The sequence below is a fragment of the Cyprinodon tularosa genome, unplaced genomic scaffold (genome assembly GCF_016077235.1).
Source record: "Cyprinodon tularosa strain WSP-4 unplaced genomic scaffold, ASM1607723v1 ctg353, whole genome shotgun sequence".
Classification (NCBI taxonomy): Eukaryota; Metazoa; Chordata; class Actinopteri; order Cyprinodontiformes; family Cyprinodontidae; genus Cyprinodon; species Cyprinodon tularosa.
Window position 1 is genome coordinate 545,312 of NW_024039067.1, and position 117,189 is coordinate 662,500.

Below are 117,189 nucleotides of genomic sequence, written 5' to 3' on the forward strand. Positions count from 1 at the left end.
CATGTTTTTAGGAATTTAGTGTATGTATTTCTGAACAATCATCAAATCGCCCATATAAATAGTCCTGCACTGCAAAAATTGAAACTTCAATTCAACTTAATTCAACTTCTATTACTATTTATTTTAGTATTTTAGAAACAAAATAGGCTTATCCCCTAGAAAAAAGTAGTATACTTTAAGTAAATTCTATTAAGAATACTTAAGTATAAGTTTAGAAAGTATACCAAACAATATAGATTTTTAGTGCACTTGAAGTTTACTAAAGTAATACTTTTTTGAACTAAATTGGGACATTTTTAAGTTTACTAAAGTATACTTAAAGTTTAGTTTAGTAAATAATAAAGTAAACAATAGTATATACTATTGTTAAGTATATGAAAAATAGTTTAGAATAAGTCAACTCTAAGTGCACTGCCTGATTTTAAGTATGAAATTAGTGCACTTTTAGTATACTTGAATAAACTACTTTTTGCTAAGGGATTGGAATAAAGACATCTAAATTATTTGTTCATGCATAATTATCAGAGGATGATGAATGGTCGGAATGGTGTGAAATGTCACAAATTTCTCACGTTTTGGATTCAGGAACAAAATAAAAACACAAAATGTTTATTCTGGAACGATATTCAAATAATTATTAAAACAGTGACTGAATTCCCGTTTAAACAATTACAAAAGACTTTTGTTAAAAAATGAATTTTTTTATCTGCTTATCATTAAAGTGTTGGCCTCAGTGGCGGTTCTACACAAAAGGGGGGCCAGGGCTAATTTTCATGGGGGCACATCACAAAATAAATACCAAACACACAGAAAAACAGAAAAAAACAAACAGATTTAGGGCTCATCATTTAGCAGATTAAGTGAGTCACAAAGCCAAGTTTGCAGATGAAAACTGTGATTCTATTACTGAAGCTTAAAGCTGTTATTTCAAAATTAGGCGTGCAGGTGGTGCAGTGGTTAGTGTCCACGACCCATGTAGGGAGGCCTTAGTTTGAATCTGATCTGTGGTCCTTTGCAGCATGTCTCTCCCCCTTTCCTGTCAGCCTACTGTCAGAAAAACGAGTCACTACTGCCGTGAAAAAAGTAAATTGTGAAGGCAGGATATTAAAACTGGTCCAAAGGAAGAAACAGTTACTGTCTCAGCTGTCAGCATATATTATCATAACAATTATTTAGTAAACTGGTGAAGATTCTCAGTCATCCAGGTCATAGTCATTCGTAAAAAAAGAAAGTTCACTGGACAAAGTGTCCAGTGGATTGCTTGCATTTTATTTTTAGATTTTATTTTATTTTTTTTATTTTTTTTTTGGAATTAAAATGATTTAGTATTACAATAATCTAAATAAAAACATTTCTTAAAATAAGTGTATTTGTCTGTATTTGAGCAGATAATTATGACAATCTGCCAAGAGAATGAAGAGTTTTGCTTAAAAATATATGCTCCTGATTTAAGCTAATGGAGTTTTTTTTTTCTAATTTTAAACATAAATCATCTTATTCTATTTGCAACAGTTTGAATTGCCTGCTCAAATCAAGGGAAAGTACCCTGACCTTTAAAAAACGTAGTTATATACCAATTTTTGTAGTGTATGTTTTCAGTATAGAGGCCAGAACCAGTTCTACTGAGACTCTGGCCCCTGTTGACCCCTGATCCTCCCATGTAAAAACTAGTTGGCAAAAAAGGTTAAACCATTTTCTATGCAATCTAATACTAAATTATTTCTTTAACGTGCATCAAACATTCACTTTTTCTGCTCTAACAGACTCCCTTTCTGTAATTATGCTTTTTCAGAAGGTAAATATATTTAAGACAGGATTTATATTTTCAATAAAATGCTGTGTTTGACATTAACAAGGGGGGTAAAACATTAACAAATTAAACTATAGTTATGGTCAGAAATATACAGCCTCTCACCATCAACATGAATATTCTATTAAATGTTGTCTTTTACGAATAGTCCCTTTAAAAACTGAATCGTTTAGGCAACAAAAAACATCACAGCTTTAGGGCCGCAACTAAAGGTTATTTTGCAAATCAATGAATCTGTCCGATATTTATGTTTATATGACATTAAACCAGGGGAAACTAAACTTTTTCTACCTGAGGAGTTCTGGATGGAGCATATTGACAGCAGCTTCCACCAACATATTCCTTTTGAAACCCTACCTTATAACCATCAAGATTCTTTTTTTTCATTTCAGCCCAGTTTTTTTAACCGTAACATTTTTCTCCAAAAGATATTAGGGGTTTCTACTTGGAAAGCCAGAAATATGAGTAAAGCTTAAAGATTTCAGTATCAGAGCAGCTGGGTTCTCACTCTCGTAGCAGACAGCGTGTCTTTACCGGTACGCTGGTGTTTCTTCATTTCTCAGTTTGGGAACTTGGTGGTTCCTGATCTTTGGAAGGAAAGTTCCTTTATTTATATTTCAGATAGAGTCTGGACTATGGAGGACCAACTCTGCCATATTTAAAAATAAATACAGAAATAAATAAATGCTCAATAAATAAATAAGCATACAATTAATTGCCACCAAAAATACAATAAAGAAATAAATGTATGTAGAAATTAAATTATACATAAATGTATATAACTCTTTTAAATAGCTTCTTTATTTAATTGCCTTTGTAATATTTATTTTTTGTACTTTATAGTCTTCTTTATTTTTAATTACTTATATTTTTAAGTATATATTTATGTGCATGTTATAATATTTTTGTCTGTTTTATTCTTCCTTTGTATTTTTTTAATCCTGGTTATTTCTTTGCTGATGTTTATTTCTGCCTGCCCTTTTTACATTTATACTAGAGAGTCAATTATTTGAGAGAGGCAATTCATTGTATGCTTATTTATTGAGCATTTATTTATTTCTGTATTTATTTTTAAATATGGCAGAGTTGGTCCTCCATACTGGACAGGGCTGATTGTTGAGGCAGGAAATGTGTGTGTGTAACCAAACACATCTAAGCTGGCTTTAAAAGTAACACAACAGAATGATAATCGATTCCAAAAACAGTAAACTACTGTAAAAATCTGGGTGTTGCTCTAAAACCAACCAACTTCAAGAAATCCTGCCATTTCAGATAACAAGTTCAGTCAGACATGACGTCTGTCTAAAGTCAGTTCATCCAGATGTTAGTGGGAGAGTGTTTATACATTTTACTCTGTGTAGTTAATTCCAAATCTCTGTTAGAAAAAGTTCAACAAAACATTCTTGATGTTTAATGTGGTATTATTCCATCTAGAAAAAAAATTATACATATTTTTTTACATTTTTAAAGGCTATTCATCTCTTTTCAGTGTCAAATAAAATGTAAAATAATTCCTTTTCAGAAAAAAAGATGAAACTTAAACCATCTGATCCTCTTCAGCTTTTATGAACAAGCTCCCCGTGTACGAAACATTCAGTTATATTTAAACGATTTTCACATCATTTCAGGGTTTTTCTTCCTTCAGTGGATTAAAGGCTGCGTTCACACTGCAGTCTGATCCGATTTTTTGCCCAAATGTCACCTGTATCTGATCTTTTCATGGCAGTCTGAACAACACAGATCCGATTTTTTCCGATGCGACCCAGGCCGCTTGTCTATGTGGTCCTGAATCCGATACGAATCCGAACTTTTCTAATGCGACCTGTGTCTTAACGTCCAGGTCGCATTCATCTGACCTGTATACCATTAATACCCGACAAAGGTGACTATTCTGGGTCTTAGTACGCAGAAGTGGCAAGATAAACAACAACCATGGTGAACAATAATGCAGAGAGCAGGCTTTTTTGTTTAAACCATCTTGAAAAGATTGAGTTTTTAAGGTTGGGAAAGATTGCTAGATGCGCTCCAGCACTACCATTAATGTTTACTTTCATAAACACAGAGCGTGTGACATCATTACATCCTCCACTGCACATGAGGGACACTTGGGTTGTACGAATGTAGTTCACACAGGGGATCACATAAATCGCAGACTAATATATATCTGCAAATGTGAACAGCAACGCAAAAAGAAAAATGGGATTTCACAAAAAAATCAGAATTGAGCATTAAGGCGTGTAGTGTCAATGCAGCCAACGTCATTCATATCATTGTTAAAATTAGGCTTATGGCTTCAGCAGGATGATCTCTGCATTTTAAAGTTTTCTGTGACATTTATGTGGAGCAGAAAATGTACTCTGCATATTCCTCAAAATGTTTTCATTTGGTGTTTAATGACTTCATAGACCAATTCTGAATTAGAAACAATGGTTTATTGTAGAAAAGTTTTAAAAACTGTTTTCATGAGTGGTCTTCTGTGTTTGACATCATTGCTAATATAACTAGAATTAATATTTTACAACAGTTATAACAAACATTTTTTAAAGTATTTTTAAAGCATAATAAATATAAAACTGAAAAAAAAACAGGCACTTTGATCTCATGTTTGCGGGGCAAAATGTTTGCGATGGGAAATTCTGAAGCTTTGTCAAACATTTGACAACATTGCCCTCTCTAGACACATTTAAAAAATCTAGCAATCAATAATGGGTTAAAGGAGTGAAACATTTATTGGCGCCATCTTGAATCCCCTGGTCCTCTACAGCTCCGTGGCGGGACCCCATTCCACGTCGTCCACCACGTCATCGTCGTCAAACTCGTCATCGTCGGAGCTGTCGCTGCCTTGGATCTGCGTCCGTCTGTACTGGACCGCTTGGTGGTGATGAGCCAACCTGAGGAGGTGCAGAGCAGAGAATCAGCAGCCAGAACCAGTCAACTTTTACTGAATCCGTCCAATGAGGAGGAAGCGGAGACTCACACAATGAAGGCCGGGCCTTTCTTCCCCTCAGCCTGGGCTTGTGGTTCTGCCATACGTGTCTAAAACAGAGAGCGAAGAGTGAATTTAAAGCAAGAGATTCAAATACTATACATATTGAAGTACATTTTTATTGATGCTTTATCATTAATGCTACATTCACACACGATTTCAAAAGCAAAAAAGTGCCTGGAGACGCGTCTGATGCTCCTGTGTTTATTGGCAGAGAGTGGCTTTACTGTATTTGCTGTGATCAGCAGGTAAAAAGTATTTTTAATGTTTTTTATGCGAGAAAGTCCAGCTAAAAACATCAGCTGTGCAGTCCGCTCATCCAGATTACGATCCTGCCAGAAAATATTATTTTGCCGTTGGAGCCGCCCAGACTCCCACATACTGGCGGTGCGCTGTTACTGGGAATCCCCACCAGCAGCCGCAGCCTCAGGCCTGGTTGCCTCTTGGGGGATTTCCCCTACTGTTGGTGGCATTCTGGAAGTAGATGTTGGCGTTTTCCATGTGCATAATCCAAACTGCACGCAGCAGGATAATAAAAAGGAACATATTTTGCCGGCAGGTTTCCACATTTTTAGTCAATTTAGGCGTTAAACTGTTTCAGTGATCACTGCATCAGCAGTGCTGTGTCTGTCTCCCTGCCAGCTCCCAGATCAGCTTCTCTGATTGGTTGATGTGGCGCATCCAGCAGCAAAAATTCTGTTTTTCCAACTCTAGCATCTTCTGCTTGTGAAGCACGTCAAGCGCCTTAGAGGCTCGAAAGCTTGTGCTGCTCAGAAGCTCATGAGGCGCTGCTCCTGCTGCTCTAGATGTGCTGCAGGAGCTTTTGATGCCCCTTGATATGCATCAACCATAGACTTTGCATGTAAACTGGCTGCTTCTGCTGCTCAAACGCGTGGGGTGTGTGAAAGCACCATTATGGGAGTTAGGGGAAATTGTCTTTGTGTTGTTTTGCTGTAGATTCAGAAGCATCTTCCTTCCATACAGTAAACTCAGGGGGGTTCTAGTCCAGGAATATCAGCCTTGGACTGAAGGGTTTTATTTCTTAAAGGTTCCAGACAAAGCATACCTAAACATTTTCTGTTTTGAAACTAGAGCCAAGACCTTAAAATATTCTCGGGCAAGTCATTTTTAGATCACCCCTTAAAAATGGAGCCCACCCGGTCCCTCAGTGAGGTCTAGAAGCATAAGATTTATATCCAGCCATTCAGCATATATACTGAGACCTGGCTGCACATGTAATTTTGTTATTTCACTTATTAGATGAGCCCTTGAATTATATTTTACCTACTGTAAACTAAGCTGAAAAAGGTTAAGTTAAGAAAAAGGTAAAAAGCTAATTGAAATGTGTGCACTATAAAGGGTTAAAGCATTAATTTTGGCTAATTATTAAGATTTTAACTCATTAGATAAATTGAGGCAATTAATTGCATATTTTTTTACATAATCCTCTGTATTTAAACACGAGCAGCATAAAAGTGTTGGTTCTTTGGGGTTTTAAGGGTTAACTGTAACCATGGTTCTGTGATTGACTCCCAGTCACTCAGAACTTCTCTGTGAGAGGCTCCCAGGAGCCTGATGGGGGTCCCCATGGTGTTATTTATAGACTAAACACCCAGGTGGATTTTGTCACTCAGGTGGCATTAAGTAGCGTAACATTCAGGAAGTTTGGTTATCATTGTGATATTTCTTTGTTTGCCGAGAGTCAGGCGAAGAAGGCAGCCTTCGGTGAATTTACTTGACAGAGTCGGCTTTTGGGAAGTGGATACGACAAACGATCGTCTAATCAGGGCTTACAGACGCAGGAAACAACAACAGACGTTGAGGTTCATCACACTGCTGAGAAGAATCCTCACTGGAAATGGTGTGACACAGCAGGGAAGCTGGTATTTTTATGTATGTCTGAAATTTCCTAATAACTGAGGCTGACTGTAAGAAGATGAGGACCGGGTACTTGTAACCTTCTCAGCACTCCTCCTTGCTATATGAATGTTCATGTACTTTTTACACTTCGATAGAAGTAATAAAATATTAGAGGTTTCTAAAAGAAAACTGAATGATTATAACTTTTAACCAATGTGATGGATAAAAAACAATATCTGTGTTGCTCTGCTCGTATATTAATTGTTAAAATTGTTTGTGAAAAAAAAATGAAATTTTTTTTTATTCTGTTGATACATGGCTGTCAATTCAAATGCGATTAAAAAATGAATTTATAAGAGAACCTGTAATTATTGCGATTAATCTTAATCAAGTCCCACTGCTTAATCAATCAAAATATCCTTCTGTTGCATAAAAATACTGTTTAATATCCAGCTGCATAAAGCATGCAGTCAAAGTTTAATCCAAACATTAGTAGTGTGGGGTGGATGCATATATTTAAGAATTATTATTAACTTTGATCCTCTGTGAAGTTGATCCTCTGTGAAGTAGATCCTCTGTGAATAAAATTTTAATTCATCCAATTGTTCCACCATGTAAAAAAGAACAGTTCAGGTAAATCCTTAAAGGCCCAAACTGAAGAGGACATTCTTTGTGTAAAAAAAAAAATCTTACTAGCATCATAAATTGATTTCTAAAATATAATAAGGCCAGATAAATGCATATCCTAATGTTTTCTAATGTTTAAAGTCTTTAAATATAAGGAATCTATTCTATTCTTCTATAAGAAGCTGCATAAAGCTTAGAGGCTGAATTGTTTTTAAAAATGTTGAAAAAAATCCTAAAATCAGAAGAACAATTGCAATCTAGAATAAATTCATTCATAAAAAGGAAGCTTCTGTTTGAACAAACCTGCTCTAATCGCTCCTCGATGGCTGACAGCGGGGCGGGCTGCGGGCTCTCTGGCGCCTCCTCTTCATATGATGGTCTGTTTATGGAGTGTCGGTTTAAAGGATCGGGGGCTACAAAATCTGGTGGTCCATCTGAGGGTTGGTCGACATCAAGAGCATCGAAGTCAGAGTCTGAGAAACTGCGATGAGACGTCTCTTCCTCCGCAGCGGGACTCCGGGGCGGGCTGTAGTCGTGCTGTTGGGTCGACCTGGGCTCTGGCACATGCATCAACGGTGGGATTTCTCTGTCCGAATAGCCGTCGTCACTCGGCTCTCGTTCAACAGGCGGGGTTTCGTACTCCAAGGCCGGTTCGGACGATCGGGCCAAAGCGGCTCCTTGATTTCTGGAGCTTTGTGGGAACCTGGCGACATTCTGACCAGGATAGGCCTCCTCCAGGTCCTCATTGTCAGTGTAGGCCTCTCCGTCTGTGATGGCCTCTCCGTCTGTGTCCTCCAGGTCACTGGCGGCACTCAGGTAGTCCATCTGGGTCGGGTCCAGAGCATCCAAGTCCTGTTCCCCTCCACTCTCCAGCTGGACAGAATGGAAAGTGAAGAGGATTTAAAGAAATTAAGCTGGATTATAAAACAACCTGACTTATAAAAACTTTAACCACCACTAAGAAAATGTAGTCAATATAATCTGAATCAGTCCGAGTACATCAGCACATATACATGTTTGCAAACTGCAACATAAAGATTCATGTCTACAAAGTGGAAATGCTATGAGGATGTTTTACTCAACAGTTTCACTTTAAAACCATTTCTTTCCTCTTCTTAATTCTTAAGATTGACCGATGCTCCGATGGGATTAGATTATTTACTACAAAGTGTTTTCTGTTTCATTCCTGCTTTAGTTTAAATCAAACATGATATGTTTGATTCAGGAGGGGAATCCGTGTGATTTACTCTTTACAGTCCCACACACTGCAAAACACTGAAATCTAAAGTCCTTTTTTCTTCCTAAAATAAGTGCATTTTCTCCTTGAATTAATGAGGTAAGTGAGACACTTTGCCAATGGAACAAGACAATTTACATTTAAAATAAGAAAAAAAAACAATTGTATGGTCTTATTTTAAGTGCATTTTACCTAATTATTTTATTTTAAGAGTAAATACACTCATTCCATTTGAAAATCTTATTTACCTGCTCAAATAAGGATAAATACACTTAAGTTAAGATATTCTTACTTATATCTAGATCGTTTTTGCAGTACAGGATTACCTGTACTTGTCCTTTTTGATCAGGCACCTCATTAACAGGATGTTAAACTGCAGCAATAATGTGATGAAAATTGAAAACAGTGTTTTCCAGTTTAAATCAAGACTGGCAGCCGTTTCATTCCTGGATTGAAAAACTTCCTGAACATAATCTAAAATGGACATACCGTGACCTCAGACACCCAGACAGGCTTGGACTGCTGGTGCCGGATGCTGTCCTTCAGGGTGTCGTACCATTTGTGGGTCCCGGGCTGCAGCTCTATACAAGCTGAAAGGGAAAGTCAGGAGAACGTTCCAGAGTCACACTGCCTTATTCAACAGGAAAACTGGAAACATTTAAGTTTTACTGCAGTGAGAAATACCTGAGAACAGGTGGTTGGCATGTTTCTTCATCTTGACGGCCTGAGAGTAAAGGCGCCTGGAGCTCTTGTTGGAGTCGGGGTTGTACCTCTGCCTCATGGTCTTGACATCCTTGCGACTATGGGGGTCCAGGAACAACACCATTGGGTGGTACTGGATGTAGTTCAGTCGCTCCACTGCAGTTGGAGTGATGTCCAGCAGGGGATGCTTGTCCTAAAGGGAGCAAATCCATAACCATTCAGAGGATAAACACAAGACAGAAAAATATTTAAAGCTGAATGTTGATGGTCGTTTCTCACCTTCTCTGCTATTCTCCTTACAGTGTCCAGTTTAATAACGGTGGAGCTACTGTCTCCTCCTCCGCTGCGAGGAACCATTTCTGTGAGAACGCAGCTCAAAGCAGTCAGGAACAAACACCAGGGCGTGCAACGCTTTATATGAAACTGGTTAGAAAAGAACAAAGATGGAGCAGAACACTAACCTGCTATCTCATACTCATCAGGCATCTCATGGACCAGCTTCTCCATGGCGATATCATTCAGAGGTCCCAGGATAACGATCGGTCGTTTGAAATTAGCTGGAAAAAAACAACAAAAATCATTCAGTGTTTAAAAACTGACCTGGATGTGATTTCTGAGCCCAGAAAGCCCGTCTGCTAACCTTCCCTCAGGAGGACCTTCTCGTAGGCGGGAAATTTGCCCTGAATTGTGAGCTGCAGCAGGTCTTCCCGGCTTCGTCTGTTGTTCTTCTCGTTCTTCTTGTTTCCTCGGAGCCCTCGCAGTTTCCAGAACTCCGCTCTGGGCCCGGTACCCTGCCTCTCTCCAGTGGAGCGCTGTGAGCGCTCGATGGTGGCCAGTTTCTCTGCCCTGCAGAGAGAGGCGATGGTTGGAGGAGACGGTTAATCAGTTTGACAATGTAAACTCCTAAAACCTAAACGTATTTTAACCAATTGACCAACGCTAATTTGTGGGAAGAATATGACACAAACATTTTGAAATAATCGTTCATGTCATCCAATAGTAGTTAATAAAATTGTAATATAATACAGTGAAGTTGGTAATATTACTGCTGAAGGGCCTCCTTCCTTACTTCTCCTGGTTTGGTATGATGCCTTTATCCATCTCATGCAGGTCGTTCCCCATGCGGACAGCCAGCCAGTTGCCTATCTTCCCCTTGTACATCGTATCTAGGACCCTGAACACTTCTCCCCTGGTGAAGTTTAGGCCCCGGGGCTCTTCCGTTTCGTAGTCAAAGTGGGTACGGATGTAGAAGTTGTCCCCCAGGCTGGACTTGATGATCTTCTTGTAGACTAAAGACGGGTGGACGTTAGGGTTGATGCAGGTTAAAAGTAACTCATGCCATGATCACCTGTCTCCACACTTACTGTCCATCTTCTTCTGAGTGCATATTTCCACCCGCTCTCCTGCTGGGAGATTCAGGAGGAAGTTGGCAGCTTCTTCTCGTGTGAAATGGCCAAAATCGATGTTATTTACCTAAAACAAACAAGGACCAAAACCTTGATTCGGGCTCCAAACTCTATAGAGAGCCCAATAATAAGACGTGCCCCACCCAGTAGGTTACCTTCAGGATCTGGTCTCCCTCCTTCATCCCCTCCTCATATGCGGGGCTGTTTGGCTGAACTCCACCTACAAAGATCCCCACATCATTGCCTCCCACCAGTCTTAGGCCCAAACTGCGGCCTTTAACAAACCTCACCGTATTTACATCCGAGCTATACCTAAAAGAGAAGATGGAGACAAAAAATCAGACCGCTGGAATGTTTGATTAATCGAGCTTAAAGGCAGATGAATCCTCACCCAGGATTAGAGGACGGGTACGAGTCTGGAGGTAGGAAATAGAGAGGCTCTTCCACAGGTTTGGCTGTAAGAGAAATTCAAACATCATCATCGATGTCATGCTTTAAATGAAAATAATATGAGGAAATTCAACTGTGATAATTACTGAGACCCTCCATTAAAGGGCAAACTAGTTAAATGTTCTTATCCTGATTCTTACAGTAGAGTTGAGGGTTATTTTTCACTGAAATCCCAGATCGGATGGCGCCGCCGCCATTAGCACCGCGGGGAACACTGCAGGACAAAAAAAACAAGGTGTTATTCTCTGACCTCCTTCCTTTATTTTTACATGTGACGGTAAAACACTTTTCATGGTTTCATCTGAATTTGATCTGATGGAGGAGGAAGCTACAGGATGGAGAAAACCAAACGCATTAAACAACAGAGAACTTCAAGGAAGACGGATTAGAATTAAGAGAAATAAAACGCATCAAAATTTTAACTGTCATATATTTGTTCATTTTTGCAAATATAATCTGTTTTTTAGAGTTCTATCTCTAATTCTGGTCATTTATGAGTGCAACTTAAGAAGCTGCCATGATGTATAAAAATAATAAAATAAAATTTAATTTAGTGAACGGAAACACTACTGACCTCCAAATAAAAGATACATTTACTATAAATTTCTACTTATTGAGGTTATTTTTGTGTGAAATATTAGAAATAATTAGTTCAAATTTTTAGGTTAAAGTTAATAGAAATGTTTCATTATATTCTGCCAATCAAACATCTACTCAAAATATGTAAAGAAAAATCAAACATTAACATCAGTCAATGAAATGAAAGGAGAATTTTACTTAAGCTCATTCTTTAAATAAATAAATGAGAAACCTGGACTGTAATCAGACATGTTTAAGTCATAGTTTGTGTATCGGGTGTTTCTGTCGTACCTGCGGCGCTGATCCTCTCCCTCAGAGCTGCCAGACCTCCTGAGATGTGAAAGCTCATCCGACTCTGAGGACTCTAAGAAAGAACGAGGTGAGAAGGTGAGAAACGGTCGCTGTTCTACTGCTGCTGGTGATAAATGACAGTGAGAGCACAGGAAGGAGTAAACCCACCATCGGGGGGCGGTCGGGTCGGGGATTTGACCTGACGTGGAGGATCCTGCTTTGAAGGGACTGAAGTTGCCTTCTTAGACAGGACTCTGAGGAAACATAGAACCAATTTGTCACATTTTATCCATAACAGTTTAAAAAAAAGAATAAAAAGGAAACGTCAATGGTTATCCGTTTAAAATATTCACTAATCAAGTTCAGCTTCTGAAGATTAGACAGAAACATACATTTAGACTGATAAATATAAAAAAATATATATAAAATATGTATCTTAAATATATAGAAAATATATATTACAAAAAATAATAAATATAACACTGATCAAACTAGCATTTTGTTAGTCAGATATCATTTCCCTCTGTGTTGGTCTGAGCTAAGAGAGCTTCAGCTTTAAAAATACAAAGATACATTTTTAGTTTGGATCATAAATATTCAGGGGTGTGAGGTTTAAAGTCTATCAGTAAAGGTTGGTTCAGACGTGAACATGTTAGTTTGGACTGGAGGGATTTAATCCTGTTGCATTGTGGGTCCTCAGCACTTGAAATAATGTGGTGCAATCCTAACAGGAAGTCCTGTCATGTGCAGCAGTGTGTGCAGATTTTATTCAACAAGGGTTAAAAAAAATAGAAAACAGAGAATGGCTGCGTTTGACTATGACAGACCAACCAAACTCGTTTCTCGCTCTCAAGCGTAACCTTCCAGTTTTGTTATTATTACTGTTATAGGATGACCTCATTTATGTTAAACATCTTCTTATTTGTAGTTTTAATATTTTCAGACATCCTTTTGCTGATTTATTCTCTGTTCAAAGAGTAAACCTGAACTTTAGGCCTAAACATTCACAGAGCGGGAATGTTTTTTTTTTAGTGACCAGTTCATATTAAATGATTGATCCAGAACATTGAATAGTTTTATAAACCTGAAATGAGAGCTACACTACAGCAATTTTCTAACGCCATTCAAATTTGAAAAACAGTTCAATGGTTTTAATATTCTGAATTCTAGAAATTAGCTTTCTTGTAGGAACTCCATAAAGTTAACTTTATGTTTCTCGGTGCAGAGCCTAAATTATGGGGGTCTGGCTGCCGACCTGCACTGTTAGGACAGGAAGTTTATTCCAATTGTTTTATTGAAAGCCTTCAGGAACAGCGTGCAGCAACTATGTGCTGCCTGATTCTATTAGAAGATTACATGTTTTTTGTGAGATGAGTGCACAATTAAATCCATTTAAAGACCAAGAAAAAAACTCCTTCATTATATAATTTTTGGGTGATTTTCCTTTACTTATTACAACATTATCCGTCACTTACAGACGCATGTTTCAATTGTGACTCCCTCTGGCATTTTGTCAAAAATTAAACGCTGCACGTCATGCCGTTAAATCTGCTGTTTTGACAGTAAAAACACTTCCAACAAAATAAATTGACATTTAAATGTTTTTTTTGCATCCAATGTTGTCAACGGTGTCGTGGGAAAAAAACTGAAGTTATAATCTATTTTGCTCATGTATCTATTTATTCAGTATTTCACTGTTAGAACACAAAGCTAAGTTAATTTGATATCTATCCCACACCCTCCATTGTGGTCCAACAGCAAAGGTAAAAACAACACAAACAATACTAAAAGAGTAAAGAATATATAATTTAATACTCACAAAAAAAACAAAAACTAAAGAGATGTATTTATAAAATAACTGTTAATTTTGTTATTTTCTTGCATTGCTATATATTAGTGCTGTCAAAATTATCGCGTTATTATCGCGTTAACGCGAGGCCATTTTAACGGCGATAATTTTTTTAACGTGAGATTAACGCTATGTGGTTTTATGGTACAATTTTCCAAGTACATCCCGCTGCAGCCTGCGGGAAGGCGGGGCTATTTTCCCCAGTGTATGCATTTTCCATAGGCTTCGAGAGCGGAGCTCCTCAAGGAAAAAAGACGCTCATACACTGGGTAGCGCTAGTGCCTTTTGTTTAAGCCCCACCACCAACAAACAAGTTGAGTGTCTGGTAACTAGTAGCAACCTGAAATACGCTGAGAAAACAGATTACTGAGGTGAAATGGAATCTGCTACGGCACTCTTGCTGTCTGTGTACGCCACAGGTCGGTATCGTGTGTGTGTGTGTGGGTGGGTGTGTCTGTGTGTGGGTGAGTGGGTGTGTGTGTGTTCTCATTTTTGTTAAGAGGCTGAAAAGTAACTTTCTAGGGCATAGACTACCTCCATCTAGTGATGTCGGTCTATTGATTTTGATGTATTGATTGAAAATTGTTCATTATTATCTTGGTTAATTAACATCTAATGTTAACTGTACTACATTTTATAGCAGTAGGGTAAAATGCTTGTCTTTGTTCAAAAGACTGTATTAACTGTAAAGACTGTCTTTTACATCAGCCTGTTTTCAGGGCCTTTTTTTTGGCTACATATTTGTTATTTTTTGCTACATGCCTCCCCATCTTCTTGCCATATGTTTCTATGGCATAAATCAGTGTCTGTGACCTGTTTTCATTTTAAAAAAAGAACATTGGCACAAACCTAGCCTGTATGTATTTTTTGTATGTCATCGAGAGTATTTAAATGATTTTTAATCAGAAAAAAAATTAAAATGCAATTAATCGCGAGTTAACTCAGGCATTGATGCGATTAATCGCAATTAAAAAAATTTAATCGATTGACAGCACTACTATCTATCTATCTATATATATATATATATATATATATATATATATATATATATATATATATATATATATATATATATATATATATATATATATATATATTTTAACTCATGAATAGACAAATGCATTTCAATTATGAAGAGCAAGAGAATAAACACGGGAACATAAAATATTTCCTGTATACTAACTTTACTTTTACTTTGAAAGACTTGAAATAAATGTCCTGTCCTGACAGTGCAGGTCTGCAGCTAGATTCTCTTCAAATTATGTGTAGAAAGTGAATAAAAAGCACATGAAACTGAAAGGTTTGCCTCACCTGCGTCTGCTGTTGGCTCGGTTTGAGTTCCCGCTACCTGAGGTGTCCCTGCGGGGGGGAGATGCGTAGCTGGCCTCTGATTCCTGCTCTGAGTCAGCTGTGGAGGTCAATAAATAAAACATTTTCATACTTCTTTTGAGGAAAGTTTTTCAACATCTTTGTCCAGCAGCTGATAAAAATTAATAAAAAACTAATGAAAAGGAGAAAAAACTAGAATGAAATGCAGACCTTTCTGTGGCTGCTCGCTGGTTTCGCTCCATCGAGGCGGCTCCACGTGAGGCTGCAGAGAAACCTCGGGCAGGACTCTGCAAGAGAAAAGAGGGAGGTGGGAGTGAGGGAGGAGGAAGACAACAAATCTCAGTTATGTTTGACGAGGGGGGACCAGTGGCTATATTCATGATAATCTGAGACTTGAATGGTAAATGTTCAGCTTATTACCTCTTAAAGAAGCTCTCTGTGTGAAGGTCAACTGCATTGTGACCACTCAAAATGATCTGCCTATGATCAGCATTTAAAGCTTCTTGGCCAGTAAATATCTGAATGAACCTTTTTTTTATTTTAATCATGCTTTGAAACACATGCAGATTTTCAGGAACTGATGCATGATGGGTTCATTGGTATCTGATTGGAGCAGAGCTGCTTCATTGATAAGTGTTCTCTGATCAATACAGCCACATACATGTTCTGTAAAAAGCCACTTTTATTTTATTAGTTAACAAAAACTTAAAACACATGTGATACAAAGTCAAAAAATAAACCAAAAACAAATCAAGCAAAGTCAAACTGGTCCTGAATAAGTAAATGAAAAAAATAAATCACAGAAATAAGAGCAAGGGGTACCTTTAAGTATTTAAATCAAACAAAAGCAAATGATTAGTGATAAGCATAAGAGAAAGCTGTGAAGTCTGGCCAGTGTCCGCTCCGGGAACTCTTTCAGGTATGGGGGTGGGTTTGGAGGACCATCATCTGTACCTGTATCTGCTGAGGGAGTCCTGGCTGTACGAAGTGCTGTGCCTCGGAGGAGGTGCCGAGGTGCTGTCCGACTCAGAATCAGAATCTGGAAACAGAACATGGAAAACCATCATCATCAGCAGTGTCTCAGTATCCGTTAGGGCTGCAACTAACCATTATTTTGCAAATCGGTTAATCTATTGGAGCTGCTCAGTGGTGCAGAGGGTGGCACTGCTGCCTTGCAGCTAGAACAGGCATCCCCAACCTCGGTCCTCGAGGCCCGCTGTCCTGCAGGTTTTACAGGTTTCCCTGCTTTGGCACAGCTGATTATAATGATTGCAGTAGACCAAAAGTCTGTTAATCAGTTTTCAATTAAAATCAGCTGTGCCGGAGCAAGGAAACCTCTAAAACCTGCAGGACAGCGGGCTTCGAGGACCGAGGTTGGGGATGCCTGAGCTAGAAGGTTCTGGGTTCGAGGTCGGGGTCTTTCTGCATGGAGTTTGCATGTTTTCCCTGAGCATGAGTGGGTACTCTCTGGGTACTCTGGCTTCCTCCCACAGTCCAAAAACATGACTGTCAGGTTGATTGGCTTCTCTAAAGTCCCCTTAGGTGTGAGTGTGTGCGTGAATGGGTGTTTGTCCTGTTTGTCCCTGCGATGGTCTGGCGACCTGTCCAGGGTGGACCCCGCTTCTCGCCCTCAGACAGCTGAAGATAGGCACCAGCACCCCTCGCCACCCCGCTTGGGATTAAGCATGTAAGAAAATGGATGGATGGATGGATTAATCTATTGACTATTTCTTCAAATAATTGGACAAGCAAGCAAAATATTCCTTAAATAAGGATTTTATTCGAAACTCAACCAGGAGAAACTAAAACTTTTCCACTTGTGGAGTTCTGGATAGAGCAGATTGACAATTTTATCTTAAATGCAAAATGTTTACATATCTTTTTTCTTTTTTCACAATTTTGGTATAATTACTGCTAAGTGAGTCACTGTCAGCTAAAGGTATATTTCAGAGTCTCTATCATCCAGTTAACAATTAATTGATTAGTAAATTATTGACGATTATTTCTATAATCGATAAATCAGATTCTAACAATTCTACTTCTATTTTTACTTCTTCATGTTGTTACACTTATTTTTGGTATCTTGGGGGGAGAGTTTTAACTATGCACTGAGAATTAGAGAGCAAATGCTTTAAAGCTTTATAAAAAATAAAAAAAAATTCATAAATCTGTGAGGCACCTCTGTGCTGCAGAACCTTCTCAGCTGCACCCAATAACAGACAAACCATTAAAAGTGAAATAAATACCGACAGGGAAGTTTAGAGGGTAAAGGACAGGGAATGTTTGTGTTTGTGTGTGAGCACCTATTTCACCATCACGCTGAGAAACATTTGAAGCAAAGTGAGGACATTTTGCTTGTCTTCACTTTGTCTGCAGACAGGTTTAGGACTAAAGGCTGCGTACAAATTTTTAATCTACAATCAGTTTTTTTTTTTTTTGCATGTCCCACTGTCTGCGTATAGAGAGGCTTCGCCTAGGCAGGGTGGGCAATTCTGCACAGATTTTTTTTCACCACTGTCTCTGTGCTATACACTAATTACAACAATTTCCCACATTTGACTTGGACAGATTATGAAAAGTTATTAAAAAAAAAACCTAAATTAAAAACCAGTGGCACATTCTATAAAGCAAAGCCCCACTGAACAAGTCTGTGCAGCATCTCGAACCAGAACAGATAGAGAATGTTCATATATTAAAAACATAATGACATCTGCGTCTAAAGAAAGAAAAATACAGCTATAAACGCAGTGGGACGATTTGCTTGCTGACTGAGGCGGAGAGGTGATTCTCATAGAGAGATCTGAGAAGTTTATCTAAGTTATTCTTATTTTCATAAAGAGGTGAGAGAGATACGCTGCGCTTAGCTGCTCTTTCTGACCCTCATTTAGTTTTTTTGTGAGGCTCAAAGTGGATTAACTACTTCATCCATTTTTTCTCGTGAAGTTTTTTGTGATGCTCAGATACATTTTCTGTCCTCCTGAACTCTTATCATGGGTAAATTTTTCAATTTTTTTATGTTTCATTTATTATTTTTGCACCAGTCTGTACTGCTTACTATATACGGGATGTGCGACTTCAAAACTGATTCTTTCTCCGTGCGATTAACAGATTTTATTTTGTATTTCCCTCCAAAGCGGATGTGTTTTACTTTGTAACTGCGTCTCTCTTCCCGTCAGACCCATGAAATTGCTGCTGAATTGCTGCGTAGTCCAAATAAAATAGATTTGGGCTCTATCTCAGTTGGAGCTACGCAGCCCCCTTGTGTAAAATCGTGTCTATATGATTATCTCAATTGACTTTTAATGAGCGCTAAACACCATGACCTTGTCCGACACAATTTTCTGTGAAATTGGATGTAAAATTGGATTCAGTGCATTCTGACCTTAAGGTGTGAAATGAGCTTAGGTTTAGTTTAGCTATGCAATGGTGATGGTTAGGTTTAGGGCACAGAAAGGGTTAAAAATGGCTTAAAATGAATGTAGGTTAATGGGAATCAACAGCTCTCACTACATGTACCCAGACAGGGATGTGTGGACATGTGTACAGACCTCTGGGTGGGATCCTCACTGGGGAGTTGACCCTTCTTGGTGGCTCGTCTCTTATATGTATGGGGGAGGATCTGAGGCTGGCGGGGGGAAGATCGGAGAGAGATCTGCAGAGACAAGGTGTAGGAATTAGGATCATTTAGAGGTGAAGGCTGACGATGAAATGTGTTTGAAAAGTCGACTGTTTGGGCTGTGTGTCTGAATGTTTCAGTCCCGTAGCCATGCCCCAGCAAAGGTCAAATCAGAGGTAACCCGTACTTGTATCTGGCATCTGGGAGAGGGCTCTCTCTCCGTGGGGGTGGGGACGCGCTGCGGTCAGAGTCGGAATCAGACACCGGCTTGCGTGGCCTTGAGGAGGCGGAGGAAGGCCGAGGCAGGCTCCAGTTGTTCACAGGAGAAGATCGAGGGTTTGGGAGGGTGGACAGTCCTGGTAGAGCTCTGCAGAGAGATGCCATCACTAAGGTCTTCAAAGCACTCTTCCAACTCATTTTAATATACTGGGAGCAGCAAAAAAGGAAGACTTTGAAATCTAGAATTTAAACCATTTTATAGAAACACCCCATCAAGATAATGCAGAGCAGTAAAAGTGAGATTATTACTGCTGAAATGATCAAATAATCAAATTTTTTTCACTAATTAAATGAGCTGAAACTGGAATGAATTCCTAATAAATGAGTAAAAGGCTTCTGCTTCTAAGCTTCTTTTAAATCTAAATGACTGACCTGTATTTGCTGGAGTCCTTCATATCTGGGCTGACTCTCCTGACGGGAGGAGGAGGAGTGGCGCTGCGGTCTGAATCCGACTCAGAAGGAGCTGAAGAGAAACAATAATTCAACATAATAAATCTTTTTTTCTTTATCTCACAGCTGACATGTGATTCATTGAGCCATCTCTATAGATATGCTGCTATAGGCTTAGACTGTTGGAGGACATAGGGACCCCTTTTAATAATTCTGCTTCATTCTATCCTTACTTTCCCACTCTGCAGAATTTAATTCACTCTCTAACTTTTCTCATCATAGTAGCTTCATCTGGTCTATAGCTGCCTAGCTATAGACCCCTGGACGGGGTCGCCTGTGGAGCTGGTTGACAGTAACCTTTTGTATCTCTGCTTCTTTATCTATGTCTGCTTCTGTCTCCTTGAACCCCAGTCGGCCTCTGCAGATGGCCGCTCACACTGAGCCTGGTTCTGCTGGAGGTTTCTTCCTGTTAAAAGGGAGTTTTTCCTCTCCACTGTCGCTATAAGCATGCTTAGTGTGAGGGATTGCCGCTGAGTTGATGCAATCAACTGGTTTTCCTTTGAATCACCTTTACTGTATGATCTGGTTGAATTGTAAAGTACCTTTAGATGACATGAGTTGTGAATTGGCGCTATAGAAATAAACTGAATTGAAATTGTGGTAGTGGTGCTTTTAAGGCTCTGAAGGGCAGCATTCCTACAGTCAATGTGCCATTTAAGTTAAATAGTTAAATGCGTTTCTGTGGAGGTTGTACCTCTGCGGGAGGCGTACGATCTCGGAGGAGGCCGACTCAGCGTGGAGCGTACGGGCGACGGGTCCCTGGACTTGGCTCTTGGAGGAGGCTCAGCTCTCGTTCTAGGTTCAAAACATTTTCAGCAATTGAAAAGAAAGAAACAAAAGAACAAAGAAAAACTCTGTGACGTCTGTACCTGCGGGTCCGTTTCTCTCGGGTGTGTTGACGCGTTGCCCGACGAGGGGTGATGTCCTCATCGATGTCTGAAATGTCTGTTTGGTCACAGAGAAAAGTTTAACAACCTGATGTGGATCCACGCTACCTACTGCCGGCTCTATGAGGAAATCTTACCTTCCAGCTCGGAGCTGCTGTCTTTGCGACGCTCCTCGTCGCTGTTGGGGGGGCTGTCGTCCACCTCAGGGATGGTGACCAGGAACTTGCGGTCGTCTCTGAGGACCGTCATGGTCAGCTTGCCCCGGCTCTTCTCCACCAGGTGCTTGGTCTCCAGGAGGGAGAGATTTTCCGTCGTCATTCCGTTAATCTATTAAAACACAGAGAAGCGGTTATTTTTGCTTTTCTTACAATAGATAGAAGAAGTTTCCATGCTTTTAATCTTAAGCAGAGGAAAGAGAAAAGTCCACCTTTAAAATGAGGTCTCCCTCCTGCAGCGTGCCTTCCTTTGCAGCCAGGCCGCTTTCTGTCATGTGCTTTATGAAGATCTGACTTCCCAGCTTCAATCCGTACTCTGCAGAGCAGGACAGGATTGGTCATTTTAAAATGAGACCTGGACTAGAAAAATATCCATCATACAGGTTTGCATTTCAAACTAATGTGAAGGAAAATCCTACCGTCTGTGATTTTCTTCTTAATCAGCGTGGTTTTAATGGGTTTCTCAGGAGCATTGTTCTGCGGCAGCCTCTTGTACCCGGACATCAGTGGCAGTGTTGCTCCGTAACCGTTACGCTGAGGCGAGGGGCTGCGGCCGCGGGGGTTGTAGCGTCCCGCGTCCCTGTTGTCGCTGCCATCAGAGTAGCGGCGCGTTCGTCTGGGAGGATCTTGATCCAGCAGGTTGGACTGTGAGGCTGCTCTTGTCGGTCTGGAGGTGGCCGGGATCTGGATCTTTCGAGGCCGTTTAACTGTCTGCAGGGAACAAAGGTCAGAGTTTAAAGATCAGGTTGACCTATGAGATGAGTCATCATTACATACAATTAACTGAACATTTCGTCACATTATAACCACAAACACTTATGCTATTTATTGAGATTCATCTGATGGACCAACGTGGAACAGATGGTTCTAATTTCAAATTATTGTTTTTGAAATAATTTAAAAGCAAAAATCAAACGATGTGATTCATGTGTCCCTTTAAATCAGGTCTCTCAAACTGGTTCCAGAAAGGGCCGTGTGGCTGCAGGTTTTCCTTCCAACCAAGCAATAGCACACCAGGCTCCCTTCATCTCATCAAGTCATCATGTTCAGATTGGACTCACTTGATAAGATGGCTGGAGTCTGGTGTGGTATTGCTTGGTTGGAAAGAAAACCTGCAGCCACACGACCCTTTCTGGAACAGGTTTGAGACTCCTGCATATGCATTTGTTTTTAAATCAAAATCTGGACCGTGTCTACAGGTTTTAATCCAGAACTTCCTGTTTTTAGGTCCATCCATCCCAACGTGAACAGTGAGCAGCTCCTATGCTCATACCTGTGAGCCATTTTTGATGCTGTAAACATCTTGTTTTAACATTGGGAGGTTAATTTCTTATTTCTCTGATTTTCATGATCCTGCTGTTCATTCACTTTAATTAACACAAACATCTGAGATCTTCACAGAACAGCAGCATTCAAGCCCATACCTATATAATAATAATAACTATACAGGTGACCACCAGGGAAGCTAATCTGGATTAATTTCTGGATATTAAAGGGATCTCAATAAAAATGTAAAAAAGTAATTTTTTTTTGCATTTGTTAAAAATATTGAAAACCCTGCATAATTTTCCTCCCACTTCACATGTATGACTATTACGTAAAGTCCTAATAAGATAGCCTAAAATGTGTGGTTGTATTATAATAACATTTGACATGGTTGAAGGGGTGTGAATACTTTAGCAAGGCTATTTTATTTGCGCCTTTGGAATACTCACTATGTTTGCCGTCTTGCCGCATGCCTTTAGGGTGTGAATGGTGTAGTTAGAGTGAACGTTTTCCATAGAAACTCCATTGACCATGACGATTTGGTCTTTGTTGCTACAAAAAATCAAAACAACATAAAACATAAGCAACAACAGATATAAGTCTGTTTTTTTTAGGGGGAAAGGATAGTTTTTTATTTGATCTTTAAATGTTTAGTTGTGTAAAAGGAGAAACATACAAGAGTCGTCCCATGGCCGGTCCATTGGGCAGAACATCTGACACCACCACAGCTGTTTCTCCCGTATCTGGGTTTGGCTTGTCCTTCCCTCCTGATAGAGCAAAACCAAAGCCCACCTTTGGGTCCTGCCATGAAGAGAGGGAGAAAAGAAAGGGGGCTAAATGATAGGAAGTGCATTAAAGCCAGATAAGGAATGCAGTAAAGAAAAACGCAGCCTAAGTGGGAGATGGAGCACAGAGATAGAGGGAGACGGAGCACATTCCAGTGGCAGGATGGTGACGAGCCAGTCTGTGCTGTGGGGCGCAGTAGGGTGTGTCTCTCTGAATTCCTGCACTGGAACAAGACATCTGAAGCACGGTCCACCTCAGACCCAGAGAGTCCCTCAGAATAACCCCTGAGAAACAAGCCCCCGCCCCACCCTGCTAGCTGTTCCCTCTACAGCAGACAGATACCAAAGGTACCAAAACACATTTAATGCTGATAAACACCACAGAAGGTCCCCACAGATCCATCATCACATTCACAGGAAGAGAAACTTACCTTGTTTAGGGTTATCGTGTGCTGCTCCCATATCGTTATCTCATCCATGCCTGGTTTCTGACAAAAATAAAAAAGGGACTTTAATGACTTTCAGATTTAGCCGAATGTGATCAAAATAATGCCAACATGGCCGCTTCATCCGATGGTGGAACGCTGGACCTTAACGTGGAGGACAGTGGATCCAAACAGAAAGGCTGTTTGTTCAACTCCACCTGATAGGAGCGTGCTCACACCTGTTTCAATCCTGCCTGACCGGTTTGGAGGAGGAGTTACCTGCTCTGTGGACGCGTGCGTGTGCGTGTACGCACTCACTCACACAGCAGACAGGTGGACTTCAGCTCCAATAAACTCGAGGAAAATAAATCCAAATAATACGACTACCGTCCTATTTTTTGAGTCTGAACTTTCTTGCCTTGCTCAATTTTCATTATTCATTTTTAAAATGAACAATGATGAAAAAAGATGACCAGTCAAGAAAAAAGTGAAATACATTTAAAAATTATTAATTAAAATAAAAATTATTGATGAGGAACGTATGAAATTGACCTAATGTCACCTTATTTATAAAATCCCCATGACTCAGTAATGACTCAGTTATTTCTGGGCCTCACTATTTACACAGTCACTATAAAATAACGACAGGAAGTGTCATTAGTTTTCAGAACATTTTGAATGTTTACAGGTGTTGCGTTACATTTCAAACACAGCGCAGCCTGTCTGACAGGCCTTTATATTAGGGAGAAATGCTATTATATTAGTAAATACTGCAATAAGAATATTTAACATACATTTCTTAGTTATAATTATGATATTGATAAATAAAAACAAAACAAATAAAAGCCCCAGAAAGAGGCCTGTAGAAAGTTATGATAATAAAATGTTTATAAGACCCCAACACTTTAGAAATATATTTACTTAAAAAACTTTATACTGTGACAGAGCACTTCGCTCTCAATCTGCAGGTTTACTAGTGGTTTCTAGAATTTCTAAAAGTAGAATAGGAAGCAGATCTTTTAGTTATCAGGCTCCTCTCCTGTGGAACCAACTACCAGTTTTAGTGCGTGAGGCAGACACCCTGTCTACTTTTAAGGCTAGGCTTAAAACTTTCCTTTTTGATAAAGCTTATAGTTAGAGTGGCTCAGGTTATCCTGAGGTATCTCTATAGTTATGCTGCTATAGGCTTAGGTTACTGGAGGACATGGGGACCCCTTTTTCATCATCTCTCTATTCTCTCACTCTGCAGAATCTGTTAGTTCAATCTCTAACTTTCTGCTCTCTCTGCTTTTTCTCATAGTAGCTTCATCTGGTCTGTTCCTGTTTGGCTGTGACTCCATCCTGGAGAGAAATATCAGCTGTGCTGCTGCCATCAACACCTTTGTTTCTAGATGTTCGAGATCTGCCCGTATTTTAGTGTTTTCCTGTTTCTCTGACTGTGACTGGCTGGATGTGCTCTCTTCATCCTCTGACATGGGAGCTAGCTCGGGAACTCGTCTGCCTGGCTGTGTGTTTCCTGGACGGGGCCGCCTGTTGAGCTGGTTGACAGTTTTTTCTATCTCTGCTCCTGTCTCCTTGAACCCCAGTCGGCCTAGGCAGATGGCCGCTCACACTGAGCCTGGTTCTGCTGGAGGTTTCTTCCTTTTACACGGGAGTTTTTCCTCTCTACTGTCGCTACAATTTGCTTAGTGTGAGGGATTGCCTTTGAGTCAATGAGTCAATGCAATCAGCTGGTTTTCCTTAGATAGAAAACTTTGAATCAATTTGACCGGATGATCTGGGTGAATTGTAAAGTGCCTTTAGATGACACTCTATATAAATAAACTGAATTGAACTGATAACAGAGCGTTATGCGTAATGAAATATCAGAAACTGTATGAAAGTCATTGATATCGAATTAAAGTATCGTTATATAATCGATACTGAAATGTTGTCCTGCCTTAACTAACCTTAACAGAAACAGATGAAAAAAAAATCCTTTCACTGTTTAATAGACGGTTCTTTAATTCAGTAAATTAAATTCCTGCCTAGCAGATTGTTTGGATAGCAATATTAAGAACACCAGATTTCAACTTTCTTGACAAACGAGGTGAAATGCCGTTCATGTTTCGCATTTGCAACCCAAAGACCAAACAAGCTGAGCACGAACTAAAACATGAACTACTATGAAATAACCAATAAGGATGTTTGTTCCAGAGGAACAGGTAAAGCAGGACGCTGTCGGTGAAACATAAACCGGTTCGAGCTTTAAGGGAAATTCAAGATCCACATTCTGATGCTTCATTTTAAACTCCGGGCTCTGGACACGAAAATCAGAGATTTACTGGTTGAAGCCAGTTTCTGTTATTCTTTAAAGTCTCGACACCCGTAGATATTTTCTCTTGCACACACACTTATTTGTGCAAAATTTCTGTAACTCAAAACGAAAAAACTAACAGCTTCTTTTTATTTGGGATTCTAGTTTTGTATTTAACAGGAAATGAAGGATTTATAAGATTATCACCATTTTTAAGCATCAAAGCAGATATCTTTATCTAATCTCTACTAAACTCAAAACAAGGCAGCGCAGGATGTAATTTGTTGATTTGCTCTAAAAAAAAAAACTGAGATTTCCTGGTTTTGATGCATATCATGAATAAGAAAAAGCAAACACTTTTTTTTAAAAACTAACTGGTCAGATTTGCCATTTCACTGCTGCTATTCCGTTTTTAACAACCAAACCAACAAAAAGAGAGAAGCTACGTATTATTGAATAATATATTCAACTATATGGGTTAACTAAGGCTCTCCTAATTTTTTTTTTTTATCCCTTGGCCTGTTGCATTTCATTTTTATGCAGATGGCATTTAGCTGCACTGCTCCTCAACAGTCCAGATTGTTTTAAACAAACTGAGTTTTAGTGCCTAAAACTTTAGCCAAGTTTAACACAACTTTAAGAAAAATTTACTGTTTTTCCAAAAAGCTCAGTTTTTTTTTTTTTTTTTTGGTTTTTTGTCTGTTTTCAAGCACAATTTGAGTAATTATCCCGTTGCTAAGGCACGACCAATCAGTGCCTTAGTGGCACTGATTGGTTGCTAAAAACCATTTGACTGTCACTACTCTTACTAGCAGACATTATCAGCACTGGAAGCTCGTGTCAAAATAAGTACTTCACCTTCACTACCTTTTACGCAAACTAAAGTATGCATCAGAAAAAAATACATTGATCATTTCCAGCTAGTAAAAACGCCTGCAATAGTATTTGCAGCTCCCACTGCTCCTCTTTGCAATGTTTTTACATTGTTACATTACATCATTTAAAATCCTGAGCCCTGGGGCATAAACAGAGTGTGTGGTTTTCATACCAACAGCTTGTTTATGGAGTGTTTGAAAGAAAACAATGACATAAATGTACACTTCTACGCGTTTCTGCACACCTTTCCTTTATACAACCTATTTTGCATGGAATTGGTCACAGCTGCAACTTCCCGGTCCCCGCCTATAAATAAATATGCAAAGCAGTAAAAACATGAGAAAGGCTCCAACCATGTGTCCAGAAAACCATGGCAATGCCAACTCGGTAAGGAAAACAAAATTATTTAGATTCAGTGGATCTGAAATACAGATGTTAGTTTCAGAAATTAAAAACAGTGAATCTTATTTGACACTAATTTCTCTTGTATAAATGATAAAATGAAAAGAATTGAGCAACTGAAGACACATTCGAGATGAATTCTGATTCTTGCCCCAAATAAATATTTGGTAATATAACTATAAGTGATATTTTATCATTAAGTAGACTGGACATTAGTTATTAAAGCTGACATCTGTTAGGGAGAGCAATAACAGGGACGAGATTCGAGGTTCTGCCATGTTGTCTGTTTAACTACAGCATTGACGAGTTGCATGCATGGATTTGATCTGTTTCATACAGCTGACATGGCTTATGGATGACCGAAGTTCCTCTGTCAGCCAGCTCCCTCTGCAAAGCTCTTTACCCTAGTGACCAAGATATTTCTTTAGCCAAGTCCTGCAGCTGAAGCAAGGAAGCCATCATTTCACACCTTCCTCTCTGCAGCTACTTATGGATGCATGAATGTTAACATCTTGTCCACATCAGAAGACATAACACCTCACTTGTTTGCAGCTAATCTACAGATCCAACAACAAATCAAACAAAGTGCCACTCAGCTCACAGATTGAGATCTACATGAAACAAAAGCAGAATATTTGGTGTACATCCTGCTGAGGTTGTTTCCATACATCTTTAAGGTGTTTTTTTTGTCAGTTTCATTGTTCAAGAATGAACCATGAATAATAATAAACATCAGCTTTGATGCCTGCTGAGTTAAAAACAACTGATTGGAATCAAAGTCGGATCGGGGTAAGCTCTACAGCTTTTGACATAAAAATGTAAAAAGTTTACAAAGCTGTTGCACATAAAAATTTATTTGCAACGTTATTTACTGATTCATAGATTCAGAGATGAGAACCCTGCAGAGGTCAGCTCATCCTCAGCAGAGTAAATCCTCATTGCTCAGGTTGATCCCAAGAACCAGGTAGAAACCTGCAGGGTGTTGCTCAAACTGTTCAAGGAGCTGTTCAAGGAGCCCTCTTTTATCTAATCGTTTTATCTAATCTCAAGGACTTGGGGGGCCTGATTTCTTTTACTAAAAAAAAAAAAAAAGAAAAAACATCTGAAATGTATTCAACTGGATGTACCTTAAATATAACCGGATTTGCTTGTATTAATAGTCAGTATTCTTTTTCTTTTAACTTCTAATGAGATCATGATTGAAGCGCTCTTTTATCAATATTCGCTTATTTAGAGGTTTTGCAATCTGTTGTTTGGAAACGTTGAAACAAGCAGGCGAGAATCAGCAGCGTTAGACCTTTGGACAGGTGGCCGACTGTTTAACCAAGTTAATTATTAACGTTAAAGTTGACCTAATTGAAAGCCAGTTCTGTCCTGATTTCTCGCCAAGCTGCATGTTTAACCCGACCTCACACCAAAGGTTTGATTTCTTTAGCTCCGTTACAGTTTATTAGCTGTGATTCACGTCCGAGCGATTAAAGAAAGAAGGATAAAAACATATCAGCAGGGAGTCACCGTTTGCCACGTTCAGCAAACATACTCTGAGAAGGCGTTAGGAATGACCCTCAGTAAAAACCAAAGGAGGAGCAAAGAGCAAAGGCAAACAGGAGCATAAAACTCCTGCTGAGAAGGAAAAGGAGGCCAACTGGCTGCTGAGGAGACCTACATTTACAGGAGGACTGAACTTTAGTCCATTAGTACATTACCATCCACCTCACTGTGGAAAAGAATAATCAACTCTAGGGCTGCAACTAACGATTATTTTACAAATCGTTTAATCTGTCGATTATTTTTTCGAATAATTGATTAATAATCAGATAGTCAAAGATTCCTTAAAGAATTTGTTTTATGAAATGAAACCAGGAGAAACTCAAACTTTTCCACTTGAGGAGTTCTAGATAGAGCATACTTTTTTAAATGCAAAATATCTATATATTTTTTATAATCTTGGTATAATTACTGCTGTAAGTGGGTCACTCTGTCAGCTAAAGGCATGTTAACAATTAATCATCGTTTGCTAAATTAGTAGAGGTTTATTTCAATAATCAATGCATCTGATTAATTTTTTCATCCCTAATCCACGTTTGATCTGTTTGGACTGTCGGTCATCCTGAGAGGTTTTTAACAAGCTAAACTGAAGAAACATTTTAAATGTTTTTGTATTGTATTTAAAACTAAACATGAGCCAGAAGTAGAGAATAAACCTGAACTAGATTAATCTAAAGATTAGTCATAAACTATGAAATCTGTTAAAGTGATCAAATTCAATAGCTTATTATATAAAAAGAATTCATTTTACCATTAAGACCGAATAATTCATGGATTATAAATTAATCTCCTCATTTACTTTAAATCCTAACATTTAGAAACATTTCTGATCACATGGTCTGTTTATCACTCTCTCCACTTACCATGTGATCCTTAAACCTCACTTCCATTTTCCACTGGGCTTTCTAACCTGAGCAAAACACCTGTGGCCCCCAGCCATCAAGCAGCAGCTTGCTCTTCATACTCCATGCGCTGCCAAACACAAAGTTCTACGGTCATCCGCCAGCAGCTCCTTTCCCTCCAATTTAGTTCTGGATAAATGGAATCTGGCGTCCAGCAGAAACCTGATCCTCCCACTGAAACGATCGGTAATCTGACCTGCTGTGGTAGCTCTCCCTGTCCCAGCAGAAGGTTTCAGAGACCTCACCTGGAGAGTGCTCCTCCCCCTAAAGGCTTTGCCCGCTCTCATGGTCTCTATGGAGCTCTCAGACGATGGTGGATTTAAGGTGGAGCTTCGTCCTCCTTACAGGCTGTGATACAACCTTAAATAGGGCAGCTGCTGTATTCAGATATGCTGGTTCTGCTACAGGACATCAGCATTAATACTGAGCAGGACCTCAACAGTCCAAGAGTTTGATGTGAAACTTTAAAATGAGCTGGTCACCAGAATCAAGGCGCCACTTCAAACAAAAACCTCAGTTTCAAAGTGGAAAAACGTCTTTTGCTTGTTAATCAATGTTTTAGAGTTCCTTTAATATGAGGGCAGGGTCTGAGTTAGCTATGCACTGCCAGTCAGCTGGCTCAAAGTTATTATCATCAACTAAAAGGGATGAAATAAGGAAAGAATATTTTCATTAAAATGAATTATAAATAAAAACTAGACCTTGAAAAAAGACAAAAACTGACACTGCAATAAAAGTCAGTTTAGTTCCCGCTCTAGTTCCCGGTTGCTTTTTTCCCTTTTTTTTTGCTGTACCGCATTCTGCCAGCAGATGGCAGATAGGACAGGCAGGTCATTAGTGCTGCAGCCGTCTGTACTTATCTGGGGTTTTATATCTGTTATTATGATGATTGTGGTTTTCTTTTTTAGATTTTCCTTGTTTGTAACTCATATTACATAGAAGATTGAAACTAAAACTGAAACTAAACTAGCTAAGAAATACTGAAAACATTAAAACTAGAAAAGATTTGGAAGTTGGAAACCCAGGGCCGCAACTAATGATTGTTTTGCGAATGATTCATCTGTGAAAATAAATCGATCAATAATCGGATAGCCAAAGGTTCCTTAAAGAAGATTTTTTTTTTACAAAATTAAACCAGGTGAAACTAAAACTTTTCCACTTCAGTTCTGGATAGAGAATATTGACGGACAAAAAATCTATACTTTCATTTTTTTATCTTAAATGCAAAATGTTGACATATTTTTTTACAATCTAAGTATAACTACTGCTCTAATTGTGTCGCTCTGTCAGCTAAAGGCATATTTTAGAGTCTCTATACTCCAGTTAACGATTTATCAATTACTGAATTAGTTAACGATTATTTCAATAATCGATTAATCACGATTAATACATTTAATGGTTTCAGCCCAACAGAAGCCAAAACGAATGTGTTAAATTGTTGACATCAGAATAACTTTTCTAATAAATAGATTTTCTTCCAGTGTAGAAACAAGCCTATATTTTAGATTAAAATATAAAAAATGTAAGAAAAGTTAGCCTATTAATGCTGTTATACTCTAAACAGGTGTAGAGTTATACTTCTAAACTCCATTTGAAAAAAAACAAAACAAGCACAAAAACATGAAATCAAGCCCAACTAGATTATAGGAACAGAAAAGCAGGTAATAGTTCACAGAAAAGGTGGCGGCTTCTCATTTAAAACCAATTAAAGCTCCGGGGGCTTTAGCACAGTATTCATTATACAGTTTCTTCCAGCTTTTTGTGGAAGTTTTTCACAATCTTCTCTGAAAACGGAATATTAATGATGAACTGTAACGTTCTAATGTTTGGCCTTCAACCTTTAGGCTGATTTTTAACCACACCAGCATTGTAGTTTAGAGTTACAAACCATTGCAACATGGCTGTAGGAGCTGCTTGACTTAAAATGCAAATGTAGAGAGCGAAGCCTCCCTACATTTGAATTTTCTTAGGAAAAAACAGCAAAGTTAACTTCTTTTTCTTTGTTTCGTTTTTCTTCCCCTTGATTCTTTTTTAAAGTCATTATGATGAAGTCATCTGTCACAGCTGTAGTTAATTAAACCAAAGACTTTTACCTGGACCTGAAAACTTTAATACTTTTATAATAAGCCCCAAAAAAACGCAGCATATGTAACTGCAAAATGCCTCGCTTGGTTTTCAGTAAATGTCTCTGTGACCTGATCCGATATGATCTCGCTTTGAATACACATCACATTTGATCCATTGACTTACAGGCACCACCAACAGCGGTGGGGGCTCCGGGGGCTCAGAGCCAAATTTCTTCAGTAGTTTGAGTCTCTGTGTCAGTTTCATGATGACAGCAGTGCTGCTGCAGCCGTCTTCTCTTCTTTAAATATTTCCACTGGTGAGTCGGTCAGAGGATGAGGTCAAACATACCATAATCCCACCACGCATGATGGTGAAAGAACTCAAAGTTAGAAACTAGAAAGTGGAATCCCTCATGCATCCATCCAGAGCTGAGCTCAGAGCTCTCTGCAGCGACTCCTTTCATAAAGGGTCAGTCAGTTGCTCCCAGTGTCAGCGCTGTGTGAGCAGATTGGTCAACTGCTCCTCCAGGCAGCAGTGGCTGCAGGTCCCAGGCTGCTGGCTGAGTTTCAGTCTGCTGGGCGCCATGGTTACGATGGAGGAATGAGAGCACTGGTCTGTTAATAATTGACGGGCTGTTTGCTACAATATAGATCCTCTGGTCTGGAGTTAGGTTTCCTGGGTTCCTACAGTGGCTCTGTTGTGTCTCAGGACCAGGAAATAGCACCGTGGCAACAGCGAGCTTTGATGTTATCTCTGCTTCGTAGTTAACGTTTATCCACGCCCCAGAGCGTGGGAGTGCCCCTGCACTCCTGTTTTCTGATAATCAGTGTCCTGCCTCTTTAGGGCCGCAGTCACCTGTCCCTTACCTACATCACAGCACTTCTACATTGGAAAAGGCTTCACCTCTAGCAGTAAGTGTGGGTTTGGTTTTGGCAACAGAGCAGGATCCTGGGCAGGGATCAGCAGGCTGTGTGACAACTGGCCCGTTACTGGAGGTGAAATATTAATCCGATAGTAAGAAAATAACAGGATGACCTGCAGCCATGAGCACAGGTGTTTCCTCTGTTACTTTGTAGGTTATTACTCCATGTTTGTGGTCGGGGGATTTTTAACTTTCTTTCACTTTGAAGCCACTCCTGCTGGGACATCCAGCATGCACAGTTACCAGCTGGGAACTTAACCAGTGGTTGAGTAAGCAGCGAGGAAAAGCAAGGCTTCCCTGTGCAAATATGAACCTTCCCACCACAAACACTTCAGAGGTTTACAGAGTAGCTGTAGTTACACAGACCTGGCATTTTCAGCTTCCACTTTCTGAGGGCTTTGGGAAAACAGAGCAAACAGCCGCCTTACAAGCTACCTGGATGCTACACATGAGACTTTGAAGTTTATTCTGCACTTTTAGGCATCAAAATCACTGCGATTACAGACTTGATCAGCTGTAACTGAGAGGAGGAACACATAAAAAAGGCTATTTTTACTTAAGATAATAGGAACTGGTAACATTTTCAGTTTGTAAACCAGAACCAACAACAGGGCTGTGAGATACAAGCCTTTTATATCCGATATGATACAGATATCACAGCTTTGAGCATTGACGGATAACAATAGACATAATATATCAACATTTATTATATATCATATTAATATCCATTTCATAGAGTGGAATGATTGAAAAGGTTTATTCTGTCAAACAGAAAACATTACTTAACAAAATCAGATATGAGAAAAATTGACTAATTTGTTATTCAGTAATTTTAATGCTCATAGCGTTCTAGTATCAGGCCGATATTGCACCGATTTCTGATATCAATATCTGATCGAGATATCCCCAATTATCAATTTTTTTGCTTTTGATTGACCTTTTAACGTAATTCACTTTCTAATTTTATTTTAACACAACCATTAACCTTTAAATTGATGTCAGCCCTAACAGCAGCTCTGCTAAATCTGGTGTCTGACCGCCTAAACCCTACATCCCCCAGAATGCCGAGCGGTTCTGGATCTTGGTTAAGTGAAATTCTCAAAGATTTGATTGGATATATTTATATTAATATTGTTTTTGTTACGATACATATTATATTTTTGATTGCTCAACATTGACCAACACCAAGTGTTTGATGCTAAATTAACGTTAGGAAAATCTGCTCTGCTGGATAAATGGGGATCCAATCATTCCTAAAGTTACTGTTTGATTCAAACACTTTATCAAAGTCCCTTTGAGAATGGTAATTAAAGGATAGTGGTAGTTAAAGGAAAATTTAATCAAAAACAAAACTGAAACCAGCCATGAAGTGCCTGATACTAGAGCATTGATACCAAGCATTCAGATATAAGAATAACTCCTACAAACATCACATTCACGTTCAGAGTTAATAAAACAAGCTCAGCTGTAAGAAATAAATCCAACTTAAATATAGTTCTTACTGTATTAAGTCACACCAAATATAATTCTTCTAAATCCTAATGTTTAATCCATAATGGCTGCCAGGGAAGGTGCTGCCAGCTCCATCAGCAGGAGGTCAAACCTGGACGGCTCACCAGCAAACAGCCGCACACATAAAAAAATGACCAACAAACCTGAGCTGCATGTTTTTAGCCTGCGGCAGGATGATTAGATTTAAACAATGCATCTATAAAAAAAAGTAGGACTGGGCAATTAATTGCATTTGCAGTATAACTGCAATTTAGAAAAATGCTATTTTCAAAACGCAGAGACACTCAATTTTAGTCAAAATGAATTTAACAAGAGTAAGACATTACATTTCTCTCTTAGGTGGCGTTAATACAATTAAAGTGGGTAAGCTGTCGCACTTAAAGAACCAAGAGTTGCAGCTACCACCTAGATCTATGCATTATAGAAGAAGTAAGAACTTTTTCAACTGTTACAGCAAAGTCCTGCAGCTCTGGATTCTGGACAAGCAGGCTTTCAAGCTCATGAAAAAACTGAAACCTTGGAGTAAAACATCATCATGGTTATGCTTAGTACAAAAGAAAATCGCAATATTGGTTGAAAATAGTTTCTTTTTTGAATTTTTGCAAAATGGTTCAGTCCTATAAACAAGCACTGATTCTTTTAGTTTAATTAATATTTCATATTAATACTGACTCCAAGCAGATGCTGTTTCTGTTCATTCATTCAACAAAATACCCTAATTTGTTCAAATACAGTCCAGACACATTCTCCATCTCTATATAATATTGTGTCTTATAGAGTTTCTGTATCGTGGCTTTAATGGTTAATAAATAAGTTTATATTGTTTCTAGTCATTGCAGCACTAGAGAGAGAGCATCCACCAGAGTCAAATCAATCCAATTCATTGTTCATGCATCACCAAGTTTACCATTTGGAAAAAAATCCAGGGGTTTGATTAAAACCCTTTGGAGTGACAGTAAACTTTAGAGCCTCAATCAGTTCATCAGATCCAAAGGCTGATTGGCATGAAGGCAGAGGAAGACGGAGCACTTTGGGAATGCAGCCGAAACTGTTGTGAAACTCTGTGGCAGGCAAGTAGAAACTTGTAAGTGTGGCAGAACCAGTATGGTGAGGGAAAGAAAAGGAAGAGAGGGGGGAGAGAGCAGGGCCTGCAGCTGTCTGTCAGTCACAGTTCAAATATACAAACAGCAAGAACTGCAGCAAAAACAGAGAAATGGTCCAAAACTCGGTAAATCTGGAGTCAATTCAACTTTCAAACAAAACAACCAACACCGTGACTGAAATACATTGTAAGGTAAAACCGGACAGATAAAATAAAACTTGTTTTTTTTAAATCATTTTATGTAGATATTAGTTAAACTTTGGACTTAAAGAGATTAAACTATCCAGAAGGATCCATTTGGCTGCGACAAAATATTCTAATTTAAAGAAAAGGCCAACAGGCGACAGCTGCTGGAATCACCTGTTTGTTAGAGCTGAGACTCTCCTACCAAAAACTTTTTTATTTATTAATTTTTTAATTATTTCTCAATAAAACAAATAAAGTTTCCAAACCTGTCTGTTTCCTCTCCGTATTAAACCGTCTGGATGTTTCCTGTTGTCTGTAGTCCTCTTCGCGTATCGTTTTCTCTCTTTGACTCTTTGCTTTCTACCTGGATTCTCCCTGAAATCTTCAGCAGCTCAGGTGAGCGGGGGCGTGTCCGGAACGTGCGCGCTCAGTTTCGCGACGTAATGACGTGAGTCAACGTCAAAGGAAGGGCTTTCGATCACCGATAAAATACCTGCTGGGAAATGACTGCAATCTTTTACATCCATTATTATTATCTCTTGTTCCTGCTTTAAACAGCAGGATAAAAGATCATTGGCTGTTTATAAACGGCTGCTAAATTCCTTTCATTTAAAGAGTCACATTTTAATTATTTCATTCTCCATATTTGGTCATTTTCCTGTGTAAATAAGAGCAATAATTATAAGGCCTACATCTTAACTGCGGTCCTTTAATGGCGGTTCTAGACCAGCTTTATCAGGGAGCCTACAGTGGGGTCAGGTCAGGGATTTCACACAAAGGGGGGGAGTATAGCACAAGACAATAAAACAAAAAAACAGAAAAAAATGTACATATAATAAAAACTGCAAACAAACAACAAATATTCAATCATTTGAATTTAATGTAATCAAGAGCACCAAAGAGTCGTGGTCTTTTGCTCTGCTTTACCTCCTCCTCTACTGTCAGATCAGCATACCCATAGACCAGGGATCTGCAACCTTTCATATCCAAAAAGCCATTTTGCCCTGAGTCCAGCCAATTAAAACTCGTTAAGAGCCGCAAAATATTACATGATTTTTTTTAATTAAAAAACATCCAATTATTTTTGTAAAATATCTGCAATAAGAAATCTGTTTCCATTTTAAATAACCAAAAACTGATTTGGATTCTTTGCTTTCAAAGTTAGGAAAAACATCAAACGATTCATATAACTGAAGTATGGACTTTTTTCTGTTGGGTAATATTTGATGTAAAAAAGCATATATATATATATATAAATATATATAGACCAGGCAGACAAATCTGTGCACTGCCTGGATTGACTATAGGAAAGCCTATGACTCAATGCCACATACATGGATACTGGAATGCCTGGAAATGTACAAGATCAACAGGACTCTAATAGCCTTCATCAAGAACTCAATGAAGCTGTGGAAAACAAGTCTGGAAGCCAATGCAAAGCCAATAGCACAAGTCACCATCAAGTGCGGCATATACCAGGGTGATGCACTATCCCCGCTGCTGTTCTGCATAGGCCTGAACCCCCTCAGCCAGATCATCACAAAGAATGGCTACGGATACCAATTCCGAAGCGGAACAATCATCAGTCACCTCCTCTACATGGATGACATCAAGCTGTATGCCAGGAGTGAGCGAGACATCGACTCACTGATCCACACTACCAGGATCTACAGCAACGACATTGGGATGTCATTCGGACTGGACAAGTGCGGTGGCATGGTCTCAAAGAGAGGGAAGATGATCAGAACCGAGGGGGTTGAACTACCAGAAGGCCACATAACAGATGTTCAGGACAGCTACAAATACCTTGGGGTGCCACAGGCTAACGGAAACCACGAGGAGATGGCAAGAAAGACTGCCACAGCTAAATACCTACAAAGAGTAAGGCAGGTCCTGAAAAGTCAGCTGAATGGGAAAAACAAGATCCAAGCCATCAACACATATGCCCTACCAGTCATCAGATACCCCGCTGGTATAATAAACTGGCCAAAGGAGGAGATAGAGGCTACTGACATCAAGACAAGAAAGCTCCTCACAATGCATGGAGGGTTCCACCCCAAATCCAGCACTCTGAGACTGTACACCAAGCGTAGCGAGGGAGGCCGAGGGCTAGTGAGTGTCAAGACCACTGTCCAGGATGAAACAACTAAGATCCAGGAGTACATCAGAAAGATGGCCCCCAAAGACAAATGGCTTGGTGAGTACCTCAGGCAGGAAAAAAACGAAAGTGAGGACAAGAAAGAGGAAGGAGAACCATCATGGAGGGACAAGCCGCTGCATGGCGTATACCACAGACAAATAGAAGAAGTGGCTGATATCAAAAAATCCTACCAGTGGCTGGAAAAGGCTGGACTGAAGGACAGCACAGAGGCACTAATCATGACAGCACAAGAACAGGCACTCAGTACAAGATCAATAGAGGCCAAGGTCTACCACACCAGGCAGGACCCCCGATGCAGACTGTGCAAAGATGCCTCTGAAACAATACAGCACATAACAGCAGGGTGTAAAATGCAGGCAGGAAGTGCATACATGGAACGCCACAACCAGGTAGCTGTCATAGTGTACAGGAACATCTGCCATGAGTATGGGCTGGAAGTCCCAAGGTCAAAATGGAAGACACCTCCTAAGGTAGTTGAGAATGACCGAGCTAAGCTAAGATGGGACTTCAAGATCCAGACTGACAAACAGGTGATGGCTAACCAACCAGACATCGTGTTGATCGACAAACAGCAGAAGAAGGCAGTAGTGATAGATGAGGCAATCCCAAGCGACAGCAACATTAAGAAGAAAGAACACGAGAAGCTTGAGAAATACCAAGGACTGAAGGAGGAGCTAGAAAAGAATTGAAAAGTAAGAGCAGCAGTGGTGCCAGTGGTAATTGGAGCACTGGGGGCTGTGACCCCCAAACTGGGAGAGTGGCTACAGCAAATTCCAGGTAAAACATCAGAGGTCTCTGTCCAGAAGAGCGCAGTCCTAGGAACAGCTAAGATACTGCGCAGAACCCTCAAACTCCCAGGCCTCTGGTAGAGGACCCGAGCTTGAGGATGACACATACCACCCCACGAGGGGTGAGAAAACAGTTTTATATATATATATATATATATATATATATATATATATATATATATATATATATATATATATATATATATATATATATATATATATATATATATATATATATATATATATATATATATATATATATATATATATATATATATATATAATAAAACACCTAGTTTCCAAGCTAGTTAAAGGAAAAATAGCTAAAAATATATATTTTTCTGGTGCTTTCCAACATCTTTTAAAAAACCCACAAAAGCATTTAAGACTGGTAAATGTTCTCATAGTACATTATTTAGTTCTTTATGTCATTAAAGCAACTGTTAGGAGTCATGGTAGAGAGTCCAAAGAGCCACACGAGGCTCCGGAGCTGCAGGTTGCAGACACCTGTCCTATTGGAAGGTTTTCCACAATCTGAAATAATTGCTTTGTATTTTTCTCTATCTACTGAACCCCTCCCCGCAGCATGACGCTACCAGCACCATGTGCTGTTATTTATCCATCACACACTGTATACATTTGAATTAAATGTTGTCATCCGAATAGAGTGGCTTCTTATTAGTATTTGCTTTATAATCCTGAAGGTTGACTTTTAGCAGAACCTCTTTCAAAAATGGTTTTCTTATTGCCACATATCAACACCTCCTGCGTTTCTGGAGTCTATAATTAATGGCAGCTGTTTCACAGATCTAAGCTGAGGATATTTTTCTTTTTCCAGTAGAACCGTGCTTTACCCTTTCTGATGGAGAGCTGTGTAGTTTGCTGGGATATCCACAGCTTGTCCTGTATTCATCAGTCTTCAGTCAGCTCTATTGCAGTTGCTACGTTCATCCACAAGAGGGAGCTCACGGGATGCAGGTAAAATTCCCTAAAATGAATCCACTACTTCATGACAGTTCAAATAACTCCTAAAAAACAACTTACAAAAAAAATAAATTAAAAAAATCAGTCTTCCGCAATCTTGAAGTTTTTATTTGTTTACAAAGTTAAGGTTGCGTTTTCATATAGTCCTTCCTTTAATGAGTAGAAAACCTTTTTTAATTCTTAAAGAATTAGTCGAAAGGCACAAATTTTACAATATTTACATTTAGATCTAAATTATAAATATATATAGAAAATAAAAGCAAAACCCCAGAATAAAAGTGCTGAACACAGTTTTTGTTTTTTTACAGAAAAAAAAATAGGCTTATTTTAAAAATACATACAATCAGTAGCATGTTTTGTGTCATTTTTGTTCTTTGTTAGCAATAAATTATTTAGGAGTGATAACATTTACATTATATGCAAATGGTGAAAGAACAAGAAACATGGTTACAGTATACAGAGAGCATTTATAAAGAACCAGGACAACAGGCTCAGTTATAGCCAACACAAACAGTAAATGGATTATGCCATTCTTAGTGCAAAATGATACACGATTAAAGGCCCAACTAAGCAAATAAAATAATGAAATAGCTGTAAATCCATTTATATATATCTATATTGATGTATAGATATATATAAATCACTCATATATGTAAAGCTTTTGTGCCAAAACAAAAAAACAACAAAGAAAGGTTCTGCAGACGGATATCTTGGAATGTGCCTGAAGAGAAATACAGGAGATTATTTTATTTTGTGTTAGTTTGAACCTTCTGGGAGGAGAGGGAGGCTAGGATTTGCTATTGATACGCTAAAGCATAACCAGGTGTGACTGAATTAAAAACCAAACAAAATGACGAAACTTTCCACAGAAAAGTACGATTCCTTAACAAAGAGAGGCTTTGATCTTTGTGCTAAGATGGCATAAACATTTAAAATCACCAACAGTTTCACAAACTCATCACATTAAGTCCTCAACATAAATACAGCAACACTCACAGCAAAGAGTTAGGAGAAAAAAACAAAACAAAACAATGACAAAAAGAATGGTTAGTTTAATCACTGTTACCGGGGGAAAGGACATAATTATGTGACACGCTGGGTTTCTTCCTGAGATTGATAAAAGTTCTTGCATGTTGGAGCCAGTTTCTTTAGGGTTTCTGTCTGTGGAACACTTTGGTATTTCTGGGACAAAAGGCGAACGAGTAGAAAGGAAAGCAGGAGCTAAATTAAACGCAGATGCTGTACAGCAGTACAGAACAGTGCAATCTTATCCCTTAAATTTAAAGACTTGCAGGTACCATAAATTAATTTGTTCCCATTTTAACGAGGGGGTAACTGATTATTTCAGGCAGCTGAAATATATGATTCCCTTCCTTTCATTTTGGGAAATAATGGTGGAGTGTCACCGAATCCACATGATAAGTTGTTGGTGAGCAAAGAAATAAGCACAGTTAAAGACCTGCAGGTAAATTAATTTTTTCCCATTTTAATAAGGGGGGAACTGATTGTTTCAGGCAGCTGTGATATATGGTTCCCCACCTTTAATGTTTGCAAATAATGATGAAATGTCACAAAATCCAAAGAGTTTGTAATTTGGGGAAATAATGATGAAGCTTCACCAAATCCACAGGATTAGTTGCTGGTGAACAGAGAAATAAGCACAGCTAAAGACTTGCAGGTAAATGAATTTTTTTTCCATAATCTGAATGGGGAACTGATTGATTCAGGCAGCTGTGATATATGGTTCCCCTCCTTTAACTTTGGCTAATAATGATCAAATGTCACCAAATCCACATGATTTGTTGTTGGTGAAGAGAGGAATAAGAACTGTTAAAGACTTGCAGGTAAATTAATTTATTCCCATTTTGTGGAGGGGGAACTGATTATTTCAGGCAGCTGAAATATATTTTTCCCCTCCTTTAATTTTGGCAAATAATAAAGAAATGTCACCAAATCCACAGGGATATTTGTTGGTACTGAAAGGAATAGGCACAGTTAAAGACTTACAGGTAAATGTATTTGTTCCCATTTTAATGAGGGGGAAATGATTATTTCAGGCAGCTGAAATATATGTTTCCCCACCTTTAATTTTTGAAAATAATGATCAAATGTCACCAAATCCTCAGGGTTCATGGTTTGTGGCAACAAGAAAAAGCACAGTTAAAGACTTGCAGGGAAATGATTTTTCCCCCAGTATATGGAGGGGGTACTGACTAATTTAGGCAGCTGAAAAATATGGTTCCGCTCCTTTAATTTAGGCATTTAAAGCGTAAATATCACCAAATCCACAGGGTTTGTTGATGATGAAGACAGGAATAAACACAGTTAAGACTTGTAGGTAATTGAATTTCTTTCCATTTTATGGAGGGGGCGCTGACTAATTCAGGCAGCTGAAATATATGGTTCCCCTCCTTTGATTTTGACAAACAATGATCAAACGTCACCAAATTTACATTTTTTTTTTGTTTTGTTTTTTAAGGGGAATAAGCAAAGTTAAAGACTTCTAGATAAATGAATTTGTTCCCATTTTATGAAGGGGGAACAGATTATTTCAGGTAGCTGAAATACATGGTTCCCCTCCTTTAATTTTGGCATTTAAAGAGTAAATATGACCATTTCCACACGGTTTGTTGTTTGTGAACAGAGAAATAAGCACAGTTAAAGACTTGCAGGTAATTTAATTTGTTCCCATTTTATGGAGGGGGAACTGATTATTTCATGCAGCTTAAACATATGGTTCCCCTCATTTAATTTCGCAAATAATGATCAAATGTCACCAAATCCACATGGTTTTTTTGTTGGTTGTATGAGGAATAAGGAAATTAAAAGACTTGCAGATAAATTAATTTGTTCCCATTTTATGGAAGGGGGAACTGATTATTTCATGCAGCTAATTTTTGCAAATAAAGAGTAATTACCAACAAATCCACAGGATTTGTTGGTAATGAAGAGAGGAATAAACACAGTTAAAGACTTGCAGGTAAATTAATTTGATTCCAGTTAATGGAGGGGGAAATGATTATTTCAGGCAGCTGAAATATATGGTTCCTCTCCTTTAATATTAGCAAGTAATGATCAAATGTCACCAAATCCTCAGGGTTTGTTGTTGGTGAAGAGAGGAATAAACATAATTTTCAAAGATACGGCCGGTGCTATTGATTCAATCATTCCCGCTAACGGACCTAATTGCGGATTGAATCAGAGAGCCGCAGAATCAGCAGAAACTAAAGAGGTTCACATGATAGGAGCTCTACACAGGGATATATTTTTCTGTGAAAGACTTTTTGAATTCTGTTGATATGAGAATTAAATTAACAAGAGCCAGCGATGCGTTTTGTTTAATGGGGGCTCGTGATTCTACTTTTCGACTAAAGATGTTAGGGGTTTCTCTATTTGTGAAAAAGGTTTCCGTTTCTCCCACCATATGCTTAGGTCACACTTTGGCGTTGATAGGCAGTATTTCGCTTTATCCGTCGTTGAGAGTTAATGTGAAGACGTTTTCTATCCCAGAAAATTCAAGAATTTGCAACCAAGAGAATCTATTTTTGGGGACCATACCTAAATATGTGGTACAGGGCTTCGTACACCATGAGGCCTTTACCGGAAGGAGAGATTTATCGCCCTTTCACTTCAGGCACATGAATTTAGAGTTTTTTGGCACTTTGCAGAGATGGAAAACAGGCTTTTCAACCCCAGGAACTCTGCGAGGGAATTTTACAGCATGATTACCTACACAGGTCATCATTTGAAAGATCATCCACTCTGCATCCCTCGACAGGACTTTAATAACAGATACACACTTTGTTTTTAATCTTAATCCGGGAGGAGATATCGAAGCCCTATCCCCAGTGTCTCACGGTAATCTGAGGCGGGAAATGTGCTTCAGAGAACCACTACCTCACACCTCTACACTCATTGTTTATGCCTGTTATGATTCTATACTGGAGGTTGGTTTTGGTGTCCAATCGAGCTCCACGGTGCCGGGCAGTGAGCACAGGGCCCACTAGAGGACGTCGGGCCCCCAGGCCACCCCCGTGAAGCCTGTTTCTGAGTGTTTGGTCAGAGACATTCACACCAGTGGCCTGCTGGAGGTCATTTTGTAGGGCTCTGGTAGTGCTCCTCCTGCTCCTCCTTGCACAAAGGAGCAGATAGCGGTCCTGTTGATGGGTTGTAGACCTTCTATGGCCCTGTCCTGCTCTCCTGGAATCTCCTCCATGCTCTTGAGATTGTTCTGGGAGACACAGCAAACCTTCTGGCAATGGCACGTATTGATGTGCCATCCTGGAGGAGTTGGACTGCCTGTGCAACCTCTGTAGGGTCCAGGTAGCGTCTCATGCTAACAGTAGTGACAGTGACCCTAGCCAAATGAAAACTGGTGAAAAAGAGCCAGAAAAGGTGAGGAGGGGAAAAAATGTCAGTGGCCTCCACCTGTAAAACCATTCCTGTTCTGATGGTCGCATCGTTGTTGCCCCTCTAGTTCACCTGTTGTTAATTTCATTAACACCAAAGCAGCTGAAACTGATTAACAACCCCCTCTGCTACTTACCTGACCAAATAAATATCCTAGAAGTTTAATTAACTTGATGCTATACTCTGATTACAAAGTGTTCCTTTAATTTTTTTGATTAGTGTATTTGTGCCCTGGGGCGAAAAAATCTTTGCCCAAAGACTCGTTGAAAGTTATCCATGCGCAGAAGCTCCTCTGCAATGCTAAAGGTAGGAACAGGACCCACAGCTGAAAGCAGCTTTATTTGCACACCACCTTCCACCACAGCACTGACGTCTAGTGTTAATTTCGTTAACGAAAACTAAACGAAAATATTTTCGTCAACGCACATTTCTCACCAAACGAAAACTAGAAGAAACGAGAAGACAAGAATCCCCACTAATTAACAATAACTGGGAGTAAATCAGAAATAATTTTCGTGGACTAATAAAGACGAGACAAAACTGCAGTTTGGTAAATAAAGACTGGACTAAAATCTATGGACATTTTAGTTCACGAACAAAGACGAGATGAAAATTACATATTATTAATATTTTATGGTTTTTTTCAAATCCTGTCTCCTCTTCTGCCACACACCCACTTTCAAACCTGGACCGGGCGGACACAGAGTAGCCTACACAACACATACACGGCGAGGCAGCAACAGGTTAAAAGTAAAACATGCTTTGCCCGGAGCTCGGGAGAAAGAGGAGACGTGATATATGGACACATTTTCACTTCACTGAAGTGGAGAACAAAACCAAATGCTTGGTTTTAGTTGAAGGGAAGGAATGTGGCCACATGGTAGCTGGAATTTATCAGGATAAGACTAAATAAAAATAATATGCCACACATAATTCAGAGCAACTTTAACCTAGATTTTCATACACAAAATAGCCATTGCTAGGGGAACCACTGCAGGGATGCAAACTCCCAATGTCTTTATTTGGTGACATAAAATGCTGCTCTGTTTATCTGCACATTACTATTACAAGGACATTTGATTTGAATTGGCATCAATATTAATACAACCAAAATACATATACACATAAAAATGTCTGCAATTTATTCCTGCATAAAATGATAGGTTGTTTGTATGAGATTGAAATGGATGGTCAAATGAAGTTTCTACAGAGACTTAGTTTTTGTTAAGGAAAAAAACAGACCTATATGCTACTTATACACTTGGAATTCCTGTTATGCTGCGCATCTATCCTGACATTGTATTAGTTTCTGTTCCAGATTGAAGATACACCACCACCAACAACCATCCAGAAACAATGACAGGCCAGCTATACAAGCTTCCTTAATTTCTGACACCAAATACAAAGCTGATTCTCAGGACTAGCAAGCTATGCCTTGTTTCACTTAAATACTGTACCTTTATATACCATGTGAACTAGCTGGCAGGAAAGCATTTTGTTGTATCAGTTGGAGATTTTTTTTCTTCACAACATTGACCTCAAATATATTTATTTTATTATTCTATGTGAACTAGCTTTAAACAGCCAGCACTTGTGTTAAGTTCATAAGACACTTTATTTATTTGTTTCCTTTGTCAGGTGTATTTTATTTGTTTTAATGCAAGCATTTGTGTTTGTGTCTTTGAACCTTAATGTTCAAAATAAATATGCAAATATTGTCAGAACATCTTCCATGTCTGCATGTGTTCCTTAAAATTGTGTTTTTTTTTAATCAAAAAGATGAGAGAAAATGTTGAAATGTGAAATAATTTTAGGAAATGTTAAATATTATCTGCTGACAAAAAAGTAAAAGGATAAAATTATGTCCTGACTAAAATGTTGACGGTTTTTGTTGACTAAAACTAAACAAATACAATTATGTTTTCTTGGACTAAAAAGCTCTGACTTATAGTCGACTAAAACTAGACTAAATAAAAATGGGATGATGTCGATTAAATGTGATAAAAACTAACAAGCGATGCTGAAACTGGACTAAAACTGAAACTAAATTTAAAAATGGCTGCTAAAATTAACACTACTGACGTCACAGTCATCCTTTCGAAAGTTCAGCTGCTTGTCAGGTTTATAGATTTATTTGGCTACAAGGCTTGGCTAACTGCATACAGCGAGGGTAATGCTTTATTCTGCTTACCTAGCAAGGGTTAAGGCAAGTATGACTGGTTTAAAGCACTTTTCAGAAAATTTTGTTTTCTTTTTGCCTTTGGCATTCATGTAAATATAGTGGTGTGATACCTTAGTATACATTTAAATGGTTCTTGGTATACTTCTCTGAAGTTATATCCATTGAAGTCTTTGAAGTTATATTGACGGCATCAAGTTCATATATGAGGGATACTCCCCTACTCTGCTGCACGTATAAGTGACTAAAACAAAACCTATTAAAAATATAAACTTTCTATGCTGGTCCAAGTTTCCACCTTAGTGGTAAGCTATTACAAGAATAAATTGTACCCATGTGTAAATCCTCCTCACCCTGGTATGAAGAGAACTTTTCACTTCTTAAAAAGAAAATATTTATTCTCCATAATATTACAACAATATCCTGGTAAAGAGTTACATATGTTCCATCTTCTAAAACTGAACATTGTATAGCAAAGGGGGACAACCATCAGAATCTGGTTATTCTGGCTCCAGTATCAAACTGTTCTGGACAAGAGGAAAGATCTCAATCTGTAACAGGAGGTTCCTCAGCAGAGATTTAACTTTGGGAAGCCTGCTGCATGATCACTGAACACAAACTTAGTATCTGCAGGTACTCGTCTGCACCGTCAGCAAGGCACTTTCCCGTAACCTGTAACACAGCAAGGAAAAAAATGAATGAATCCAAAGGAAATGATGATGGGTAGGACATATTATACATGAATGAGAGAGTGATCAGTGATCTTGAGATTGACATTAGTATAACTGATCCCTGGTATGTACTACTGATATATTTTGGTTGAGTCTTTGAACAGATATTGTCTTTTTCCTAATTTACATAATAAAAATGACACAATGATAATTGTTACACAAGTTGCAGATGTATTTTTTTTTACTATGATCTGTGTGTTTTTTCAACAGCAACAAAATAAGTAGGTATGCAGAACAGAAAGCTGATAAGGCACAATACATCTCTCACAGTTTTGAGTGTATGATTACGCTGCAAAATAAATCTAGAAGTCAAAGGCACAAGCGCCATTGGTTGGCCCTCGCAGCTCAGCGCCGCTTGGACTATTGCGGCCGCGGAAGCCAAGCACCATTTTCTCCTTGTCTTTTAAAGTTTTGTTTAATCAATGTAAAGCAATTAGAATTTCCATTGTACTAAATTGTGTCTTATGATTGGATGTAAAGAGAAAAAATGCCCCCCCAAAAACACATAAGTGGTCAAAGATGCAATTACATAATACTCAACAATTAAAAAAATAGTCATTAAAAATCTAGTCGTTATCTCCCTTTTATCTCCTTTCATCTTTTCTCCATTTTTTATGTTTTTCCTTTCCTGTTGTACGTACATTGCGTGAGCTGAGAGGACATGTCCTGTGAATTGGTGCTATATAAATTTAAATATAATTCATATCTAGTCGGTTAAACTTCTCGTTCGCTCTTCACAAAGATTCACTCCAATTAGACTCATGATGGGGATGTTCTGTCATATCCAGCCCAGGATCACTTTTCCAATGTAGTCCAATTTATGGCGCTTCATCTGGATGGGACCCTATAAACAAATCCTTCCCACCAACTGTGAGTGAATTCACGACTGTAAATACCAGATTCATGCATCAAAGCATCTGCTCTAAACAATGTATTTTTTCATTTTCTTTCTAGATTATTATTTTTGAATTATTTGTAAAATGAAGAAAAGTCCAATTATCTTTGTTAAGGAGTACAAACTTTCAACTAAACTAAAATGATAGTAAAAGAAAACTCTCACCGCCATCTTTTCTGCAATGGTTGACTTTTGCATGTCAGGGATGTCTTTTTCCAAGACACAGCTATGAAGCTGACTCAGGATCTGTGTTGCTGCGTAACCTTCATTCACCAGGTTCTAGCAAGGAAACATGATTATTATTATAATAATTGTTACTCCGATACAGCATAAAAACACAAACAGTCCTTTCAAAGAAAGCATTCAGTGTCAGCAGGTCATTGTTGAGAAACAACTTACCCTTACTGCAACTTCTAGCTTCTCAAATGTCCCTTTGAAGCAGATTTGGAGCAAATTATCGATCATCGTGGAAGGAACAACCTAGGAAACAGCAAACATTAGATCATCTTTTCAAATAGAAAGTACGTTTTGAAAACATTTGCTTAAAGCATCCATCCCTGCTTCATTCTTTACTGTTACTCACCCCTGCTATCTCAACGATAGCTTGCTCAGTGATTTCCTTGTGAGCGTTGAGACGGGCTGCACTCTGCAGGATTGTGATGGCTTTTCTCAGGTCCCCCTGAGAGAGCTGCACCAGCGCCGCAATGCTCTACATTAAAGCAAACCAAAACAGAAAGAAACATCCAACATTACTGAGGTTTTAGAGGGACTGGATGCAGAACATTTGAAGATGACGATAATTGGGTTAAAGCCCTGAACACACCAGTTGGGGACAACTTTTTTTTATACGATATTTTTTCCATTTCACACTAACTGCATATAAGGTAGAGACTGACACTGGAGTGGAATTTCACTCCTGTCCCGTCACACTCCCACAGAAAAAAAACTGTGTCCCGTCCTGATTCCGGGCCAGAGTAGAAATCTAAATCCTGTCCCGTCTCCTGGTGAAATGACTCCCACTCCCATTCAGAATGACTCCCGCTCCTGTATTTACAATTATAAATACATAATAAAAGTAACAAACGAGGAAACAGACCATGCTTATCTTAGGTGAATAAAAAATCAAAAGTATCAAACTTTTCGAAGTCAAGTTCGCCACCAACTGTTGGTCCCTCCATTGTTGTTTTTGAGCGCGGGTGAAAAACTCAGAGCGGAAGCACTGTTGCTTTTTGGGTCGTGTCATTTTTTTTTGACTCGCATTATAGTGTAGGCTTCAAGGAAAAAAACTAGAAAATGGCGGCGCCAGTACTGGATATTATTTCTTTCTATGTTATTTTATAACATGTTCTATTCATTCACTGTTTTTGCAGCAGTCTGTCCTGCTTGCTACATACGCGATGTGCAACTCCAAAACGGACTCTTTGCAAGTGTGTGATTAACAGATTTTATTTTGTATTTTTCCCCAAAGCGGCTGTGTTTTACTTTGTAAAAGCATCACTCCTGTCAGACCCATTAAATTTGCTGCATAGTCTGAATTGCTGCGTACTCTGACTAAAATAATTCTGGGGGTCTAACTCAGTCAGACCTACGCAGCCCCCTTGATGAAATTGTATCCTGTGTGATCAACCCCAATGACTTCCAATGAGCACTAAACGTCACAACCTTGTCCGGCACGATTTTGTTTCAGATCGGCCACAAAATCTGATTCGGCGTGTTCAGGCCTTGAGGTTCATTCACAAACAGGCTAGGTTGAAAAGAATCTGTAATTTTCCTCTGTATTTCCAAGTAATTTAAAAAACACGACTGAAGCGGGGTTCCACCACTGGCTCATATGATTCCAAGATGCAAAAAGCAAAATAACAATAAAATAAAATGATTGAAAATAATCTGTTGGTCAGAATCTGTTGCTGCAGAAGCCATTTTTTGGTGAAAAATGGCTTCTGCAGCAGCCGAAACCGTGTCAGTAAACGTGGAGCCGATGTCGCAGACAGCCAGTCTAGTGGCTGCCGGGAGTAACACGCCGTGCCGGCCAGTACTAAAGCAGTGTCAGCCCGACGAGCCGCCGGAAGTGTTATGACGCTGCCACGGCCACAAATTGAACTCGGCCCTGCTGGCTTACTGATCTGTCTCTACCCAGGTCAAACGAGTTCAAATTGCCTCTGCACTGATTGGCATGCTGTGGGAGCACCAGAGCGGGGTTGAACTGCTAAATTACGTGATTTCATTGAGCGCAACACACGGGCGTCAACACACTGCTCCAGCTGCTTCTGAAACAACCCGAAACAACTCTATGGAGCGATATTTGAGTCTTCTGTTTGAGCACGCAGTGAGAAAAAAGTGGTCTGGGGCATGATCAACACAGAAAAAATTTCTTCTCAAACCACTTTCCCTTCGCTCAGTTCCATTTCTGCGCGTAGCTCGACCTGCTCTTTCCATGCTTCATAGCCGTGTTTTCTGCTCTGTTTATTTGCTCGCGACTTCATAAATTTATGTAAATGAACCACACAATCAGCCAATCACTCTCAGCTTTTTTTCATCCAAACAAAGTGTTTGTTGTAAATACTACATCTGGGTTGATAACAAACTGCCAAAGAGGACTGATGGTGTCTGCTGTCTGAATGATTGTGTAACGAATTTAACGTTGAACTAGAATCAGAACAATGTAAACTGGGACAGACTTCTTCACTCCATTCTAAGGCCAATATGATCCAAAACATTTCTCCTGTGTAGACAAACTCCGATTGGCCGAATTTAGGTGTACAAGCGGACATATATCTAACAGGCCTGCATAAAATAACAAAAATAAGAAATGTTAGAAATTTTCTAACTTTTGGGACATTACAGTCTGATAAAGAGTTCCCTTTTATACATGTTTAAGCCAGAATGATTTAAAATTTAAATAGGACTTCCCTACAACTTCAAATGGCCAAGCTCCATCTTATATCAGAGATCTGATTGTTCCTTATGTTCCTAACAGAGCACTTCGCTCTCAATCTGCAGGTTTACTAGTGGTTCCTAGAATTTCTAAAAGTAGAATGGGAGGCAGATCTTTTAGTTATCAGGCTCCTCTACTGTGGAACCAACTACCAGTTTTAGTCCGTGAGGCAGACACCCTTTTTGGTAAAGCTTATAGATGGGGTAGCTCAGATTATCCTGAGCTATTTCTTTAATTATTCTTCTACAAGTTTAGACTAGAGTTTTTGTGGGTGTATCATCGATATAAGTGGTCCTCCTAACAGTCAACTATTCTGGTGATATGTTAACATAAGGCTGTCAAAAACTCAAAAAAGTGCAAATCTTCTTTGGGAATGTAAGCTACTGTATCGTGTATTCATTTCAGGTCCAAGTTTTTCTCATCTCTTCCATGGTTTGTTTGTTGTAACAATGTCGTAGCTATCCTGCAACGGTTCGCTGAGGCAAATATGATAGGCCTTTTATCCTGAAACTGGTTGAGTTCGCCAGGCAGTTGGGTCACACTAGAGTTTCGCTGGAGAAGAACTGAGACCAGCAATTCAGCCTGATTTAGATTTCATACTGACCCAAGTGATATTGGTATGTGTGTTGCGATAAGATACATGTCACGACGCTTGGATCAAAATATGACATTGCGATATTTTTCTATCAAAATGGAATGTATAGATAAAAAAGCAAGTTCTGTATATGTTCATCAGGATCCAATTTGTTTGGGGGTCTGAGTCAGTCCATGTCTTCTTCTGTGACTGCCTCAAGTACAGATATGGTGCTGCACTGCACAGCAAAAAGGGCTCCCCAGCGTATGTAGGTGAGGAGGTAGCCCATTTCCCCCCACTGTTTTAGGTTTTTATATATATATATTAGGGATGGGACGATTTATGAAAACCGTCCAAACCGTTCAGTTCGACTGTCTCGGTTTGGTTCGCGTGTGTTTCGTTCGGTTCATGCGCTGCTCCTTTTTCTCATAGGCGACCAAAGCCAACCACCAGTAGTAAACAAGAAGAAGAAGAAGCGAAGCAGCGGAGCCGGGTGTAGCAGGGAAAAAAATCAGTTGTTGTGGAGAATTGTGTGGGTATGGCGAGTGGGAAAGAACAGGAGTTGGAAGACACGCCAGCAGCACTTTATAGGTCTGCTGTATGGGACCACTTTGCATTTAGAGTGACCTACGATGACGGCGGAAAGAAAGTTGCGGATAAAAGTGCAACAGTGTGCAAGCCTTGTGCAACACGTTTTGTTTATGCTAACAGCAACACGACCAACATGTCATGCTAACCCTGAAATCCCTCATACTCCGTCAGAATCCCCCGCTGCCCTCCAGACCGGCTGCTCAAAGCAAAGCCTACAGCCTCCACTGTGGCTCCCGTCCGCTCCCCTCTGAGTCCCTTGGAGATGGTAGAGAGCATGCGCCAGATGATTAAATTCAAAGCAGCAAAACATACGGAAATGATCCAGGGTTTCCGCAGATCATTTAAAATAATTACAATCCATTATTTTTGGGGGGACCTTTTTCATTAATTTAATAAATTTTTATGGGATTTCAGTGTAACAATCAACATATACCGAATCGAACCGAACCAAAAACCGTGACCACGAAACCGTGAACAGAACCTTGGATTTTGTGAACCGTTCCACCCCTAATATATATATATATATATATATATATATATATATATATATATATATATATATATATATATATTTTTTTTTTTCCTTCCTCAAATCAATATTAGGAAATGAAGAATGGAGATCATATTGGGCAGTCAAAAATCCCGATACGTGGGGATTTAGTTCAACACCACTAAATGTGACCAAATTTACGGTAAGATGGATTTAAAGCTGTGGGTGTGAAAAGACCCTTAAAATCAAGCTAAGAGAAAGCTAGGACGCATACAAGAAGAGGCTGGAAAACAAACGAAGATCACAGGCTTCAAGTTAAAGAATGATCAGACAGATGGAAGTCTGGACAGAGCTGTTGTGAAGGAGAATAAGCGGAGCAGATTACTTGCTGAGGGAAGCAGAAGTCTGATTGACAGAATAGTTGTTTTATTGTGGTGATTGCAGCATTAACACTAGAACTCCCACCGCCGTCATTTTGATGGTTCTGAGAATTTAAAGGGAAAGAAATATATTTAAAATTAATCTTATGTTGCTCATGTTAACTGACCTTTTCTGTTTCTATATTTCCTTCATTTTTCACGTAGTTAAAAAAAAATTTTGAACGTAAAAAATAAATATGGTTAATTCTACCTTGATCTCCCATAGCCGTCATTTTGACAGCTCTATTAGCTGCTTTGTAAATTCTTTCTGTGGTTGATTGACATTCGGTACCGTTGCCTAGCATCCAACATTCTACCTAAAACTCTTTGGCTAATACGGAAAAATGGCTTTAAGAATAAACCTAACAGCGAAACAGGCTTTAGAAATGCTTCAAAATATTGATGATAGTGATTCAGGTGGAGGGGGAGAGACCGATGAGGAGGACTGGGAAGGAAGCGGCTCAGATTCTGACAGCGAGTCCGAGATGATCAACCATCCCCAGGAAATTGCGAATCTTTTGTTCAAGCACTGCCCACACCTCTGCTGTTACACTCAGCGGCCCAAAAGCCAAACCAGAGCCCGCAGTCTACTATAACCACAGGTTGGCGTGGATGTGTCGGATCAGATGATTAGAAAGGATTCTGTAAAAGCTATGACACTGTGGCTGTAATTTATGATCTCCTGAAAATATCAGCTATAAACGCATTGGTTTTGCTCAGGAGCTGTTTGAACGTCACTTTTTTTACTCAAAGATTTTATCCTTGTACTGGTAAAACAGTTGCAGGCAAACCGCAGGTTTCCAGCCCCTCCGCCGCTGAAGAGCAGCTTTGGCGAGGGACAGAAATTGGCGCCAGGAGCTTCAGCGCTGCATCAAAAAAGCTCATCTTACGTTAGTCATGAATGTGAAAAGTTGGTCTGTGGGAAATGTTTGCGGGGAATCAATCAATTTTATTTAAAACTGTATTTTCAAACTTTTAACCTGAGTAGTAAAACAGTCTTACTCTACGGATTTATTTTTGATATAAATTTAGAACACAAATAATAGCATACAATACAGCCTTTGAAAACTATATATTAGACCTGTTTTAAGGTTTACATATCCACAATGGGTCTATATCGCAACTAGAACCATTTCAATTGATGACATCATCACTACTCATGCGTTTTATTGGGAAAAATGTCACCCGTCAAATTGACAGCCAGTGGGAGTTCTAGTAGGATAAGAATCACGGGAGTCCCAGTGTTAAAGAGCTGTGCACTAAATATTAACAGTACCATCAGTTTTAAAAATCATTCTGTTGAAGTATGATTAAAATGTTCGGTCTGACTTTCATTTGTTCCTTACATAGAATTTTTAGTTATTACTTTTATTATATTCAAGTTATTTCAATTCAATTTCAATTCAGTTTATTTCTATAGCACCAATTCACAACACGTGTCATTTCAAGGCACTTTACAGTTCAACCAGATCATCCAGTCAGATTGATACAAAGTTTTCTATCAAAGGAAAACCAGTTGATTGCATCGACTCAAACACAATCCCTCACACTAAGCATGCTTATAGCGACAGTGGAGAGGAAAAACTCCCTTTTAACAGGAAGAACCTCAAGTAGAACCAGGCTCAGTGTGAACGGCCATCTGCCGAGGCCGACTGGGGTTCAAGGAGACAGAAGCAGAGATACAAAAGCAGCTGCAAAAGGCGGCTCTAGCTAGGAAACACACAGCCAGGCAGACGAGCTCCGAGCCAGCTCCCATGTCAGAGGATGAAGAGAGCACATCCAGTTAGTCACGGTCAGAGAAACAGGACTACACTGGAAAACAGGCCCGATCTCCAACATCTATAAACAAGGGTGTTGATGGCAGCAGCACAGCTGATATTTCTCTTCAGGATGGAGTCGCAGCCAAACAGGAACAGACGAGCCAAAGCTACTCTGAGAGAGCAGAACGTTAGAGATTGAACTAACAGATTCTGCAGAGTGGGAGAATAGAGATAGAATGAAGCAGAATGATGAAAAAGGGGTCCCTATGTCCTCCAGCAGTCTAAGCCTATAGCAGCATAACTATAGAGATAGCTCAGCATATCCTGAGCCACTCTAACTATAAGCTTTATCAAAAAGGAAAGTTTTAAGCCTAGCCTTAAAAGTAGACAGGGTGTCTGCCTCACGGACTAAAACTGGTAGTTGGTTCCACAGGAGAGGAGCCTGATAACTAAAAGATCTGCCTCCCATTCTATTTTTAGAAATTCTAGGAACCACTAGTAAACCTGCAGATTGAGAGCGAAGTGCTCTGTTAGGAACATAAGGAACAATCAGATCTCTGATATAAGATGGTGCTTGGCCATTTAAGGCTTTATATGTGAGAAGGAGGATTTTAAATTCTATTCTGGATTTAACAGGAAGCCAATGAAGAGAAGCCATTTCTCTGCGTCTTCTGGATTTTTCTTTAATTAAACAAGTGGTACCAACACACTTTTGCACATGTCTATTTTCAGACCAAAAATATTCTAATCCAACTTGAAAAACCCAATATTAAGCATGAAAATGACCATAGATCAGTGGATTGACAAATGCAGATATGATAGCAGATGTGCGTCTGTATTTAATGATGCGTCCATAAAATTTTTGAATTCTTTTTTTGTAACATTCAAACCTACCATTAGTACAGTTTTCTAGATTAGTGCAACATAACCTATTGTTACATACCTCGTTAGAGTATTTGAGCTTCTCTTTTTCGCATATTTCTAGCAGACGTTCTTCTTGGATCTGATTGGCCAGAGGTTTGAAACGAAACTTAGAACATCTGGAAGTGAGAGGCTCAATGATCCTACAAATAAAGAGAGATATGACATGGTTGAATGATCACTGTTATCCAGTTTGGGGGGGGGGGGGGGGGGGGGTGTCAATTAGACCTCCATCTGACCTGCTGATGTAGTTACAGATGAGACAGAAGCGCGTGGTGCGAGATTCCTTCTCCATCGTTCGTCTGAGAGCAGCTTGTGCTGGAGCCGTCATGGAGTCAGCCTCATCCAGGATGATTATCTTAAAAGGGGGACACATCTTCCCACTGAAAAAAAATAAAATAAAATGACAGCCCTGACAGATTGGGAAACGCTCATGAACTGAAGTCACTTTAATAGGACGATTTTACTTGACATGAAGATGGTGTAAGAAAGAAAAGAAAGAATCAATGTGAATACTATAAACCCCCGCCTCACAGCTAAAACATCTGGAGACCTCAGCCTGAAACAAAACAACACACCAATAGTATTTTAGACTATTAGATTTTTCCGGAGCGCAAACTTACTCTGGACGAGTCCCAGCCACCGTCAGCTGAGCAAAGTTCTTGACCTTCTCTCTGATGACCTGAATGCCTCGTTCATCCGAAGCGTTCAACTCCAGCACCCTCTGCCGGAACAACTCTGGTCTGAGACAAGTGAAAAGGGGCTGAATGAAAAACAACAAGCTAGATAACTTTCTGATACTGCAAACACTCTAAAGCTTTACCTTGATAAAGATTAAGGACAGGTTACTTACCCATAAAGCTCTCTGGCAGCAGCTAAGATAGTGGAGGTCTTTCCTGTTCCAGGAGGGCCATAGAAGAGCAGATTTGGAAGCTGAATTTAAGCAGAAATCTTGTGAATCCAAGATGAAAATGGAGCCTCAGATATTTATACATATATTATCATCAAGATCAAAGGACACATCATTGAAGATTTTGGACAGAGAGGACAGACAATTTCAAAGAGGAGTCAAGGAAGCCATTCTTATTAAAAGTGAAAAGCCATTACTGAGCAGAGAACAGGCTATTTGAAAAGCACTTGGAATGCTTTATTAATGTTATTGTTTGGTAAAGCAGAAGAAAAAGCAGAGGAAGTTGGCAAGTTAAAGGATGTGCAACTACAGCTAGCTGATGGCAACAGCTTATAACAATTTGGATTATTTTCAGGCTCTAAAAGGAAGAGTGCTTAGTGCGCATTACATTGTTTTGTGTGTTTATTGTATCATTGGTATGGTATGTGACAGGGGTCCTTTAATGAGATCGATACATTTGTTTAAATCAACAGAATGGCTGAAAGGTTTTCAGTGACTGCACATTAAATCTGAATTATTTAGAAAGTTAACACACTGGAGTCAGCTGACACAGTAATCACACCCCACTGAACACCAGCCTATCAAACACTACATTTTACTGCAGGGGTTGAAGTTAAGGATTTTTACCACTTGCCCTTCAGGCAAGTGACTTTCACATTTCATTTGCCCAGAACCAATTTTTACTTGCCCAGTATAATGTTTAATAAATATAGTTCCTAATATTCATTTTTGTATATATATATCAATGAAACATGTTTGTTTTTTGTAATTCAGTATTTTTTAAGTTTCCAGGTTCCTGGTGTGTATATGCATGCGTCAGATAATGAACTCAAGCCTACATTACCGAGTTAACGTGCTTTTCAATCCTTCCTGCACATTCTTTTCAAACTAAACTTTGCTTTTAACTGCTGTGTGCTTGGAAAAATATAAATTGTAATGTTAAAAATCTAAAAAAAAAAAAAAAAAAAAAAAAAAAAAAAAAAAAAAAACTTGATAGGTTAAAATTATGCTATATAATATCAGAAATGTGGGTGACTGCTGGAGGGTGGGTGAAATAGATGTTATGTGGATAGTAGAAGGTGGCTAATGGGTGAAAAGGATGTTAGGTGAAAAGTGGAAGATGGGTGAAGGGTAAAAGTGGATGTTTAGTGAATGGATGAGGATGGGTGGTGGGTAAAGAGGATCTCCAATGCTAAGTGAGTGGTGGGTGAAATGGGTAGAGGATAAAATAGGTGGTGGGTGTTACTGTCCTTACATTTTTTTGCCTTGTTGTTTTTTAGCCTGCCAAGTCGGAAAATATGTGTCTGATTCGCGCCAATTCCCGGACAAAAATCACAGCACCTGGCGGAAAATCACGTGGCTTTTTCAAATCACGCGAGAATGTGTACAAAACAGCAAAAATGGCGCCGGCAACGCTTCTGGGTTGTTTTCATCGAATGACTGTGATTTTAAAGTAATTTTCGGTGATAATTTTTTTTTTTTGCGATCATTGCATTTGCAGTGCGGGCAAATGCAATGAAATTTGTTCTCTCCCAACAATAAAAACTACACGCCCCGGGAGATCAGGCAATGGTTAACATTGAGCCCTGAACCCTCTGAAATATTCTTAGCTAGAAACATTATGTCAAGCTTTTAGCCAATCACGACAGCAGTAGCAGCTTCTTTATTTGTTTCATGGAGTAAAATGATCCATCAAATTCTTACCAAATCTGGTTGGGAGGAAGATAAACTGGCATCACCATCCAAAAAGGCACAAAATCTTGCTCTTTTGCTGCTTTTTTCAAAAAGAAAAGGAGGCCATTCCAGCTAAAACCAGTGCAAGCATCTTTGTATTGCTTTAACCTTCTGCCTCTGGTTGGCGCCGTGACATCATGCACGTGTTTTCATGTCATTGTGTCGGCTAACAGTCAGTTGGCTTCCGGCATGATGTATTTACAGGAGTTTGTGAATTTACAAACCATCTTGCTTGCATAGTGAGCTCAGTATAGCACATATTTAAAAAGTATGGAGAAGGAAAAACTTACATCTGCTCCTTTGAGTGACTTCTTCAGCACGGCTACAACTTCATCCTGGAAGGCCACCTCATCCACAGATTTGGGTCTGCTGAAGTAAAAAACAAAAAATAAAAACAAAGTCCATAAAGATGGTACTAATACTGTTGGGGATAAACATGCTGCTAAGTGGGTGGACTTTACACTGTAGTGATTTATACATAGTTGCTGGAATATGGAGGAAAAACAGTCTTATTGGAATCTGCCTTTTTTTAACACCGAATTTTAAACACTGAATTCTTTTTACCAACGAATTTTAAACACTGAATTTTTTTAACACCGTATTTTAAACACTGAATTTTTTTAGACATTGAATTCCTTACACTCAATTTTTATCTGGTAAAAATTCTGCCAAGGCTCTTGGTTTGATCTGGAAGAAGCGGCTGGCCGCAAATTTTTTTTCTTCTTCATTTCGGCCAGAAGGAACATGGCGGCGGCAAACAGACAGGGGTGCCGTACTAGCTGTGATCGGCTCAGTTGTTTCACCCAGTCTAATAAGAGGAAAAACTCTAATAGCTGTCCGTTAGTGGCTAACTGACATTTTGTAATTCTATAAAAAAAATAAATAAATAAATCCTCATTCAGGCGGGAACAGCGCTGAGCCCAGCCGTTGTGTCACATGACCAAATGAGCTAATTTCATTGCTAGAAGCTGCTCGACTCTATCGAGTGTAGATTGCTTTGGCTTGAGTTCACCAAAAGGTCAACACTTTTGCAGCTGAATTTTTTGCAGCTGAATTTTTACCAGATAAAAATTGAGTGTAAGGAATTCAATGTCTAAAAAAAATTTAGTGTTTAAAATTTGGTGTAAAAAAAAATCAGTGTTCAAAAAATTCGGTGTTAAAAAAAGGCAGATTCCAATGAGACTGTTTTTCCTCTATGATGGAAATGCTAGACTAAACATGAAGTAGAGGAAGGTAAACGTTTCACAGGTGTTCTTTCTGCATTTGGTCACAGAGGTAAAGATGAGTTTTGGACTGCAGACTTACTATTTTTCTACCCAGGGAATGGCTTTGGTTTTTTTCTCTGCACTCGGTCCAGCTGTTGACTTCTCCTTCTGAGGTTTGCTTGTCGGAAAATTTGCTCCTTTGAGAAAAGCCTGCATGATTCCTCCTAATTAGCAAAAGCAGAGAGAGCACTGTAAGAAAAACATGTGTATCCTGCCCACAGTCTACAGTCCATCTCACTGGATGATCTCTCTAAAGATTAGATTCAACTTTATTGTCATTACACAGGTACAGGTGCAAGACAACGAAATGCAGTTTAGGTCTAACCAGAAGTGCAATAGCAGCAAGTGCAGGATAAATAATGGTCCCATAAATACAGGACGTGAGTATTTCTATTGAATGAGTATATTGTTGAATACTATTATAAATAATGAATATAATATATAGATCACTAGTGTTATGAACTAAATTTACAGCTGGATATGTACTGAATATAATATAAGATGGATATTACTATATTTAAAAAAAAAGGTTTTTACAGTTATGTACAATAGCATAATATACAGATGGGTTTTACTATAAAATGAATAAATAGAGTTTGGACAGATGCTATCTAAATTAAAGTGCAGTGGAAGGTAATTGGATATTACAGTTAAAGTACGTTATTGGCTTTCAGATGGGCTAAAGGGCTTTCAGATGATATGTGTTGTGGATTGGGAGCATATTAAAAAACTAAGTTGAATACAGAGGTGTCTTTTAAAAACGTCATAATGCATAAAACGTCGAGATTAAAGAATAACATTAGAAGACAGAATAATTTTGATATTATTAGGATAAAAGGAACGCGCAAATCAGGTCAACTTCATCAAAGATGGAAAACAAATGTTTGGCTCGGTTTAGCATTAAAAGAAGAAAAAATGGGGGTCAAATATCTACACATACATCTTTTCACTGTTCTTGGCATCCTGCAGTAGCTGGTCTGTAACTAAATTATGTGGTAAGGTTTGAATTAGCTTGCTAACTAATGTAGCCATGGCGTCTTTCCTGTTAATATCATTACCAAACAAAGCGACCGGAACAGATATGTTTTGATCTTACCAGTAGGTTTTAAGACAGGAGATAAATACAGTTTAGAAACGACAATCTTTCCCAAGAGCAGCTTCTCAATACTCCGCGTTCCCGCCAGGAAGCATAAAGCAAACTTCCGCTGACGGCTTCTTCTTCTTCTTTTCTATTATGGCGGATCACAAGCAACTTTAAGGTGCATACCGCCACCTAGTGTACATGAGTGTGCAGCAACATTACTTTACATCAAATTCTATTTTTTTATTTTGTTTTCGGTAGTTAAATAAATAATGTTTTCCTTAATCTATAAATAGCCTTTATATTTCCTTCAGGTCCCAATATTTCTTTCAGACTCCATTCTTTGCCTGTCCTTCCAACCATCCTTCGCAATTTCTCCCTTTCATGTTCATAAGTTTTACAGCACATCAGCACGTGTTCTATAATTTCTTTTTCTCCACATCCTTCACATTTAACATTATTTTTCCTCCCTATGAAATATAAGTTGTCATTTAAATAGGTATGAGCCACTCTTGATCTGATCATTATTATTTCTTCCCTTCGGTTTCTCTCATTAATGAATTTATTTAATACTGATTTTTGTACCTTATATAATCCTCTTTCTTTCTTATCTTCTTTCCATCTCTTTTGCCATTTTCCCATTTCCTTACTCTTAATAAGTGATTTACCTTCCCCTTTCTCAAAAGGAATTTTAATTGCTTTTAGTTCCCTTCTCCTTGAATACTTTCTATAAATGCTTTGGAATCAGTACCTACCTCCACATAACCTCCTCTACCCATTGTAAGCTTGGTAAAATTGCCACCATTTCTGCTGTGAAAACAGACAGTCAATCTGATATTCTTTTAGAAATGTATTTTTCTGGTACTATACATACTGGTCTATATATTCCTATTCCCACATGTCATTTTAAATTCTTAGAACCATCTGAATATATTTTACGGTAGTTATAATATGAGTTTCTTAAATATATAACAGTCTTTATCCCTATTTCATTTAAATGAGATTCGGACTTCTGGGATCAATAACTCTTGTTGTTGAAACACAAATGGCGCCTCTTTCTTGTCCTGATACCACAGACTACGTATTACAACAATCAAAACAATCAAAAAGCGTTATGTTCGAGAAAAACAAGCCATTCTCCGAGCTGGATGTATTTTACATTGATCTCTATGCACAGGCAGCTGCCAGACCAGTGGTTAGGGACCGTCTGCAAATGGTAAAACAACAGCAAAACATTGCAAATAAAAATCAATAACTCCACTGCCATAAAGTGCAGAGACTCCAAAATCACCACACACACCAAGGGGCTCTTGGTGATCGCACTACAACAGCTGGTTTGGAAAAATACACCTTTTTTTTTTTTATATAATTTTTTTGTTATTATTAAGCATTAATATCATCCTATTTTAATCCATAGCTCTGTGATTATACAGTGCAGATACTCAAAAATCATCAAACAGACCGAGAGACTCCTGATGATCAAAATTCCCCATGTCCCCTAGGGGGCTCCGTAATAATGAGGTAATTTTTTATTTTATTTTTTACAGCGTGGCGGAAACGGGCTTCCATAAACAAGCAGTATGGTAGTAGTAGAAGAAGAACAAGAAGAAGAAAAAGAAGAAGAAGTGAGACAATCTTTATTGTTTTAGGTGGCGGTCGTTTGTTTTACATCTAACGGTTTCATGTCATCCTCTGTCTTTCTGTTCGCTGATAGTTAAGCAGTTCGTCTGCTGTTGCCATTTTCTGCTTTAGCATCCTGATAGAGACCAGTTAGCTTCCCAAATAACGGAGAAGCTAACACTGGGAGGAGGAGGAGAAGCAGACAGTTTCCTTTTCGAGAAAAACCCCGTAGAGTGAAAAGTGCTGGAGAAAATTAAGACATAATGAAGGTTTGATCTGTTCTGGAAGCGAGTGGAACCATTCCGACCATACAGGACCGTTTCTATGAAAAGCTTCGGCTCTCTGACTGCCTCTGAGGGACGGCGACATGTCGATGGGTCCGCCATATTGGGAGGGGAAACATCGGTCAGTAACGCTGCACTGAGCGCAGAAGCTTTGATTTAATTAGAATAAGCTCCCTGTAGGGTTTTTAATTTACTACTGAGTATCTTCTGAGTTAATACAGTTTTTACATACTGTACACTATTGTATAAATACTGTATACAGTATGTAGAGTATATGATATTCTTTGTTTTATTTACTTACTGTACTTATCCACCATGAACAACAAGAAATTGAAAACACAATCAAGTTTAAAAAATTTAGCTCTACTGGCTCATATTTAATAATGTGCAACTAGTTTTGAATGGTAGTAAACGCAGAACTGGTTGATTATTGCAAATTAAATCCTGTGTGTTCTGACAGGGGCGTCTTTAGAGCATTATATGGAGGGGGGTCAGCCCCAGGTAAGACATTTTTGTGGATGCTTAGTTTAAGGGCCCTGAGGAGATCGCTTTTACATGCAAAATGCTTCATATGGAGTTTATTTTGCTCATAAAACACTCACCAGTTTTGTAAATGTGTTACAGAATATGCTATTTCCTGACACCAGTGTCAACACAGCTCTGTCCCTGAACTGGACTGGCTATGATATCTTCTCATTCCTATTTGGTCGTCAGACCATGATAGAAGGAGACTTCCCAACCCTACACTTTCCAATGCTAATAGTAGTAACCAAATAGTATTGCTATGAAATCAGCTACTTATTCATGAGTTGGGTGAGTTTATTTATGCATTATGTCTCTACTGGCTTAAAGTAAGATCAGAGTTGCAACTGATGTTTAGATGTTGGTAGCCTGCTTACTAACGCTGTAACTAATGATTTTGTAAACCAATTGATCGGGTAGTTATTTTTTTAATTAACTGTTTAACATTTGGATAGCCAAAGGTTCTTAAATAACATTTTTTATGAATTTAAACCAGGTGAAATAAACCTTTTCCACTTGAGGAGTTCTGTATAGAACATATTGACAGATGTAAATTATTATTATTTTTTTATATATATATAAAAACAAAACTGTTTTCTCACCCCTCGTGGGGTGGTATGTGTCATCCTCAAGCTTGGGTCCTCTACCAGAGGCCTGGGAGTTTGAGGGTTCTGCACAGTATCTTAGCTGTTCCTAAGACCTCTGATGTTTTACCTGGAATCTGCTGTAGCCACTCTCCCAGTTTGGGGGTCACAGCCCTCAGTGCTCCAATTACCACTGGCACCACTGCTGCTCTTAGTTTCCACATCTTTTCTAGCTCCTCTTTCAGCCCTTGGTATTTCTCAAGCTTCTCGTGTTCTTTCTTCTTGATGTTGCTGTCGCTTGGGATTGCCACATCTATCACTACTGCCTTCTTCTGCTGTTTGTCGATCAACACGATGTCTGGTTGGTTAGCCATCACCTGTTTGTCAGTCTGGATCTTGAAGTCCCATAGGATCTTAGCTCGGTCATTCTCAACTACCTTAGGAGGTGTCTTCCATTTTGACCTTGGGACTTCCAGCCCATACTCATGGCAGATGTTCCTGTATACTATGACAGCTACCTGGTTGTGGCGTTCCATGTATGCACTTCCTGCCTGCATTTTACACCCCGCTGTTATGTGCTGTATTGTTTCAGAGGCATCTTTGCACAGTCTGCATCGGGGGTCCTGCCTGGTGTGGTAGAACCTGGCCTCTATTGATCTTGTACTGAGTGCCTGTTCTTGTGCTGCCATGATTAGTGCCTCTGTGCTGTCCTTCAGTCCAGCCTTTTCCAGCCACTGGTAGGATTTTTTGATATCAGCCACTTCTTCTATTTGTCTGTGGTATACGCCGTGCAGCGGCTTGTCCCTCCATGATGGTTCTCCTTCCTCTTTCTTGTCCTCATTTTCGGTTTTCTCCTGCCTGAGGTACTCACCAAGCCATTTGTCTTTGGGGGCCATCTTTCTGATGTACTCCTGGATCTTAGTTGTTTCATCCTGGACAGTGGTCTTGACACTCACTAGCCCTCGGCCTCCCTTGCTACGCTTGGTGTACAGTCTCAGAGTGCTGGATTTGGGGTGGAACCCTCCATGCATTGTGAGGAGCTTTCTCGTCTTGATGTTAGTAGCCTCTATCTCCTCCTTTGGCCAGTTTATTATACCAGCGGGGTATCTGATGACTGGTAGGGCATATGTGTTGATGGCTTGGATCTTGTTTTTCCCATTCAGCTGGCTTTTCAGGACCTGCCTTACTCTTTGTAGGTATTTAGCTGTGGCAGTCTTTCTTGCCATCTCCTCGTGGTTTCCGTTAGCCTGTGGCACCCCAAGGTATTTGTAGCTGTCCTGAACATCTGTTATGTGGCCTTCTGGTAGTTCAACCCCCTCGGTTCTGATCATCTTCCCTCTCTTTGAGACCATGCGACCGCACTTGTCCAGTCCGAATGACATCCCAATGTCGTTGCTGTAGATCCTGGTAGTGTGGATCAGTGAGTCGATGTCTCGCTCACTCCTGGCATACAGCTTGATGTCATCCATGTAGAGGAGGTGACTGATGATTGTTCCGCTTCGGAATTGGTATCCGTAGCCAGTCTTTGTGATGATCTGGCTGAGGGGGTTCAGGCCTATGCAGAACAGCAGCGGGGATAGTGCATCGCCTTGGTATATGCCGCACTTGATGGTGACTTGTGCTATTGGCTTTGCATTGGCTTATATATATATATATATATATATATATATATATATATATATATATATATATATATATATATATATATAATTTTTTTTTTTTTACATTTTCGTATAATTACTGCTCTTAGTGGTTTGCTCTGTCAGCTAAAAGCCTTTTTAGAGCCTTTATACTCCTGTTATTGATTAATTGATTACTAAATTAGTTGATGATTCTTTCAATAGTTGATTTATCTGATTAATTGTTTCAGCCCCACTGCTTACACTTGATCTACACAGCCTAGTCCTAAGCTGCAGAACCGACTGGTAACCTAAGATATCGTTGCATATTAATGCTTTCGTCCTGCAGGGAGAGAGAAGAAAATCAACCTTAGCTGACAGAAAGTGTTTAAAAACACTGAAAATACATTTAGGATTGACTTTAGGACATGATATCTTGTATTAAATGGTAATTTTGAACTGACATAAAACTACATAAATCGGTTATTTTATCTTCTGTTATTAAATTCAACTTGAAGACAAATAACAGAAGTACACAGTGGATGGGGTCTGTTTACAAATTAAATGCAGGGAGCATCTGTTTAAGTACAACGGGTTCAAAAATAAAAATATCCTAAATATTAAATAACAATTATAATACATTTTATTTAGAGCATCTTTCAAAACACCCAAGGACACTGTACAGGTAAAAACAATAATAGATATAGCAACATTGTCATAATTAAAAGAAACAACACAAACTAAACAAAGGAAAGTAACAAAAAAAATCATAGTGAAAAAGCAATCTTGAACAGATGTATTTCAAGTTTTGATTTGAACAAGGATAAAGACCCAAGAAAAAGGTCTGCTCCCCACGGTGCAGGAGGTCTAGAAGGAAGGAACAATGAGGTGATTAATAGAGGAAGAATGGGTGAATGACTGAATGTAGTGTAAAGTCTCCTGACTTAAAAAAAAGCGCTATATAAGTACAGGCCATTTACCAGTCATACCCAAAGTCGGTCCTAGAGGGCTGCTATCCTTTAGGTTTTTAGTGTTTCTTTGCTTCAGCACAGCTGATTCTGATTACTACAGTCTGTTAAACCTGTTATTCTAGCAGATTTGAATAAACAAAACGGTTCAAATGGGTTTAATTCAAGATTTCAAGATTTTTGGAGTTACCTGGCAGTTTTAGTGCAGATTAGTAGAGCATGAAAACTCAATGAAGTCCTTTCCGATTTTAAAACAGCACTGTGTGACCTTTGACCCCATTATTTGCTTAATCTGAGATCCCTTAAATCAGGCAAGCCCATAGTGAGTCTTCAAAGGCAGCTGTCCTGCAGGATTTAGAGGTACTGCTTTAGATTCTGATGATTGCAGTTCAGATGAAGCTTGTTAATTGACTGTCATGAGAATGAGCTGTGCTGGGCAGGGGAACCTCTGAAACCTGCAGGGGAGCGGCCCTCGAGGGCCAACTTTGGGCATACCTGCCTTAAATGACCCTTTAGCTCCATCTTTTATCTCCTGCTGCGTATCGATGCTCCCTCTGTGCTGCTCTACTCCATAAACTCTCCTCTGTGACCCAGAGCACCACCCGTCAGTCTGAGCTCCCTTACACACCAACGCTAACTAAGCTAACAGCTGTCGTTAGCTCTTGCCCTTAGTTAATGAGACATATTTCTGCTTCCTTGATTAATTCTTCTTCCTTCTAGAGCTGCTGGTCCAAACTGGTCTAACAGCAGAACCACAACACAGATGCTTTTTTTTTTTTTTTTTTTTTTATGGGGCGAGGATTAGCACAATGAGCCTTTCCTAAGGCAAGGCCTGTTTGGATTGGAAGACTCCTCATTATGCAGCCAACAAATGCAGGCTTCTTTTGAAGGACAGGTCCGCTATATGCTCTGTAGCCTTGGGTTTCTCATGATTTATTATGAGACCAAGCAGGCAGCCCCTCTGTGCTCAGAGGGAAAATGAATTCAAATAGTTTTAAATGGTTATTGAGTCAGACATGCGGCAGGTAATGTTGGGTTTATTGAAAGGTTTTATCTGTCCCTGTGCAAATGGCTGACATTTAAGCTTAGATTCCAATATCTCTGCAGTGTGGGGACTATAAATCTGATATCTAAGACAACGGTACTGCTGCTGCAGCTCCTCAACAATGTTATCACCCAGGACAGTAGAGAGAAGTTCGGCATCCATTCTTTTCCTGCTTTGTGTGTCAGCTGTCATGGTTGCTAGGCGACACAGTGTATGAATAAGTCAGGGGCAGTGAGAGTCGGGGAAGGCGGAATCTGTGGCCAAATCTCTTCTGGCCTCCTTATTTTCACAGATAGCCGGGTCCTTGGTTACCTGACTCCGCCAGATGGATTTGCTCCGCATATTCATCTGGAAACCTTCCGTTGAAGTAATTTTGGGAAGGGGCAAAAATACTGGTTAGCTGATTGGCCTATGTTGGTGATAGATGGGCCAAATAAACCAATCAGATCAACGAAACATATGACGTACTAACAGAGCGACGATTAAGAGGAGCCAATTGATAGATCAAACTCTTGCCGAAACCAGTCAGGAGAAGAGCAAAAACATCTTTTCCTCTGAGAAAAGCCTCCAGAGCAGTGTTTTGCTCTTCTTTCAGTGAAGAAATACTCTGTAATTCCGATAAAACTTGCTCGATAGCCACACTAACGCTAGTTTCATCGGCTGAAGCCGCCATGTTCTTTAGACAGAACTGTCGCGCTTCTCGTTGCGTCACACCTCAACCCGCCTCAAAGCCAACGCTGATTGGACGTTCGTTTGGTGAACGGCTCCAAATTTTCTTTAACGGAGAGTAGCCAGAGTGATCTGCGAGTGAAATCTTGAAAGCTCGCGAGATCAGGATGGTCTCACGAGGCTAGGTCCTTGGAGGATGCAGCTGCTGAAATCAAACACGAGAGAGAGACTGACTCATTCAAAGCAATGCTGCTAGCGGCCTGTAAGGGCTTTCTCGGCTTACATCGTCGTTTAAAAGGACGTTTCATAACTTTAAATCCTCTGAACAGACTGTGTTTGAATTTTGACCGCGGAGCTAGTTTACCATCTGCTTTTCTAGTGTAGAAAGTATTTATTGATCAATGCATCTATGTTCCTTTTCTATGTCTTTGTCATCCTCAGCAGAAGGCTGCTCACACTGAGCCTGGTTCTGGTGCAGTGAAAGCTAATATTTACTGTCTCTAACTGCTCGTCATACAAAGTCAGGGATTGGATGATTTGATTGATCTAGATCTATTAAGAGACCTGAATGAAATTATGTGAATCTGAGTTGGAACTGTGTTGAACAGAACTGCTTTAAAAAAAAACTACAATGCAGCAATAGAGTTGCCTACTTCCCACTATCATCTCTACCCCCATAACTCTGCAGGGGACCAAAACATCTCACCAACAATGACCCTAACAACTCCCTTTTTAGAGGCATAGGCCAGTATCTGGCATTGCAGGCCAACAACCACCTCAACGACTCCCCATCACTAAGTGGAACCTGTTTTTTTTTTTTTCCAGTTCAATTTGCATGTTTTTTGAGCCATAACAAGGCTTTGTCAGGCTACGCTATAAAGACATTTCGGATTGAAAAACCTTCCTAGGTTGAAAGCGAAACGTCTTCAAACTTAGAAAACAAAGTGCAGTGGTTTGAGTTTTAACTTTTTTGGAATGTATTGAACTTTACTGATTGTCTGTCAGTTCCTTAGACTTTCCGTCATTCTGAAAGGAACAATCTGAGTTGACTTCTCACCCTAAAAATCTCATCTTCAACCTCTTGCTTTTATCCCTCAGACCTCCACTGCATCATGTCTGCCCAGGAGCTTCTTACTGATCAACCTCCTGGTGGCCAAGATAGGAAGAGCATAATTCGGCAGAGGATGATGGAGGAAGAAACAAAACTTCAGCAGAGGGGGGAGACCAAGCAGGAATCAGAATCTCTGGGAATCAAAGAGGAGCAGCTTGGACTCTGCATCGATCCAGATGAAACACAGCTGGTTATAAAGCAGGAGACGGATGCCTTAATTGGATTCTCTACATGTGAGGAAAAGCCTCAGAGCAAGCCAGAGCTGCAATGGTTTGGAGTGACAAAAGAGGAACCAGAACCTGTGCAGATCAAAGAAGAACACAGAGGTGTGAGAAGCAATGAAAATGAGGAACAACTTGAAGTAAAGCATGAGAACAATACTTTCATGGTCATTCCTATGGGTTTAAAAGACGAAACAGAAGAGCTTCTGTCTGCAGACTCTCCTGCAGCTGAGAAGCAACATCAGGAGAGTCAAGAGGAATCAGGACCAAACACTGATGAGGAGCTGAAGCAGAAGAACAAAGATCTAAACAACGGCGCAGAAGCAAAAAGACAGAGAGAAAATAAAAGCTGTGAAATCTGTGGTAAATATTTCCTCAGCTATAGATACCTGACCGACCACATGAGGACGCACACAGGGGAGAGACCCTTTTCCTGTCCCACTTGTTTAAAAGGGTTTTCCCAGAAGAGTAATCTTAGTATTCACATGAGGACGCACACAGGGGAGAAGCCATTCCTGTGCGCTGTTTGTGAAAAACGTTTCACCACCAAGAATAACCTGAGTGTCCACATGAGGACGCACACTGGGGAGAAGCTTTTTTCCTGTCCAACCTGCGGGGCTGTGTTCACCCACCAGAGCACTCTGATCGCTCATGTCAGAACGCACACAGGGGAGAAGCCTTACTTGTGTCATGTCTGTGAGAAGGCCTTCATGAAAAGCAGTAACTTGGTCAACCACATGAGGAGTCACACTGGGGAAAAACCTTTTCCCTGTAAAGTCTGCAATAAATCCTTCAGCAAAAACTGTCACCTCACTATTCACATCAGGACCCACACGGGGGAGAAGCCATATTCTTGTGAGGTCTGCAGTAAATCTTTCAGAAACGTAGGTCACCTGAGTAATCACCTAAAAACGCATACAGGTGAGAAGCCGTTCCAGTGTATGGTTTGTGGAAAAGGTTTTGTACAGAAAACCACTCTGAACTATCACATGAAAACCCACACCGGGGAGAAGCCATTTTCCTGTGAGTTGTGTGAAAAAGCCTTCATGCAGAACAGCGATTTGGCTCGGCACCTCAGGACTCACACAGGAGAGAAGCCATACTCTTGTCAATTATGTGATAAATCCTTTAGACAGAGTAATGCTTTGGCGCGACATGTGACCACCCACACAGGTGAGAAGGGCTTTTCCTGTCCCACCTGTGCTAAAGGTTTCTCACAGAGGAGTCACCTGAGGCTCCACATGAGGACGCATACAGGTGAGAAGCCGTATCCCTGTGAGCTGTGTGATAAATCGTTCAGCCTTCGCAGTCACCTGGCCTGTCACATGAGGACTCACACAGGGGAGAAGCCTTTCCCTTGTTCGCTGTGTAAGAAGTCTTTCAGGCAGAGTGGTAATCTGGCTCGCCACGTCAAAACACACACTGACGAAAAGCCCTTCTCATGTCTGACATGTGGAAAAGGTTTCACCAAGCAAATGAAGCTGGCTGTGCACATCAGAACTCATCTGAGTGAGAAGCCATATCCCTGTGAGTTGTGTGAAAAGTCTTTTATTCAAAGAAGCGATTTGGCTCGCCACCTCCGGACTCACACTGGTGAGAAACCCTACCCCTGCTCATGGTGCCAGAAATCTTTCAGCCAGAGTGGGGATTTGGCTCGGCATGTAACCACTCACACAGGTGAGAAACCTTTCTTCTGTACGACTTGTGCAAAAGGTTTTTCCCAGAAGAGTCATCTGGTCCGTCACATGAGGACTCATACCAGGCAGAAGCTGTTCTCCTGTCCCACTTGTGGAAAAAGTTTCACCAAGCAAAATAAGTTGAATGCGCATATGGAGATTCATGGCGTGGGGAGTCTCTCTTTGCTAGATCAGACTAAACATAAGAATCTAAGCAGCACCACTAACATTTAAGTCTAAAAGTTTCACTTTCTTCTCTGTTCTGAGTTCCACTGCCATCTAGTGGATGTCTAAAGGAATGATAAAGTGTAAGGTCTCTTCAGATGCTGTAATATTATTCTTTGTTTTCTGAACAGTTACCCGGTGTCATTATTGGACTAAGAATTAACTTATTAATGATTTAACTTCACTCGGTTCTGATCAGATGGACTTTAACAAGTTTTCAGTCTAAACATTATACTCAGTCTTTTCCTGAACCGTTTGCCGTTTGAAAACCGTTTCTAAAATAAATATTCCACCCCATCAATTTTTTTACAGAGCCTCAGAACTGACATGGGAGAAAAATAAGATGCGCACGGAATACTAATTTACTCCCACAAAATATTAATTTGTCGTCATAAAATATTTATTTGTTCACACAAAATGCTAATTATTTCTCACAAAATATAAATTTGTTGCCATAAAATATTAATTTGTTCACGCAAACTGCTAATTCGTTCCCATAAAATATACGAAATGCGAATTTGTTCCCACAAAATATTAATTAGCTCTCACAAAATAAAAATTTGTTGACTCAAAATGATAATTAGTTCCCACAAAATATACATTTCATCACACAAAATGCAGATTTGTTCCCACAAAATTTAAATTTGTGGCCTTGAAATACTAATTTGTTACAATATTAATTTGTGTCCACAAAATACTAATTTGATCCCACAAAATATTGATTTGTTACCACAAAATACTAATTTCTTCCAATAGCCATGGTCCTTTCCAGAGCCTTGTAGTTGTTCAACAATAAAGTCTATCCCAGTATCCAAGTTGTATAAAGCGACCTGGCTCTTAAAAGTCTAAACGAATACCTCCCACTAATGAGAATTCCTTGAGACATCAAACTTCTCAGAATTTCTTTGTAGCTCATCCCCGGCTTAAAATAAAACTTGATCAGGCTATGTCTGTTCATCACATTTTAATTGCTTTGAGAAGGTGTGGTGTGTGTAGGAAGGGGGAATTTTATTTAATTTTTTTAAGATTTTAATACACGTGTTTTAATTTGCACCACTTGTTTTAGATCAACTGTAGAAAACTGAATGGGCATTTTTGATGTGCAACTCACAGAACGCAATTTGTGTACTTTTACTCCAGTTTCAAGAGGTGTCATTTTTGTTGTATTTGTGACATATATATATATATATAAAAATTCTACAATTACAAAACAGAGGTACAATGCACAAATAGCTTTGCAACAATAGTTCTGGACCATTTGGAGAAAAACTGAGAAAGTAAGAGGTTTTTGATGTACAACTTGTCGAACAGAATGTGTGTACTTTTACTTTAAATTTGAACAGGTGAGAAAAAAATTGTTCCTGTGAATTGTTTTTTAAATATTCTCTTCTTAGACTGTAATTCTCTCTACTACTTCAAATGCATACTTACAATGCACAAATAGGTTTGAAACAAAATAACCTTCATAGGAACAAATAATATTTGGTGGCAACAAATTAGTATTTTATGGGAGCCGATTAATATTTTGTGGTAACTAGTATTTAGTGGGAACAAAATAATATTTTGTGGGAACAAATAAGTGTTGTGTCTGCATGCTGTATCTCTATCTTCTCCCATGTCAGTTCTTGGTCTCTGTCATTTCTGTAGGTGTTTTTCAGAAAGTTCTGGTCTAAATGTTTAACATCCCTCTTTGTCTCCATGTAGATGTTTGTGAAGAAGTAAAGCCAGTGATTAAACTTATGCTATTGTTTTATTTATCTTTTACCTTACTTCTAACTTTTGATTAGCCTTGGCAAACATTCTGAACCCAGCAAAGCTGAATCTTTAGTATGGGGATGCAAATGTTTTGGAAATTATTTAGAAAACAATAATAAAATAATTAACTAAATTCTCTGGTTTGGAAAACAGGTATTTTATGGTCCTAACATTAAGATTCAGGGAAATTCTGATTCCAGTAGCTTATATAGAGTACAAAGGGCAGAGTTAAAGCAAGATGCCATTAGGCATAAAAATACAACAGAAAATTGTATGAACTGTATATATACAGCAAATTTAAAAGTGTTAAAAAAATGGTGTTAGTAGACTTTGTTCAAAGACAGTGTTAATTTAACTCTTAATAGAGTTATATTGTACAAATATAACTCTGAGGTGTCACATGTTATTAGTTAAAATTGAGTTCCATAATAAATCTGGAGGCGTTAAAATGGAAAAAAATAACTCTTTGTCCATCAACTCTGAACTCCTATAGTGGAATTGACACCCAAAGAGAACATTCACTGACTGCCTCCAATGCTACAGGTACCCAACAAAGCTGAGGAAAACTTTACTCTCCATTCTGCTCTCATACAGACCAGTTTACCCAGCCTGGTAAATCATTTCTCTCAGATGGTTTACATTTTTTATTTGTTTTCTAACTCGTTTTTTTGAGTCAAGATAGAGCCGTGTGATAGACATGAGCCACATTGGTTTGGTGAAAGTTTAATCATGTTTAGCTAACATGTAATCTTTGTAACTATAGTGTTGAAAAAAGGGTTTGTAGAGGAATATTTTATGTATTTTTTGGCTAAACTCATCAACATCGACACACCTAAAAGAATGATTTGGGAAATGTTATTGTGAACACATGGAGCTGCGTGAATCCCGATCTATCAGAAGACTGTCTCCCATAAAAATCAATGCAGCAAACGGCGGTTTAATTGGAGAAATGAACCTCCTCTGCAGTGCATGAAAATATTTTTTTGTTTAAATTTAGTTCTCTTCTCTATTGAAGTGGAAATTGGCAAAGGTTCCACATCGTTACATGTTTTGAAACACATTTTCCAATTGTAATGCACTTTTGAAATAAATATTTGCCGAAAAAAAAATTGCTTCTTTATTTATTAATTTTTCCAAAGGGATTTTTATATGTTCAGAAAAGTAAAGTTTTTAGTATCTAGAGAATAACTCCTATGTAGTTAGAAAAACATTCCAGGAGAGTGTTAATATTTCAATTCTAACACCTAGTTGGTGTAATTAAGTGTTAAATTATCAACTCCAGAAAGATTTATTATTTAACGCTAAATAAGAGGTACAATGCCAACTCTCCAAAAAGAGTCAAATTAACCCTCACTGGTGTGGACCCATATAGACACTTCAAGAGTGTTAAAATCAAATCTGACAGTGTTGATTTAAGCTTGTTGGATTTGCTGTGTAGTACAAAAAAGCATAAGTTTTTAAGACCTCTCGCATTTAAAAACATTATAGATAAGGACAGAGAGGTGCGATTTTGTATAGCGGAAGAGTAATCAAGCTTATTGATAATTTGACTAAAGTGCAAAGCCAGGATTTAAGTGGTGAATCATTTGTGAAGCTTTATTTAACCAAGATGGTCTGAGTGAGATTAGAACCTCCTTTCTAAGGAGCTCCTGGTCATCATGGCCACAAGAGATGGTGAATATCAGTCCAGTTAAATCCCAGTCTAATTACCCCGATGGGCTGAGGTCCTGTAGAAAAACCGATGTCATGACTTCTGCTCAGTGTTGTATTGTAACGAAGTAAAAATACTTCACTACTGTACTTAAGTATATTTTGGAGTACTTTATACTTTCCAAGAATATACATTTTTTTGAGAACTTTCACTTTTACTTCACTACATTTACGAACTAAATTGCATACTTGTATTCCGATACATTTTCAATGTTTGGTTTAGTTACTAAGTAAAAAAAAAAAAAAAGTGTTTTGACCCCACCTACCGACTACAAAGTCTGGTCTTGCCTGGGCTTGTTCATCAACACCAATAGGATACACCTGTTTTGCAAAGCCAGTCTAAATTTTGATTGTGTATATTATTATTATATTAAGTGAATTTAAACTTCAAAGTTTACCAAAATGTAAAAAAAAAAAGTCATTCAAACTGCACTTACTTTTACTTATACTTTTCACTACATTACTTGAGTACATCTATTTTTACAGTAATTCTTATACTTAACTACAAGCCATTTCAGATACTTTAAGACTTTTACTCAAGTAACATTTCAGTCAGTGACTTGGACTTTTACCAAAGTCATATTTTGGAGAGGTACTTAGACTTTTACTTGACTCCGAGATTTCAGTACTTTATACAACACTGCTTCTGCTTTTCCAGAGAGCTCAATCTCAATAAACACCTTCTCTACTTCATAGTTTAGATGCGTTTCCACCTCCAGCAGGTGGCGGTAACGCCAGAACGAGCCACCGGAAGTGCCACCGGAACTGCCATAACATAGCCACATATCGAGCTTAGTTAGCCCTGCTGGAGAAATCGAAAGAACAAGGTGGAGAATGAGGGACAATTAGTAGTTGTTTCCTCCTAAATGAAAGATTTCCTCACATCACATCATATGTTAAGTGCTGACAATACATTGGCCGTCTCTCTTTCACACTTTTTTTTCCAGATTTGGCAGAAAATATTCGGCCTGATAGAAAGAGGTTAGCCTTCGAGCTACCAGAAGCTAACCCTCTGTGGAAAAGCAGCAACGAGTTTCCACCTATGAAAAAAACATCAAGTGAGATGGGAACCGGAGCACAGAAAGGTACTGGATATCCGACTGTTTCCTGGAGTTAGAAAGCAGATAAGCAGCCGGTCAGAGGATCGTTTGTGACGAATGCTAAGTAGCTAGTAGCTACATTGATATGGCTTGTGATAGGGGTTCAGAGCAGCAGATCAGGGCCAATGATCTCTATTTTTTCAGATCAGTGTGTAGGACTCAATCCCAAACCGTCCATTAAACCATAGACATCAATAAGTAGTCATGTTAGTCTGTTCCAAACATAAGAACAAACCTAGACCTTTTTTTGAAGAGTCACTGAGAAACGTTTCCAGCTCACCAAGTCACCTGACCGCTAAGAGCAACTCTCGTTGCTTCACACTTTGCGTCGAGCTTCATAGTTAAAAAAATTAACTCGAATCATCTGACCGTTTCAATACTACTGAGTGTTTAAATGCAGCAGGATAGCGGCTCAAACCGCAGGTTTTTACCGTTTTCAGTTTTATTTAAAGGCAGGGAAAGAAATTTTATGTTAAGTCGAGTTTAGAATTGATTCAGAATAGTTCTCTTCAAGCACATAATCTGAATGATCTAAAATAATTAACACATCTCTACCCACAACAGTCATCCACTGATTAATTTATAACAGATATTTATTCACATCTAAACAGTAATTGATGCTTCTCCTTTAAGGCGACCATCTTCATGTGTCAGAACCATGGCAGGAAGGTGGAGAATCTGTGGGAACTACTGGGCAGCAGAGTTGCTTCCAATCATTTAAACTGTCGGTTCTATTTAAAGGCTCATTTATTGATGTATTTATAAAGTTGTAGTTGCAGCACTAGGGCTGCAACTAACGATTATTTTAAAAATCGATGAATCGGCCGAATATTTTTTCGATTAATCGATGAATCGGACAAAAAATATTTTTATATTAACCTCTTTATTTCAAAATAAACATTTTAGACAGAACAAACAAGCACACAAGTACAGGATGCTCATTAACTGTACTGGTGCAATATGAAAAATGTTTGTGTTAAAACTACGCAAACTTACATGAGAAATGTAGCTGTACATCCACAAAATATAGGCTACTTTGTTTCATAAAGCGCAAAAAAAAAACAGGCATTTTTTGTTTTTAAAAGCCCCTAAGGCAGGGATGTCAAACTGGTTCCAGAAAGGGCCATGTGGCTGCAGGTTTTCTTTCCAACCAAGCAATAGCACACCAGAGCACTCCATTCATCTCATTAAGTCATCATGTTGACTAACTCAAGACTGGACTCACTTGATGAGATGACTGGAGTCTGGTGTGCTATTGCTTGGTTGGAAAGAAAACCTGCAGCCACATGGCCCTTTCTGGAACCAGTTTGACACCCCTGCCCTAAGGGGTTCAAACAATAGGCCCCCCCATTTCAACAAATTATTATTTTTTTAGACTAGAAGAGTTCTGCCTTTTAAGACAGGAAAGTATAACAGTTAAAGTTGCTACTTGAGAAAATACTGAACCATAGAGATAAAAATAGCCCTGTGATTCAAATTATAAATTGTATTTGGAATAAAAATGAGAGAACCAGGGGTGCTAAAAAACACATCATCCAAAGACAGATATTTACATGGGAATGTGGCAGATAATTAATTGACATATTACTGATCTTGCTGGATTTTATTCTGCTTTACTTCCATAAATTGCAGGATCTTCTTTACTTTATCTTTGCCAGAAGATTTAAACTTTAAAAGCCTTGCCCTCATAATTTGCAAGTTAATTTATTTATAAAGAAAATATAAACACTGCTTAAGCTAATTCAAATGAAATTAAAAGTAAAATAAGTAGCCAACCTTATCACTGTCTGTAACCTACTAACACGGTAAGGAAAGCATCAGATGAGCTACCTGAGAAACTAACGTTACGTTTCCCCACTTTAAAACCAAACAAACATGGTGGTTCCATGCCATGTTAATTTGTTTTGCCAAAAGTCGCATGTTACGACTTTTTTAGTTTTACAAAGCGCAGGCTATTTTAATTATTGTGATCAATTTGCGCCGTCAATCCCGCCGCATGCGAGCTTCATTTGCAGTTTGGACGCTGAGGGTAAACATCCTCTGACTGCAGCGCTGAGAGGGACTCCTGCGGGAGAACGGGGTTGGGATGGGGGAGGCGCCCCACGGCAGAGTAGGAACGATACATGCTTTCGCGTAAGAGTCTCCAAAAAGTTGGCAGATTAGTCGCTTTTTTGAAAAATAGTCGCTGGAGGGGTCTGAAAAATCGCTGAGTTGGCAACACTGCACCTGCGGTGCTGGCTCGCTCTGCCGTATTTTTTTTTTCGTCCCCTGGTTCAGTCAAGTGGATGTGATGACGGCGCGCGACACAACAAACCGATGATGAAATTTGTTGCCAACGCTTTTAAAAGTCAATTTTATCGATTCGTTGTTGCAGCCCTATGCAGCACACTCAAATATTATGTGGAGAAGTGTCCTATTTAACATAAATTTGAACCAAAAACCCCAAAACAAAATAGATTTTAACTTGTGAACTCAAAAAAACCCCAATTTATACGTTGCCTGAAAACCAGGATGAATTAGAATTGACCACTCTGTCACATAGATGTTATTCATCAGAAGAGCTGATTATCATGTTGCAATTTCACAGTTCAGACCTTTTTTTTTAATTATTTCCATAATCTTTACTAATACTATTATTATGGAACAAACAAGTTCAACCATGAAATAATGCAGACATAGGATATCTGCTCAATTGTAGTTCTTATTGCATCCAGCAGATGCTGCCATTCTAAACTGTATTGGCCAATTGTGTCAAATTGGTTAATTGTTTCACGGAGCTTTGAAATAGCCATCACTATTAATACGTCGGAAATAGAGCACAGAGTAGATAGGAGGAATGTTATTTTGGATATCTGAAAGTAACTGCCCAATACACTGGAATGGAGGGAAGTGACATAATTTGTACTAGTAAGAATTACTTTTCAGATATTGGAAATACTTATCCGGTCAAGCAAATATATGTTAAAAATGGTCATTTAAAATAAGTAAAGATTTTACCTTATACTTCAAATTTTACTCCAGATTACTTAAAATGTAATTTCTACGGTTAGAAATGTAATTAGTGATAGCTAAAGTACAATTCTGACTAGGAATATTTTAATTGTGATTTGGTAGAATGCTTTATTGCTATCTACAATAGAAATGTGAATTGTAGGTTGTCTAATTTATGTTAAAATAGAGGCCCGTTATTTTTTTTGTTAGGCATAATTAAAATGTACATGTCTGGAATCCTAATTTAACTAGTCTTGAAACAAGCAGTTGATATCTGTAATGACATTTCTATAGCAGAAATATATTTTGTCAAGATTTTGATTTGTTATCTAGAATGTTCATTTTTGATATCTAAATTTGTCATGATTAGTAATAAATGTATTATTGTGATCAGATATTAGAGTTAATCCTTGTCAGAATTCAGTTTTAGACATCCAAAATGTCTATTTAGATGGGACGAATTTTATTATAGATATCTGGAAGTAACGCTCAATACACATGAATGGGAAGCGTGATGTAATTTGTACAAATAAGAATTACATTTTAAAGTAATACTTTTTTTATTTAAGATTACTGAAGTGTTAATTATGACAGGGAAGACATTTATTGGAGACTTCAGGATTACATATTCAGTCAAGCTAATAAATGTGAAAATGGCCTGCCATAAATGCTGCGCTTTGATCTACAACAAATTAGGACACTTGCACAGAGATTTACGTTAAAACAACGATTACAGCTTTTAGAGGACAGCTCTGCACCCTCTGCGTCTCCTTTTGAACTCAGTGGGTACTTGTGGAAGTGGTTGATGTATTATTTCAGCTTTAGAGATCTTCATGAGCTGCTCCTGGGTGGGTTTAACTAAAAAAGGTTACTCATCATGATAAGTGTCAAAAAATGAAAACAAAAAATATCAGTAAAATTCCTTCCAGTTTCACAGCATTCAACACCAGAGACCGAAAACCCCAGAAAAAAGAAACCATGATCCACAAACAGAGGAGCTTCAGTATAAAGATGAATCAGATTCAAGCTAACAGAGCTAATCTAAGCCTGGTTGTTAGCCTGGTTTGGAGCAGGCTAGCTGCCCATAATAATTCCCCATGGTTAGTGCCCAAATAGCTGGACAATCATTGTGACAGAATGAGCTCCTCTGCTACTTAACACTTTGCCTCCTACTAGGGCTGGGCAATATGGTGCATATCACTACCGCACCGCGCTATTGACCCAGTGCCGGGAACCTTTTGTGAGCGTGTTGAATTGCAATATGCATTTCAATGTACAACCCCATTTCTTCTAATACAACCGCATCTAAAAAAAAAAAAAAAAAAAAGCTTGCCACACACCTCCAGCCCCCCGCCGGGAACCTTGTGTGTTGCTGATGCTTACAAGCTGCTATTCACTGCCATTTATGCTATCTTGGGCACAGCTCGTTCATGTAACTAACCCACCCCCGCTCTCATACTACACTGATGTTAGGGTAATAATGTGTTCTGATAAGCGCCAAATACACATTAGCATAATAGAGTTAATCTCGGGTTTTGCTATGAAACTCACATTGACAAGTTTATTCTCCCCCTCCTGAAAAAACAACAACAACAAAAAACCCCAACAACAGTTGCTGAACACCGGAAATCCGCCACTACGACAGAGAACTTTAAGCCCTTCAGTTCCAAATAGACGATTTTAATCCTTTTTTGAGAACAAACTTCTCATGACGTATGATGCTGTTGCTTGCTAATCTGCAACCTGAGACTAATACTGCAGCTACAGAAACTACAAAATTTACTATCGATTTAATTTTTAAAAATCCCCGACAACAAAAACTTTGAACCAATTAATTGAATCGATTTTTAGCCCAGGCCTACCTCCTACCTTCTCTCACAACCTCCCCTCATCATTGCAGCTGAAGGATCTGCCCTATATCTGCAGAAGAATGTAACCGTAGTACCTGGTAGAATTCTTTTTCAGAGTATCTTTGAATTCAGGCAGTAAAAAAGCTGCAGTTATTAAATTTTTCCTCTCCTTTATCCCCTCAGGTCTTCAGCAGCACCATGCCTGTTAACATTGGGAGGTTCTTGCCAATCAGCTTCTGATCCCTGAACAAAGGCACTAATTTCGGGCACAGAGGACATTAAACATGAAGGAAGTAAAGGAGAAGCAGGAACCAGAACATCAGCCAGATTCTCAAACCACAGTGGAACCAGAACTCCGCGGAGTTAAAGAAGAACAAGTTGAACTGCAAATCTTTGGAACTGAAGGCCAGCTTTCTGTGAAGCAAGAGAAAAGCACATTTGTGGATGTCAAGATATCCCACAATAAACCAGAGATAAAGGACGAACCAGAACCCCGACTGATAGAAGAGGAGGAACCAGAAATTGAACAGTTGCAAGAGGAAGAAGAGGAACTGGAACCTGGACAGTTTAAAGAAGAAGAGGAGGAACTAGAACCTGGGCAGATTAAAGAGGAAGAGGAGGATCTCTACAGTTATGCAGAAAAGCAGGAGCCTAAAAGCTTCTTAATAACTCAAACTCTTGAGCAAAAAGACAACAGTGAAGCAGAACCACACGGAGACCATCTCCTCTCTGCCAGATACCATCAGAATCAACCTCAACAAGGAAACAACCAGAACCATTCTGGGTCAAGCAGAGTCAAAGATCTGAACGACTCTGTAAAGGAAAAACACTCATCCTGTAAAGTTTGTGGTAAAAGTTTCACTCAGCAACGGTACCTGGCAGTTCATAGCAGAATTCACAGTGATGAGAAGCCATATTCTTGTGACACCTGTGGCAAATCTTTCAGGTATACCCACAATTTGACCTGTCACATCAGAACTCACACAGGGGAGAAGCTGTTTTCGTGTAAGATCTGTGGAAAATCTTTCAGGCATAGCTCTAATTTGACCCGTCACATCAGAACTCACACAGGGGAGAAGAAGTTTTCTTGTAAGCTCTGTGGAATTTCTTTCTATTTCAGTGATCAATTAACTACTCACATGAGGATTCACACAGGGGAGAGACCGTATACCTGCAATGTCTGTAGTAAATGTTTCAGTAAGAACTGGCAGTTGATTGATCACATGAGATCCCACAGCGATGAGAAGCCGTATTCATGTGACACGTGTGGTAGATCCTTTAGGTACAGAGGTGATTTGACTCGCCACATTAGAACTCACACAGGGGAGAAGCCGTTTTCTTGTAAACGCTGTGGAAAGTCTTTCACTGACAACAGTCAACTAACTGTTCACAAGAGGACTCACATGGCCGAGAAGCCGTTCCGTTGTTTCATTTGTGGTAAAAGTTTCATACAGAAAGCTAACCTGCTTTATCATATTGGAAATCACACGGGGGAGAGACCATTCCAGTGTGAACGCTGTGATAAATCCTTCAAACGAAGCACTGATCTGGCCTGTCACTTGAGAACCCACACCGGTGAGAGACCATACTCCTGTGAGCTCTGTGGTAGATCTTTCATATATAGCAGTGATCTGACTCGTCACATTCGCTCTCACAAGGGGGAGAAGTCATTCCAGTGTGAACACTGTGATAAATCCTTCATTCACAGTAGTGATCTGACACGTCACGTTAGGATTCACAGTGATGAAAGGCCATATTCTTGTGAACTATGTGATAAATCTTTTAAGCAGAAGGGGGACCTGACTACTCACGTAAAAATTCACACTGGCCAGAAGCCCTTCTCATGTGATACATGTGGACGAAGTTTTAACAGACACTACAACCTGATTTCGCATAAAAGGACCCACACAGGGGAGAAGCCGTTCCTTTGTGGGGTTTGTGGTAAAGGTTTTGTAAAGAATAAATCCCTGGAATATCACATGAAAACACACGGGAGAGAAGTGTTTCAATGTGAACTGTGCGAAAGATCTTTCATCCAAAGCAGTGATCTGGCTCGTCACCTAAAAACTCACACACGTGAGAAGTTGGATCCTTGAGTTTAACAGGATATGTTGGTCGGGAGTAGTGATTTGGAGGTAGTGTGGCAGCAGATTAAAGCTGCTGTTTAAATTGAAGTGGTTCCCTCTGAGAATTTTGACTGTATCCAAATCTCCTACAGGTTATGAACTTTAGCTTTTATGTGTTTGCTGCCACTCTAGGAGTTTGTAAAACCTAAAAAGTGAAGAACCTCTCCTGGATGAGAGGCGACACTTCTTCTAAAAAGCTTCACGTCCAGTTGGCTAAATTAAACCTGACTAGCAAAACCAATGTGGTTTAATATTTTTCATTATTTTTGCCTATGTGGCTTAAAACCTCATCTGTCCTTCACAACCTTAGTGTTCACCCCAAATCTCTGACCGATGACAGCAAGCACACAGAACCCTCCTTTAAATGGGAAAGTCAGCCACACTGGTTGTTTTCATGCATTTCTCATGTAAAATAGCTCGATGGCTCACTGTGGCCTCTTTCCCACTGAGTTTAGCAGGTTAACGCATATTTTTCAATAACAATCGTTATTTGGCTCCCTTCACATTGGCAGAAAAACCGGGTCTGGCCCTCTTGGCAGCTGCGTGTCTGGTCAAACTGTCACGCTTGGTTAGCACGGATGATGTCACTAGTGCGACAAAAGCAGGAAAGCAAACAATGGAGAGCATCATGTAAGAAATCTAGAGTCGTCTGCTTTGTTTTTCACTGTATTATCTGTCCGAATCCCTCTTACCAGTGCTGCGGCATGTTTATGGAATGTAAACTGAGTTATTTTTGATTGTAAGATCAGAAGCGACTGGCCCAGTGTGTTGACGTCTGTACGTTACCCTCATTGGTATCGCATACATTAGGGGCTCTGGTGTTTCCACAGCATGCCGATTAGAGCTGAGGCGATTTTAACATGGGTCGCTTGCCAAGTCGTTTGACCGGGATGGACAGGGTTAAGTGTGTTGTTCCCACCACCACTAAAAGCCGATTGTTTAGGTTTTAAACGGATTTTCCCTCTAAAACCAAAGGGCAGGTGTCCCTTAGAGCTGTGGAACATGTTTATGGAAGTAAATCTGTGTCACTGGGATTTGAATTAAAAATGCCACTGAAATTTAAATGTTGTGTGTTTGTACTTACTGTTTCAGTGTTAAAATATATTCCGAACACATTTTTGACCTAAAAAAAAAATTGTCATTATTTCTACACAGTTGAAATTTAATTTATTTTGTCTTCAAGTTAAAAATTCACATTACTATTTCAAAGTGATTATATTTTCAATACTTATTTTTCAGTTACATTTTTCAGTGTTAAAAAATCTGCATATACAAAAATTCAACCTTTCAAAACTCAAACTCAATATTTTCAGCCTCCTGAGATTCAACTGGCTCTATTTCACCTTCTTAAATTCGGCGTCTAAATTCAGTGTAAAAAAGGAAGGGTTACTTCAGGTCACAGACATTAGCCATGGATTGTGGCGTCCAACACCCAGCCAATCCGGTTATGTTTTCTTAGTCCGTATGAGCGCCACATGCGTCACGTCACATGATTTACTTCCATACATGTTGCCTCCAGCTGAAGACCCATTTATTCAGACAGGATTTTCACTCATTTTCATGTTTGCTGTTTTCTTTCTTTTCTAAAATCATAAAGACATCAAATAAAACTTATTTGATGTCTTTATGATTTTATTGTGCTTTATTAATAAAGTTTGCTTTCTTACTGAATTTCTTTCCATTAAATGTTCATTTTTTTTCTTTTTTGTAAATCATGAAAAATGGAATATACTGTTAGGATCTTGATAACCTGCACTCATATTTTATTTCTAGAGCTTGATTGTTAAAGTAATTAAATATCATCTCTAAGGGTATTTTTAAACATGCAGTTGTTGGTAGATTTAAACGTAGACAAACATAAACTTGGTCCTGTTTGGGTTGGTTGAAATGTCTAATATGCACTAAACTGTGCATATTGGAGATACAAGTGTTGTGTTATAGGTGATGTCTGAAATATATAATAATATATAATTGTTATATTTTATTAACATTGCTGTGCAATGTTTCAGGTTGTTTGGATTCCCCCCCCCCCCCCCCCCCCCCCCCCCTGTTTATTTTAGATGTTCCACAATTGTTTTAGTTTTATCTTATACTTTTGTACTATTTTGGTTGAGGTTCCTAAATACATTTTTGCTTTTATAAATCAAATTGCTTGTTGTTTTTCGAGTAAGCATCACCAATTCATACAGTTTGTCACATCATTAAAAAACAAACAACATATTATGCCCAATACCTTCATTATTGGGCATAATCTGGAACTTTAATTAAATATGACACCGAGCAAAAATATACACCATTAACTGTAATTATATAAAACATATCAAATATGTGCCAGAACTTAAATATTTACAGGTTTTGGCAGGATTTTGTTTAATAAAGGGCTTGTGCATTATCAAATCAGGGCAGCGAGCCTGTCTCCTGTGGCATTCCCAGGTGTTTAATTTGAGTCAGGCAGTTCTTGTAATATGTTGTACCCTGCTACATCCTCATCAGGTTCCAAGATGTCTCCGTTATCCAAACATTATGCAGAAAGGTGCAGGACACTATTCGTTGGTATGCAAATGTCTGCTTGACTTCCACCTAGTTTTCATTATGCTAAAAGCTTATAACCCTGAATAACTGAGCGCCCCTTTGACTGGTGGTAGTTGACCTCCATTGCACTCTGCAATTCACAGGTTCCCTATAGGGAGTGGTTAAGCAGATTGGTGTTTCTGAAGACGGGTATCCTCCATCACCCAGAATGAAGAACCCACTTGGACAATACCTTCTTGCAGTGTATAAAAAGAGCTGCTTTTCAAAATGCAAGTGTCATGTACAGACTTCGAAAGCCCATAAAAATATTGAGTAACTTTCCAGAGGAGGCACAAATTGCCTGCATGGTTATTGAATTGAAACCTATGTAATTAAAATATTCCAGTCTATGAAGTGATGGGGGCTTAATCCGAATGTGGCAACCGTCAATTAGACCAACAGCTTTATAGAGGATGGCTGTCCCAGAAAGTTGACCAAATCCATGACCCACAGTGTCCAGATTGGCTGGGCTTGGAGGATATTACTTAGTTCAAATTGTCCCAAATAAACTTTGCTACCGTGTGGACAATTCTATGGATGGTGGACCTGGGAATGTTAAAAACACATTACACCACACAGTAAGGGGGCAAGCCAGTAAACAGTCATATGAAAAATTTTGGGCAGCCCTATTTATCTTATTTTTACTTCTAAATATGTGTTTGCAACAGCTATTTCAGTTTGATATATCTAATAACTGATGGACACAGTGATATTTCAGTGTTAAATTGAGGTTTATGGGCTTACAGAAAATGTGCCGTACACATTAAAACAAAATTTGACAGGTGCAAAAGTATGGGCAGTTCAGCAAAAAAGAGACATTTATATTCAGTAGATTCTCCTTTTGCAAAAACAGTCACCTCTAGTCACTTCCTGGATGAAGGCATTTTTGACCATTCTTCTTTGCAATACAACTGCAGTTCAGCTAAGTTGATGGTCGCTGAGCATGGACAGCCTGCTTAACATCATCCCACAGATGTTCAACGATATTCAGGTCAGGCGATTGGGATGGCCATTGTTATTGCTCCTCTGCATAAATGCCTGTTTGGTGCAGTTTTGGATCATTGTCTTGCTTGAAATATCCATCCCTGGCATAACTTCAACTTCATAATTGACTCTTGAACATTATTCTCAAGATATTGAGATAAAGATCAGTCTGCTAATATTGAGTGGAATCTATGTGACCCTCAAGTATAACAAGATTCCCAGCACTGGCCGCCCGAAAGCATGATGGAACCTCCACCAAATTTGACAGTGGGTACCAAGTGTTTTTCTTGGAATGCTGTGTTTTTTTTGCCGCCATGCATAACATATTTTTTTTTATGAGCAAACAACTCAATCTTTGTTTCATAAGTTCACAGGACCTTATTCCAAAATAAAGCTGGCTCGTCCAATTGTGCTTTTACTCACTCTTGCTCAGTTAATAAAAAAAACCATCAGCTACCATAACTATGCAGACGACACACAGCTTTACATCACCATGTCACCAGGTGACTATGAACCAATTCAAGCACAGAGGAAATGCTTAGAAGAAATCAATGCCTGAATGTGCCATAATTTTCTTCAACTAAATAAAAACAAAACTGAAGTAATAATCTTTGGACCAATAGAGGAGAGATCTAAAGTTAGCACACAGCTTCGGTCGCTTTAGCTAGTAATCACTGATCAGGCCCGAAATCTAGGTGTAGTAATGGATTCAGACTTAAACCTCCAAAAGCATTTAAAGACAATTACAAGGTCGGCTTTCTATCACCTGAAGAACATTTCCAGGATTAAAGGACTAATGTCTCAGCATGATCTGGAAAAACTAATCCATGCGTTTATTTTTAGTCGAATTTATTACTGCAACAGTGTTTTCACAGGTCTGCCTAAAAAGTGGATCAGACAGCTGCAGCTGATCCAGAACGCTGCTGCCCGTGTCCTCACTAAGACTAAGAAAGCAGAGCACATCACCTCAGTTCTAAAGCCCTTACACTGGCTCCCTGTATCTCAGAGAATAGACTTTAAAATACTTCTATTAGTCTATAAATCTCTGAATGGCTCAGCACCTAAATACATCACAGACTTCCTATCAGTGTATCAACCCTCCAGACCACCCAGGTCTTCTGGCTCCAGCCTGCTCTGCATACCTAGAACCAGAACTAAACATGGAGAAGCAGCATTTAGTTCCTATGCTCCACTTATCTGCAACAAACTTCCAGAAAACTGTAAAAGTGTGAAAAGCCTGAGTTCCTTTAAAGCAACACTAAAAAGACATTTGTTTAGGATTGCCTTCGACTGTTCTAGTTAAACAGTTCAACTGAAACCTCATTAGTTCAACTTTTTATTTTCTTTAGTCCAACTGTTTTTAATATTTTTTTTCTGCATTTTTATTTTATTTTTTCCTACATGTAAAGCACTTTGCATTGTCCTTGTACTGAATTGTGCTATACAAATAAATTTGCCTTGCCTTGCCTTTTACATACCTCAAGCGATTCTGTTTGTGGCGTGCTTGCAGAAAAGGCTTCTGTCGCATCACACTCCCATATAACTTCTCCTGGTGCACTGAATTGTTGAACGATGCACAGTGACCCCATCAGATGATGCTTCAGGTCTTTGGAAGTGGTCTGTGGTTTGTCCTCAACCATTCTCACCATTCTTCTTCCCTGCCTCTCTGATAATTTTCTTGGCTTGCCACTTCTAGGCTTAACAAGAAATGTCCCTGTGATCTTCCATTTTCTTACCATGTTCCTCACAGTGGAAACTGACAGTTTAAATCTCTGAGACAACTTTTTGTATCCTTCCCCTGAACGACTATGTTGGACAATCTTTTTTTCAGATTATTTGAGAGTTGTTTTGAGGTGCCCATGATGGATTTTCAGAGTAGATTCAAACAGGAGGACAACTTGCAACCGGCCACCTTAAATAAGGCTCGGGCACAGCGCGTTGCATTCTGGGTACGCCGCCATATTGGTAGCTAGTTGCTACGGTAAACAAAGACCTAAAACAGCATAGAGACAGAGCAGAAAGACGAGTAAACAGCGATGTCAAAAGCGAAGAAAGGATGCGGAATATACCGAGACACACTGCAGAGGGAAGCCAGGGACCGTTAGCTGCAAAAGATGGGCTTCATAAACGGACTTGATCCCTACGAAGTAGAAAGCAAGGAGTGGTGCGTTGGGGAAGAATTTCTACCACGTTTGCGAGGGAGGACGTATTTTCGTATCTAGTGTGTGGCGTCAGTGCCTACACACATGAAGAGTTTCGCTGCTACAAGTCGCTAGAGGCTTACAAACAGCTGACAGATGGAAAAGTTCATGACATGGAAGTTATCAAGCCGAATGAGAACACAGTCATCAGAGCCAAGGTAAGCTACCGTCTCAACATGGTGTGGTGTTTGTTGTGGTGATAAGACTAGGTGCTGGCTAACCCTCTGGAACACAACCCTACTTCAGCTCATGCTACATGCTACAGATCAGCCAACAACGGTTAACTTGAATAAATGAATAAAAACAGTATGTTCTGTAACTTACCAGAATGAAAATGCCGGGAACACACTCTCATGGACGCAGGGATTGAGTTGAAAGTTATATTTGGCCGTCTTACAGCAGCGACCCATGCTAGCCAGCGACTCTTTGTTATGGAGGACATTTGTTTTCCATTGAGACGCCTCCAGGTTGGAAAACGGTAAAAAGACAATCCATTTGGGATTTTTTTCCCCGTCCAGTCACAGCTTGCGCTACTACACCCTACGACACAGCAACGGGCGACCATAACGACAGCAGAGGTAAAATGAAACGGCAAAAAACTAAGCAAACTACTAGCAGAAGAAAGCTAGTCCTTACAGGCGCGAAGTCAAAGTGTAAACAGTGGGCTGACCAGCTATCAATATGGCTGCCGCGCAACGTGTGACGTCATGTGCCCGAGCCTTATACATTTTCTCATGATTGGGTACACCTGACTACGAAGTTCAGATCTCAATGAACTTACCAAACTGATTGTGTGTTTCAGTAAGTCAGTGTAAAGTAGTTAAGAGTATTCAAATCATTAAAATTATTAGGATACCCACATTATTGCATCTGTCGAGTTTTGTTTTAATGCATATTGCACATTTTCTATTAGTCCAATAAACTTCAATTCAATAGTGAAATATTACTGAGTTCATTAGTTATCAGATATATCAAACTGAAATAACCCAAATATTTTTGAAATAACAATAACAAAGATTAATAGGGGTGGCCGAACTTTTTAATATGACTGTATATCAGAACTGTATATGTTCTCCCTGGTTTCTCTCCATGCCTGGGTTCTCTCCAGGTACTCCGGCTTCCTCCCACAGTCCAAAAACATGACTGTTAGGTTAATTGGCTTCTCTAGATTCTCCTTAGGTGTGAGTGTGTGCGTGAATGAATTGCTGTTAGACCGGCACCCCTCGCGACCCCAATTGGGACAAGCGTATCAGATAATGGATGTATATCAGAAGTTCAAACTGATAGCCCAAGCCATGGTCCTGTTCCCTCTTCAGCAGGCATTGCGGGACATGCATGGCCTTCCTATTTAGTCTGAAGTCCTGGATGAGTTCCAACTCCATTTCAAACCACTAGCGCATGGTACATTCCTGTCCAACCTACAGTACGTTAGTGGATGGCGACTCTGGGACAGAATAGGCAACAAAAAGAACCTTTAAAACATGTTCATAAGCATAGCAAAATATGCATAATAAGAATACATCAGTTTTCTTTTTAAAAGTAGTCATACGTCTGTGGCAGCCAAAGCGCAAGGAGAATAATATTCCTTAACCCTTTATAAGGCACTCAGTGAAATACTTCGAAAATCAAAATTGCAAGCCAAAAGTGTTATTTGCAGGGGCGGAGCTAGATGGGGGGCCCGGGGGTGGGGGGGGGGGGGTGGGGGGGGGGGTGGGGTGGCATGGCCACCCTTAGCCAATCATTGGCCACCCCTACCAATTTTTTCCCCATCTAATACAGACGTATGTAAAACTCCCAAGTGGAATATTAAAAACATTTTCAATTTTCATATATTAACAATTACTTGACAACAATAAGACTGTGGTTAATTATGCACATTAAATGCTCTTTTCAGAACTAGATTTTGTGTTATAGGGGGTAAAGAGAAAATAATGTGTCTCTGCAAGTCAACTAGGAGTCTTCAGTGAAATCATAGAAAAATAATTATTTTATTAAAAAATTAAATAATTAGTTTATGTAAAAATTTGTACTTGTTAATATCAATCTTATGCAGAATAAATGTTGATAAAAGTAGGTAAATAATGACAAAGGAAGAGATGTTTACCCCAGAACCCAAAACTGAAAGAATTTTATTCACTATACCTTTTATCTAGAAATCACAGATGTTTAAATATATGCTTCTATTTGTAGGCAAAGGTTGTAGGAAAATATAGTTTGTCTTTATTTAGAAAATATGGATGTTTTGCTCGTTAATTTTTCTGTTGGAACAGTGTAGATTGACCATGAGGTTCTGGTGCCTATGCGCTTTCGGCCACCCCTCAGTATACATTGCCTGGCCACCCTTATAAAAATGTTATGGCTATGCCTCTGGTTATTTGAATCCAGGAAAAGACCTTATTACCTTTGTAACATTAAAAAATATGGATATTTTGATGGCAGAAATTTATGTCAATGTAGTAACAAAAAACGCAAACTTGCTGAATATATTAAGAAAATAACAAAAGAGCTTCTATAAGAAATTCATGAAAACACTATGAGAGTGAAAGAAACAAATTTTTTTCACCTTAGAGGCATCAATTAAGGTTTATAAACCTGAATATAATTGTTAACTAGGCTTATTAAATTTTTACCTTTTTTCTCAACTTAACTTTTTTTCCAACTTAATTTACAGTAAGTAATATATCAATGGCTCATCTAATTGGTCAAATGCCAAAATAAGATGTACAGGAATGTAGCAGTATCTTTGCTGAATGGCTGGATATAGATCTTGTGCTTCTAGACCTCACTGAGGGAAGGGGGGACTCCATTTGTAATGAGGATGCAAGTGATAAAAATGCTAACTTGCCCTATAAAGGGTTAAAAACAATGCGGTGCGGGACCCAAAGGAATTTTTGATTTTACTTTAGCAGGTTAGCTTTAGGTGTGCGGTGGTTTGTATTCCTTTTGTTTGTGTCATTGTTGGCTTTCTTTCTCCTAGTGTTACATGTTATTGACCCAAAGGCCAGGCGCGGATTCAGGCGGGGGCGCGGGGGGCGCGCGCACCCCCCTTTGGGAGACGTCACGTGACGGTTGAGACACCGCATCGGCATGAATTTGAATTGCAATGGCGCCCCAGGTCGCCCAGGTCTCGCCACGCCACGCGAGACCTGGGCGACGTAATAAAGCGGCGTTGCAACGTGACGTGATTCAGGTGATACCGCAATGGCGTTGAAACGAGCACGAGGAGACCTGGAAGACTTGAAGCCAAACAAGAAGACCAGACAACCATCTCTTTTACGATTCTGGTCCAATCCAACAAAAGGGTAAGTAGAAACAAGCTTTATCACTTTATTTTCTAAAATACAGCAAATCTATATGATTTCTTTGATTCGTAAACAGTGAACATATGTAGCCAGAAAAAAAGCCGACCGAAACTCGGCGGCCGACGACAGGCAAATTAAAAAAGAAGTCCGGCCAATAAGGATCATTTGCTATATTTTAAACGAAAATGTCCGTGGTGATTTCATGAACTTTGCCTTAATCGATAAGGAAATAAAAGCATAAATTGTCGTCTCGATCACTGTGTAAAGAGCAGCCATGTTGCGCGCTACTCATCGACATCACTGTGCGTTGCTACGCAGCCTAGCCACGCACAGAGACGTCACAGGATGAAAAAAAAGTTTGTGGCTTGAAGAGTCTCACTCTACAACCATTGTGCACAGCTCCAACAATTATTTTAGATTTCGGGAGGACTTCGCCATTGAAATTCGCGAGAGCTATTGCTGAAGCAACAGCGACCACGTGCATGGCAGTTGGATGTTCCAATACATCGGGTAAAAGTGAAAAAAAAACAAAACAGTTTTTGCCGTTACATTATCAGGCGGAGGAATATTTCCGCCATTGTCTGTAGTGCGGCAGTTTACAGTGCAGACTTCAAAGAAAAAGAAACACCGAGTTCATTTATTGACCAGTATGTAATAGTTTTATGTTTAAAGTACTTTCAGCAGTTAGAATTCTGATTTTGACCGGGCTTTTCCTTTAACAAGTTTCCCAATGTCGTGCTGTTGTGCTTTGTACAGCGGTTCCTAATCGGTCTCCGCCAGTCACGTGACATTTGTTGCTAAGACGCCAGATCCTTGTTCTTTTCCACAGGTTCATTAAAAAAATCTCTCATTGTTTCACAGTGTCCAAATGTTCTCATCCCATTGAAAACTCTTGTGAACCATATACTTGTAATAAAAATGAAATAGAAAATGGAGTGCACGTGTAATTATTAAAGACTATATGCAGAGGGAAATAATTTTTTCCTGGTTGAAATTTAGTACTTAAATCTATATTTGTGTTTATAGTAACGTACCATTTATCTATGTTGTACTATCCTTAATAAACAGTTTGTGTTCTTTAATCAGCCGTTTTATTTCATCCCATATTGCCAGATTTAAGTACTAAATTTCAACCAGGAAACAATTATTTTCCTTCTGCATATAGTCTTTAATGATTACACGTGCACTCCATTTTCTATTTCATTTTATTACAAGTATATGGTTTACAACAGTTTTCAATGGGATGAGAACATTTGGATACTGTGAAACAATGAGAGATTTTTTTAATGAACCTGTGGAAAAGAACAAGGATCTGTTTGCTTTCAGAGGAAGGAGTAGACACTGCTGTCAGCGACCAGCTTTCAAGCAAACGTTTGTGTTTATTATTAGTTTTAGATCAATATCACTGGCGATATTCTGCTATAACATGTGAGGTAAAGAATAAAACAGTAAAGCTCAACTTTCATACACGTAAAACCTTTAAAAAGCAAGTTCAGAAGTTTTGTGGTGTTGAAGTATTAAATCCAAAGTGGCTTATGTCTATAATCTAAATGGCACAGATTGAAATGTTTATATCTTGTTTTCTATTCTTCAGTGGACCTGGCACAACAACAGAAAAGGACCACAACGTTGACCTGTTTGAATGTGCAGATATTGACGACACACAGATGAAAGGTATGATGATTGCTAGAAAATGTTGATGATGAGTAAACAATATCAACATTGTTGATAAACAATTTGTTTAAAGTTGCAAAGTAATGCAATTGTAGGAATACTTTAACCAGTAACGGGAAAGTTATGAAAATTGCCGTGTTTGATAAGTAATAAAAAGAAAAAGGAAAAAATAAGCAACATTAGTTGCCATTGACATGCATACAAAAGATATTTTTTAGTGTGTATGTTTCGGTCTAAACCTGTACCACATGTGTTGTACTGTTAAAAATAAGAATGGTATCCTTTATGAAAACATTTTTAATTTTGATCAATTGGTAAGGATCCAAATCAATGAATGCTCTAAGCACATGCTTGGAGTCTAAGGGAGTCTTGTTAACATTGTGATATGATAACTACAAATCTGGTGTTATTTGTTTTCAGTGCATTTAACATTTTACAATAAAAATACAATTTACTTTTAAGTATATTCAGTTTTGTGCACCTGGTGATATGTGTTCAGTGAATTTAATAATTTACACTGAAAACACAACATTAACTTGTTTTGTGGCTCCTCCTGAGATTACAAGGTTCACCTGCTCACAAAAACTATTTTCTTTTCCAGATGAACAACAAGGACCGTGTTGGGATGTAAAGACAACTGAAGAGCCGGCACTCAACCACGCGGATTTGCCCCAAAGAACTTACGACATAGGTTAGTAATAGTTGTATTTTTTTCAATGTCAAAACCACTAAATTTGTGTTTGTTTTACAAGTTTGACTTTTTTGCTTAATTTTGAAATCTTACATTTCATAATAATTATTTCATAATAAAGCAGAACTATACAAAAGCTTCATGTAGGCAGATTTACAACTCCACCAGCACCCATACAAAATTGATAATGTAAATATCAATCTTATTACAGATATATCAAAGGCCAAGGACCGGATTGCTGAAATGGACGACTCTGAAAAATTCCAACTTCTTCAGACCAGAAGACCACCCAAATCTTTCACTTTCCCTGCCAGACACTTTAAAGATAACCAAAGAGCCAGTGGGGTGACCAAAAGGACATGCCAGAGGGACTGGCTGGACAAGTATGACTTTTTATCATACTCTGCCCAGGAAGATGGCGTGTACTGTTTGCCATGCATTTTGTTTCCCGTTGAGAGTCAGAGTAGGAGGGCTAGTATTTTGATAGACCTGCCATTTACCAACTGGAGAAAGTTCACTGAACAAATTAATACACACATGCAACTGCAATACCACCAGAGTTCTGATGCAAAGTTTCATGCATTTGTGGATGTAATGAATGGTCAACAAACAAGGATTAACCACATGTTGAATTCTGAGATGGATAAACGTGTTGCTGAAAATAGACTGTTCCTCTCATCAGTTGTGAAATGTATAGAGCTGTGTGGGCGTCAGGGCTTCGCCCTAAGAGGCCACTGAGATGATCCTACATCAGAAAGTCTAAACAAAGGCAACTTTCTTGCACTTCTTAAGTTCAGACAAGAAGCTGGCGATGGCCCACTTAAAAATTACTTGGACTCATGTGGTCAAAATGCAAAATACATTTCTAAAACGTCTCAAAACGATTTGCTTGACTGTATAAAAGAGTATATTCAAAGCACAATTGTGCATGATGTGCTGAGTCAGGATTGGGGGCCATACTATGCTGTAATAGCTGATGAGGTCACTGATGTTTCAAACTGTGAACAACTAGGTGTGTGTATTCGCTACGTGAAAGATGGCATTCCTTTTGAAAGGTTAATAGATTTTGTTGGATGTGATTCCATAACAGGGGAAGCAATATGTAAAAACCTTTTGACCTCTTTAAAGAAAGTTGGCCTAGATCCAAAACTGTGTCGTGCTCAAGGCTATGATGGTGCTGGCAATATGGCAGGAAGAGTAAATGGTTGTGCTGCAAACTTTTGCAAAGAATCCCCATGAGCTAAGTACTTCCACTGTGCGAGTCACCAGTTAAACCTAGCATTATCCAAGTCATCATCTGTTCTGGATATCAAATGTATGCTTTCAACTGTTGCTTCAGTTGGTATTTTTTTCAAGTATTCACCAAAGAGGCAGCAACAGTTTGAGTCTTCGGTGTCTGAGATTAACCAGGAAAGGCTAGCAGCAGGACAAGAACTGTTAGCTAAGAAGAAGTTAAAGCTCATGTGTGAGACTCGTTGGGTTGAGCGTCACACTAGCCTGGAAGACTTTCACAGCCTTTATGAAGCTCTTCTCCATTGTCTTAATGTCATATCGGAGAATGCAGATTCTGTGTGGGATGCCAAAGCAGTAGTTGAAGCAACTGGCCTCCTCAAAGCAGTAACTTCGGCCAACTTTGTTGCCGCTTTACAGTGCAACAGGTACTTCTTTGGATTCACCAAGTCATTAAGTATTCTATTACAAGGGTCATCACAGGATATCCTCACTGCATATGAAGAGGTCAAACTTGTAAAAGACACTCTAAGGGACATAAGATGTGAGGCTGAAGCTGAATTCAAAGAGGTTTACGAATCAATGTTAGAAATGGGGAAACTGGCTGGTTTTGATGGTGACCTCCCAATACCTAGACGTTGTGGACGGCAGACAATGAGAAACAGCAATCCTTCAAATAGCCCTATGCAGTACTGGAGATGTACAGTCTTTGTTCCATTTCTGGACAGTCTCATTTCAGAACTTGACTCGCGCTTCAGTGTTATGTCCGCAGCTGCCGTACTAGGCTTAAAACTGTTGCCAAGCAACCTGCATTTGATGAACACTGAGAGTGAGAAAGACATCTTTACATCATATAAAGATGATCTACCGTCAGGATCAACATTCAGGCAGGAAGTGAAGTTGTGGCGCGCAAAGTGGTCATCATCAGTGGAGAAACCCAGCTCTCTCCCTGAAATTCTAAAGATAACAAATATGAAGTGCTACCCAAACATTTATAGGATTCTTCACCTTCTGTCGGTCATGCCTGTTACCAGTGCTTCTGTGGAACGTGCTAACTCGGGTCTTAAAGCAGTGAAAACTTTGCTGAGGTCCACAATGGGACAGGAAAGGTTTGTGGCTTTGCTACTCTTGTATGTGCACAAGGACATTCGGTTAGACATGAACAAAATCATAGACATATTTGCCCAGAAGCATCCCAGAAGGTTGACATTTGTAAACCCATTATCATCAGCATAAAGCTTGTAGTAGAGAATAATATTTGTCTGGTTTAACTTTGTTTTTTTTGTTTTGTTTTTTTTTCAACTGTTTATTTTGTTAAAATATATTCAAAACTCCTTTGTCATACTTTGTCAAACCCAAGTCCTTGGGTTTTTTTTATTTCATGTTTTCTGTAAATATCATTTCTGTAAATAAAAAAACTCCTTGTCTGATTAATTGTTGATGATTTTTTTCTTAAAACTACCTTTCAACCTTGTGCATGCTTTAAGAACCGAGAGATCCTTTTTTTTTATTACAATAATGTAATTAATAATTATTAATTATTACAATAATAATTCCACTTATGTTCATCCATTAAAATTATCAATTAAAAACTCTTGGATGAATAATTAGGGTAGTGTGAAAGACTGAAGGTATTCTTTGGTCTTTTCGCCTCACATTGTCTTGACCCTTGACCCCGTGACCCCATGGCCCTTAGGTGCGCACCCCCCTTTGAAAAATCCTGGATCCGCCCCTGAAGGCTGTACCATGTGTGGAAAAAATAATACTAATCCTTATTAGTATTATTATTATTTTTTCAAAAGAAACAAGGGAATAGTATGCTAGCCATGAGGCTAACACCGCATCATAACAAATTAGTCCATATACCGTAAACAGATTAATAAGAGCAAGATAGCGGCAGAGCCGTCTTCGGTTTTCAACATTTCTTTTCTGTTGGTTGGCCAAATGGAGATGGCAGATAGTCGCTCACACTGAGCCTGGGTCTGCTGGAGGTTTCTTCCTGTTAAAGATTTAGGGTTAGTTAAAGGAGTTTTCCTCTCCACTGTCACTGCAAGCATGCTTGGTTTCAGGGATTGCTGAAGAGTAAAAATCTACTGTTTCTACCTGCTCATCCAGGAGGAGAGAATCCTGCAAAGTCAGTGATTGGATGCAATCAGCTGGTTCTCTTTCGATAAAAACTTTGACCCTCTAATCTGACTAGATGACCTGATTGTTGTGGATCTATAAAGTGACCTTAGATGACAAGATGTGAAGCATAGAAATTATTGAGTGAATTAACTGAATCGGAAAACAAAATATTTCTCATACTGCTGAATGTTGTTTTATACATGTTTATATCAAACTTGGAAATTAACTCTACAGTGCTACAAAGCTACAGTGTGTAACTTTTAGCGACATCTAGCGGTCAGACCGCAGCAACATGAACATCTCCCCCCCACCGCTTCTCCCCCCCCAACAGTACGGCGTGCGTTACGGGACACAATGTCTTCCACGACGTCCGCATCACCTACCTTCTCAAGTGATGAGGTTTGTTTACATAGATAATTTTACAGATAGTATTTCATTAGTCTGCGTAGGGTATAGATTTCATTTAGACTTAAGATAATAAATATACCCGTTATTTTTTCTACATCGTTGTGACGTTTTGGCGATCTCACAATAACTAGTTTGTTGGCTCTGCGCTGCCGTAGCGCAAAGACCCGCTCCTATGTAGTTATAAATAAAGAATTCTAAGGCAACGCAAATATTAAGGTTAAGAGGCTGAGCTCGTAGATGATGATAAATAACATGTTTATGTATAATATATTACATTTCTGACTGTATATCCCTGTAATTATTACACACTGTAGCTTTAATACATTTGAGCCTTGTCATCTATCAATATTTCTGCTGGATAAACTGAACCATTTTTATCGAACATTTGATTCAAAAATAATAGAACAGGATGAAAGCACAAAACGTGAGAAAGAATGAAAGTTATTTTAACTCAGTAAATAAGATGTTTGTTAATCTGCCTTCAGTTAGGACAATGGATGTATTTTAATTCTCCAAATAAAAACAAATATAAACTGAAGCAATATATTTAAAACATAGAAAGACATATAAGTATATGAAGGTAGATTTGTTTCTTTATTATTTAGAAATAATACATTTGATTAAAACAACTTTTTTGGGAATTGAATGATTAAGACACATGTCCTACCCCCATGTGTGGCCCAAACACAAAATAGATCCCTTCAACCAAAGAGAACATTTTCAACAATAAAAAAAAATGTGTTCAAATGCAGTTTTTTGAGTCTCAAATATTTTATTTGCATTCAAAAACTATTTTCTATGATTGAAAACGTTTATCTTTTCATCGAAGTAACTTTTTTTTTATTGATTCTGTTGTTTGTATGTTTGAAGCAACTTCTTTTTTGATTGAATAATAAAGACACTAATGTCCTACCCATTATATGGTCCAATCAAAAAACAATGTTACTTCAATTAAAAAAAGTTGCTTTAAACAAAAAAGACTGGAGTTCTATCAAATAAAACATTTTCAATCAAAGAAAAGTTCAAATGCATTTTTTTGACTCTCAAATATATCTTTGCATTCAAATACTTTCTTTCATTGAAGTGAAGATTTTTTTTATTGAAAATATATTTTTTGATTGAAGCAACCTTTTATTGATTGAATAATAAAGAAACAAATCTACCTTCATATAAGTACACAACACATTTAGAAATATAAAACACATAAAGCTGCAAGCTTTGTTTGCTGGGTTTAGACTTAACATGAACCCCACTTTGACCCTGAATAGAGTCTCACTTAGCCAGCAGCATGTTTCACAAAACAGTCTAGAAGTCAGAGAGTAAATAAATCCTGCCTCCAAGTTCTTTGCTAAGGAGAAGGTAGTTTTGCTCCCAGCAGAAATAAAATAATAAGTTCAGCTTTCTTTTTTTTTTACTGTACTCAAACAGACTTTGTTTTTAACTGGTACAATACTGGGTGATACTGATATAAGTTACCAGTGTGTTTTAGGTAACGGTTTAACGGTGACTACTTACCACAGCAATCACAGATGCTCTGGAAGAATATACACATTTAGATTCAGCATATTCAGGACAGCAGTAACATAAAGAAGTATTGTTTATTTCAATGAACATCCTGTAGGAACCACATTTATTCATGTTCCTCAGATTTATCAAAACAATGAAAAAAGGACAAAAACAACAGAGTTCATAACAATTCTGATAATTCCGCCCTGTTTGTGGAGTTTTTGATATTGACCCATGACAACGATAAACAATGTGATCACATAGATAAAATCACCAACTTGAGATTTGGAAATAATCCTCTGGAAACAGGAAACTAAAATTAGTTAATTAGAAACATCCGTTACATTTTTCATAAAGTTATAACTCGATACACTATAGTTTGGATAAACAGAGGAGATGGCGAAAAACACAGTAAGGAAAGCTGAACAGACAGTTAATCAGTTTCCATCCAGTAGGCTGCGCAACAGAAAACTTTAATCATTTATTCAGCAGCTGAATATGAACAGCTCCGAATCCTCATTTCAATTCTGGTTAAGTTGGATAAGCAGAGTTTTTTTTTTCATTAAACAGTCTAAACTTCTAGATGATTTCCATTTCTATACAAATTTAACTTTTTATAAACTTTAGATTTTTGATCAGGACCTGTCAGTTAAATCCCATATCAAAGAGGTTTCTAAAATTTTCTTTAGATCTGCTGAATATTGTAAAAAATATAAATATTCTATCCAGGGTCGATGCTGAAAAACAAGTCATTGCATTTGTTAATTCAAGCCTGGACTATTGGTATTCTTTACTATGAGAAAATCCACAAACTGTAGTTAAAAGTTTTCAGCTGATCCAAAATGCTGGAAACAGATTTGAAGTGAAAATTATGAAGAGAGATTTAATTTATTTAATTTCTCCTATCTGAGCTTTTCTTCATGGGCTTCCTATTAAATCCAGAACAGAATTCAAAATACTTCTTATCACATAAAGCCCTAAATAATCAAGCTCTATCTGATATCAGAGATTTGATTGTCCCTTATGTTCCTAACAGAGCACTTTGTTCTCGATCTGCAGGTTAATTAGTGGTTCCTAGAATTGCTAAAAGTAGAATGGGAGGCAGATCTTTTAGTTATCAGTTCAATTCAATTCAGTTTATATTGCACAAATTCACAACATATCATCTCAAGGCACTTTACAGTTCACCAGACCATACAGTCAAATTGATTAAAAGATTTTTTATCTAAGGAAAACCAGTTGATTGCATCGACTCAAAGGCAATCCATCTCTGCTTCTGACTTCTTGAACCCGGCAGCCTCAGCAGATGACCCCTCCTCATTGAGCCTGGTTCTGCTGGAGGCTTCTTCCTGTTAAAAGGTAGTTTTCCTCTCCACTGTAACTATAAGCCTTCCTGGTGTGAGGGATTGCCTTCGAGTCAATGTAAAAAACTTTTGAATCAATTTCACTGTATGATCGTGTTGAATTGTTTCTGCAAAGTGCCTTTAGATGACGTGTTGTGGAATGGCGCTATATACATAAACAGAATTGAACTGAAAAACGGTGCAGCAGGTCAAAAAAAGCTCTCATCCTGGGTCTTGAAGTGTTTCATCATGGTGGTCCCCTTCTTTAGCCTGATATAATCATATTACAGTGTTGTACATAGCCAACGGGTCATTTTATTACCTTTAAGTCACGCTTTAATACCGCTGCAGAAACAGATGGCTGCCCAGCCAATCAGATCGATTCTTCTTCTGTTCTTTCAGTTTTCAGACTGGGCTTCAAAATTAGGAATCCGAGTGATTTAATCTGAACTATTCAAGGAGAAACAAGAGGTTGGAACCAGTTCCAGTCAATTCCTAGAGTCCTCATTCAACCATTAGCCATTTTGGCCTCTAGTCATAAAGAACTGTTCTACTGCTGGAAAACTTCCTGGTTATTGTTTTTACATTTGTGTCTGGTCAGACTGAACTTGACTGTGAATGATTCACCACAGTGTTCACAGGAATACGGTTTCTCGCCTGTATGAATTCTCATGTGAACAGTCAAATTGTTCTGCTTGGTGAAACCTTTTCCACACGTTCCACAGGAGAACGGCTTCTCGCCTGTGTGGGTTCTAATATGACGCGCCAGATCACTACTCTGTCTGAAAGATTTATCACAGAGTTCACAAGAATAGGGCTTCTCCCCGGTGTGAGTTCGAAGGTGACGAGACAGATCACTGCTTTGAATGAAGGATTTATCACACAGCTCACATGGAAAGGGCTTCTCGCCGGTGTGTGTTCTCATGTGATAACTAAGTGTGGTTTTCTGGATGAAACCTTTACCACAGACCAGACAAGTGAAGGGCTTCTCCCCTGTGTGGGTTCGCATGTGGATGGTGAGGTCCGACTGTGCTGTGAACCCTTTCCCACAGGTAAGGCATGGAAAAGGCTTTTCAACCGTGTGAGTTCTCATGTGTTTGATCAGATGACTGCTGTCGGTCAAAGATTTTCCACACACTTCGCAGGAATAGGGCTTCTCCCCTGTGTGGGTTCTCAGGTGAATTGTTAAGTGACTGTTGTCATTAAAGGATTTACCACAAAACTGACAAGAATACGGAGTCTCACCCGTGTGAGTTCTGATGTGACGGACCAAATCATTACTCCGGCGGAAGGATTTATCACACAGCTCACATGGATACGGCTTCTCGCCCGTATGAGTTCTCATGTGGACAGTCAAGTTGTACTGTTTGTTGAAACCTCTCCCACACGTCAGGCAAGAGAAAGGCTTCTCATCTGCAGGACTTTTCATGTCGTTGTCCTGCATGGAGATGGAATCACCAAATTCAAAGACGTAAGGCTGTTCTCCATCCTGAAGGTCACAGAACTGCTGTTCCTCTTTAATCTGGACAGATCCGGGTTCCTGCTTTGTCTCCTTTATCTGCTGCGGTTCTGGTCCACGGTGGAAGGTCTCCTCATTAGCAGCAGGTTTTATAGAGGTGCTGGTCTCCTGCTTCACCATAAGCCGCTCTTCATCCTGAAAGATGCACTGCTCAATCTGTTCTTCTTTGATGACTTCAGGTTCTGGTTCTTCTGTCTCACTCTCAGGTTCTGGTTCTTCCTGTTCCTCTTTTATTCGCACACAGTTTGGAATATCTTGGTCAAGAAGTGAGCTCCTCTGCTTGCTGATGAGGACGTGATCTGCATCGACCTCCCAGGTAATCACTGACATGACGCCGTGGAAGGCCTGGTGGGATGAGAACAGCAGAGCAAGCTTAGCAACAGTTTCATCTGTGACATTAACAACATTTCTGGTACCCTTAGTTTAACCAAAATCAGAAATAACTTCAATCTTGTTGTTGTCACAGTTGAGGCTTCAGGGAGAACTTCAAATTAACACGAGACAAAAAAAGGATCCATGAAAAATCTATTCTATGTTCAGTGATCAAGAAAAGATCACTGTCCCTACCATGAAAAGGGGCTCTGTTATGCTCTGGACTGTTTGCTTAATCTGGAACAGGGAGTGTGAATCTCTGCAGGTACAATGAAATGTCCAGCCTATCAGGGACTGTAGAGTAAAATGTGCTGAAGTGTCAGAACGCTTCTTCTCATTCACAGGTCATGGGTCTTCAAAAGGATAATGGCTCAAAACACACAGATAGAGACACCTGGAGCAGTTTCAGGAGGGGAGCAGAATACCTGCTGAGAGGAGCATAGGTCTGTCTGGCAGGAACAGCACCATTGATTGCAGAGATTGGGTGTGTTTGATTTCAACAGCTGTGTCCTCCAAGCAGGCAAAGAATGGATACCACTGTTCTGGTTGCTAATAACAACATTTTTGAAGATCTGCAGCAGCAGTACCGTTGTCTTATATCATATTTATAGTCTCCAGACTGCAGAGACATTGGAATCTCAGCTTTAATGTTAGCCAAACCCATTTGCATAGGGACAGATAAAATAATATTAATTAATAATAAAATATTTAAATAAACCAAACATTACCCACCACGTATCTGACTCCATAGCTATTTAAAACAAAAATGTTCATTAATTTTAGACGGAACTATTCACAACTTGGATTATATTAAACTGCACTTCTAATATTCACCACTGTTTGGTGACATCTCCCTTTTTCCTCTAAGAACGGAGCAGTCGGCTTGCTTGGAGTCGCAATGAATTAGGGGATACCCAAGGCTACAGAGGATACAGCGGACCTGTCCTTCAAAACGAGGAAAAAGAAGGCTGCATTTTCAGCTGCAGGCCTCGGCGCAGTGCTATGACGTAACTGGCCAACGAATCTGGCCTTTGGAGAACGAAGCTCCTAAATTCAAACTCAGGAATTAATTCTAAAGGCTGGACGACTAAATATGAAGCTGATGGTGAAGCCCACAGTTCTTCCTGGCCACGTCTGAAGATGTTCACCAACCACGGGCAAAACCTAGACGTATCAGCGATCGATCAGACAACAGGGAAACTTTTAGGTTTTGGAAAGCACTGCCCAGACCTCAGCCATTAAACTCAACAGCCCAAAAGCCAAACCGGAGCCCGTGGGCAACTATAATTACACACAGGTTGGCAAGGATGTGTTGGATCAGATGAGTCTGTATTCCATAAAAGCTGTAATTTATGATCTCCTGGACATATCAGCTATAAACTCTGTGGTTTTGTTCAGGAGCTGTTTGAACGTCACCCTCTCATGCAGAGATTTTATCCTTGAGCTGTTAAAACAGTTGCGTACCAACCAGATGCGCTCCAGAGAGCCACATGTTACCAACCCCTTCTACGCAGAAGAGCCAGCTTTGGTGAGGCAAAGAAAACAGTGCCTGGTGCGTCTGCGCTGCCGTTTGTCATAAATGTAAAAAGGGGGTGTGTGGGAAATGTTTGGGAGTAATCAATCATTTCTGTAAATAAATCGTAATTTCAAACTTTGAGCCTGTGTTCATTATACTGATTTTTTTAAAATACATATTTAGATCACAAATATCTAGCCTTTAAAAATATATATTAGACCTGTTTTAAGGTTTACATGTTCACAATGTGGTTATATGGCACATTAGAACCATTTCAGTTCATCACTATTCATGCATTCCATTGGGAAAAATCTCCCCCAACACATTGACGGCCAGTGGGAGATCTAGTAGGATCAGAATTCTGGGAGCTCTATTCTGGTCCGGTCCTTCAGAGCACATTCCAAGTCCGATGCTAAACCACATTGCTGCGCATGTCACAGAATTCAATGACTGTGGAACTAAAAATATAAGGACTAAAACAAACACTTCTATGATCCTGGGTATTGAATCATAAAACATCTTAGAAGTAAGGGGGACAAATGTATTAATCAGTCCTTCTTTTTAATTCAACCTCCCTTAATGGCTAAAGAATCACAAAATCCCAGACAGCCACAGTGCAACAACAGCAGACCAACAGGCTAGTTCTTCAAACTACCGTAAATTCCGGACTATAAGCCGCTACTTTTTTCCCGCTGTTTGAACACTGCGCCCTATAATACAGTGCGGCTAATACATGTTTTTTTTCATGGCGCTGAAGCTGGTCCATTCAGACACAGAGGAAGAGGACTTTGAGGGTTTTAGTGCGCACGTGTAATATCTTTATTTGTAAATATCTCATAAAACGCGGGAAACCTGCGGCTTAAAATCCGGTCCGGCTTATAAAAGCACAACATTGATTTTCTTTCTAAAATTAGAGCGTGCGGCTTGTAATCCGGTGCGCTCTATAATCTGAAATTTACGGTATACATTAAAAAATGCTAAGTTCTAGCTGAGTGCGATTCCTGGACATGAATTAGTAGCCAGAAGTGCCAAACACTAAACATGATCAGTAATACTGAATTCCTCTGAGCAAATAATGCCGTAGCAAGTTAAATGGAAGTGAATGGAAGCCATGTTACTGAATGGCAAAAACATATAAACACACCACTATTTTTTCCAAAGGTGCAGAGATGTAAGAAATTAATAAAGATACAGAAAAATAGAATTAACTTTAACTAGCATACTAGCAGCCTGGTCTTTGCTCTGATTCATGGTCTCTGAAAAATGTGTCTCTGAACAGGGCCACAATTATCATTAAGGGAAACCGAGGTCATGTCCTCTGTATTTTTTTTTTTTTTAAATATTTTGCAATATATATAAACTCTAAAAAAAAAAAAAAATTAGACTGTAACTGACTGTAGGATGATTATCTAGATCTCTCACAAACCTGCAAGGTGTTTTATATTTGAAAAGCCGGGAAAAAGGAGCTTAAGGGTTTGGGTATGTGTGCTGTGCACCATAAACACGCACTGTGGTACGTGTTAATGGTGTGTGCACTATGGTAACTGCCACGCATGGGCTACAGATACCGTTAGTGAGTCCGTAATTCAAGGCAGTAATTGGAATAGGAGCACGTCGGGCTACAAATGGAGGCGGAAAGCAGTTTAAGTTTGTAGATGACTGTGAGAAAAAGTTTCCATGAATAAAGATTTCAGCCCAGCGAGCAACTCAGACAGCAAAGGAACATCGAACCAACGTTTATTTAACTTCGTCGGTACCTGTCGTAAGTTTCCAGCAGTTGAATTAACATTCATTATGAAACTGTTATATTAGCAAAGTATTTGACAAAAAAAAACAAACATTTATTCAGTGTTGATTTGTCATCGTTGGATGTTGAACTGTTTTATATTTCTCCTGGAAGATGGAGCTCAATTCAGCAAGACAGCGCAGAGCATGTGCAGGACCGAAGGTTGTGCACAGAAACAAAATAAAACACTGCTTTAATTTTTTTAAATAATAAATTATCATTGTGGAAATTTTACCTTAATTCAAGAGTCACCATGGTCCTTGTAACGTTATAGACTCCTATATTTATTTATTTTATATAATTGCTTAAATGTGCATATTTTATATTGTTTAATTAATATTCATACTTAAACCTATTTATTACTTTTTTTTACTATTTCACACTTTGACATTGGGCTACTTTGGAGCATAGAAAACTAATTTCATTTCATGTTAACATATTAAAATGAAATTAAAATAAAACTCCTTGAAATATGATGTTGAAATTGCAAATTTTTATCATTTTTGTATTTGACTGTGTTCATATTCTTCACTAAAGGGAAAACAGGACAGGGAGGAAAAGGCTGAGTCATATTTATTTTTATTATTATTTTTATATATATATATATATATATATATATATATATATATATATATATATATATATATATATATATATATATATATATATATATATATATATATATATATATATATATATATATATATATACTCTCCTTTTATCTGGGCACCCATAGGTGGAATTTAGTTGTGCAGCCTGAGAGGAAGCTCTGGGAGTTTGCTAAGTCAATGCAAAATCAAAATGATGTATTAAAACATAAAATCAGACAATCAGGTGGTCCTATGTAACCCGTAGAATGTTCTCATTTTCAGTCAGCGAATTTATTTGGAAATCAGTTGAAAGTTCACCAGATTTAGAGTGTCTAAAGTCATAAAAGTTAGCCTCCACCAGTGTTGCCCAAATGGATGCTTTTCATTTTGATTTTGAGGGTAAAAAGTGGGCAGGTGGAGATAATTTGGGCTGGCTTGGAGTCAGATCTACGGTTTTTGAGTAAACATTAAAACACGTGTTCATCAATCATTCATCATTACTGGTTCATAGCAAAGCCTCCCTGGCCTTTCTCCATACTGATTAGCTAATGTAATCTGCCAGGGTGTTTAAAACACAGATCTAGTGTAGAGGTACCACAAAATATGCTCGTTTTAGCAGCAGGTTGATCAGGTGTGATAAACCTCGCTCTGATGACCGATGCGTTGTGGTGTGCAGAGGAATCTTTTAAAGATGCTGGAGGAAACCGCTGCTTTTGGGATTTAGCGCTTGGTGCAATTAAACTCCTCACCCTATATCAAACGCAACAGTTGAAGAGCTTTTTCACAAGATGCTCTGCTTAAAGGCCAGCCCAGAAATCTCACGGGCCTGCAGACAAGTTTGATGGATGTGAGAACTGGACTAACACGAATGGATGGGCATCAGCAACATCCTGTCCTTCCCACAGTTATTGGAGGGCTTTAATTCAACCACATACGATCACAAATCACAATGGATTGTATTATAGTTCACCGAAAGTATTTCAGATGTTCCAGCAAATAATCTAGAAAGAATTAAAGGTAAAAATTCAAACTGAACCGTAATAAATCTAATTATTGCAGTTATGTAAAAATACAAAACACTTAGCATGTATGTGTGTGCACTGATCATAGTTTATCTTCTAAATGTAAAAAGAGGAGTAGTCCACGTAGTTATGAATCCATCTGCCACCATGTTATTATATTGTAAAAACAAAGTATAATATAATACTATATATATATATATATATATATATATATCCTTCACAAAGACATAGAAACAGTAATACGCCGCACACCCAATAACATTCCACCCAATGTTATGATGACAGAAAAAAAGCCCTGATGTGTAGCAAACACCACAAAACAAAAGATCCTTTAACTTGGTAGCTGCTTCCTTTAAGCTTCCGGTCCATTATTTACTGTGAGCAGAAAAAACCGGCCTGCATTTTGCCTCCCTTAACTGCTTCATATATAAATATGTCACATCGTAACAAACTTAACAATAACTGTGGTGTAAACAGATCACGGACACATCCTGCTTCTTCCTCCGGCCTATTTTCTCTGTGTCCTGCAGTAAACATACCTGAAGCCTTTAAGCTAATGTTCGGTTCCTGGAGAAATAAGTCCCACAGATGGTAAAATGAACCAACAACAACAAAAGCTGCGATATTTAGCTCACAGCGCGACAGGTTTCACATGAAACCTCACAGCTAACTCTGCCGAATGTAACACTTCCGCCGGATGTATTCCATTAAGATTTATACCGGAAACAAAAACAGCCCCAAAGTTCCCCCTTCATAAAAGCTAAGCCGTTATGGTCTGTATTTAAACAGGAGATCCATCTTCTAAATCTTTCCTTGGACAAAATTCAGAAACCAAAAGCAAAAAGTTTGTCATATCACCTCTCTAATTTATTTCAGCCCTCCCTCGATACAAATGCAAGAATAATGCTTATTTTGCTTTTTTTTCTTTGTGTGTGTGTGTGTGTGTGTGTATGTGTATTTTTTTTATTATTTTTATTTATTCATTTATATTTCATTATAATTCTGTTATTCGGCATATGTAATTATAGATATCTTTGGATTTCGATTTTTTTTCTCTCTTTTTCTGAAGTGTATTGCATAAACTAAACATCTGTTTACATCACAACTTGAAAGAAAAGAAAAAAAATATTAGGAAAAGTGTTTGGAGGTATGATTGACTCTATGTTGTGCTTTATTATACTGTATTGTTTGAGTTTGTCATTGTTACTGTTCCAAAAAAAGTTATAAAAAAAAAGTACCCCCTTCATTCTATAAACATTTAAAGGCACTTGCTATTAATGTGTTACGACGGTGTATTACGGCCATTCAAAGCCAAAAAAAAAGAATAAATAAAATAAATTACATTTCAATAGTTGAGTTTTAACGGACATATTTACGAGAATAAACACTGAAATTCACGCGTAAAATCACCCAAATTTCTGAGGGTATAAACATGCAAATTTATGAGATTACGTAAATGCGCATATTTAGCATGCAAATCAACGAGATTGTAAAATATAGAACAAAACTATAAAAGATCTACGAGAAAAGACTTTTTACGACTAAATGTACAACTTAATTCATGTAAACTTACGACATTATAAACATGCAACTTTATTGTATAATTCATTTTAACTTCAACTACTTTACTTTACTTTCATTGTTCCGCAAATGTACATGTTTAAATCTTGCACAATGGCTTCTTTTCTCATACATTTTTCAGTTTTTTCTTAATTTGCTACTTTTTTTCTGATATTTTTACGTTTTAATTTTCTAAATTTGTATGTTTATTTATAGTAAAATTTTCACTTTAAAAGCAAAACATTTAATTCCTTTTTATTAATTTTTTAAATCTTTGAATGTACCTAACATGCTAACGTATATTTTGGTTTCTGATCCTGAAAAATCCAGGCCTCCACTGGTTAATACATTTGATTCCATTGATCATTTTGTTGTCAAAACATTTAAGCTCACACACTGTCACACACTGATTTTGGACCAGAGGGTCGGACTCTCAGTCTCTGCTCAAATTCATGCCACAGCTGTTCAATCGGGTTTAGGGCAGAGTCTGTGAGGACGACGAGGTTCATCGTTGGTTCATCGTTGGCTTGGATGCAGTTGCTCCAGCATGGAAACAGGGGTGTCAGCTGACCCACTACTATACAGGGGCACAATAGGGCACCAAATTCAATTCAATTCAATTCGGTTTATTTACACTACCATTCAAAAGTTTGGGGTCATATTGAAATTTCCTTATTTTTGAAGGAAAAGCACTGTACTTTTCAATGAAGATAACTTTAAACTAGTCTTCACTATAAAGAAATACACTCTATACATGTGGTAAATGACTATTCTAGCTGCAAATGTCTGGTTCTTGGTGTAATATCTAAATAGGTGTATAGAGGCCCATTTCCAGCAACTATCACTCCAGTGTTCTAATGGTACAATGCGTTTGCTCATTGGCTCAGAAGGCTAATTGATTATTAGAAAACCCTTGTGCAATCATGTTCACACATCTGAAAACAGTTTAGCTCGTTACAGAAGCTACAAAACTGACCTTCCTTTGAGCAGATTGAGATTCTGGGGCATCACATTTGTGGGGTCAATTAAACGCTCAAAATGGCCAGAAAAAGAGAACTTTCATCCAAAACTCGACAGTCTATTCTTGTTCTTAGGAATGAAGGCTATTCCATGCGAGAAATTGCTAAGAAATTGAAGACTTCCTACAACGGTGCGTACTACTCCCTTCAGAGGACAGCACAAACAGGCTCTAACCAGAGTAGAAAAAAAAGTGGGAGGCCGCGTTGCACAACTGAGCAGGAAGATAAGTACATTAGAGTCTCTAGTTTGAGAAAGAGATGCCTCACAGGTCCCCAACTGGCATCTTCATTAAATAGTGCCCGCAAAACACGAGTGTCAACATCTACAGTGAAGAGGCGGCTGCGGGATTCTGGGCTTCAGGGCAGAGTGGCAAAGAAAAAGCCATATCTGAGATTGGCCAATAAAAGAAAAAGATCAAGATAGGCAAAAGAACACAGACATTGGACAGAGAAGGACTGGAAAAAAGTGTTGTGGACAGATGAATCCAAGTTTGAGGTGTTTGGATCACAAAGAAGAACGGTTGTAAGACGCAGAACAAATGAAAAGATGGTGGAAGAATGCCTGACGCCATCTGTTAAGCATGGTGGAGGTAATGTGATGGTCTGGGGTCGCTTTGGTGCTGGTAAGGTGGGAGATGTGTACAGGTTGAAAGGGATTCTGAATAAGGAAGGCTATCACTCCATTTTGCAACGCCATGCCATACCCAGTGGACAGCGCTTGACTGGAGCCAATTTCATCCTACAACAGGACAATGACCCTAAACACACCTCCAAATTGTGCAGAACTATTTAGAGCAGAAGCAGGCAGCTGGTATTTTATCGGTAATGGAGTGGCCAGCGCAGTCACCAGATCTGAACCCCATTGAGCTGTTGTGGGAGCAGCTTGACCGTATGGTACGCAAGAAGTGCCCATCCAACCAATCCAACTTGTGGGAGCTGCTTCTGGAAGCGTGGGGTGCAATTTCTCCAGATTACCTCAACAAATTAACAGCTATAATTCCAAAGGTCTGCAATGCTGTAATTGCTGCAAATGGAGGATTCTTTGACAAAAGCAAAGTTTGATGTAAAAAAAAAAATCTTATTTCAAATACAAAAAATTATTTCTAACCTTGTCAATGTCTTGATGTATGGTGGTGAATAAGTGTGAGTTTTCAGGAAAACACAAAATTGTTTTGGTGACCTCAAACTTTTGAACGGTAGTGTACATAGCGCCAATTCACAACACATGTCATCTCAAGGCACTTTACAGTTCACCAGATCATACAGTATATTGATTCAAAGTTTTCTAAGGAAAACCAAATGATTGCATCGACTCATTGACTCAAATGCAATCCCTCACACTAAGCATGCTTCTAGCGACAGTGGAGAGGAAAAACTCCCTTTTAACTGGAAGAAACCTCCAGCAGAACCAGGCTCAGTGTAAGCAGCCATCTGCTGAGGCCGCCTGGAACCCCAGGCGAGACAGAAGCAAGGAGACAGAAGCAGACATACAAAGAGTAACTGTAAAAGTCCAGGAAACACACAGCCAGTCAGACGAGCTCTGAGCCAGCTCCCATGTCAGAGGATGAAGAGAGCAAATCCAGCCAGTCACAGTCAGAGAAACAGGACCACACTGGAAAACAGGCAGATCTCCAACATCAATAAACAAGGGTGTTGATGGCAGCAGCACAGCTGATATTTCTCTCCAGGATGGAGTCACAGCCAAACAGGAAGAGACGAGGCAAAGCTACTATGAGAAAAAGCAGAGAAAGCAGAACGTTAGAGATTGAACTAATAGATTCTGCAGAGTGGGAGAATAGAGATAGAATGAAGCAGAATGATGAAATAGGGGTCCCTATGTCCTCCAGCAGTCTAAGCCTATAGCAGCATAACTATAGAGATAGCTCAGGATAACCTGAGCCACTCTAACTATAAGCTTTATCAAAAAGGAAAGTCTTAAGCCTAGCCTTAAAAGTAGACAGGGTGTCTGCCTCACGGACTAAAACTGGTAGTTGGTTCCACAGGAGAGGAGCCTGATAACTAAAAGATCTGCCTCCCATTCTACTTTTAGAAATTCTAGGAACCACTAGTAAACCTGCAGATTGAGAGCGAAGTGCTCTGTTAGGAACATAAGGAACAATCAGATCTCTGATATAAGATGGAGCTTGGCCATTTAAGGCTTTATATGTGAGAAGGAGGATTTTAAATTCTATTCTGCATTTAATAGGAAGCCAATGAAGAGAAGCCAGGATAGGAGAGATATGATCTCTCTATTTCATTTTCATCATAACTCCCATCATTTTTAATAGGGAAACATCAGGGAAATGTGACTGTGGAGAAGTGAGACAGTGGAACATGTTATTTTGAGTTGTAGGAAATATTTGATTCAGAGAAACAAGTTAATTAGGAAACTCTGTAACATTGTTAATTTACTACAAAAGGAATCAAGAAGCAGAAGATATCAGGTTATATTTAAGTTTTTGAAACAGATTAAATTGTATAATAGGATATAGTTTTTTTATATCGTTTTTTTATAGAAATGTCTGCGTTCTTAGTTAAAAAGGTTCAAGAAGCGATTTGTAAAATAGAAGACTGGTCCTTTAGATGGGGATTCAAGATTTCTGTAGATATAAGAAAGGTTTTGTTTTTTTACAAGGAAATAAGTTTCTGAAGATATAAAGTTAAAAATTTTATAGATATGACTTAGAAAGGGTAAAACATTTTACATTTTTGGGCATATGGTTGGATGAAAGACTTACTTGGAAAGTTCATATTGAAAAGATGATTGATAAATGTAAAAAAGTTCTAAAGGTTATAAGATGTTTGACTGGGAATGAGTGGGGAGCTGAGCGGAAAGCATTGAAATCGATTCATACAGGTTTAAATAGGTCTGTTTTCAGACATACCAAGTCTCCGGGAGTCTCCCTGATTTAGATGTTCAAGGATGCCATCGAGTCGGATAAATTATCCCGGATTTCAGACTATGTGAGGTGGTGTTTTTTCAATGCGAGTCAGAGCGAGCAGGCAGTACAATAATTCATGCATCATGTGTGGATTAGAACTACTTCAATTGCGCAGAGAAGAGAGAGATCGGGTTGTAAGGAGGAGGTTGCTGGTGAAACCTGTGCAGTGTATCTGTGCAAAGCGATGCTCTGTTACACCAGCGTTCCAGGCAACTGGTTAATCAGAGAGCTGATTGGATCAGTCCGATAAGTTTCTCTGGGTTACTCTCTGACAGTCACCTAGTTACCACTCAAAGCTGTGCATCCTGGGAAATGGCAGAGGTTGAATCCTCGAGTAAAAAACTAAAATATAGGACTACTTTTACAGCAGAATATACTAAAGTATATCCACGTCTAGTAAAGGGGAGGAACAATGGCGGATCTAGACCAAATTTACCAGGGGGCCAGGAGGGGGCCTGCGTGTTTTCATGGGGGCACAGAAAAGCATGAAATAAAAAAACAGGGCAAGAGATTCAAATTAAGAGAGCTGCATTAATGGAAATTTCTTTTCAATAATGTTCAATAAAAATTCAATTTCTTATGAGGTCAATATACATTTAAATCAACATTAGAATTTCTTTTAAGTAATATATCTTCAGTACAGGGGCCAGGACATGATCTACAGGGGCACTGGCCCCCGTTGGCCCCTGTCTAGAACCGGCCATGGTGAAGAATGATGACACTGTGGCGATGTGCACTGTATGCGGAAGTCCCATGAAAAACAGAAAGCACAACTGATGTTCAAGGCTACAAGATTGAAAGTATTGAAAATAAAAGACCGATAGTGTTCTGGTTAGAGTTTAAGAAATTACTGTTAGTTAATAACAGTTGTTAAAAAGCTGCTGGCCTTAAGTGTGTATGTATGGGGCACGGTTCGGGTCCGTTGTCCCCGGGGGGTGGGTGGTTGGGGGATAAGCATCTCCCTGAAATGAGTTTTTTTTTAGTTGGGATGTCTGTGTTTTTGATTATAGATTAATTGCTTTTGGTTCTGCATCAGAGTCATTATTTAAGAAATTGGATATTGTTCAGTATAAAGCATTGGGATTATGCACAGAGGCCATAAGAACACCAACATCAGCATTACAGGTAGAAATGGGAGAAATGCCACCACAGTATAGGAGATTTCAATTACTTTCTACTTACTGGTTTCAGGTAAAGAATCATTATGAAACTCATCCATGTCAATATATTTTAAAACCATGTTGGGAAAAAGGAGAGAAGAAATTAAATTCTTTTGGATGGTCAGCAGATAATATTATAAAAGATCTAGAATTATCTCATATCAACGACAGTAAAACAGTTATTATGTCATTAATTCATCCATCATTGTTGCCCTAATATAGATACTGATTTAACTTTGCTTTTTAAATGGAGAAATAAGGAGAATATCTCTGATTTAAATATGGTTCAGTGATATTTAGATGTGAAATATTATGGTTTTGTTGAAATGTTTACGGATGCTTGAAAAGATTTAAATAATAGGAATGGTGTTTCGTTTGTAGTTCCAGAATTCCATTTTAAATCGGCATTAGAATGGATTTAAGAAATCCGTCCATTAAGAAGCATAGTTTGCTCTGATTCTAGTTCAGCGTTATTTTAATTTAAACATAGTTACTCAGACAGCAGACCTGATATATTAGCAGAAATTGAGCAATTATTATTTAGAATTCAAGCAATGGGTTTAATAGTTTATTTGATTTGGTTTCCTTCTCATATAGGAATAGAAGGGAATGAGATGGCTGATAGATGTGCAAAAAAAAGCAAGAAAACATAATTTAATTGATATAATTCCATTTAGTAAAGGTAAAATGAAATCAGTAATTACGGAAAGGATTAGATTAGGATGGCAGAAACAGTGGGAAGAGAAAGAAGTGGTAGATGGTTTTATAATATTCAAAGAAAAGTTGGTTTTATGAGAAAACAGCAAGGAATAGAAACGAGGAAATTGTGATATCAAGGTTACAGTTTGGCCATACAGGTTTAAATAGCACGTTGTTTAAAATAGGGAAACATGATACAGGGAAGGGGGATTTTTGTCTTCAAGAAGAAAAATGGGAGCATGTCATATTGTTTTGCAATAAATATGTAAATGATTGAACTGAATTGATTAACAGATTACAAGTCAATAAACTAAAGTTAAACTTAAAACACCTTTTAGACTTGGAGTCTAAATCTGAGGGTTTTACCTTATTATTGAAATTTCTTATAGAGACACATTTGTTTAACAGAATTTTTTTTTTTCTTTTGAAGTAATATGATATTGAATTAGTTCATTCCCGTTACACTCCATTTCAGTTGGTGGCAGTAATGAACTAAAATGTTGGTTCGAGAGTTAGCACCCGGTGGAACTTGTCAAGCAGGTCGATCAGGAGCACGTGTGGCGAACGTTTGTGTTGGACGCGGAAAAATTCAAAGCAGAAACATCACTTGAGAGAAGGCGGATTTGGCATAAACTGGTATGTGAATGGTTCGGATGGAAATGGAGATAGGAAATGAGGAACACGAGGATTTTGAAGGGTGGACGCCTGCGGGAAGAGGGAGAGGGAGAGGTCGTGGAAGAAATAAAACTGATGAAGGAAGGGGAAAAGGTGACAGTCAAGGTAATAAACGGGAATTGGAAGGAAGTAGCTCAGAAGAAGAAAGGGTGGTTAGGAGGAAAGTTGTGAGGGAGGAATTTAAAGTAATATTAAAACTTAAAAATTAGGAAGAAAAGGATAAAATCAGTCCCATTGTGGTATCAAGAGAAATAAAAAAGAAAATTGGAGATGTTGAAATGGTAAAGATTTTGAGAGACGGAAACCTATTGGTGATATGTAAAGATATAGAACAAAAGAATAAGGCTTTAAATGTGGAGAGTATCTGCAAAAGAACTGTTCTGGAGAAAAAAATCATGGGAGAAAATAAAAAAATTAGAGGAGTGTTTTATGGGATCCCTCTTGATGAAGATCTTGATAAAATCAAGAGAAGTGTTGTGGGTGCAAAGGTGAACAACTTGAAAAGATTATCAAAAACAGTGAATGGAGAAAGAGTAGGAAGCTTGTCAATCCTTATTGAATTTGAAGATGAAGAGCTGCCAAAAAACATCAAAATAGGATACCTCAATTTTCAGGTCAGACCATATGTACCTCCACCACTTCGGTGTTTCAAATGCCAAAGATATGGACACATAGCAGCAGTCTGCAAAGGGAGGCAAAGATGCCCAAAATGTGGAGAAGATCACAAATTAGAAGAGTGTAAAGAAGAACAAGAAAAATGTTGTAACTGTGGAGGGAACCATAGAGTCACGTTTGGAGGATGCGAAGTAAGGAAAAGGGCAAAAGAAATCGTACAGATTAAAACAACTAAAAACATAAGCTATGCAGAAGCAGTTAAGAATGTGAAGGAACAGGAAACAAGAGAGATTAAACAAACAGTGAGACAGACTACACAACAAAGCAAAGTACAGACAGAAGAAAAAGCCACAATTCCAGTGGAAAAACTAATATTATTCATAGCTTATGTTATCAACTGCACTGACCAAGCCAAACACAAAACTGAGAAGATTAAAATAATAGTGAGAGGAGCTGAAAAGTTTTTGGGATTTAAAGAGGGATCATGGGAGAACATAAATAAAAAGTTGGAGGAAGATGGGAGACCAGGACCTTCGGGTGAAAACGGTTCATGTTAATACTACAATGGAACGCTAGAAGTTTAATCGCTAATGGACAGGAACTTAAAGGTTATATTGATGAGCTGGAAGAAAAACCGGAAATTGTTTGTGTTCAGGAAACATGGTTAAAAACATCATTAGATTTTGAGATCAAAGGATATGATAGTGTAAGAAGAGATCGACCAGAGGGAAGTGGAGGAGGATGTGCAATATTTATCAAAAAAGGAATACAATATCAGATATTGGGGAAAGGGAAAGAACTAGAATATGTAGTAATTGAGATATGGGAAAAAGAAGGTAAATTAAAAATAATAAATTTTTATAATCCATGTAAAACATTATCGATTGAAATAATGGAGGAGTTAACTGAATATTTGGAAGGGAAGGTAATTTGGTGTGGAGATTTTAATGCAAATAGTACAGTGTGGGGTAAATGTAATGATAAAAACGGACAAGTTGTAGAAGAAATAATGGAAATGAAAAATCTAGTATGTATTAATGATGGAAAGGGAACAAGAATCAATATAAGAACAGGGATGGAATCAGTTATTGATTTAACAATTGTCTCAAATGTTTTAGCTGGTATTTGTGATTGGTTTATTGATAAAAAATCTACAATAGGTAGCGATCATTACCCCATAATAGTAAGAGTAGGGCTAAATTTAAATAATAGGAATATTAAAATTGGGAAAAAGTATAATTTTAATAAGGCTGACTGGACTAAATTTAGATATTTGAGTCAAATAAACTTAGAAAAAGTAGACATGAGTATGGATATAAATGATTTAAATTTAATAATTGGTAAAATAATAATGGAAGCAGCAGATAATTCTATAAAGAAATCAGGGAGTAAGAATGATAAGAAAATGGTTCCATGGTGGACAAATGAGTGTAAAGAAGCAATAAAGTTAAGAAATAAAGCATTTAAGACACTCAAACATAATCCAATTTATAAAAATTTAATTGATTATAAAAGAAAACAAGCAATAGTAAGGAGAACTATAAAGAATGCAAAAAGAGAATATTGGAAAAAATTCTGTAATACGATAGGGAAAGAAACAAAAATAGAGAAAATTTGGAAGGTAATCAAAATAATGAATGGTATTAAAAGAGAGTTTGACTATCCTGTACTAAAAATAGATGATACAAACATAATAAGAGATGAAGATAAAGTTGAAATATTGGCAAGAACATTCAGTAAAATTCATAGTTCAAATAATATTAGTGAAAATGGAAGAAAAGGTAGAGAAAATACAAAAATTAAATATAAAGATTTTATACAGAGCGTTGAAGAAACAAATAATTTGTTAAATGTTGAGTTTACAAAAACGGAATTGAACAATGCACTTAAAAAGACAAAAAACACAGCACC

At 38.7% G+C, this 117,189-nt stretch overlaps 6 protein-coding genes across 13 annotated transcripts; 3 read left to right on the plus strand and 3 right to left on the minus strand.

Moving 5' to 3' along the window:
- Window positions 1-4,220: 4,220 nt before the first annotated feature.
- On the minus strand, window positions 4,221-35,285 carry tjp3 (tight junction protein 3). 4 transcript variants are annotated; one of them, XM_038295309.1, is made up of 30 exons: window positions 35,129-35,285; window positions 23,056-23,112; window positions 22,516-22,640; window positions 22,289-22,391; window positions 20,993-21,284; window positions 20,786-20,889; window positions 20,496-20,685; window positions 20,341-20,416; window positions 20,166-20,266; window positions 19,394-19,484; window positions 18,930-19,109; window positions 18,675-18,778; window positions 16,081-16,165; window positions 15,337-15,413; window positions 15,109-15,205; window positions 12,117-12,202; window positions 11,949-12,021; window positions 11,219-11,292; window positions 11,020-11,083; window positions 10,784-10,940; window positions 10,587-10,695; window positions 10,292-10,511; window positions 9,863-10,068; window positions 9,684-9,779; window positions 9,502-9,581; window positions 9,205-9,415; window positions 9,010-9,110; window positions 7,587-8,156; window positions 4,788-4,846; window positions 4,221-4,701 (listed from the first exon to the last, which is right to left on the minus strand). In XM_038295309.1, the coding sequence occupies exons 2-30, from the start codon at window positions 23,101-23,103 to the stop codon at window positions 4,569-4,571; spliced, it is 3,912 nt and encodes a 1,303-aa protein (XP_038151237.1). In that variant the 5' UTR covers window positions 23,104-23,112; window positions 35,129-35,285; the 3' UTR covers window positions 4,221-4,568. The 4 variants fall into 4 exon arrangements, with proteins under 4 accessions (XP_038151237.1, XP_038151234.1, XP_038151235.1 ...); XM_038295306.1 differs by lacking the exon at window positions 35,129-35,285 and adding an exon at window positions 31,324-31,829; XM_038295307.1 differs by lacking the exon at window positions 35,129-35,285 and adding an exon at window positions 29,082-29,302.
- Window positions 35,286-45,754: 10,469 nt separating this feature from the next.
- Window positions 45,755-59,833, minus strand: rfc4 (replication factor C (activator 1) 4). The gene is made up of 11 exons (XM_038295352.1): window positions 59,706-59,833; window positions 58,650-58,773; window positions 57,635-57,713; window positions 55,554-55,633; window positions 55,324-55,443; window positions 54,940-55,083; window positions 54,723-54,843; window positions 47,594-47,719; window positions 47,410-47,490; window positions 47,176-47,289; window positions 45,755-46,056 (listed from the first exon to the last, which is right to left on the minus strand). Exons 2-11 carry the CDS (start codon window positions 58,763-58,765, stop codon window positions 45,964-45,966), a joined length of 1,074 nt encoding a protein of 357 aa, XP_038151280.1. The 5' UTR covers window positions 58,766-58,773; window positions 59,706-59,833; the 3' UTR covers window positions 45,755-45,963.
- Window positions 59,834-61,244: 1,411 nt separating this feature from the next.
- LOC119790030 (zinc finger protein 883-like) lies at window positions 61,245-71,147 on the plus strand. Its single transcript, XM_038295330.1, has 2 exons — window positions 61,245-61,715; window positions 68,100-71,147. Exon 2 carries the CDS (start codon window positions 68,114-68,116, stop codon window positions 70,241-70,243), a length of 2,130 nt encoding a protein of 709 aa, XP_038151258.1. The 5' UTR covers window positions 61,245-61,715; window positions 68,100-68,113; the 3' UTR covers window positions 70,244-71,147.
- Window positions 71,148-74,442: 3,295 nt separating this feature from the next.
- Window positions 74,443-82,830, plus strand: LOC119790032 (gastrula zinc finger protein XlCGF57.1-like). Its single transcript, XM_038295331.1, has 3 exons — window positions 74,443-74,526; window positions 74,647-74,784; window positions 79,824-82,830. The coding sequence occupies exon 3, from the start codon at window positions 79,925-79,927 to the stop codon at window positions 81,734-81,736; it is 1,812 nt and encodes a 603-aa protein (XP_038151259.1). The 5' UTR covers window positions 74,443-74,526; window positions 74,647-74,784; window positions 79,824-79,924; the 3' UTR covers window positions 81,737-82,830.
- A 7,756-nt stretch (window positions 82,831-90,586) lies between these two features.
- On the plus strand, window positions 90,587-95,813 carry LOC119790041 (52 kDa repressor of the inhibitor of the protein kinase-like). Of its 5 annotated transcripts, none has more exons than XM_038295348.1 (4): window positions 90,587-90,824; window positions 92,419-92,498; window positions 93,100-93,189; window positions 93,401-95,812. In XM_038295348.1, the coding sequence occupies exons 1-4, from the start codon at window positions 90,724-90,726 to the stop codon at window positions 93,925-93,927; spliced, it is 798 nt and encodes a 265-aa protein (XP_038151276.1). In that variant the 5' UTR covers window positions 90,587-90,723; the 3' UTR covers window positions 93,928-95,812. The 5 variants fall into 5 exon arrangements, with proteins under 5 accessions (XP_038151276.1, XP_038151272.1, XP_038151273.1 ...); XM_038295344.1 differs by having other exon boundaries at window positions 90,615-90,824; window positions 93,401-95,813; XM_038295345.1 differs by lacking the exon at window positions 90,587-90,824 and adding an exon at window positions 91,181-91,334 and having other exon boundaries at window positions 93,401-95,813.
- Window positions 95,814-99,356: 3,543 nt separating this feature from the next.
- Window positions 99,357-107,318, minus strand: LOC119790037 (zinc finger protein OZF-like). The gene is made up of 2 exons (XM_038295338.1): window positions 107,148-107,318; window positions 99,357-101,667 (listed from the first exon to the last, which is right to left on the minus strand). The coding sequence occupies exon 2, from the start codon at window positions 101,650-101,652 to the stop codon at window positions 100,354-100,356; it is 1,299 nt and encodes a 432-aa protein (XP_038151266.1). The 5' UTR covers window positions 101,653-101,667; window positions 107,148-107,318; the 3' UTR covers window positions 99,357-100,353.
- Between the last annotated feature and the right edge of the window lie 9,871 nt (window positions 107,319-117,189).

Excerpts from the sequence above, each read along its gene's own strand:
- LOC119790030 (XM_038295330.1), top strand. The coding sequence starts at position 68,114 with ATGTCTGCCCAGGAGCTTCTTACTGATCAACCTCCTGGTGGCCAAGAT.
- LOC119790041 (XM_038295344.1), top strand. The coding sequence starts at position 94,507 with ATGCTTTCAACTGTTGCTTCAGTTGGTATTTTTTTCAAGTATTCACCA.
- LOC119790037 (XM_038295338.1), bottom strand. The coding sequence starts at position 101,652 with ATGTCAGTGATTACCTGGGAGGTCGATGCAGATCACGTCCTCATCAGC.
- rfc4 (XM_038295352.1), bottom strand. The coding sequence starts at position 58,765 with ATGCAGGCTTTTCTCAAAGGAGCAAATTTTCCGACAAGCAAACCTCAG. Across the intron at positions 55,634-57,634 it reads AGTCACTCAAAGGAGCAGAT|CTTCCAAATCTGCTCTTCTA; the intron begins GTAAGTTTTTCC and ends GCTTAAATTCAG. Across the intron at positions 47,720-54,722 it reads AGCTCAAATACTCTAACGAG|AGCATTGCGGCGCTGGTGCA; the intron begins GTATGTAACAAT and ends GCTTTAATGTAG.
- LOC119790032 (XM_038295331.1), top strand. The coding sequence starts at position 79,925 with ATGAAGGAAGTAAAGGAGAAGCAGGAACCAGAACATCAGCCAGATTCT.
- tjp3 (XM_038295306.1), bottom strand. The coding sequence starts at position 31,404 with ATGAAACTGACACAGAGACTCAAACTACTGAAGAAATTTGGCTCTGAG. Across the intron at positions 10,941-11,019 it reads TACCCGTCCTCTAATCCTGG|GTATAGCTCGGATGTAAATA; the intron begins GTGAGGATTCAT and ends CTTCTCTTTTAG. Across the intron at positions 10,069-10,291 it reads ATCATACCAAACCAGGAGAA|GGCAGAGAAACTGGCCACCA; the intron begins GTAAGGAAGGAG and ends CTCTCTCTGCAG.